At 44.1% G+C, this 144,179-nt stretch overlaps 3 protein-coding genes across 4 annotated transcripts in view; 1 reads left to right on the plus strand and 2 right to left on the minus strand.

The window, feature by feature from the left end:
* Positions 1-19,648: 19,648 nt before the first annotated feature.
* skia (v-ski avian sarcoma viral oncogene homolog a) lies at positions 19,649-102,240 on the minus strand. The gene is made up of 6 exons (XM_029622710.2): positions 100,800-102,240; positions 33,123-33,358; positions 31,805-32,091; positions 31,337-31,692; positions 24,225-24,455; positions 19,649-23,510 (listed from the first exon to the last, which is right to left on the minus strand). The coding sequence occupies exons 1-6, from the start codon at positions 101,703-101,705 to the stop codon at positions 23,331-23,333; spliced, it is 2,196 nt and encodes a 731-aa protein (XP_029478570.1). The 5' UTR covers positions 101,706-102,240; the 3' UTR covers positions 19,649-23,330.
* Positions 102,241-107,148: 4,908 nt separating this feature from the next.
* Positions 107,149-115,641, plus strand: si:ch73-70k4.1 (uncharacterized). The gene is made up of 4 exons (XM_029622709.2): positions 107,149-107,346; positions 107,629-107,776; positions 109,553-110,315; positions 113,068-115,641. The coding sequence occupies exons 1-3, from the start codon at positions 107,204-107,206 to the stop codon at positions 110,108-110,110; spliced, it is 849 nt and encodes a 282-aa protein (XP_029478569.2). The 5' UTR covers positions 107,149-107,203; the 3' UTR covers positions 110,111-110,315; positions 113,068-115,641.
* A 9,568-nt stretch (positions 115,642-125,209) lies between these two features.
* LOC115102597 (protein kinase C, zeta) overlaps positions 125,210-144,179 on the minus strand; it is a 168,953-nt gene continuing 149,983 nt past the window's right edge. For both annotated transcript variants that reach the window (XM_029622706.2, XM_029622707.2), the window contains 2 exons: positions 139,533-139,648; positions 125,210-130,596 (listed from right to left, as the gene is read on the minus strand). In XM_029622706.2, coding sequence (XP_029478566.2) covers positions 130,509-130,596; positions 139,533-139,648 — 204 coding nt within the window. In that variant the 3' untranslated portion in view covers positions 125,210-130,508. The remainder of the gene's footprint in view (positions 130,597-139,532; positions 139,649-144,179) is intronic.

Here is a 144,179-nt window from a genome sequence, read left to right on the forward strand (position 1 = left end):
GTAACACGCGTGCAAGCAGTTGCTCCCGACGCCACTTGGGTACACTGCAGCATCCACCGAGAGGCTCTTGCTGCCAAGGGAATGCCTGACAGCTTGAAATATGTTTTGGACACTTCAGTGAAAATGGTTAACTTTGTTAATGCAAGGCCACTGAACTCTCGTTTATTTGATGCACTGTACCCGACCATGTAACGATTTATCAATGGGCAAAGTATTGGTAAAAAAAAAAATTGAGAGATGAGCTTAAAGTTTTCTTTACTGACCATAATTTTCACTTGTCTGACCGCTTGCATGATGACAAGTTTCTCACATGACTGGCCTATCTGGGTGATGTTTTTTCTCACCTGAATGATCTGAATCTAGGATTACAGGGACACTCCGCAACTATATTCAATGTGCGGGACAAAATTGAGGCTATGATTAAGAAGTTGGAGCTCTACTGTGTCTGCATTAACAAAGACAACACACAGGTCTTTTCATAATTGTATGATTTTTTTTGTGTGCAAATGAACTCAAGCTTACGGACAATGTTAAATGTGATATAGTGAAGCACCTGAGTGAATTGGGTGCCCAATTACGCAGGTACTTTCCCGAAATGGATGACACAAACAACTGGATTCGTTATCTCTTTCATGCCCTGCCTCCAGTCCACTTACCGATATCTGAACAAGAGAGCCTCATTGAAATTGCAACAAGCGGTTCTGTGAAAACTGAATTTAATCAGAAGCCACTGCCCTCACTAGCATGAAAATGAAATACAGGCACAGACTGTGTGTGGAAAAAGACTGAGACTCTCCAATACAACCCAACATTACAGAGTTATGTGCATCCTTTCAAGGATACCCTTCTCATTAACCGGTGGTGAGTTATTCACAATTTTCGATGAACAAATAAGGTTTTATATGTAAGATGGCTAAGAGCAAAATGATTGATTATTATTATTTGTGCCCTGGTCCTATAAGAGCTCTGTCACTTCCCTCGAGCTGGGTTGTGACAAAAACTCACACTCATTCTTATGTTTAATAAATGTATCGTATAGTGTGCGGCAGCCTTACAATTATGATAAAAAAACAACATTTGACGGTGCACTGACCCTGGTGCTAGAGGGGGTTCGCAGCTGGAGGTTGAATGTTTGAAGGGGTATGGGACTATAAAAGGTTTGGGAACCACTGGCTTAATATAAAGAAAGTATTTATACTTTTACTTTTGATACTTAAGTATATTTTAGCAATTACATTTACTTTTGATACTTAAGTATATTTAAAACCAAATACTTTTAGACATTTATTCAAGTATGACAATTGGGCACTTTTTCCAGCACTGTGTATATGTCGGTGAAAGTCTGTGTATTTGTTCTGTGTATTTTCCAACATTCTAGCTCAACTGAAAATAATTGATGTTCTAGACACTCACACAAACACACACACGCACAGAAACACTTATATCAAACACACACACAAACACACAGAAACACACATATCAAACACACACACAGAGTTAATGGCCCTAAAAAGCAACATCTCGTTTTGAAAAGGGCCTATCTGGCATTGATATGAAGAGTAAATAGGATAATTTTTGTCAGTCTCATCCAAAACGGACATTTGCGAGATGATAGGGAAAAAATGGTATGTCACGGAATGAAGGGTACCAAAACTGTATTTTTTTATCCCGTGGGTTGGGTTTATTTTAATTCTGCCCGCATGCCCAAAGCTGGCAGCACCTAAGTTATCATCAATTCGGAGTGCAGCTGCACACGAGCATATATACTGTAGGACTTACCTAAGAATAGTGATTTGAAACAAAGCATAAGGAATTTGATGTAATAATAATTTATACACTGGCTAACACAGGAACACATAGGCTAGTTCTGTTGTAGTATTTTACTGAAATGTGTAAGTAAACCCTGAAAATCTATGTCTCCATTACCATAGACACCAGGTACAATGGTTATTTGCTGTCAATATGTGGCACTCATTTGCAGCAAAATCAATACATTGGATCACTAACATAGTCCGGTTTTGCACATGGGCGATTTTCCAACTTCTATCAAACATCCGACTTACCTGAACAGAGTAGAAAAATCAATCCGATCTTTTAAATTAGCTGCATCTTGTTTGCTTTCAATACCACATTACAGAGGAGTAAGAAAGTCCCAAGTATGGAGCTAATATGACCCAAACAATGCTGTCCTCCACATTTAATTTGTTTAATATAAGTTATCTCTGTGAATAAGCACGAAATAAGAGTATGACTCGTTTCAACTTTCATCCATATTCATCCATATTATCGTCAATAGAGCTTTGTTGGATTCTGTTGTTTCTACTTTTATACTATTAGTGTGAATTTATTCTGTATAAAGATGGTGTGACTGAATGTGTGTTTTTCTCAAAGACCAAATCAACCCATTTGTCAATGAAGCATTTAACTTGTTACCACAGCTTTGTAATGTAAACAGATTTATTTCTAGCGAACATGTGTGCGACCTAGTATAGCCAAATCACCCGTTCCATTCCTTCCTCTTGTCGGACACATTATAATTCATTCATATCACTTACCCGATGTCGATGGATAACGAGTACCAGACAGATGTAGCTTAAACCCGTTTCTATGGTGTCCGCAGCAGCTGCACACTAGCAGTCTGACCCTGGCGATTAACACTGGGAGAGTTGTATTGAGCAATATTCAGGCATTGTTTATTTAGAGAAACAAAGAGATGGAGTGTGGGGGGTGGGGAGGGTTGAAGAGGGAAAAAGGAAGAGGAAGGGAATAAAGCTTGAGAGGCTAGCTGTGGAGCTAATGGCTAACTAGGCTAACTAGCCGAAGAGATAATAGGCTACTAAAGCTAGCGACTGGGCTAATAATAAGCTAGGGCTAATGGCTAGCTGTGGCCTAGCTGGCCCAGTGGAGGTTGTGTCTGTCTGTCATAGGGGGGTTAGCTGGTTAGGCTATGGTGGTGCTCGGCTAATGACTGGGCCTGTCAGGAAGCCATCCATTTCCCCATCGTGCCCTGGAGGTTCAGGGCCTCCTGTCCTTCAAGCATCTGTTCCAGGACAGGGACAACGCTCTGTATATTTATTATTTCCGTCATTATCTCTTTCTTGCTCTCTCCCTGTCTCCCTCTCATTTTCTCTATTTCGCTCAACCTGTTTCTGCTCAGTTTTTTATTAGTCTATTTGAATGACATCGAAGACCATGGGAGGTCCTATTTAGGATTTGCATGAAACACTGACATTAGCAATGTCAGAGTAAAGCGACATTTGCAGTATGCAACTTTAATGCCTCTATTTAATTTAGACTGCCTATAACGTCTTTAAGTCATTCAATATTTCAATGACCACCCTTAGCAGAGGAAATGTTTTGCAGAGCCTATCATTTCTCTCATTGATCATTATCCTAAAACATAATTGGAATAGCACACCTCGATAAAGGTCTTGAATAGACCATTTAAAACCATTAGCTGTAGGATAGCCTCCACATCCCAGTTAAGATAGCTCCTAGCTAGTAATGTATTGGAATGTCAATGCCGATTGTTATTGAGGTACATTTATTGTAATATTCATATTGTAGAATGAAAAAGAAAATGTAACGATTGATTGACGGATCTTAGTGTCTCTCTGACATGTGAGGATAAATTAATCTTGTTTTTATTTATAATCTTATTTTATTTATAAAGTGCAAATGTGACTGATAGCTGACTAAATAATGCCAAACAACCACTCTCTTATATGACATATACAACCACTTCAACCTAGTAAACTGACATATAGACAAAGGGGAAAATAAAACATTCCTTCTTCGTTCCTGGGATAGATTTGAAAGCAAGCACAATGACATGCATGGCAGTAACTTCAAAGTCTGCCATTGGACTGAATAGGGCGAGGAGCTCTAGAGTAGGATTAAGACACTCTAGAGTGACACTAGCTCAGAGGGTAGTGGGTTATGGTGGTATACAATCTAACCATTAGTATAACAACATACACATTGTGACATGTTAGATAAAGGAGCCCTTTGTGAGTGCCGAGTTGAGATCTGACGTGTTTTAATGAATATTGAGACGATTCATGGTGAAGGTTTTGACTGTCGACAGATTTAACTGTTGATTTGGTGTGGCAGAGCACTTGGAAGGGTTTTTGAGAAGTGCATCTCTTGTCAAATTCATATTCATATTTCCAAACTCACAGTAAGATAACTGATCTATACATTGCCCACAGAAAATAAGATACAACCTAAGGACAAATGTTGATGTGCTTACATGTGTGTGTATGTAGGTCTGTGTGTGTGCACGTATGAGTGTGTGCCTATGTGTGTGTGCGTGCTTATGCACGTGTCCGTGTGTGCGTATGAGTGTGTGTGTGCTCCTGCGTGTGTGTGTGGGCAGGGGGCATGTGGTAGTGAGGGGAGCCTGTTGTTGCTGTTGTATGTTGGCAGGGCTCCAGGTTGGTAGGCCTTATCAAATATTGATCTGTAGAACCGTGTATCCTGCGGCAAGCTGATACATTTGGATAATATATGTAAAATTTGGTTTGAAAGTTCATTCTCTCATAGCAACTAATATGTATACTATGTATACTAATGCATACAACAGTAACATCGGACTGACAGAGGGGGCTTTGTTTGGTGTATATTCCTAGACACCACCTCATGACCAGTGCCCACTCCTGTCCATTGAGACAAGACCACATCATCCACTGTTATTTTGGCATCTTAATGTTTCAATTTGGGCCTGTCCATATAGGCCAGTTCCATTGAGTTTAAGAAGCTACCGTTGATGTCTTCACCATACTGCAAGCATCAACTGCAGCTTCTTTCAATTCTGTCATTAGCTACTGTCTTGTACAAAAGATAGTTTGCACTACTACACCACACTACTATGTTATTTCTCCTAGTACTTATTGAAAGTAGAGAAAGCTTCACTTTTAAATCCCAATGAGAACATGTATAATATATGACTTGAAGCCTCCTCCTTGTATTCCTTCTCCTAAATAAACAGAATAATTTCAACTCTGAGATTTTTTTTAAAGAGACCGAGAGGAATCGTCTGATGTTCTGTGAGATGTGGAGAGGGGGCTGCTACGCTGAACGAGGGTGCCACTGGCATGGGTTAATTAGACTGTGTGTAGTGCATCCATGTAATGTACGCGCATGCACATTTGTGTGTGTTTTATGTGTGTGTGTGTTACTGTAGGGACCATGTGACTGACATGCTCTTGTAGGGGCCTTAGAAGCCTTTCTACACCTCACTAGGAGCTCTGTGAGGCAGGGGTCTGTCTTTCAATGGCAAACCCAGGGTCTTTGATACATTTTTTAATAGGCCCCCACTGCTCAGGCAATGATACTCACTGTGTGTCGGTGTCCCAAAAGGCATCCTATTCCCTATATAGTGCAGCGCACTACTTTTGGCTAGAGAGACACAGGCTCTCATACGATGCCATTTGGTACACAACCACTGTTTCTCTCCTCACTTTGCTCTTTTTCTTCTCCCTCCCCATCGTAGATCTTTTCTCGGTCTGAGTGGATGTACGTGTAGCTAGCTAGCCATCCTACGTACACATGCTACCCTCCACTATGACACATTTATTTCAACATTAATCGTAGTGTACCGGATCTATTCTGTTTGTGCTTTAGCCTTTAGCTCTACAGGGGGTGCATAGCTAACAACAGACTACTAGAGTTTCCTCTGGAAGATTTCTTGACAACTAGAATATGAATTCTACGGCTACATCCAAGGATATATGCATGCGTAAAAGTAACTGGTTTACACTTTTCTTGCCGCTATCTCTCCTCAGAGAGGGAGAAAGAGAGAGAGGAGAGAGGAAGGCAGTCACGCCTGTGGTGTCCCACTTTTCCTACTTCTATCCCTCCACCCATCTCCCCCACCCTATCCTCCCTTTTCTCTTTTCCTCTGTCTAACGCCTACAGAAGCACACACACGTGGGGGAGTCTTGCTGTGTGTGTGAGTGTGCCTGCGGGCATGTCATGCCAGCTCGGTCTCATCAGAGTGGCACTGACATCCTGCCCTCCCCCTAAGACTATCTGTTATCCCCTGAACAGCTCACCTACCCGTGTGTGTGCCCACCTGGGGTATCCGAAGTCCTGGTCAGCCCCCCCCCACCCCCCACCCCCCCCACCCCCTGATGGTCCCTGTCTCGTCACATCGAGTAAGGCAGCCTTCAACAGAAATCCCACGGGAGACTCATATACTATGAGACGTTAACCTTTGTTCAGGAATTATGCGTGGAAACCGAGCTGAACAGGCTCTCTCCGTATCTTGCTTTCTCTCTTTCTTTCTTTAAAGCTTAATCCCTTTTTGTGTTTTTCTTCGTTCCGTGTTTCCCCACATCTCCCTCAGGTGATTCCTGGGTTTTGTTCCTTTAGAATCACTCCGTTTACAGGTTTACCAGATCACTGCTGCAACAGGGTCCCCAGGGAAATGTTACACACACACACACACACACACACACACACACACACACACACACACACACACACACACACACAGGTTGAACGGAAGAAGGGTCGTTCCATCTCAAATAGCATAAGAAAGAGGATTTCGACACCCACCATCTCAGATTTTTCTGAAATCGTTTCTGTTATTAGAAACAGATAAGGTGAGCGTTCTCTGAAAAATTAAGCTAATCGATTGCATCCAATGGCTCATTTTCAATTATAGGATTCATATAATTTTCAATAAATATGGTACCTAGAATCGGATTTGGACCAAACTTTTTTCTAACAATGAGTTAGACATGAGGGATCCAAAGCAATGATCAAAAGCCACTCAGACCCCCCTCAGCACACGCCAATGCCAACCCAACATCAAGTATATGGTATCAGTTATCTGTGTCTGACAAGTAGTATGAAGCTGCGGCTCTGAGCAATGTTTTTTCATCTTTTGAAATGTATTCCCAGTGAATTTGGTGATTATTCCCCCCTCCCCCCGTTCAGGCAAAACTGTCATTGAAGTTCTTGATATTACGAGGTTCTGAGCATTAGATGGTGCTCTTCCTGCTATTAGGTGAAAAGAATGTGAAGAATCGCACCCCGATGGTAGTTCATCTAAATGACAACATCACATTGGTTTCCAGTCAATTGACAAGGTAGGACAGCAACCCAAGCGTTGGTTTTGTTAATAACATTTTCACTCTTCATGTTCAAATAATCCTACTGTTTTCAAAAAAGGATTGTGCACCTCAATAATGTTACTTATAGAGGATATGGATATGAAGCCGAAAAGTGCTAATATTGGTTCCACAAACGCTAAAAGGTTTACATTTGAAACAGTGGCCAGGTAAACTAAACCAACGCATGGGTTGTTGTCATACCTTGTCCATAGACTGCTTACAGGGTAAGGAAACCAATATGTAATTTTGTAATTTGGGTGAACTATCCCTTTAACATTGAGGGGAACCTTTTTTTAAATGACCTAATAGCAGGAACATTAACATCTAGTGGTCAGAACCTGGTAATATTAGGATGTAGATGTTGATCAGACATAGAGAGCTGATACGGTATACTCGTTGTTGGGTTGGGATTGGCGTGGATTGTGAGTGGTCCGTGGGTGGCATTTGAGCCCTAAATAGAATGTGATGAGTGTTGAGATTTCTCAGTGGATTATGTGATTGTGACTGTGTTGTGTTGAGTATGAAAGAGGACCAAAGAGGTCATCTGATCGAAACAGAGAGAAGGCAGAGAAGACAAGGACTCGCACAGTAGCGCAGATACAGCCACCTCGAATGGCTCCTGATCTACATACTGTATTTCATTCTTTCTTTTAATTGTTATTGTCTTTTTTTATATGTTTATTATTTTCCAATGAAAAAAAGAAGACAAAGATACAAACATTGACATTTGTGCTGGAGAGGATGGCTGCCGTTGTATTGGCTCTTAATTAACCAACAGTGCTATTTTGTTAATTTTCGCATTCTTGGAACTTATTTTGTACATAATGTTGCTGCTACCGTCTCTTATGACCGAAAAGAGCTTCTTGACATCAGAACAGTGATTACTCACCTCAAATTGGACGAATAATCTTTTTTAAATGAGTCAGACGGGAAGGATTTAATCCAAACACCTGAACAGGCCCTCATCCCCGTCATTCGCTGGAGAAAGAAACTGAGATTTTGCGGAAAGAGATAGGGGTGCCTTGTGAGGATCAGGCGACGAGTGGCTAATCTACCTTTGACATCCGTACTGTTAGCCAACGTTCAATCGCTGGAAAATAAATGGGATGAACTGAAGCACGTATATCCTACCAACGGGACATAAAAAATTGTAGGATCTTGTGTTTCACCGAGTAGTGGCTGAACGACGACATTAATAATATACAGCTAGGGGGTTATACACAGGATAGAACAGGATAGAACAGCAAACCTCTGGTAAGACACAGGGCGGCGGCCTATGTATATTTGTTAACAACAGCTGGTGCACGATATCTAAGGAAGTCTCAAGGTTTTGCTCGCCTGAGGTAGAGTATCTCATGATAAGCTGTGGACCACTCTATCTACCTAGAGAGTTTTCATCTGTATTTTTCGAAGCTGTCTAAATACCACCACAGACCGATGCTGGCACTAAACCAGTACTCAATGCTCTGTATAAGGCCATAAGCAAACAGGAAAACGCTCTTCCAGAGGCGGTGCTCCTAGTGGCGGGGGACTTCAATGCAGGGAAGCTTAAATCAGTTTTACCTAATTTCTATTGGCATGTTAAATGTGCAACCAGAGGGGGAAAAAACTCTGGACCACCTTTACTCCACACACAGAGACACATACAAAGCTTTCCCTCACCCTCCATTTGGCAAATCTAACCTTAATTCTATCTTCCTGATTCCTGCTGACAAGCAAAAATTAAAGTAGGAAGCACCAGTGACTCGGTCAATAAAAAAATGGTCATGTGAAGCAGATACTAAAGTACAGGACTGTTTTGCTAGCACAGACTGGAATATGTTCCGGGATTCTTCTGACAGCATTAAGGAGTACACCACATCAATCACTGGCTTTATCAATAAGTGCATCGAAGACGTCTCCACACGTACATACCCCAAACAGAAGCCGTGAAATACAGGCAACATTCGCACTGAGCTAAAGGTTAGAGCTGCCGCTTTCAAGGGGCAGGACTCTAACTCGGAAGCTTATAAGAAATCCCACTATGCCCTCCGACGAACCATCAAACAGGCAAAGGGTCAATAGAGGGCTAAGATCGAATCATACTACACCGGCTCTGACACTTGTCGGATATCACAGGGCTTGCAAACTATTACAGACTATAAAGGGAAGCACCCCCGAGAGCTGCCCAGTGACACAAACCTACCAGACAAGCTAAATAACTTATATGCTCACTTCGAGGCAAGTAACACTGAAACATGCATGAGAGCATCAGCTGTTCTGGATGACTGTGTGATCACGCTCACTGCAGCCGATGTGAGTAAGACCTTTAAACAGGTCAACATTCACAAGGCCGCAGGACCAGACAGATTCCCAGGACGTGTACTCCGAGCATGCTCTGACCAATTGGCAAGGGTCTTTACTGACATTTTCAACCTCTCACTGTCTGAGTCCGTAATACCAACATGTTTCAAGCAGACCACCATAGTCCCTGTGCCCAAGAACACCAAGGTAACCAGCCTAAATGACTACTGACCATAGCACTCACGTCTGTAGCCATGAAATGCTATGAAAGGCTGGTAATGGCTCACAAAAACACCATTATCCCAGAAACCCTAGACCCACTCCAATTTGCATACCGCCCCAACAGATCCACAGATGATGCAATCTCTATTGTACTCCACACTGCCCTCTCCCACCTGAAAAAAAGGAACACCTATGTGAGAATTCTATTAATTGACTATAGCTCAGCGTTCAACACCAGAGTGCCCTCAAAGCTCATCACTAAGCTAAGGACCGTGGGACTAAACACCTCCCTTTGCAACTGAATCCTGGACTTCCTGACGGGCCGCCCCCAGTTGGTAAGGGTAGGTAACAACACATCCACCACGCTGATCCTCAACACAGGGGCCCCTCAGGGGTGCGTGCTCAGTCCCCTCCTGTACTCCCTGTTCACTCATGACTGCACGGCCAGACATGATTCCAACACCATCATTAAGTTTGCCGATGGCACAACAGTCACCTACAATGATGAGGAGGAGGTCAGAGTCCTGACCGTGTGATGCAAGGACAACAACCTCTCCCTCAACATGATCAAGACAAAGGAGATGATTGTGGACTACAGGAAAAGGAGGACCGAGCAAGCCCCCAATTCCCATCAACGGGGCTGTAGTGGAGCAGGGTGAGAGCTTCAAGTTCCTTGGCGTCCACATCACCAACAAACTATCATGGTCCAAGCACACCAAGACAGTCGTGAAGAGGGCACGACAAAACCCCTCAGGAGACTGAAAAGATTTGACATAGGTCCTCCGATCCTCAAAAGGGTTTACAGCTGCACCATCGAGATCATCCTGACGGGTTGCATCACTGCCTGGTATGGCAACTGCTCGGCCTCCGACCACAAGATACTACAGAGGGTAGTGCGTACAGCCCAGTACATCACCGGGGCCAAGCTTCCTGCCAGGGTCTCTATACCAGGCAGTGTCAAAGGAAGGCCCTAAAAATTGTCAAAGACTCCAGCCACCCTAGTGGTGCCGGAGCACCAAGTCTAGATCCAAGAGGCTTCTAAACAGCTTCTACCCCCAAACCATAAGACTTTTGAACATCTAATCAAATGGTTACCCAGACTATTTGCATTGACTCTGTGCCGGTACCCCCTGTAAATAGCCCCGCTATTGTTTTTACTGCTGCTCTTTAATTATTTGTTATTTTTATCTCTTACTTTTTTTTGGTATTTTCTTAAAATTGCATTGTTGGTTAAGAGCTTGTAAGCATTTCACTGTTAGGTCTACACCTATTGTATTCGGCGCATGGGACAAATTCAATTTGAGTTGGAAGTTGTGGGAACCTACGTTTTTTTGTTTCTAATTGGTTCTGGGAACGAAGCGATAGGTTTCCTGACTGGTAAAATTTAACACGTTTTTAAACATTCTGAGAGCAGAAGTGAACATTTTTTTGCGTATAGGAGGGTCAGAGAACGTTTTACTCTGGTTCCTTAGAAGTTTTTTTCCTGGGAGGTTTTATTAATGCTCTGAGAACAGAAATGATAAGTTATTTGGAGTTGTTTTTATAATTCCCTTAATAACTGTTTCGATAAGACTTTTAATAACACTGCTAGCATGGAAATTAATTTCCTTAGATATTATTCATGCAAACACACATTTTTTATTGTGACACAGCATCAGTGAGATTCAGACCTACAGTGCCTTCGGAAAGTATTCCGACCCCTTGACTTTTTCCACATTTTGTTAGATTACAGCCTTATTCTAAAATTGATTAAATTGCCCCCCCCCCCATCAATCTACACACAATACCCCATAATGACTAAGGAAAAATTGTTTTTTAGAAATGTTTGTTAAGTTATTCAAAATATAAAACTGAAATATCACATTTACATAAGTATTCAGACCCTTTACTCAGTACTTTGTTGAAACACCTTTGGCAGCGATTACAGCCTCAAGTCTTCTTGGGTATGATACTACAAGCTCGGCACACCTGTATTTGGGGAGTTTCTTCTCTGCAGATCCTCTCAAACTCTGTCAGGTTCAATGAGGAGCATTGCTGCACAGCTATTTTCAGGTCTCTCCAGAGATGTCCAATCGGGTTCAAGTCCCGATCTATTAGTTAAAAAAGAACCATGAGGAAAGCTGTAGGAAAAGTTATGCTGAAATTCCTCTTTCTTAACATCCTCTGAACTGTCTGAGAATATTCCCAATGTCAACCCAGTTGGAGAACATTCCTGAAACATTACCAAAATTTAAATGAAATGTAACCATTTTTGACCATTTAGGAAACAATCTGTTAAAGTAATGAAATACCAAGAAAATAATGTTTTTTGTCAAGTTCCTTAAATGTGCTAAACATCATAGTATGAGTACCATAGTATGAGTCATAATACCCATAAAACCTAGCGGTCAAACAGGAAAATGGTTCCAGTCATTTTTCCACCATTCATTTTTCCCATAGGGGATTTTAGAAATAATTCAAACAAGGGCTGTGTTTTGTGTGGGTTTACTTTGGCATGACCTTTTGATAACCATGTAAGTCTCTCTCGGACAAGGTGACTTTTATCAATATATTTGCCTGTATTTACCTCCCAAATATGAAATGCTAATTAGCTGCTAATGTGGCTATCATAAAGAACTATCAATGCCATGATGATCTGGATGAGACTGACAAATCGAGGCAAAGTATCTAATGACTATCTTATGTTAGATAAATGTAGTACATTTCTTTATATTGACAATTCTGAACAGTCTTGTGCAAGTTTTACATTGACACAGTAATGGTGTCTGCTAGAGATGACGTGCAGGAGCTTGCAGGAATTTGCATTATGTCTACTTTGATGCTAATGGAGCTGAAAATATTGATAAAAGTCACCTTGTCCTAGAGAGATTTACATGACTATCAAAATGTCACGCCAGGGTAAGCCTACACGAAACACAGCCCTAAAATCTCCTGTGAGAAAAATGAATGGTGGAAAAACGTTTTGAACCATTTCCCTGTTTGAACCATTTCCCTGGGCTCTCTGGGCTCTCTGTTCCAAAGCCAAGTAACTATCCTGCACCATTTCCAGAAAGTGGTGGGAAAGTTTTCTGCAAAAATAATCATAGGACAACCACGCTCTCACCAAGCTCAAAGACACATGTGGTTCTCAGAACGTTATGCGCTAACTTGGTAATAATACAATTAATTAAACATTACTAAATAACAAACTGTATGCAGGAGAGAGGGAGAGCAAGCGAGAGAAAGCTGCTGAGATACAAAGAGAAGCTCCAGAGTCTAATGAGCTGTCCGCGGGCCCCTCTTCTTTGTCGTCCATGTGATTGCACGGTAATTGGGTCAGTCAATAGCCCCATACGGGTGGGAGGGTGGCTGGCTGGGCTGTGCCGTGCTGTGCTGGGGAGAGCAGAGCAGAGGAGTTAAGTGCACTGTCTGATGAGAGTCCTCACCATGGTGGGAAATGTGGGCCAGAGGAGCAATGCAAAGCCCCATGGCTCACCCTACACTGGGAAAATACCAGTCACCTGATCAGTGGTGGGTGGGCGAGCCAGAGGGATACACAGAACTGGGCTAAGGGGAAAGTTGGAGTTCCAAAGTTGTGTGTTTTTTGGGGGGTTTCTTCTTTTTTTGTGGCTTTGTTCGACACACATCAGTTCTCATATGAACATATCGGAAGCAATTGTCTCATGTCATGTAACCTCATAGCGCATAATAAGCCTGATATGTCAATGATTCAAAGTTGGCCTTAGTGAGAGTGAATTCTATGAGAGTGACCTTACTGACTAAAGTATTTGTCATCATTTAATTTGAATGAATCACACAACTGCGAGGCGTAGCTCTGTGCTTGTGGTGTACTAGTGTACGGCGGAAGGTTAAGAGGAAAGTTCTTGTGGTAGATTGGCTGCTAGATTAAGGACTAGATTCAATCAGATCAAATGTTAACCGGCACAAGCCGACACCCGCATAGCTGATGTTTTGGCTGTGCCTAAGAAATCGGTGAGCAGCTGCTCTTGTGATCATTGTCACGAAGCCACACCCATCCCACTCGCGTTAGAAGGTAAGAATGAGAAAGTTTGTAGGTTGTATACAAATAATGACGCTCAAATTGAAAGTTATTTAACCTGTCTAGGACTGGGGAACCTCTCGCCAACAGCCAATGAAATTGCAGGGCGCCAAATACAAATCAACAGAAATCTCATAAATTATATTTCTCAAACATACAAGTATTAGGCACCATTTTAAAGATACAATTCTCGTTAATCCAGCCACAGTGTCTGATTTCCAAAATGATTTACAGCGAAAGCTCCACAAACGATTATGTTAGGTCACCACCAAGCCACAGAAAAACCCAGCCATTTTTACAGCCAAAGAGAGGAGTCACAAAAATCATACATAGAGATTAAATGAATCACTAACCTTTGATGATCTTCATCAGATGACACTCATAGGACGTCATGTTTCACAATACATGTATGTTTCATTCGATAAAGTGCATATTTATATCAGAAAATCTCATTTTACATTGGCGGGTTACATTCAGTAGTTCTAAAACATGCAGTGATTGTGCAGAGAGCCACATGAATTCACAGAAATACTCATTATAAATGTTGATGAAAATTCTAGTGTTATGCATGGAACTTTAGATACACTTTAGATACACTTCTCCTTAATGCAACCGCTGTGTCAGATTTCAAAAATACTTTATGGAAAAAGCATCATCTGAGAACGGCGTTCAAAGCCCAAACCAGCCAGAAAAATATCCGCCATGTTGGTTTGTCAACATTATTCATAAATAGCATTATAAATATTCACTTACCTTTGATGATCTTCATCAGAATGCACTCCCAGGAATCACAGTTCCACAATATATGCTTGTTTTGTTCGATAATGTCCATCATTTATGTCCATTTATGTCCAATAGCTTCTTTTGTTAGGGCGTTTGGTAAACAAATCCAAAAGCGCGATCTGGTCCAGTCGTACAAAACGTTCAAAAAGTTATATTACAGGTCGAAGAAACTTGTCAAACTAAGTATAGAATCAATCTTTAGGATGTTTTTATCATAAAAGTTCAATAATGTTCCAACCGGAGAATTTCATTGTCTGTAGAAAAGCCATGGAACGAGAGCTAACTCTATCGTGACCGCGTGTCATGACGCTCTGACACTCTGCCAGACCACTGACTCAAAGAGCTCTCATCCGGTCCCACCTCACAGTAGAAGCCTCATTCAAGTTTCTAAAGATGGTTGACATCTAGTGGAAGCCTTAGGAAGTGCATCTTGACCCATATCCCACTGTGTATTCGATAGGGCTGAGTTTAAAAACGACAAACCTCAGATTTCCCACTTCCTGTTTGGAATTTTTCTCAGGTTTTTGCCTGCCATATGAGTTCTGTTATACACACAGTTATATGTTTTCTATCCAATACCAATAATAATATGAATGTATTAGCATCTGGGACTGAGTAGGAGTCAGTTCACTCTGAGCACGCTATTCATCCAAAATTGAAAATGCTGCCCCCTATCCCAAAGAAGTTAACAAAATAAGGATTTTTATCAGCCTAATAGAGGTGTAGATTAAATCTCACATTCCAGGGTTCGAACTTGTAAACATGGCTGCATGGGATTTCTCTTAATTCAACTCTGTGCAGCCAATGGCAATGTCTGCCACTTGTGGATTTGACAACTCTAACACCGCCAAAATAAATGGTATGCGGGTGTCAGCTAGCGTGGATCTGATCAATCAAATAAAATGTTATTTGTCACATGCTTCGTAAATAACAGGTGTAGGTATTGCATTGTTTGCTGTTTGGGGTTTTAGGCTGGGTTTCTGTACAGCACTTTGAGATATCAGCTGATGTACGAAGGGCTATATAAATACATTTGATTTGATTTGATTTGATAGGTAGACTAACAGCGAAAAGCTTACTTACAGGCCCTTTTCAACAATGCAGAGAGAAAAATGTAAAAAATAAGTTTAAAAATAATAACACAATGAATAAATACACAATGAGTGAATACCTTGGCTGTATACACAGGTTACCCAGTACCAAGTCCATGTTAAGAGGTAGGAGGTAATTGAGGTAGATACAGTGGGGTGAACAAGTATTTGATACACTGCCGATTTGCAAATTAATTACTTACAAATCATACAATGTGATTTTCTGGATTTTTGTTTTAGATTCCATCACTCACAGTTAAAGTGTACCTATGATAAAAAATTACATACCTCTACATGCTTTGTAAGTAGGAAAACCTGCAAAATCGGCGGTGTATCAAATACTTGTTCTCCCCACTGTATGTACATATAGGTGGTGGTTAAGTGACTAGGCAAAAGGTTAGATAATAAACAGTAGCAGCACCGTATGTGAGGAGTCAAAAGGGTTCATGCAAAAAGGGTCTATGCAGATTGTCCAGGAAGCTATTTGGTTAACTATTAATTAAGCAGTCTTATGGCTTGGGGGTAGAAGTTGTTCAGGGTCCTGTTGGTTCCAGACTTGGTGCTTCGGTACCATTTAACATGCGGTAGCAGAGGAAACAGGCTTTGACTTTAGGGTCTTCCTCTGACACCACCTAGTATAGAGGTCCTGGATGGCAGGGAAATCAGACCCAGTGATTTACTGAAGCTTTCGACCCACTCCACTACAGCCCCGTCAATGTGGATGGGCGTGCTGGACCCTCTGTTTTCTGTAGTCCACAATCAGCTCCTTTGTCTTGCTGACATCGAGGAAGGTCACTGACCTCCTCCTTATAGGCTGTCTCATCGTCATCTGTGATCAGGCCTACCACCGTCGTGTCGTCAGCAAACTTAATGATGGTGCCTCACCACCTGGGGGTGTCCCATCAAGAAGTCCAGGATCCAGTTGCAGAGGGAGGTGTTCAGTCCCAGGGTCCTGAGCTTAGTGATGGGCTTGGAGGACACTATGGTGTTGAATGCTGAGAAATGGTCAATGAACAGCATTCTCACATAGTTGTTCCTCATGTCCAGGTGGGAGAGGGTAGTGTGGAGTGCAATAGAGATTGCGTTATCTGTGGATCTGTTGGGGAGGAATGCGAATTGGAGTGGGTCCAGGGTGTCTCGGATGATGGTGTTGATGTGAGCCATGACCAGCCTTTCAAAGCATTTCATGCCTACAGATGTGAGTGCTACAGTTGTGAGTGCTACAGCGCGATAGTAATTTAGACAGGATACCTTGGCGTTCTTGGGTACAGGGACTAGTGGACTGCTTGAAACATGTAGGTATTACAGACTGGGCCAGAGAGAGGTTGAAAATGTCAATAAAGACACTTGCCAGCTGGTCAGCACATGCTCTGAGTATGCGTCCTGGTAATCCGTCTGGCCCCGCGGCCTTATGAATGTTAACCTGTTTAAAGGTCTTAAATAGGCTACATAGAGCGAGATCACACAGTCGCCCAAAACAGCTGGTGCTCTCATGCATGGTTCAGTGTTGCTTGCCATGAAGTGAGCATAGAAGGTATTTAGCTCGTCTGGTAGGCTTGCGTTACTGGGTAGCTCACGCCTGTGTTTCCTTTTGTAATATGTGAAAGTTTACAAGCCCTGACACATCTGACGAGTGTCAAAGCCGGCGTAGTAGGATTCGATCTTAGTCCTGTATTGACGTTTTGCCTGTTTGATGGCTCGTCGGAGGTCGTGGCATGATTTCTTATAAGCGTCCAGATTAGTATCCCACTCCTTGAAAGTGGCAGCTCTAGCCTTTAGCTCAGTGCGGATGTTGCCTGTAATCCATGGCTTCTGGTTGGGATATGTACGTTTGCTCAGTGTGGGGACATCATTGTCGATGCACTTATTAATGAAGCTGGTGACTGATGTGGTAAACGTATCCATATTATTGGGTGAATCCTGGAACATATTCTAGTCTGTACTGGGGAACAAGTCCTGTAGTTTAGCATCTGCTTCATCTGTCCACTTCTGTATTGAGTGTGTCACTGGTACTTCCTGTTTGAGTTTTTGCTAGTAAGCAGGAATCAGGAGGGTAGTTACGGTCAGATTTGCCAAAGGGAGGGCGAGGGAGAGCCATGTATGTGTTTCTGTGTATGGAGTAGAGGGTATCTAGATTTTTCTCGCCTGTAGTTGCACAGGTGACATGCTGGTAAAAATGAGGTAAAACCGATTTCAGTTTCCCTGCACTAAAATCACCGGCGACGAGAAGCATCACCTCTGGATGTGCATTTTCTTGTTAGCTTATGTTCTTATACAGCTCGTTGAGTGGCGTCTTAGTGCCAGCATTGGTTTGTGGTGGTAAATAGACAGCTACGAAGAATATAGATGAAAACTCTCTCTCAGTAAATAGTTTGGTCTGCAGCTTATCATGAGGTGTTCTAACCCAGGCAAGCAACAACTTGAGACTTCCTTAACATTAGAGGTTGCGCACTAGCTGTTGTTAACAAAGAGACACACCCCTCCCCTCTTCGTCTTACCCCATGCTGCCGTCCAGTCTAGACGATGCATGGAAAAACCAGCTCGAACGGAGCTCGTCCAGTTTGTTCTCTAGTGACTGTACGTCAGGGTAGCGGCGGTTAGGACCTGGCCCAAAGGTCAGAATACAGTGTTTCTGTAGAAACACCTCTGCCACACCTTCCTTTCTTTGATCTCCACCCCAAACGAAGAGGGTGAATAGCATGCTAGGTCAGAATACGTGTAGAGAGAATAGTGCATTAATTAAAGGGAATTACGTTCTATTTACGCACACTTTAAAGTTGCACTTGGTAAACATTTCTTGACCAGGTTTAACTTTAACTGTAAAATGTTTCCTTACAAAACTAGAATCTTGGTTTGATGAGGTAACTGCCAAAATAATGGAAACACTTGAGTAAATGAGGGGTACAAAGTGTATTGAAAGCAGGTGCTTCCACACAGGTGTGGTTCTTGAGTAAATTAAGCAATTAACATCCCATCATGCTTAGGGTCATGTACAAAAATTCTGGGCAGTCCATTATTTTGTCTACCCCCCCCGTCTTTTCTAACAAAATTAACAAAACACCAAATTGGAATATCTTGTAGAAGAATGGTGTTGCATCCATCCAAAAGAGTACAAAGACACTTGTAGAATCTATGTCAAGTTGATTGGAGGTTGTTCTAGCTCGTTGTGGTACAATGCCCTATTAAGACACTTTATGTTGGTGTTTTCTGTATTTTGGCAGTTATAATACGACCGATAGTGATTTGACCAAATCAAATCGTATCGGTTGCGTACATAATTTAGTAGGTGTTGTGGCGGGTGCCACGAAATGCTAATGTTCCTAGTTCCTATCAATCCTTGCGGTAAATGTCAACCAGCACACAATAAGCCAAAATCAAAAAATTTGCCAAATGTATTACAGCAGTAGATATTGAAATAGTATGTAAACATTATAAAAGTGACCCGTGCTCAATGACTATGCACATAGTGCAGCAGTACCTAGAGCTTACTACAAGCAGTACCTAGAGCTTACTACAAGCTCTATGCAGACACAATATTTGACTATTCATTTATTCATTAAAGTAGCCTATTTCAAATTGATAAACAAATATAATATCGGCGACTGTTCAAACAATAAACCAAACAACAAAATCCACCCAAAAATGTATTTAAAAAAAATAATAATAATGTGCACGCCGAGGAACTTCAAGCTTTTGATCCCCTCCACTGCGGACCCATCGATGTGGATCGGGGGGGGGGGCTCTCTCTCTGCCACAACCATGTTTCATGAGTGTAACTGAATGGTTTTACCTCTCTGCCTGAAACATCGATTTAAAAGCAAATGTCTTCCAAAGTTTGAATTTGATGTATTCAAATCTTAAATTCATGACCTAAGATACAGTAATAATAGCTCAATGACTAAGCAACATTTACATGTCTTCGTACCTCTGCCACAATATCAAATGGGGTATGCATGCTCATAAGAGCGCTAACAATATATACTGTAAACAGCATAGCTATTGCAACATATTCTAAGTCATTGTCATGTATGAAAACTGTAGGGGGATGAATTCAAGTCAGTCAAACTGACTGAAACAACCAGTTATAAGAAAGAAAAGTGGGTCATATAATCTGGACAAACAACTTTATTTCTGGTAATGCATCTATACACTGTACATTCAGTCACTGTGGTATATAAGCATAGCTATTTTCAAACATAATCTCATAAAGTCCTTTACTTTACAATATAGTCCGTGTCATGAGAGAGGGAGAGGGTGTCGATGGGGGGAGGTGGAAAAGGCGCGCTAAAACAAGGGAAAGGAAGGAATAGATAAATAAGCCAAGCTTTTTTTTCATACTATATGCGTGATTAATAAACGAGAAAGCACACATTTACCTCTTACATAAAAATATTTCTAGAATTGTAAAGATGATATAGTATTAGCAGCAGCGTAGGGCTAAAAAGATACAAGGATGGGAAAAAAATCTACGAGGTGACGGTAGTTCCTGTGTGACTCATTTTTACCATGGGGACACTATTTGATATGGAATATATTGTTAAAAATATATATGAACTGGTGAAAAAAGTCATTCAATATAAAGACTCTACAGTAAAAAAAAAAATCCAAACAATGGGATAAAAACATATTTATGTTGGGTATATTCTCTAACGCACTGCAATAATGATTTTTTAAAAACATGTTCTCGGTTAAAACACAAACTCAAAAAAACAAGACAGCTATTGTGTCAGAAAAGATTTCTTTTTGAATAAGGATAAACATTGTACATATATAATACAATATTGTAAATGAAAAATTATTTACATTTGTAAATTCTTCTTTTTTAATCTTCACACTGGCTAGTTTTGTCTATGAATATGTACTGTTATTGCTGCTTTATTGTCGTCCATTTAGGAAAATGGTTCCTGTTTAGAAAATGATAAATAATTTAACCGTTTTTTTCTTTTACTTGGGAGCGAAGCGCCAATGTCGTCATTTTCTCCCCTTTTTGTAGAAAACCATGAAAAGGAAACTACAAATATCAATTTGTTTGAGTGTAAAAACAACTATAAAATGTGCCAATTTAAGGTCTGTCAAAGTCACAAACTCAGTGTTAGTCTCTCAATAACATTGCCCTTTCTAATGTTGGTTAAGGCTTCAACATAATGCCCTCTTCACTAGTCATAGATGTCCACCTTTGGATAGGCAGACCAGATCATGTAAAACTGGTATGACATCCTTATCTACAACCAAGATTAACCTTATAATACCGCATAGCTATGGTACATACGTTTTCTGTTGATACCTATAATTGTTTTTGACATGCATATCTCTGAAAGAGCATTTCTGAATGAATTACAGATATTATTGTTTTTTTTAGCAGTTAAAAGTAATTAAATTGTTTTTTGTTGATAATGTAGAGTAAATGTAATTACTACCGTAAACTGCAATAGCTTCATCTTGTGACTTGAGCAAGGTAGTCAAGTCAGGCCTGTCGAGAGGGATAGTGCTGAGAGGAGGGAGAATGTTCTAGATACTCCCCTCGAGAGTGCAAAAAGAAAGTATCCCCTCCATTGACAGTGTCTGCACTGTGTGACAGGCTTGACATCTGCACTGTGACGGGAATGACATCCCGTGGTGGAGTTGACTCTGAGCATGTCCCTATGGGCCAGCTACAATTACTTCATCGCCAGTGTTCCTGATCTGGAAACCATCTGCCCACTTTCAGGCACTTGAGGTTGTCCAGCATTGCGTTTGAACTTGTGTTGTGTTTTGGGGTGTACTTGTGAAGTAGTTCTTCTTCTGATCTATGTAATAAACAAAGTTTAGTTTCCTTTAAAATGAGGGTTTTTCTTTAAAAAATACATGTTTGCTGTATATTGCATAACACAATAAAACCCTTACATGTACAGTATCAATGCCCAATAATGACTATATGTATGGTAAACCTTCTCAAATGTCATGCATATGAAAGAAAATATGAGTTTTCGATTGGAAAAACAGACAAGCAATAAAAATATCCCACGTTAAAAACAACAACAAGAACATCAACAACCAAAGGAAAATGGCATAAACACAACGTACATTCGGATTGCATTGTACCCACTGTGTATTTGGAGCATGATTAAATGTATTCTTGAATTAATCATGAATTTCTCCCAGGTAAACATGTGAGCAATGTGTCTTCGGACTCTTAACAATCACTGCTTTTCCATGACTGGTCAAACAGCTCTGTTTAACACCTTGGAACTTCGATGAATCATTGGCGTATTAATAAATACCAAAAATGTAGGAGAGATGGGCACTCGAAGACATTCTGTGTTTTGCAATCTTACGTCCCACTATCTTTCTATTTTGAGGAGTGTCAATTGATTAAACAGCCAAAGGGGTATAATTAGTGCCAAAAAATGATTGAAATGACATTTTTCAACAGCCCAAACTGTATCAGCAAGCAAGCGTGTACACCCCTTTTCTCTCTCATTTTATTTACAATATTTTGTCTTAAACACATGAATACATTGCATTTAAATGAGTTGCATATAATTAACAAAATGCTCACTTGGATTTATATTGTTCTTGTCGTGGATATGTCCTCTCCAATGGAAGATTGAAGACAATAGTGGGAGTATAATGCATTATAACAGTATTTTGTTATGACAAAGTGCGATTTATAAATGTAACGTAAAAAAAAACATATCTATATTTACATAACATAATTTAATTAAAAATAACATTTTGTGGTTCTGGCTAAAGGTGCCACTTCCAGCCCTAAAATCATAATATTCAAATGTTTAATTTTTTAAATCTTAATTTGAGCAAGTCATGTCAACTCTCGGTAATCAAATGAAAAGGAGGAAACACAGGCAAGCTAGTTTTAACCAACAGTCCCGGAGAAACTGACAGAGGTCTGGGCTTCAGATTGCACCCAGATCCAAATGGATCACAAAGTTTATCTTTATAAGTTCTTTACAAGTTCCAAAAAAGAGATAAAATATCTAGTCCAATGCAATCCTCCTCACCTCTCCCATAGTAAACGTTATGTATTTCTGGAATAGTACAAAAAAAAAGATCAAACTTTTTCCTCGGTGGATCGCAATGGCCCGCTCTACACACCGACGAACCATGGTGGTACTGGTGGTAGTTTGTCTTGCTTGTTGTCTGTTAATATATTTTGTAAATCTTTTTTTAAGCTCCGATAGAACAAAGAATCAAAGATTTTTTTAAAATATTTTTTTTATATCACTATGAACTCTTAAATAGCTTATAAAGTCATAAAATTATTTAACTTCTTCACGGGAAATGGAGTAGAAGTCCTGCTGGGGCACGTGGGTAGAGTCCAGTCCTCCTGCTCGGCTCGTCTGCCATTTTGAAAGCCCTCCATTTTGTTTCTAAACAGGCCAGTCTAATATCTTGTATTATTATCATGTTTTTTTCATCATAGAAAAGTCTGTATCCAAAATGCTCACCAGTTTTTGTCTCAGAGAAAATACAGGCACAACCATATTTTGTGCTATATTTTTTTCTTCTTCAGATTCAATTTTCAGTTTTTGGAGGAGAGGTGCATTTCAGTGCTTGTCCTAGTAACACATACAGAGTTTGACTTGCTTTGTTTCTTGCTCCAAGGATGCACCCAAGCACTCATACATTTTTTGTGAGGATGGATACGTGCACATATAGAGGTTCGATATATCTGCTTTTCTCTATTTTGTCTCTGTTAACTCAGTCTCTCTGGTTGGGTTGGGTGGGGTGGGCATAGTTTTGTTTTGGGGTGCTGATGGTGGGGGATAGGAAGGGGGTTGATGGTGGAAGGGGCTAGTTGTTGGCGGGGGTATCCTTGGTTGTCTTGTCCTGCTCCTTGGGCCACAGCTGCTGCTGCAGCTCCTTAACCACTCTCTCCAGGTGCTCCCTGGCCTCCCGTTCCAGCATTAGGTCTGCCCGGAGCTGCTCGCGGTCTGCCTCGGCATGCTGGAGCTTCATTTGCAAGTCCTCGATCTGGAACAACAAAAAAACACCATGAAGTGTTGAGCTTAGGAACCAGACAATACACCTGCTTAGTGTGTCTACTTTCAGCATGTTATGTCTTTTTTTTGTTTACTACCTAATATCATCTCTTTAACTCTTAAAACTTAAATCACACACACACACAGCCAGTGTGACAGCAAGACGTCACAGCCACATCCTTCCCCCCGCCATTGCAAACCTCTAAGCCTCTCCACTTCCCGACCCAGACACACAACAGTGAACTTGCGACACAGACCCAACTTAGCTGTCTCTCCAAATACCACAAACACTATAAACATTAACTCAAGTACAGGCTTTTAAGACAGGGCTAGAAAGTAAATTGCTCTTTTTAGAGAAACCAGGACTCAAGGCCAGTGTACTTCTCTTTTGTTTTGTCTAATCTACATTTCCCATGATGCTTAAAAGGAACTACACGTCTCTTCCTGTTTCCTCTTTAGGCTAGCACTTATCTTGTGTCTGTGCTCTTTGGGTTACACCCATATGTTTTCGACCACGCAGAAGGAAAGTTTTTTTTTCTTACCTAGTTGACTTTGAGCGCTTAACCTTGGTGTCAGACAGAAATGCTGCAATTACTTTCAGGGATAGCCTCAGCTTCAGAGTGTTTATGTAATCGGACTACAGACACTTTGACTATGGCCTCTTCTCTGTCTGGGTTTGAGTAGCCTATGGTGTGTGTGTCCTCACCTGTGCCGAGTACTTGGCGCGCAGGCGGCCCGCCTCGCAACCCTTGTCACACACTCGGAGCTGCCGGGCCTGCTCCAGCTCCCTCTTCAGACGCATGCGTGACTCATTAGCCTCCTTCATCTTCTTCTCGCTCTCAGCACGCAAGCGCTCAATCTCCTTCCTCAGGTTCCGCTTGGCCTCCGTGGCCTCCCTGAGCTTCTCTTTCTTAGCCACCCGCAGGAACTCCAACTCCTATGGGACAAAGTTGACGTAAACATTAGGATGAGCTAACTAGCAGTAGCATTACTGAGTTACCATTAGCGTGTACAGGTTAGCAAAAGCAAATTAGCATTGGCCTACAGAGGAAGAGTTGGCATTAAATGTAGTCAGGGACGCTAAACCAGACAACAAGCTAACTGTTGACATTGCGCCTGAGGAAACCCTGTTGAACTTTGAATCCTCTGAATCTCATAGTGAACTCCTGGTAAACAGATAAAGAGATAGCGTTAAATTATTTTATAAAAGTTCATCCAAACTAACAATGCAAGTTTAATGTAACATTAAGTCTGTTGAAAACGTTCTACTGCACAATGTACTGTGTTATAATACATACAGTTGAAGTCGGAAGTTTACATACACTTAGGTTGGTGTCATTAAAACATGTTTTTTCAACCATTCCACAAATTCCTTGTTAACAAACTATAGTTTTGGCATGTCGGTTAGGATATCTACTTTGTGCATGACACAAGTCCATGTTTCCCACAATTGTTTACAGACAGATTATTTCACTTATAATTCACTGTATCACAATTCCAGAAGTTTACATACACTAAGTTGACTGTGCCTTTAAACTGCTTGGAAAATTCCAGAAAATGATGTCATGGCTTTAGAAGCTTCTGATAGGCTAATTGACGTCGTTTGAATCAATTGGAGGTTTACCTGTGGATGTATTTCAAGGACTACCTTCAAACTCTGGCCTCTTTGCTTGACAAAAAGTTCATCCTTGGGAGCAATTTCCAAATGCCTGAAGGTACCATGTTCATCTCTACAAACAAGAGCACGCAAGTATAAACACCATAGGACCACGCAGCCGTCATTACCGCTCAGGAAGGAGACACGTTCTGTCTCCTAGAGATGAACGTACTTTGGTGCGAAAAGTGCAAATCAATCCCAGAACAACAGCAAAGGACCTTGTGAAGATGCTGGAGGAAACAGGTACAAAAGTATCTATATCCACAGTAAAATGAGTCATATAATCGACGTAACCCGAAAGGCAGCTCAGCAAGGAAGAAGCCACTGCTCCAAAACCGCCATAAAAAAGCCAGACTACGGTTTGCAACTGCACATGGGGACAAAGATTGTATTTCTGGAGAAATATCCTTTGGTCTGATGAAACAAAAATAGAACTGTTTGGCCATAATGACCGCCGTTGTGTTTGGAGGAAAAAGGGGGGTGCTTGCAAGCCGAAGAAAACCGTCCCAACCGTGAAGCACGGGGGTGGCAGTATTATGTTGTGGGGGTGCTTTGCTGTAGGAGGGACGGGTGCACTTAACAAAATAGATGGCGTCATGAGGAAAGAAAATGATGTGCATATATTGAAGCAATATCTCAAGACATCAGTCAGGAAGTTAAAGCTTGGTCGCAAATGGGTCTTCCAAATGGACAATGACCCCAAGCATGCTTCCAAAGTTGTGGCAAAATGGCTTAAGGACAACAAAGTCAAGGTATTGGAGAGGCCATCACAAAGCCCTGACCTCAATCCTATAGAAAATAAATTCTTTATTTGTCACGTGTGCCGAATAATACAGTGAAATGCTTACTTACAGGCTCAAACTAATAGTGCAAAAAAGGTATTAGGTGAACAATAGGTAGGTAAAGAAATAAAACAACAGAAAAAAATACAGGCTATATACCTTAGCGAGGCTATGTCACGCCCTGGTCGAAGTAATGTATGTTTGTCTTCATTTATTTGGTCAGGCCAGGGTGTGACATGGGTTATTGTGGTGCGTTTTTGTCATGGGGTTTTGTGGGGTGTCATGCATAGTCTATGGCTGCCTGAGGCGGTTCTCAATCAGAGTCAGGTGATTATCGTTGTCTCTGATTGGGAACCATATTTATGCAGCCATATTCTTTGAGTATTTCGTGGGTGATTGTTCCTGTCTCTGTGTTAGTGTTCACCAGATAGGCTGTATAGGTTTTCACATTCCGTTTGTTGTTTTTGTATTGTTCGTGTTTTTTTTCTTCATTAAAGATGTATCGAACTAACCACGCTGCATTTTGGTCCGACTCTCCTTCGACGGAAGAAAACCGTAACAGGCTACATACAGACACCGGTTAGTCAGGCTGATTTAGGTAGTATGTACATGTAGATATGGGTAAAAACCTCTTTGGGCTGCAATCCCGTTACCGGGATCGATATGACAACAGCCAGTGAAAGTGCAGAGCGCCATATTAAAAAAAATCTTTACGAAAAAAGCAAATTATGCAATAATCTGAGTACAGCTTTCAGACAACAAAGCAGCCAAAAAGATATCCGCCGTATTGGGGAGTCATCAGAAATAGTATTATAAATATTCCCTTACCTTTGATGATCTTCATCAGAATGCACTCTGAGGAATCCCAGTTCCACATTAAATGTTTGATTTAGTTCGATAATGTCAATAATTTATGTCCAAAGAGCTACTTTTGTTAGCACGTTTGGTAAACAAATCCAAAGTCATGAAGCGCGTTCCCTAGTTTTAGACGAAATGTCAAAAGCTTCCGTTCCAGTCCGTATAAACATGTCAAACGATATATGGAATCAATCTTTAGAATGTTTTTAACATAAATCTTCAATAATGTTCCAACCGGAGAATTCCATTGTCTTCAGAAATGCGATGGAACAGAGCTCCCTCTCATGTGAACGCGCATGGTCAGAGCATGCTCAGCTCATGGCAGACCTGACTCATTCCTCTCTCATTCGGTCCCACTTCACAGTAGAATCATCAAACACGTTTCTAAAGACGGTTGACATCTAGTGGAAGCCTTAGGAAGTGCAACATAACCAATATCCCACAGTGCATTCAATAGGGGCTGGGTTGAAAATCAACCAACCTCAGATTTCCCACTTCCTGTTTGGATTTCTTCTCAGGTTTTTGCCTGCCATATGAGTTATGTTATACTCACAGACATCATTCAAACAGTTTTAGAAACGTCAGAGTGTTTTCTATCCAATACTAATAATAATATAAATATATTAGCAACTGGGACTGAGGAGCAGGCCGTTTACTCTGGGCACCTTTCATCCAAGCTACTCAATACTGCCCTTGCAGCCATAAGAAGTTAAAGTGACTATGCATATATGATGAACAGAGAGTACCAGTAGCGTAAAGAGGGGTTGGCGGGTGGAGGGTGGCGGGACACAAAGCAGATAGCCTGGTCAGCCAATGTGAGGGAGCAATGGTTGGTCCAATTGAGGTAGTATATACATGAATGTATAGTTATAGTGATTATGCATATATGATAAATAGAGAGTAGCAGTAGCGTAACAGAGGGGTTGGGGTGGGGGACGACGACAATGCAAATAGTCCGGGTAGCCATTTGATTAAATGTTCTGGAGTCTTATGGCTTGGGGCAAAAACTGTTGAGAAGCCTTTTTGTCCTAGACTTGGCACTCTGGTACCTCTTGCCATGCCGAGCAATTGCAGTACCAGGCAGTGATGCAACCATACTCTCGATGTTGCAGCTGTGGAACCTTTTGAGGATCTCAGGACCCATGCCAAATCTTTTTAGTTTCCTGAGGGGGAATAGGTGTTGTCGTGCCCTCTTCATGACTGTCTTGGTGTGTTTGGACCATTCTAGTTTGTTGGTGATGTGGACACCAAGGAACTTGAAGCTCTCAACCTGCTCCACTACAGCCCCGTCGATGAGAATGGGGACGTGCTCGGTCCTCTTTTTCCTGTAGTCCATAATCATCTCCTTTGTCTTGGTTACTTGAGGGATAGGTTGTTATTCTGGCACCACCCGGCCAGGTCTCTGACCTCCTCCCTATGGGCTGTCTCGTCATTGTCGGTGATCAGGCCTACCACTGTTGTGTCGTTTGCAAACTTAATGATGGTGTTGGAGTCGTGCCTGGCCATGCAGTCATGGGTGAACAGGGAGTACAGGAGGGGACTGGGGAGCTCCAATGTTGAGGATCAGCGTGGCAGATGTGTTACTACCTACCCTCACCACCTGGGGGCGACCCATCAGGAAGTCCAGGATCCAGTTGCAGAGCGAGGTGTTTAGTCCCAGGATCCTTAGCTTAGTGATGAGCTTTGAGGGTACTATGGTGTTGAACACTGAGCTGTAGTCAATGAATAGCATTCTCACATAAGTGTTCCTTTTGTCCAGGTGGGAAAGGGCAGTATCTGTTTGGGCGGTATGCAAATTGGAGTGGGTCTAGGGTTTCGGGGATAATGGTGTTGATATGAGCCATTACCAACCTTTCAAAGCACTTCATGGCTACGGACGTGAGTGCTACAGGTCTGTAGTCATTTAGGCAGGTTACCTTAGTGTTCTAGGGCACAGTGACTATGGTGGTCTGCTTGAAACATGTTGGTATTACAGACTCAATCAGGGACATGTTGAAAATGTCAGTGAAGACACCTGCCAGTTGGTCAGCACATGCCCGGAGCACACGTCCTGGTAATCCGTCTGGCCCCGCAGGCTTGTGTATGTTGACCTGTTTAAAGGTCTTACTCACATTGGCTACGGAGAGCGTGATCACACAGTCATCCTGAACAGCTGATGCTCTCATGCATGCCTCAGTGTTGCTTGCCTCGAAGCGAGCATAGCTCGTAGCTCGTCTGGTAGGCTCGTGTCACTGGGCAGCTCGCGGCTGGGCTTCCCTTTGTAGTCTGTAATAGTTTGCAAGCCCTGCCACATAAGACGAGCATCGGAGCCGGTGTAGTGTGATTCAATCTTAGCCCTGAATTTTTTCCCCCCAGGTTGCACATTTAACATGTTGATGGAAATTTGGTAGAACTGATTTAAGTTTCCCTGCATTAAAGTCTCTGGCCACTAGGAACGCCGCCTCTGGGTGAGTGGTTTCCTGTTTGCTTATTTCCTTATACAGCTGACTTAGTGCCAGCATCTGTCTGTGGTGGTAAATAAACATCCACGAAAAGTATAGCTGAAAACTGTGGCCTGCAATTTATCACAATATACTCTACTTCAGGCGAGCAAAATCTAGAGACTTCCTTAGATTTTGTGCGCCAGCTGTTGTTTACAAATGTGCACAGACCCCCCCCCCCCCCCCCCCCGTCTTACCGGAGTGTGCTGTTCGTTTGTGTGAAGAACTGAAAAACCGTGTGCGAGCAAGGAGGCCTACAAACCTGACTCAGTTACACCAGCTCTGTCAGGAGGAATGGGCCCAAATTCACCCAACTTATTGTGGGAAGCTTGTGGAAGGCTACGGTTGACCCAAGTTAAACAATTTAAAGGCAATGCTACCAAATACTAATTGAGTGAATGTAAAGTTCTGATGTAGGAAATAAAATCTAAAATAAATCATTCTCTCTACTATTATTCTGACATTTCACATTCTTAAAATAAAGTGGTGATCCTAACTGACCTAAGACAGGGAATTTTACGAGGTTTACGAGGATTAAACGTCCTGACGTCATTGTGAAAAACTGAGTTTAAATGTATTTGGCTACGGTGGATGTAAACTTCCGACTTCAACTGTAGTTGAACAAGTCAAGTGGTTTCAGTCAAGGGATGCAAAGTTAAGAACGTGTAGGCTAGCTACTGATACATTCATAGGCAGGTCACCAAATAGAGCTTTCCTCCTCCATATACTGTACATGTACCTAGAATTCCTATTTCAATACGCCACAGCCCACAGTGTTTACTATAGGGATGGGTGAGGTCCTCTGAGTGAAGGGTTAAGGAGATGAGGGGGCGAACAGATGTGAGGTTTCCTTCCTCTTTGAAACTGAGAGACTAAGAGATGTATCTCTCTCTGTGTGTATATGTGTGTGTGTATATAGAAACACCCTTCTCATGGGAACCTAACTGCCAGGACAAGCATGTCTGTCGTCAAGCTTTGTTAGCTATTTCGTAAAAGTATGATTAAAAGGACAGAAAAAAAATCCCCCGTTCTACTTGCTCAACTTACAAAATGTCCTATTTGGTCACTTAAGTGGAACTTTTGAATAATGTTCCATGTCGGAGGATGCACGTTGTGTACCTTCACACACACACACACACAGTTGTCGTTTGTTTAAAAAATAGTTTCTTTCCAATACCAAAATAAAAATGGAAGTCTGCTCCGACCTCTTTTGCAGCAACATCCGTTTAAAATGTTTTTGCCAAGTCATGGTGTAAGCCGCCAGTCATCTGAGCTCTTAACATTTTGCCCTCCGTCTGGCACTTAGAGTTTGAGGAAACTAAGACAAACTGGCACAAGAATAGGGCTAAAACCTAGACATTAGCCCTGGGAGTTGTCAGATCTTAGTCAAGGTTCCCCATCACGCAGGGATAGTTCATCAACCTGTCTCTGCAATTCTATATATTCTATATTTTATAAATATTTATGGATATTTGATTAAATATACACTGAGTGTACAAAACATCAGGAACACCTGCTCTTTCCATGACATAGACTGGCCAGGTGAATCCAGGTGAAAGCTATGATCTCACTTGTCAAATCCACTTCAAACAGTGTAGATGAAGGGGAGGAGACAGGTTAAAGGAGGAATTTCAGACATGGATTGTGTATGTGTGACATTCAGAGGGTGAATGGGCAAGGCAAAAGATTTAAGTGCCTTTGAACGGGGTATGGTAGTAGGTGACAGGTGCACAGGTTTGAGTGTGTCAAGAACTGCAATGCTGCTGGGTTTTCCACGCTCAACAGCTTCCCGTGTGTATCAACAATGGTCCACCAACCAAAGGACATCCAGCCAACAACTGTGGGAAGCATTGGAGTCAACACGGGCCAGCATCTCTGTGGAATGCTTTCCACACCTTGTAGTCCATGCCCCGACGAATTGAGGCTGCTCTGGGGGTCAAAAGGGGTGTGCAATTCAATATTAGGAAGGCTTTCCTAATGTTTAGTATACTCAGGGTACATGAATTGGGATATAGGATAGTTGATTGATGGGTCTCTGTACCTGTTGGAGGCTGCGTTTGGCCTGCAGAGCTGAGCCAAGCTTTTCCTCCTGCTTCACCCTCATCTTGACGATCTCATGCAGGAACTTCTCCTTAGACTCCTTGGAGTCCAGCCCGCTGTCCAGCGCCTGCCTCAGGGTCTCCAGCTCCGACTCAAGACCCCCGGCCCCGGGTACATCGGGGGCCAACACCACTGCCACTGCTGCTGCTGCTACCCCAGTGAAAGGGCCACCCTCTGGGGTCAATACAGCCGACGTCAATGTACACACTGGGCCCTGTGCGCCAGGCGAGCTCAGGTCCTTAGCCGAGCTGGAGGAGGTGAAGGATGGGGAGGAGAGGGAGGAAAGGGACGAAGTGACTGGGGAAGGAGAGGATAGAGAGAGAGTAATGTTACGTTTTGAGTCAGAGAAAGAGGTTTTCGGCTGTTGACAAACTTAATCTTAAACATGACATGTTTCTGGGATACTCACATTCCTCTCGGCTCTCCACCTCAATCTCAACCTCTGAGTCCTCCTGTGGGGGCTTGCTGGCTGCTGCTGATGGGGGGCAGAGGGGCTCAGGGCCTGGGTGCGGGATCTCCCCGGTGGCCATCCTCTTCCGGGGCCTGGAGATGGCCCCTTCTCCTGGGGCCTCCCTGGCGCTGGGGTGGAAGGTGCTGGGCACGGACGGGGACAGCGGCCCCGCCTTTGCCGGGGGGAGGGGTGTGAGGGCAACGTTTGGTGCCACGGCACTCTCCATCGTCTTGAAGTTGTAGAAGCTAAGAGGGAGAGAAAGAAAGAGAGAGGAAGATGTCAGAGGTGATTGGTTTTTAGGTGTTTTTGGTTGGACTACAGGGAAAGAATTTAGAATGTTGCGGATGCTTTGACAATGAGCTAACAATGAGCATACGTGATACTTTATGTCACAATCCAAAATGGGTTCAACAGCCACACGTAATAGTCTGTTAGATATTCACTCCTACTAAGTGAAAAATTGTGAATGTAATGTGTGTATTATGTGCTTATGTGTGTGTGTGGTGATTCACTCCGAGTGGGTGCACACGGTTGAGTGTGTGTGAGTGGTGCCGTGTGGGAGGCGGCGGTACAGTCAGCACTACCCCCTGACCTCAGCCCACCCAGACAAGCCGGTGGGCCCTCCTGATCGTGGGGCATTCTGGGAGGGAGCACCTCCGTGACATAGGAATGAGCACAAAATTCCCATCCAAAATGGCTGCCGTGGTTGTGCTCTCAAAGCAACCAAACTGTTGCTGCTTTTAAACAGTGGGGGTTTTTCATTGTTTTAGAGCAGGGGTGTTGAACACATTTTGTCCCGGGGGGAGCATTCGGTCTTCACCCAAGTCCGGAGGGACGCTCTGAAAATTGGTTATATTTCCTTGCCGTTGAAACTTGGAAAAAAATAGTCCCTCTATCCATGTGTTTTATTTTTATTTTTTGCTCCCCGACTGTCAATAAATAAACTGTATGAATGTAGGTTCATTGACTGTGCACAGTGATTATTAGCGAGCTGGACAGTCAAGAAACTATGTGAATATTGGTCCATAATCATTTCTACACAGTTTCGATTTGGTTGTAGTGATTTTAAAGTATATTGAGTCATTTTAAAGTATTTTAACTCTAACCACCCACGGGCTGGATTGAACACCCTCGCGATGTTTGATACCCCTCCCTGTTTTAGAGGCTTGGATGATTGACGTGTGTTTAAAGCATGGACTTGGTGTACTATGTCGACGTGTGTGTTTCTTCAGGGTAGTGTGCTGTTGTTTGTTGTTGTGCGTAATGTTGAGCTCACCTGTCTCTCAGTGCAGCCAGAGGGCGGTTGGGCGTCTCTTTGTCCCCAGCCGAGAGGTTAGGGGACCAGGGCCTGAAAGCCGAGGGTCTCTGTCTGGGCTGGATGCAGTTGAGCCCCGTATTGTCTGAAGCCGAGAGGGATCTTAACCAATCGGGTTGCTTCTCTTTCTCAGCGGACAGGGGCAGCGATGGGAAGTCTTCATGTTTAGACTTCTTGGCTGGGATGGGATCTGATGCCTGGGGAGAGAAAAGAAGGGAGAGAAGAGAAAATGGCATGTAAGACAAATTGTAGGGCAATTTTAGAAGTACAAGGTCAAATCTATGTTCTATTCAGAGACCGGACGTTTCCTTTGTCCAGCGGATGGCAATATGATCCACACTGACTGCTTGGCATCCTCAATGGCCTACGAGTCTCTAATGCCAGTGAACTGAAAATGCATCCAGAGGTGTAAGATGGCTCTCGCCTGTGTGTGTGTGTGTGTGTGTGTGTGTGTGTGTGTGTGTGTGTGTGTGTGTGTGTGTGTGCGTGCGTGCGTGCGTGAGCCCAAATCGACAATTAACTCCTCGAAACAGGTGTCACAGAAAAGGCGTCTGACAACTCGGATTATAAGTGTGTGCAAATTTAGGAGTGGTGTTGACTGGGTGTGTGCGTGTATTTGCTATAGTTGGGAGTGCTTGAGGGTTATTATAGTGTTAGACAACACAAGACGGAAGCCTCAACTCTCACACTGGAGCTTGCAAGTCCTTCTTAACCAGCTGGTATATTGACATACTGTATGACCCACTTATAAGTTATACAGAGACTGTTTGACTGAGGTTGAGCTTGTTTTGGTCAAACAACTATCAACAGTGACAGCTTTTGAGCAGTGTTGCAATAATGTTGACACTAAGATAGGCTACATTGCTTCAAACACTTACAGTACACACACACACGCTCACACTCACACACAGTCTGCACACGCCAGCACTCCAGACAATTGTACTACAGTGTATTTCAGCAGAGGTGAGACGTCTCTCTCTATCCCTTTCTCTCTCTCTCTTTCTCTTTCTGTCTCTGAGCTGAGGGAGTCTTTAAAAAGCAGACAAGGGCAGGTCTGTGTTCCGGACTGCCATGACCTCAGCCTCTCCAAGCTGTGGCTGTCACTAGTCTCCCCCGCCCACCCCCCTTCCCCCGCAGCCCTCCTCACTGCAAGTCTCTGTCTCTCCTCTTCTTCCTTTTCTCATTCTCTCGAGCCAACCAATAAACGTAATGCTGTGTATCCTTTACTACTATCTTGCTTGAAAAAGAGATACACATGTGTTTTGCAAATGCTAATAGTTGTACCGAGAGTGAATGACAACAGAGCATCTGGAAATGATATAGAAATGTATAATAGCTATATAATTCCACTACCTCATCATTAGCATCATAACACAAACCAAAACTTATGTCACAATTGCTGATTGTAATATATTGTTGTACACAAGAACAACATTAGAGAGCCCAAATCTAGCATTCGTTATATCACACATGTGATGTTTGGCCACAGACAGACAATAGCCTATCGTTACAAAATCGACTCAAATGATTGAGAACGTGGAAATAGGAACTAGGACATAGGATGAAAAGACTCTGGAATATTGGGACGTGGCCAATGTCTCTGAGAGGAGCAGATGTCTTGCTTCCGTCTACCTGACCACCTAACCAGGGCTCTGCGTGTGCGCGCGCGTGTGTGTGTACGTACTCTGGACGCGTGCCAAGGTCTTCCAGACCAAACAGGAAATGCTGGGGGCAGTGCTTTGTGGAAGGAAGTGAAATCTGAAGGACGGGCCGAGGTGAATCGTAACATTGCTGTCTCCCAACGTATTGTCTCACACACACCCCAACACTAACTGTGACACATCTACTTTTATTAGAAAGCCAACAGCCCTATGCTGATAAGCCACTGCGTTGCAACAGGATTGCAAATAACACCGATTATTAGAATAACTTCAGAGAGAGAAAATCTCCTGGCTTGGGCTGCAAATGTGGGGCAAGAGTACATGCTTGTATAGCAAGAGTGAGGTGGAAGAAAGGGAGGGGCAAGGCTTGTTTTTATGATCCTGTCTGGATTACACAGCATAGACAGGATGTCACGCTCGAATATAAGGCCTTTGATTAGCCAAGTTGTGTGAGAGACATGCCCAGACGAGTTTCGGCTCACTGAAAATACCCGCTTTTGAAATCTCACACCTCGGTGGAGTCATAGTATCTGCACCCCCACCGCCTAGGAATAGCCCGGGGTTGAGAGCGTGACAAAGCCTTTTCCCGTGAGGGCTGGCTGGGTGGATGGAGGTAAGGAGGGAGAAAATAGAGAGAGAGAGAAGATAGAGAGAGTAGCGGGTAATGCTCAGCTGCCAGGAAGCTCTCCGGATGAGTGTGTGGCATGCATGTCTGCCAGCGTGTGTGTCTGCTCATGTGGGTGGGGCACGTCATACTCTGTCAGTCACGCTCAGTTTAAGTCTATGTGCCCTGTATGAAACTCTTCAAGTTCTTCTGTCTGCTAGCTATCACAGTGTGGTACACCAATGTAGCATCCAGCTCAGCACAGTCAAACACTCATGCTATGGCTAGCTAGCGCTGAGGCTAACACTAGAGCAGACGAGGAAGCAAAGGTCACCTCTGGCCACACAGGCAGGGGGCTCTTACTCAGACAACTCCATGTCTGAGCCCTCAATGTTACACATCCAATGAGGGTTTTGGATGTTACAGAGCCAATCAAATTCCTAGTAAGTTAGAGAATTGCTTGATTCTGGGGGGGGAAATGTGACTTGGCAATTTTGGTGGGAGGATAATTGTCGGATCTAAAAAGGCTTGAAAAAAATCCTTCTCGCCGAAAAAGCCCAGGCTTTGTGGTAGTGGATAGACGGTCTGTTTTCTCAAGAGGTAGAACTGACACTCCTATGACACAATCTGTCATTTTCATTGCTCTCTCCCTCGGTCTCTGTCTCTCACTGTCCCTGCCTCCCTCTGTCTGTTTGTCTGTCTCAATTCAACACTGCATTTCTTGTGACACAGATTACAGGATGTCCTCTCCAAACAAGCAGAATTCCATTCAACAAAAGCAAGCAAATCCAAGCTAGAATGAAGAAAAAAAGTCCCGACAACACAGGGAGGTAAACAAACAAACTATCGGGGGTAAACAGTCAACCGTATCTCAACCCAATTTAAAATTTCCATCTCACGATCAAAATGAAACCAAATTCCTGCAACTCTCGGACAATGCGGTTCAATGTCATACTCTGGTCTTATTCTGGTCCGGTTTCAACTATACTACATCTTGGTTGTCTAGGCAAACCCTGACCGTGACATTGACCGCGTGAATGAGGTAACTTCCTGTTTGGCCTGCCGACCTCACTTCCACATTGAGTTTGCGGCCTGAGTGTGAAACCTTGTCAACAGTGTCAGTGACGTGGTTGTGTCAGAGAGAAGAATGGCCCGTGGCGCTAGATTATGTATATGTGGCACCAAACATGTTGTGTTAGCTAGTGCAAAGCTAACATCCTCTCAGACTAAGGGGAAATTAAAGTCTCTAACTATCGAGTCCCACCCTGCCTGTGACCTGTCTTTGACCTCCTTGCTGGAGGGGCCACACTGTGACTGCAGGAAGGGAGGGCCTTCCTGGAAATTAGCCTAGCACCTTGTCTAGCGTTCGCTGCTAGCTCGCAGAAGGACATGAAGCGAGAGATGTCTCACTGCGCCTTAACCGCAGAAACCTAATGTCTACATCTGCTGGCAAACAAACAGGCGTCAGACAATGCGTTTCCGTGAAAATGTGATTAAAACACACACACACCTGTGTCTCTGTACTCGGTGAGGTAAATAACTATAAACAGGTTTTTGAGTTACAGCAACACAAGCTCAACACTGCAGACTAGGCTCAATTTCATCTTAAGTGTCTACTCTATACTATAATTATTTAAATATCTAAATACGCTGCAACTGGATATGTGCATTTTGGAGATTCTACTTTTCTTCGCTTTGCTGACTAAACTTGAAAGTACCTCATTTAGTATTCACTTTGATATACCGAAGAACACTTTCTCTGTGCTCAGCAGTTAAGTGAGTATGTTTAGTCCTTCTAGTTGGGCTGCTGTATAGAGAGGGTGTATTCAGTTGTTGATTGAATATCCCTGTTCTATTGCAGTCATGTTCAAAATATACAGCCAGGGATTTACTGACACGTTTCTGTGCGCGCACGCGTGTGTGTGTACTAGTAGCAGCAAGGGGTGAGACGAGAGGCATATGTTCAGGTAGCTGACTTCTGTAGTGAGAGAGAGGGGTCAGCATCTGTACTACCTTTACATACACACAAACACCCTCATCTAGCAACCCCATCTCTTTTCATGTCTCCCTAATACGAGAACAAAAACAGCCCAATTCCACAACTTCACCTTAACCTGCAACTTCAACCTCCAACGGTCCTAGCCATCCCTTATCAAATCAAATCTGATTGGTCACATACACATATTTAGCCGATATTATTGCCGGTGTAGAGAAATGCTTGTGTTCCTAGCTCTAACAGTGCAGTAATTTCTGACAATACACAACAATACACACACATTTTAAAGTAAAATAATGGAATATATACATATCATGTAAGTCCAACGTTAAGACTTTGCTCCTGACAGCATTCTCTCAGTCTCCACGTCCTTATAGAAGGACAATGTTGATAACTTTCAGAAAATACAGACTACAGAACATAGTTGTCTTTTTTTTATATGGCTGATGCACTTTGGGCTTTCCCAGAACAGAATGCGGTCTGGTGTTGTTCCTCCTCAACTGAGGTTTCCACTTCCAGGAAGAGTCCATGGGGACAGACATAACAGACCCTTCTACGTGGTTGTGCTCGGCTACATTAAGGCTAGGCTAGAGGCCCAGGCTAGGGCCACCACAAAAAGGGGAGAACAGGCTAGCCAGCCGCAGCTAAATTAGGCTCAGGTCCCAAGGGGACAGGAGTCTCACACACCCTAGCCACATCAGAGAGAGAGAAGGGGAGGAGGAGAGAGAAGGTGTCTGGGCAGATGGAAAGAGAGGGAGGGAGCGAAAGGGGAGAAGGGAAAGACTGAAAAGAAAAAGAGGCAAGATAACCATTGCGTGGCGAGGGATCATATTTAAGCAGACTACAGAAACTCTCCCTTAAATACAAATGTATGAGAGAGAAGCAAGAGAGAGAGGGAGAATGCGAGATAGAGGGAGAGAGAGCAGTTAATGACTTTCCTTGTTCCACAGGCATCCCATCCTGCCTGAAAGTAACTTTCCAGTGAAAATCTCACTTTTAAAAGTTAACATGCTGTTAACTCATAACTAAATAATGCATATTTTTGTTGTGCTCCGATTACACGCAAGCGCCTAGTTCAGCAGTTTAAACATGATGACTACAGCCTTATGTGAAAAACCTTACTAGCTAGCTAACGAGCTTTCCTCTTTTGTTAGTTAGCGACCTAGCCAACGTTAGCTCTCAATTGACTGGTATAACGTTACGTTAGCTAGCTAACTACCTAGCTAATTAAAACAAAACCACATTCATTGGCTAGCTACCTTTATTTGCCTCTTCGTTAGCTAGCTAGCTTTCAGTTGACTGGTGTTAGCTAGATACAGCGGCTGGCTAACTGCTGGGCTTTGTACAAGCAAGCTAACGTTAGCTAACTAAAATATCTGTTTGCATTTATTAACCTCAGCTTGAATACCCCCATATAGCTAGCTATATAGAGTAGCCTACGTTTGTTAGCATATACTTCAAATGACTGGCAGCAACACTCTTGAGTTTTGGCTAAAAAATATGTTAGCATTGTCAGAATTTCTACCAAAAAAGTGTCACAATGTTTCTTAACGGATTATTAAATGATGAATTTAATAAAAACTGTTGCACCCTCCAAAGTTAATCAATTCGTTTTTAAGTCCAATGATAACTTTATGGATGCTATAGTCTCGTTTTAATTCAATGTCTAGAATTTGAGCTAGGTACTATAAGAAATACTCTTCAAACTCAACTGCTAACCACCCTATTATAAAACCTGGTACGTGGATTTTTGGTAATGGACAGACGGATCATGACGAGAGGCGGGGAGTGCGTTGTGTACCTCCAATCAAGTTGATTTGCGAATTTTCATCGAGATTGGTGTCATATTGGCTTATTTATAATGATAGGGAGAATTTAATTTAGCACTGAGCTTCAACCTGTAACCAGAACAGGGTTGACTCATCCTATACTCATATGTGGCCAAAGCATACATTAAGAAAGAAAAAAAAAGAAACACTTTATCTGAAAAACTTTTATCTGAAACAGGCTGTTTAAAAAATGCTTGCCATTTCCTCCTAGAGGATTGACGTCATCCACCTGAGGAGGACGAGCTGTCCACTCAGCAGTCTACTCACATTAATATTTTTAATAACCAGTAGACGCCCTCACCATTCTGTTGTTGGGGTACGCCCACACCATTCCAACACAGAAAAGCTGCTTTTTAACGCATATTGTAATTAATAGTACGTTATATTTCATAGAAATCTGGAAACACTGGAAAGTTACTTGAAGGCCTAGCAGAGAGCGGTGAACACACACCCACTCTGACACACACACAAAGACCTGGCGCAGCGCCAGTGCTTCAGAATAGTCTAAACCAGGTCGGAGAGTGAGCGAAAGAGGGAGAAAGGGAGAGTGAGAGAGGGAAATTGGGGGGGGGCTCCATTTCCTATGGCCAAATTTGCTTTGGCAACTGTTTCCGTGGGAATAGTGCGAGACTGGTTCCCCTAAGCCAGAGAGGGATCGGCTCCACTGGAGGAAGGGTTGAAGCATGGGGGGTGGCCATGGTAAGCAAATACAGCTGGACTTTCCCATCCTCCATCCATATCTATACCCCCCCCCCCCCCCGTGCCAAAGCAAAACATGAGCCGGTCTGTCTGCTAGATGAAGCTAGCTGATTGTGGAGGGATCAAATGCTAGCCAAATGCTAACACGACACGTTGGATGGCTGTGCATAGCTATACACAAGGACATGTCCACATTGTGACATGACATGTTATAACCCTGCACCAGCTGGCCATAAAATGGCTTATGAACATGCCATGCTATGAAGCATGGAATGATGTCTGACTTATGTGAAGGTTTCAAAGCCAGCTTTGTCACCTTATGTGTCTCAACACCAGTGGGTAGTGGGCAATTAAGAAGAATATTGGAAGACTCAAATATCACAACTAAATATTTGTTGCTTTTGACTTCTTTGGTCCCTGGCCAAGTAAGATGGGCCAAAGAGCAAAGTGTCCATTTTCACATAGGCACATAATGCTAGAAAATAATGCAATGTCTGCCTTACTATCCAAACAAGTAATGTTTTATAGCCATCTAAAAGCTAGATAATTCAATTGACTATATTTTAAAAGTTGTTCTAATCCCTGCCACACACTAATGGACAGTTTTATCGATCTGCCTGTGTGTGTGTGTGTGTGTGTGTGTGTGTGTGTGTGTGTGTCTGCACGCGCGCGTGTATGTGCATATCTCCTCCTTCCTGGCCATGAATGGAGAATAATTGTACTCCCCATCTTAATGATAACATGACTTTCCATCAAGTAACAGAACACAACTCATGGATAATCAAACATGGTCATGTGGCCATGCCTTCTCACCATATCACAGTGCCGTACTTCTCATAGCTATTGGGTGCTGTTGAGGCAATAGCTAGCCTAGAGAGAAGAAACAACATTTCTCAAAGGAATGCCGGCCAATTTAGGTGTGGCTTCATTGCCGTGGGTTATGACAGGGCTTTAAAGTCCACTCCAGATAGTTTATTTGGCGTCAGAAGGCCTCCCCTTCATATGGATTATTCTGAGTGGGAATGGCAGAAGAGAACAAGAATGCCAGTAAGTCGCTCTGGATAAGAGCGTCTGCTAAATGACTTAAATGTAAATGTTTACAGCCTCGTAAAGGCTTGCTCTGGTTAGGGAAAGGCTGAGAGGGACGGAGGAGAGGAATCCACTGAGGAAAACTAAGGACCGTTTTCACAGGAGCAGATGTGGACAACAAGGCGAGGGGAACGGTGTGTGTGTTGGGGGCGGGGTGGGTGTACAGTTGAGCCTAGTGTGTGTGTGAAAGCGCACCCCCGTTTTTTAAATATATATTTTTTGACCTTTATTTATCTAGGCAAGAACTAATTCTTATTTCACAATGACGACCTACCCCGGTCAAAACCTCCCCTAACACGGACGATGCTGGGCCAATTGTGCTCCGCCCTATGGGACTCCCGATCACGGCCGATTGTGATACAGCCCAGGGTGGAATCAGTGCCTGTAGTGACGCCTCTAGCACTGAGATGCAGTGCCCTCGGCCAGTTGAGGTTGAATGTGAAAGGGTTAAGCCGCATGGCTGAGTGAATACATCAATTGCAGTGAGGGGTGTGTGGGCATTGCATGCTCCAGCTGGCACGGAGGCACACACACACCGCCAGTTTGATTTCCAAGTATTACTTACGGGGCAGTGGAACACCAGCGGGTACAGTGTTTTTGGGTGCTCAGGCTATTGCTGCACATGCCTCGACATGTGACGCCCTAAACCTACCACACACAGACAATCCCCAGAAAGCAGTGTGCAAGCTCTCACTGCTACAGACACACACACAGGCATGTTTACCCACCTATGCCAAATTTCACACACACACACACACACACACACACACACACACACACACACACACACACACACCCCACAAGCTGTGCCACACAAAAAAAGCAAACATGCCCACGACCACACTTCAAAGAGCTGCAGTGTGGGGTTAAGTTGTGGAGACAAGCCTTACTCCATAACAATAAATCACAGATCTGAGGACCTAAAACGGACTCCCATCTGTTCCCAACTGCACTTCTATAGACACCCCAAACAAAACACACCATGGGGTGCCCTGCACTCACATAGATAACGTTAGGCCCCCTCTCAATACTTGAAAACAGGCATTTCTCAGTAATCCTCTTTTGGGGATTTTGCTGTTTGACAGAATACATCCGGACAGGTTTAAAGACAACTTCAAGGTAGAAAACCTATCACGTTAAATCAGTGATCGCAATGGGATAGGAGGAAGGAGGGATGCATGTCTCAAGTAGTTGAGACCAGCCACAGGACTTTCCCCATGCAGTGTGCCTATCTGTTGCTAACCTTGTTGTAACTGCTTTAAGTTATTGAACAGAGCTGCATTGACAACAGCTGAGCAGCAAGCTGCCTTTCTCTATGTGTGTATGTCTGTCTGTGTGTTTGTGTGGTGCACTAAGGCCCAGGCATGGGGTGGGGAATTTAGTCAGGCTAGTTGTGAGGCAGCACAGGCTAGACATCACAATCCCCCCTCCCCTGTCTATAAGGCTAAAGCCCTTCCCTGGAGCCTGCCAATACCAGGGATAAGGACAGGCGACCAATTACAATCTTAACCTCGATCGCCCGCACCCAAAGCCGCTTTGCTGCTTTCTCCTTTTTCCCTCTCTCTACCAATCTACCAAAGGGGTGAGCCGCCACACACAGAACCAGGAAGAGGAGACGTCGGCTCACTCTAGAGGGTGGTGGCCATTATAGAAATAGAAGCAAAAGAACAGAAGTAGTTCTGAAATGTAGGATCTGGATTGTTCTCTTGTTCTACAGCCACTATGGCTGCCTGTCCGTATAGCCCATCGCCTGCGCTACGTTTCAATATTCACACTGGCATACCACTTGGAATGTAATCCTTTGCTTCATTGCAAGTGGCATGCTGGTATGAGTTTGGGATTTTGTGCCCATAGGGGCTGACTAAACTTGGTAGCTTGATTGTTTCTATTAGCTCCTATATGGAATTCGGCATAAGGAAAGAGGACCTTGAAGCAATCACTTAAGAGGTGGAGTGGTTTGTTGATGAAAGAGGTGGATATTGTGCCACATGAATAGGAGTCAATGGAACTCGAGACACTGAGGATAATGAAAGGTATGAAAATGGTAAAAGGTGCGAGTAGAATGAAGGGTGAGTATTCTGGGGTTCTCGAGTAATCGTACTCACATCGAAGTAGCACTCGAGACCGATCCACGGCATGTATAAGGGGACTATTCATGTCAATATCAAGGTCCACAAGGAAGCTGGAGAAATTAGTGTATTTGTTTAAAATGTATGGGGTCTGTGTGTGTATAAGTAGTTTGTTTATTTGAACGTGAGTGTGTGTACGTAGGGTCCAATGTGCTAGAGTATACCATGTAAAGGGTAGTTGTTTACCAACGGTTAAACTGCTGTCACTGTGATGCCATTCCAGAGTGTGTGACACTAGACAGACTGGGAGGCTAGCCCGTATTGAGTAGAGTGCAGGTCAAAGAGCAGGAACCCTTTCTCCCCTCTGCCTGCGGCAGAGTCTGAGCTGGAGAAGTCTGATTATTGCCACCTGGCATTGTCTGCCGTGTGTGTGTGTGTGTGTGCGTGTGTGTGTACGCGCGTGCATGTGTGTGTTGGACTGACTCTATGTCAGCGCCGGCCCTCATTTTCATAAGAAAATCCTATAAATCCTCTCTCTACCTCCTTCTCTATAGCAACCCAGGGAGACACTCCGATTAAGCGGCTCCATCTCAGCCGGGCGCCCCCGTCCTTTTCATCTTTTAAAATTCTAATTGAGGACTCTTTTCAGAATGGAGCTTTTATGGCTTTTATGGGTCACCAAAGTCCCAGGCTCCCGTTTTTCCTACCGTTTTTCCGGTTCTTTCCGACGGATGTTGAGATAAAACCCGGGGGCTGGATGTGGGATGTGGCGGGATTAGGCTCTTCAGGGATTGACCCCAGCCGAGCTGTCTGCTCAATCCTCTTGATTAAAACCGGGGAAGGTGTGATACGACAAACGGATCTCGGTCGCGGTTTCCCGCCGGGCGCAACTAAGGTTAGGGCCTTAGACAGTCCTGAACACGGGTGTGTGGGTAGGGGTGGGGGGAAGCATTGCTTCCCAGTTTATTTGGAGAGAAGGGGGGGGTCACTCTCCTTCCCTTTCGTCTTCTTCCTTCCTACGGGCAAGGTAGGTTAGCTATTTTACAAACCGATTCAAGTCCGCCGTGGTGGTTTTGACGTATGGCGTATGACGTATGACTCCCAATGCCGATTTGGGACACCCAGACTTCCTGAGACACAGCCACTCCTGTGGAGCGTACAGAAGGCGGACTGTGTTCACTGACGGACGTGTTTGTTGTAGTTGGGCATTCGATGGGCCGCTCGGGGCTACGGTAATGAGCTTGCAGACATGCAGGTCAGTAGACGGACCACGCTGGGTACATCATCGTCGGAGCAGGAGAAACAAATTCTAATACATAGTAGGACTGACGTGGAGGACTCCATTATGTAGAGAGGGACAAAACAAGGAAGGCGGAGGGGAAGGCTGAGTCTGGATGAAATGAACGGAGCATGCTGTGTTGAATTCCATAGTGACTGCAATGTATGATAGTGCAGGAGAACAAGTGGGAGATGCAAAGAATAAGCTGTCAGAAAAGGTTTCAGAAAAATGACAGGGCCTTTGTGGGGGGAAACGTTGACAATGTGACGCATGTTTTCAGAGATAATTCGGATATCATGTCCATCCACTTCAATTACAATAAGAGATTTGGATTGTAGAAAATGGCACATTGTAATTCGGATATCATATCCTGTATGTAGAGTAGCCAATGTATTGCTGCCGTTCAGTTTAGCAGTTCACTGGTTATACACTCGCTTCCATAGAGCCAGCTTTTCCGCTTCCCTTCCCATTTAGACTGCAAGACAGTCAATAGTGGAACAGCTGCAGCCGCCCCTAGTCCTCTCCACTCCTACCCAGAACAAACCCGCCTAGGACAGGCAATCATATGTCAGTACTATAGCATTAGCACAAATTCCAACACTTTAAACGCAATGACAATGAGTGTGCTTGTCCACAACTGTCATGACAAAACACTCTATGTGATGGCCAGCCAGCTGTTTTCCATACCCTCTGACAGTCAAACACTATGGAAATGATGCGATGGACAACTTTTGCATATAGTGGCCAGCTCCTGTGGTGCGAGGTTGGGGGGGGGCGAGACATTTACGGTCGAGACACTGGCATTTTGACGGTGGCTGCCATCTCATTTGCAAACCACTAGAAAGCAGGAGTGGCTGAAGTCGCCCAAACAAACACTATTAAATGTTAGACTATCAGACAGGAAGCTGCCAATCACAATCGGGAAATAGGCCCAGCCGAGAGACGTCAGGTCACATCGTCGGGGGATACTGCATGGTGGCCTGAGGAGCATGCAATGCATGGCCAACAAAGTTTCTCCATTGACTCCAATGGCTCAGCTTAACAACTCCCCCAAGTTGTTAAGCCTAGCCTAGCGGTGTCTTCCAGCCTGCACTAACTGTGACAGCGATGAGGTTATTTTTGGAAAACCACAAAAATGTCCAAGCCAACCGTCACAACTGTCAAGTACTGCACAGCACCGAGTTGACGCCACACAAAGACACTGACATTCCAGCCTTGGCTGAGCGGGAAGAAAATGTCAGCTTCTGTGCTTTTGTCTGCCGCAAAGTCGCATTTCAGTGTCTGCAGCAGCTTGTCTTGCTAGTCAGTGGCTTGACTCAAAGTCAAGGCTGTTCGGTGAGTGAGGCATGGTGGTCCGGGGGTTGTTACAGCTCCAACGTTGGTGTGATGGAATGTTTCTGACAGCTTTCAGACACAAGCTCACTAATGACGCTCTGCATGCCCGATGGGCAATTTTGATTTTTCCCCCCCTTCTCTCGCCCCCTTCCACAATCAATGTACCATACAATTTAACCAGCCATGCAAACAAGCAGCAGAATGCCAGCCCATGAGCTCATCCAAGGTAAATACTATTGGGGAGATGTGTGTCCAAGTTAGAACTGTGTCTACGCTAATACTCTTTAAATAAGGCTTTGGTCGTAACCAAGTCTATTGGAAAATATTGACGCTTAATTCATGTCTATAAAAGTCTGCCTGGGATACTTCCTAGGTCTAAACTATAAAAGCAACCTTTTAACTATAGTATGTGTGTCAAATCTTTGTTACCAAACAGTGTTATCGGTTCGTTCTTTTCTCTGTCTAGCTAACAATGATAGATATTAGACATTTACATTTAGAAACTAAAATGACATCTGTACTAATCTACCAGTCTACTGTTTGTCAAATCCTTATTATGTCTACAATGTAGCCTATTGTAGGTCGAAGCCTAGTTCCACCAGCCAGTAGTGGGAGGGAGAGCAGTGGACGTGAGGGACAAACCAATGAGCAGCACCATCAGGGGGGTGGTAGGGTTATTGTTAATCAATGAGCAGCCAATTCATTTCCATTGATACCATCAGCCTAATGACACTGTGGAATAAAATTACAATCAGGACTTTAGCTTGCACAGATGCAACGTTTGGTAACAGAACGATGGCACAAACATCGCAAACCATCATTCTGTTACCAAACTTTGCATCTGCACTGTTCTTTAAGTATGTTTTTGTAAAATATTCAGTGGAAATTGTTCAAACTAGTCATTGTGCATAGAGTTGTATGGTCTGTTTACCTTTGCAATGATTGTTTTTTTGTTTGACGTACATTTTAAAGGGAAAAATCGGAGTCTCGGCGTTATTCTGCTACCGTGGAATTTTGCCATAAGGCTACAAAAAGTTGTTTGTTTTATTGGTTGAACAGTCGCTGAGATTATACTTGGTTATCTTTTTATTTAACCTTTGTTTAAATAGGCAAGTCAGTTAAGAATAAATTCTTATTTTACATTGACGGCCTACCCCGGTGAAACCCTCCCCTATAATGCTGGACCAATCACAGCCAGTTGTGATACAGCCCGGGATTGAACCAGGGTCTGTAGTGACGCCTCTTGCACTGAGATGCAGTGCCGTAGACCTCTGCGCCACTCAGGAGCCCTTATCAATGCAATAGACTGCTTATTTGATTGAAGCATGGTCTATAGATCAGATGAAGATCTTCACAACACTGCCCCCCACCCCAACGTACGGAAAAATACATTGCACCAAAAAATTGGAGCAGAGAAAATCTGCGTAGCGCCATAGCCAGGCCTACATGCTACAGAGAGCCGCCCATTTCGTGACAAAAAAACGACATGCACATACTGCGCTATGCTCAGAATCGCTACATTGCGTGAATTCTGCCGAGGCTCTAAGCCAACCCACATTCCCACTGTACTGGGGGAATGGGATCCATGTTCAGCCCTTTGAGAACCACAGACATCTGACACGACAACCAATCAACTGAGACAAACTATCAAAAACCAGAGGTGACGCACTTAGGTCAAACCACAAATAAACATAATTGGATAGCGGATCACGGCCGGGCTATGTGCGAGTGAGAAAAGACGAAGTCGTTTATCGGAAATATTGTTAGGGTTTTAGATTGTGGCGGGGCCAAACATTCCTGGACCCGAGGGTTCCCGTTTGGCTGTTGTTGACGTAGAGAATTAAATGTGGGTCAGCCCATTGTGAGGCCAGCTGTCGGGGCCTAGTTACACATGGTCCATTGGTCCGGCTCATTAAAATGACCCTGCACCCCTCCCTTCAGCCCAGCCAGAGAACACATCAACTGAACCCTGTCTGGGTCCAGGTGTCACACAGACAATTGCAGATGCCTAAAATGCCTCACGTGAACAGTTAAGCCCCCCCACCCCCTGTCACTCCCCTGAGCCTAGTATGAGCTTCCTCTCTGCTTGCCACGCACCCTTAGTCCATACGCCATCAGACAGACAGACAGGCAGAGGAGTAGAAATAAACACTGACTACTGCCAAGCTCTATGCCCTACTTCCCCCCCACACCCATGTGCCAGCCCCTCCAGTGCGGTGCCAAGCTCCCTCTATGTTGCCAGCCATTATAGAGGACAGGGCGATGCCACAGGAGCCGATGTCACTCATGTGAAATCTATATCTGTAAATCAATTCTGTCTGGCGGCGAGCGTGTGCACTGACGACAGATGAAGTCTTTGAAGATGGGTTTAGTCTCGGGCACTTGGGATACACGAGCCCGAGTACTATCAATCGAGGTGGCGTCGTAATAGGGTTCCACATAGTTCACATACCTAGTAGATCAACGCGCTCCAGCTCCCTTGTGATTTGCCACGTCTGTATGACAGAGGGAGAGAATATCTTCCAATATCTTTTCATAGATAAAAAAAAACAGGATCCACTCAGCTAAAGCAGGGATACTGTCAGTCTGTCAGAACTGAGGAAAAGGTGGCGGATTGATGAGAAGAAATTAAAAGAAGTAGTAAAATAAAGTGAATGTTGAAATGAAAGGGGTGGGGGCAATGTTAAGTGAGTGGGGGGGGGCATATACTGAGCCATCCCATCAAAGTCCTGCTACAGGGGCAGGAACAGGGGCAGGGGGTGAAGTTGGGGTCGCATTGTTTCGCCTGGCAGGAGGATAGTTGTGTCTGTTGCAGGAGTTCACCCAGAGGTGAGCGAGAAGACTGGTGCTGTAAACAAGTCTGAAGTTTATAGCCACTTTTGGGTTTGTTGTTCCTTCAGCCCATTCTACCCCCACTGCTCTCGGGTGGGCCACAAAGCAACGATGGCGTCAAGAAAAGCAAGGGCAGGCCGTAAAAGAAGAGTAAAAACAGCCATGTGGTAACTCAGGGGACCAACTGGCCCGTTAAGACTGGGGTCAACTAAAGAGCAGCTTCAGGTCAAGCCCCCATGTCTTTCATTCCCTTCCTCGGTCGGGTCAGCCCAGGAGCCATCTCGCGTTACCTTAGCCCTGTTTTGGATTCCCTTCTGCTCTACTAGGAAGTTCAGTCAATGTAATCTCAGGGAACTACAGTTTAGACACACGCAGGACAGAGAAGAGAGAGAGGGGGGGGCAAAGGGATGTTGTGGTTGAGGAAAGAACAGAGAGAGAGAGAAATCAAAGAGAGAAAAGGCCGGCACCCTCTTTTCCTCACCGGAATCCGCTTTAATTAAAAAGGATTGTTTTTTATGTGACTGCCCGAGGGGAGATGTGTTTACTGCAAACATGTTCAGAAACGAGGGAGAGACTGGAGGAGGGAGGGAGGCAAGAAAGGGGAGGAGGCTATGGGAGGGTGAAGTATATGGCTATTCTTTCCTAGTAGCTCACAGCTACGGGGCAAAGCCCTACTTTATTGCAGGCGATGAAAGCTAAATGAATAGGTGGTTTGGAGGTCGGGTGAGAAGCAGATTAATAGACCTGGCTGGGACTACTTTTCATCAGTTTTGTGCCACTGCAAATCACAGTGAAAAACCCCATGTGACTGTTTCGTTCAGGTCCTTGTCTCCAGACTGGAACAGTTGGATTCTCCAGACTGGAACAGTTGGATCCTTCCCTGTCTCGTCAATCGGGATTTGTTTGGTAGGATGTGTTAAACACCACCTCCTTCGACAGCAACACACATCTCCATGGGAACCTTATCCTCCATAAACACCAGTGCTGAAACAGTATTTCTACATTTACGTCATTTAGCAAGACGCTTTTCATACTTTTTTGTACTAGTCCCTAGTGGGAATAGAACCCACAACCCTGGCGTTGCATGCTCTAACAACTGAGCCACACGAAACTACAACTGACAGACTCTGGTGTTACTGGATATTTTATGGTGTCAACCTCAGGGACCACTGTCACACACAGAGATGGAGATTGATGTCACCAATAAGCTATTCTGTTCAATTAAATAGGTTAATTATGTCAATGTAAATGTATAACGTTTCTTCAACAGCGACGTAATGTATTATTTTTATGTATCTATTTATATTTAAAAATTGAATCACAAATCATCCTCCATCAATTCCAGTATTTGTTGAAGCCCAGATATGTCTAGGCGATGAGGTAGGTTGTTTGGACTGTGTGACGTAAGAATAGCAGACACATTCCTTGGTCATGGAAGATGTTGCGAGCCAAAGGGCCAACCGAACAGGACTCTGCACCATAGCAACGAGTAAACCCAACAGTTGTGGAGAAAGGCTAGACTAAACTGTTCACGCTCTCTGACTTAAACCAGAACAAGCCCTTTGATCCCTTGACCAGACATAACACATATACACAGGCATGCAGACACACACACACACACACACACACACACACACACACACACACACACACACACACAACACCACCCCCCACACACACATTAACACACACACATTAACACAAACACACACACACACACATTAACACCCACCCCCACATACACACACACACACACACACACACACACACACACACACACACACACACACACACACACACACACACACACACACAGCCTTTCTGCCCACCTGTACAGGGGGCCTGTGACCTGCCAAAAGCCAGGGTACATGATGTTGTTGGTCAAGGTGACATCTGTTGGGCAAGGAATTTGACCAAACAGTGTGTGTGTGTGTGTGTGTGTGTGTGTGTTAGCAGGGCAGAGGTGTGTGGGAGTGGGTGGCTGAGAGAAAGCCCACCCGGCGTGACTGGAAGGACACAGATAGTGAGTCACCTCGCCAGTCTACCATCACAATTGGCGAGGGGGCTTTGTGTGTGTGTGTGTGTTGGCACCGCGTGTGGGAGCAGTGGCTCAGTTCCCTTACTGCAGGTGAGCTGCATACCAGAGCCTAGGCACAGCTAGACAGATAACAGGCAAGCAGGTACGGGCACGATCCACACACACACACAAACACTTATTGAGGAAAAACGTAACGCAGCTGTGTATGTGAGAAAGAGATCTTACTAAAATACACAAATGAGAAAACAATAATTTATCCCCCAAATTCTTAAAACAAACACACACCAATCAATAAAATGGACGAGTGGTAGCAGCCGTGCACTCTACTCTGACCTTTCACTCATTTCAATTTGTTAAATACAACGCACCCCATCAATCTACTGTCTGACAACACTAATATACATCATCTCTCATTCATTCTCTCGCACGCACGCACGCACGCACACACACACACACACACACACCGACCCCACATACTAATGCATCTCATCTTTCATTCATGGAGGGGGAAAAGCATGAAAAAGCCACAACTCTGTTCATACTAAAATGTCTGATAAGCACTCCTATGCAACATCATAGGTTAGGGCCAAGACAGATTTAGAATGAAAAGGGCCATGAGAAAATGTAACGATAACGATCATATTCAAATGGTGGTGCATTCCAGCTTGGCTTTGCTTGAGTTGTTTTCTCCACACCAAATATTTGAGGGGATCTTTTCCAGCATAGACATGACTCCTCCTTACGCCTGCCAGATCTGGATAGGTATTTTACATATCAGCTAACCACTTCATATGTTACAGCAATCTGTCAGTCGCTGACACAATCAATGAAATGGCAAGCAACCATTGGTTGATGCATGCAACGTCTGAGTAGGGGAACACGACCGGAGTCTGCTGAGTGAGACAGCAGCCATTTTGTTTCCATCAGACTCCATTTTTCATCCACTGTCTGAGGGAGGCTGTTACTCCTCATTCACTCACTCCAGTCTCTCTCTCTCCACGCCCTGCAAATTCTTGGATCGAGTTTCCTCGCTTTTTTTCTTTCCAACATGTGTTTTTTTTTTATTCCTTGTACTCTTCGGAGTCTGGCATGGCCTGTGTTATTCACCATAGAAACCGACATAACAGGCCAATACGCAGCCAAGCTCAAGCTCTGCAAACAGAACCAAATAAAATCTATCATTCAGTTGCTCTGTGCGTATGGGAATACACCCCCCCCCCAACCCATGCCATAGTTTAGAGCTGGGAGGTTTGAATTAGGTTTACGTGGTGTTGGGTGCACCTTCCTGACTGCTAACACAATTAAGCTAGCCATTCAGGCAGAAAATAGCCCCCCCCATCTGATCCATTTATGATGTAATTCCCCTAAAACTTGGATATTTGTTTTAGTTACGTAAGGTCTCTTGCTACAGATGGAATGAGTGACAAATCTCAGATGTTTGGTGTTTCCTGTCCAAGAGGTGGTAGGGGTAATTTTCAACAATTTCCCAATGCATAATAACAAAAGCATTTGAAATCTGTGGAAGCACAAAGCTACGTGAAAATCCTTAAGCCTGACTGTCATACGAAGTCGTGTACAGTACATATAAGGAATTATACACAGTATATCCAGAATATACAGCAAAGGTGTTATATGTGTTTGCCAGTATAAGTAGGCTAGTGTGTGTGTGTGTGTGTGTGTGTGTGTGTGTGTGTGTGTGTGTGTGTGTGTGTAGCCTGTGACAGTCGCACACACACAGTGGACCACACCAGCTGACATTGGCCAGCGCAGGCCCCAGCCAACCAGACGTCTGTGCCTCCAACCAATCACCTCTCTGCCCTCAGCCAAACTCTCGCCCTCTGGGATATGTGTCCTTCAAGAGCGGGAGACCATGATTGGTGGGCTGGGGAAGTGGACATGACACACAGACAAGAGCCAGAGAAACAAGCTATAGGAAGACGTCATAGTGCCGCTATCACCGGCCTGCTCTGGACTTTGTCAGCTCTCCGTCTGTCTCTTCCAATATCTATCGTTCTCCCTCCCTTTTTCACCTCCTTTCCCTGATGATCTATTTTCCTCTTTCCTTCTTTCTCTCTCTGTCTCTGCGTTCCCCTGTTAGTATGTGGTCCTGGGTTTGCGTCACACCCAAAAAATCCCCCAAAACTCACTAAAACACCCCTCTCTGAGTTCCACTTGGGTCTCATCCATGACACTATTACATAATGGCATTTAGTAAACAACGAGGCCCCCCTCCCCTCCCCTCGGTTATGCCAGGGCCAGCATGTTGTGTCTGGGGCGCAGGAGATGGATTCCAGACAGACTTATCGCAATCTGTTTGTTACAATGCTAGGCACACAGAGTTACTTTTATCTGCCGTCTCGTTCTCTTTCTAAAGGCAAATTAACGAGAGATGACAGAGTTCCTGACCCAATATTCCTTTTCCCGCGATGCCGAGCATTGTATAAAGGGCTGATAGTAAACTCTAAGAAATAGTTTATCAGTTGTTATAGGTTAAGACAAAAAAATAGCTTGTAGGTTATTATAGGGTTACAATGGAAAAGTCTCTGAGCCCTTACACTAAATATTCAGCTTTCATTCTGACACAAGCCCATCAACACAACTGTAGGTCGTGTCAGGAACTCCAGTCCTGTGCCAGGAACTGATGTTTGGTCTAATTTGTCCCTGGTGACGCCTATATAAGCCGCGCACAGAGGGAAACGGACTAAGTGGGAGAGCAGAAAATGAAAACAGCTGTCTCTCTATGAGAAGGGAGGAAATACAAGTGTTCTCTCCAGAGCTAGGCCCCAAGATTTTTCCACTGACATGTTTCCCCAAGGTTTCTCTCTTCTTCCTTCTCTCTCTCTCTCTCTCTCTCTCTTTCTTTACCCAACTAACCCTGCTCATAGAGTGCACACACACACTGACCTAGCCAGAGAGATAGAGAGAGAACGTGGGGATGTGAGAGAGAGGGAGCGGGCATTTCCTTTACTTTTTCCATACTCTGTATCTTGGTTAGCCGAGGGGGAGGAGACAAGGTTCCATAGCCTACCGGCGAAGATGAAAATACAGGAGAGGGAAAGCAAAGAGAGAAAAAAAGGGAATATGAGGGGAAAAGAGAGAGAGAGAAAAAACACACTGAAGAAGAACAATAAAAAATGCATCGGACGGGAAGCAGGAAGCAGCCTGTGGGCTTAAGTGCTGTGGAAATTATCATCAAACCGTCCCTGATCTGCAGCTAGCCGCAAACAAGGCCCGCCCCTCCCCCCCGCGTCTATAGAATCATAAAATATACATTTAAAGAGTGGAAATTCACACATCCCCTCCTGCAGCTGAGGTTAGACAGAACACAGAATGGTCTAGGATGAGTTGTGCACCAAAAGATACTGTAGTGTACTACACGTAAAGACTTGAAGCTAGGAGGATGTGCGTGCAAGCCTGCGTAGATAGACACAGAGTACAGACTGAACCAGTCTTAGCTAAATAGCTACATGAGGGAAGCCTAGTGGAGAGTTCATCTCAACCACTGTGACACACAACGTCGTTTTGTCGCTTCACTCTCGAAGATGTTGTGGCCACGTACATCAACTTCCATTGTGTAGACGCCAAAGAGATGTGTTGTATCTAGCTGTGTTGGACTAAGACCGAGTGTGATTCAACACCAAGGGCTTAGGCAGGCAACCCAACACTAGCAGATCTCCACTGGTGTGTGTAGGCAGCTAGCTACACATATCGATTTCATTGAGCAGATTAGATTTGGGGGAGTACACAGGCTCACATCGATGCTACTTTGTGAGGGGGGACATGAGGCGCCTGCCTAGTCTTTTGGAGTCTGGCTGAGGCATGTAGACACACACACACACACACACACACACACAAGCCCAGGGAGTAGCTAGCAGTCAGGCAGCTGTTAGCGTTTCAGAAAAGATTAGCACCAGGTTTGACTGTCAACAATGAGCTCATTCTCCTGCGCGGCCCGAGTTGCAAAACTCTCTCCACATCTGCTTTGGAACAAGCTGCCTTATTCAAGCCCCGCAGCGAGTGAGCGAACAACCCACGTACACCCCCTTGTAAAATAAAGAAGAGGGAAAGCACATGTGGGGGGAAAGGGGCTACTTTTGAGTCATGCTGTGTAATGGCATGTCGTTAGCCATGTAGCTCGTAACCAACCATGTTCCCGATTCCTTCACCAACACTTGGCTCTGGCTAAATGCGTAATGCTACCGCTAGTCCGGGGGCCAAGCGGCCTCCCATAACGTGGCTTCCTGGTTACGTTCTGTGCTGGAGTGTTGTGTATCTGAAGTCCACAGCCACACACTCCTAGCGAGGCTTTATAACTGCTCAAGAGCAAGGTGTCCATTTTGAAGGAACACTCTGATTCCTACTCTGTCTTCAATAAGCTCTTGGGTGAAGCATGAGCTTGGCGTACGACCACCTATAGTATACACACTAGGGGGGTAGTGAAGTCAAAAGCACATCCCATGAGTCAGGCTTGGTGTGTGTATGTGTGTGCGTGCGTATGTGTTCGTATGCAGGCATGTCATGTAATCATGGAAGTGTGTGTGTGCCTGAGCGTGTGCTAAGCTGGAGGACGGGTCTGCTGGCCTGCGAACCACAGACGAGGGGAACAGGTGGCACCCAGGTGGGGGTTGGCGTGGAGGGGGTTAGGGCTCAGAGCGGACCGGGCGCCGTTGCCCTTTCACGCTCCACGTGCCATCTGCCTCTGTTGGCACGGCAACACTGCAGTGACTCACCTCCGAGCGTGCGCGCGGGAGAGAGAGAGAGAGAGAGAGAGAGAGAGAGAGAAACATCTCGTTGTGTGTGTTATTGACAACGGCTGATACCTACTATTATCACTAATAGTGGTATCATTATTAGTGGTTGTGGTAGCAGAGGTAGTCATAGTGGAAGTGGTGGTAGTTGTGGAAAAGCAGTAGTAAGAGGCGCATAATGGTAGTGATTAAGGCTGGAAATGACATGGGACCTCATAGTACGATACTTGAGTGCTGATATGATATGTATGCGATTCTCGCAATTCTATTTGTATTTCAATTTTATACAGCAATTTTATTGCAATTTGATTTCCCAAACATATTGCTCAATATACAGTATGTCTGCTGCAGAGAGACAAGAGACAGCATTAGAAAACGAATTTTGATCAGTCATGGAAATAAAAGTGCTGAAAACATGTTGGCTCACTATTTAAATAGAAGATGGAGAACAAAGCTATAGAATGTTTTGGGGCAGGTAAAGATATGTAACTGTATAGATTTTTTAACCCATCACCAGTAGTGATAGTAGTAGAAGTGGTAGCAGTCATAGTAACTGTAGTAGTGGTGGTAGCAGACATAGTAACTGTAGTAGTGGTGGTAGCAGTCATAGTAACTGTAGTAGAAGTGGTATCAGTCATAGTAACTGTAGTAGAAGTGGTAGCAGTCATAGTAACTGTAGTAGAAGTGGTAGCAGTCATAGTAACTGTAGTAGAAGTGGTAGCAGTCATAGTAAATGTAGTAGAAGTGGTACGTCATAGTAACTGTAGTAGAAGTGGTAGCAGTCATAGTAACTGTAGTAGAAGTGGTAGCAGTCATAGTAACTGTAGTAGAAGTGGTAGCAGTCATAGTAAATGTAGTAGAAGTGGTACGTCATAGTAACTGTAGTAGAAGTGGTAGCAGTCATAGTAAATGTAGTAGAAGTGGTACGTCATAGTAACTGTAGTAGAAGTGGTAGCAGTCATAGTAACTGTAGTAGAAGTGGTAGCAGTCATAGTAACTGTAGTAGAAGTGGTAGCAGTCATAGTAACTGTAGTAGAAGTGGTAGCAGTCATAGTAACTGTAGTAGAAGTGGTAGCAGTCATAGTAACTGTAGTGGAAGTGGTACCAGTCATAGTAACTGTAGTAGAAGTGGTAGCAGTCATAGTAACTGTAGTAGAAGTGGAAGCAGTCATAGTAACTGTAGTAGTGGTGGTAGCAGTCATAGTAACTGTAGTAGAAGTGGTACCAGTCATAGTAACTGTAGTAGTGGTGGTAGCAGTCATAGTAACTGTAGTAGTGGTGGTAGCAAGTCATGGTAACTGTAGTAGTGGTGGTAGCAGTCATAGTAACTGTAGTAGTGGTGGTAGCAGTCATAGTAACCGTAGTAGAGGTGGTACCAGTCATAGTAACTGAAGTAGAAGTGGCAGCAGTCATATTAACTGTAGTAGTGGTGGTAGCAGTCATAGTAACTGTAGTAGAGGTGGTACCAGTCATAGTAACTGTAGTAGAAGTGGTAGCAGTCATATTAACTGTAGTAGAAGTGGTAGCAGTCATAGTAACTGTAGTAGAAGTGGTAGCAGTCATAGTAACTGTAGTAGAAGTGGTAGGAGTCATAGTAACTAGTAGAAGTGGTAGCAGTCATAGTAACTGTAGCAGTCATAGTAACTGTAGTAGAGGTGGTAGCAGTCATAGTAACTGTAGTAGTGGTGGTAGCAGTCATAGTAACTGTAGTAGAAGTGGTAGCAGTCATAGTAACTGTAGTAGTGGTGGTAGCAGTCCTGGTAACTGTAGTAGAAGTGGTACCAGTCATAGTAACTGTAGTAGAAGTGGTAGCAGTCATAGTAAATGTAGTAGTGGTGGTAGCAGTCATAGTAACTGTTGTAACTACAGTTACTATGACTGCTACCACTTCTCTACTATGACTGCTACCACCACAGTTACTATGACTGCTACCACTCATGCTAAGTTACTGCTAGTTACTATGACTGCTACAGTTAACTGTAGTGGAAGTGGTACCAGTCATAGTAACTGTAGTAGAAGTGGTAGCAGTCATAGTAACTGTAGTAGAAGTGGTAGCAGTCGTAGTAACTGTAGTATGAGTGGTAGCAGTCATAGTAACTGTAGTAGTGGTGGTAGCAGTCATAGTAACTGTAGTAGAAGTGGTACCAGTCATAGTAACTGTAGTAGTGGTGGTAGCAGTCATAGTAACTGTAGTAGTGGTGGTGGCAAGTCATGGTAACTGTAGTAGTGGTGGTAGCAGTCATAGTAACTGTAGTAGTGGTGGTAGCAGTCATAGTAACTGTAGTAGTGGTGGTAGCAGTCATAGTAACTGTAGTAGAGGTGGTACCAGTCATAGTAACTGTAGTAGAAGTGGCAGCAGTCATATTAACTGTAGTAGAAGTGGTAGCAGTCATAGTAACTAGTAGAAGTGGTAGCAGTCATAGTAACTGTAGCAGTCATAGTAACTGTAGTAGTGGTGGTAGCAGTCATAGTAACTGTAGTAGAAGTGGTAGCAGTCATAGTAACTGTAGTAGAGGTGGTAGCAGTCATAGTAACTGTAGTAGAAGTGGTAGCAGTCATAGTAACTGTAGTAGAATTGGTAGCAGTCAATGTAACTGTAGTAGTGGTGGTAGCAGTCATAGTAACTGTAGTAGTGGTGGTAGCAGTCATGGTAACTGTAGTAGTGGTGGTAGCAGTCATAGTAACTGTGGTAGTGGTGGTAGCAGTCATAGTAACTGTAGTGGAAGTGGTACCAGTCATAGTAACTGTAGTAGAAGTGGTAGCAGTCATAGTAACTGTAGTAGTGGTGGTAGCAGTCATAGTAACTGTTGTAGTGGTGGTAGCAGTCATGGTAACTGTAGTAGTGGTGGGAGCAGTCATAGTAACTGTAGTAGTGGTGGTAGCAGTCATAGTAACTGTAGTAGAGGTGGTACCAGTCATAGTAACTGTAGTAGAAGTGGTAGCAGTCATATTAACTGTAGTAGAAGTGGTAGCAGTCATAGTAACTGTAGTAGAAGTGGTAGCAGTCATAGTAACTGTAGTGGAAGTGGTACCAGTCATAGTAACTGTAGTAGAAGTGGTAGCAGTCATAGTAACTAGTAGAAGTGGTAGCAGTCATAGTAACTGTAGCAGTCATAGTAACTGTAGTAGAGGTGGTAGCAGTCATAGCAACTGTAGTAGTGGTGGTAGCAGTCATAGTAACTGTAGTAGAAGTGGTAGCAGTCATAGTAACTGTAGTAGTGGTGGTAGCAGTCATAGTAACTGTAGTAGAAGTGGTACCAGTCATAGTAACTGTAGTAGTGGTGGTAGCAAGTCATGGTAACTGTAGTAGTGGTGGTAGCAGTCATAGTAACTGTAGTAGAAGTGGTAGCAGTCATAGTAACTGTAGTAGAAGTGGTAGCAGTCATAGTAACTATAGTAGAAGTGGTAGGAGTCATAGTAACTAGTAGAAGTGGTAGCAGTCATGTAACTGTAACATAGTAACTGTAGTGGTGGTAGCAGTCAGTAACTGTATAGTAAGTCTGTAACTAGTGAAGTGGTAGCAGTCATAGTAACTGTAGTAGTGGTGGTAGCAGTCATAGTAACTATAGTAGAGTTGGTACCAGTCATAGTAACTGAAGTAGAAGTGGCAGCAGTCATATTAACTGTAGTAGAAGTGGTAGCAGTCATAGAAACTGTAGTAGATGTGGTAGCAGTCATAGTGATGGTAGTAGTGTTGGTACCAGTCATAGTAACTGTAGTAGAAGTGGCAGCAGTCATAGTAACTGTAGTAGAAGTGGTAGCAGTCATAGTAACTAGTGGTAAGTCATAGTAACTGTAGCAGTCATAGTAAGTGGTAGCAGTCATAGTGGTGGTAGCAGTAACTGTAGTAGTGGTGGTAGCAGTCATGGTAACTGTAGTAGTGGTGGTAGGTCAGTAGTCATAGTAACTGTAGTAGTGGTGGTAGCAGTCATAGTAACTGTAGTAGAGGTGGTACCAGTCATAGTAACTGTAGTAGAAGTGGTAGCAGTCATATTAACTGTAGTAGGTGGTAGCAGTCATAGTAACTGTAGTAGAAGTGGTAGCAGTCATAGTAACTGTAGTAGTAGAAGTGGTACCAGTCATAGTAACTGTAGTAGAAGTGGTAACTGTAGCAGTCATAGTAACTGTAGTAGTGGTGGTAGTAACTGTAGTAACTGGTAGCAGTCATAGTAACTGTAGTAGTGGTGGTAGCAGTCATAGTAAATGTAGTAGTGGTAGTCATAGTAACTGTAGTAGAAGTGGTAGCAGTCATAGTAACTGTAGTAGTGGTGGTAGCAGTCATAGTAACTGTAGTAGAAGTGGTAGCAGTCATAGTAACTGTAGTAGAAGTGGAAGCAGTCATAGTAACTGTAGTAGAAGTAGTAACTGTGGTGGTAGCAGTCATAGTAACTGTAGAGTGGTAGCAGTCATAGTAACTGTAGTAGTGGTGGTAGCAGTCAGTCATAGTAACTCATAGTAACTGTAGTAGTGGTGGTAGCAGTCAGTCATAGTGGTGGTGGCAAGTCATGGTAACTGTAGTGGTGGTAGCAGTCATAGTAACTGTAGTAGTGGTGGTAGCAGTGGTAGTAGTGGTGGTAGCAGTCATAGTAACTGTAGTAGAAGTGGTAGTCATAGTAACTGTAGTAGTAAGTCATATAACTAGTAGTAGCAGTCAGTGGTAGCAGTCATAGTAACTAGTAGAAGTGGTAGCAGTCATAGTAACTGTAGCAGTCATAGTAACTGTAGTAGAGGTGGTAGCAGTCATAGTAACTGTAGTAGAAGTGGTAGCAGTCATAGTAACTAGTAGAAGTGGTAGCAGTCATAGTAACTAGTAGAATTGGTAGCAGTCATAGTAACTGTAGTAGTGGTGGTAGCAGTCATAGTAACTATAGTAGAGTTGGTACCAGTCATAGTAACTGAAGTAGAAGTGGCAGCAGTCATATTAACTGTAGTAGAAGTGGTAGCAGTCATAGAAACTGTAGTAGATGTGGTAGCAGTCATAGTGATGGTAGTAGTGTTGGTACCAGTCATAGTAACTGTAGTAGAAGTGGTAGCAGTCATAGTAACTGTAGTAGAAGTGGTAGCAGTCATAGTAACTAGTAGAAGTGGTAGCAGTCATAGTAACTGTAGCAGTCATAGTAACTGTAGTAGAGGTGGTAGCAGTCATGGTAACTGTAGTAGTGGTGGTAGCAGTCATAGTAACTGTAGTAGTGGTGGTAGCAGTCATGGTAACTGTAGTAGTGGTGGTAGCAGTCATAGTAACTGTAGTAGTGGTGGTAGTAGTCATAGTAACTGTAGTGGAAGTGGTACCAGTCATAGTAACTGTAGTAGAAGTGGTAGCAGTCATAGTAACTGTAGTAGTGGTGGTAGCAGTCATAGTAACTGTAGTAGTGGTGGTAGCAGTCATAGTAACTGTAGTAGAGGTGGTACCAGTCATAGTAACTGTAGTAGAAGTAGTAGCAGTCATATTAACTGTAGTAGAAGTGGTAGCAGTCATAGTAACTGTAGTAGAGGTGGTAGCAGTCATAGTAACTGTAGTAGAAGTCATAGTAACTAGTAGAAGTGGTAGCAGTCATAGTAACTGTAGCAGTCATAGTAACTGTAGTAGAGGTGGTAGCAGTCATAGTAACTGTAGTAGTGGTGGTAGCAGTCATAGTAACTGTAGTAGAAGTGGTAGCAGTCATAGTAACTGTAGTAGTGGTGGTACCAGTCATAGTAAATGTAGTAGTGGTACGTCATAGTAACTGTAGTAGAAGTGGTAGCAGTCATAGTAACTGTAGTAGTGGTGGTAGCAGTCCTGGTAACTGTAGTAGAAGTGGTAGCAGTCATAGTAACTGTAGTAGAAGTGGTAGCAGTCATAGTAACTGTAGTGGAAGTGGTAGTATTAACACCACGCCAATAACAGCACACTGTCTCTGTTTTTAGGAATACAGACCACAGTGCATCACATTTCACCAAGCAGAAGAACAAAAAACTGTGGTAAAACTTAGTTGACCGCGTCTCCAAAGACTTGACGATGGTCGCACTCTGCCAATTTCATTTGGCAACCCAATTCATGGAATTGTTCATTGCAACACTGCTCTATTTAATTGTCCAAATGAGTTAGAGGGGGTGTTCTGTACCGTGTCCTCGAAGAAGTCAGAAGTGTGCTTGTGTCTTCTTGGAACTGTGAGATAGAAAGCAAAATTGCTGTGGCATAATGCTCAATGGCTGTTTGAGTATTTGGCGTGAAGTAAAATGGCATTCACTTCTGGTAATTCTTTACAAAATACTTGAAATCTCTAAGTGTGTGTTAATAGACAATTGACAATGTGAACAGGCTTTTCAAAATTTGACAATGTATGTTGTTGTGTATACATGTGTATTTGTATATGTATATTTAAACATGTATGTTGTGGCCAGTGTCCATTCAGACCGAAATACGATTCAACATACTTCTCAGCTCAGATCTGTCAGGATTTTTTCTCTCCTTACTTCTCTCGTTTTTGCCCTTTTCGAAAGAGAGTAGAAGAACAAAATGATATGTTCTATTTGCAAGCAAGGCCAATAAGAATGGGCATGACGAGAAGCCAACATTCTCTTTCTCTCTACCTCCCTCCCTCCCACTCCCTCCCTCTACCTCCCCCTCACTCCTTCCCTCTCTCTCTGTCTGTTAGGCAGGCAGGCAGGGAGGGGAGCCACTGCTCAGGAACTCAATAATAACTTTCAGCAGTCTAGCCAGGAGGCTGGAGGCCCAGACTGCAGCTGTTCTGTCATCTTGAGCTCCCTCCCCCTTCCGCAGCCTGGCTCCCCTCTGTTCCCTCCCCCTGTCGGCCTGCTCCACGGCACTAATGCATTCTGCAGGCTAGTCTCTCTCTCTCTCTCTCTCGCTCTCTTTCTCTCTCTCTCAAAGGGCCAGGCGCCTAATTTTTCTCCAATAAAATCGCTTCAATTAGATACCGCCGCTAACTAACACAGGCAGCCATTATTTTCCCCTCTCTCTCTCTCTCTCTCTCTCTCTCTCTCTCTCTCTCTCATGGCCTTTTTCTTTTTTGTCGGCCCCCATCTCTTGAAAACTCAACAGACCCACCACAGAGGAGTGGGCGAGAGGAGAGCGGAGAAGGGGAGATTGGGTGTGAAATGTGTTAGCGACTTTGAAGGAAATGGAGCGCAGCAGCGGTACTGCCAGGGTAGGGCAAACGCACCTTGTCGAGGGCTTCCTTTTGATCTTTCATTTAGAGAGCGATGTGAAAAAAGGAGAGGAGTAGAAGTGTTGAGTGTGCTGAAACCCCTCTGTTTTCATCAAAGGACTTATGATTCTTTCATATATCTTTTTTTTTTCATTGCACTGACGAAGTACTACAAACAGAAGTAGCAGAGTGCGGGAGAAGAAGAAGGGAGTGTGAAAAGGAAGTTAGCAGGGTTGCGTTTGCTTGGGCAGTTTGGGTTGTGATCTTGTGCGGGTCTAGTTGTTTTTTTTTTTACTAAATTTGTCAATCACCCACCTTTGTGTGTTTGAGGAGTGCTAGCTGTAGTGAATGATAACAAGGCGCGACATGAATGAACCCTGAAGGTATAGAACACTATAGGTATACAGTATAGACTGACCCGTCATCGTCTTTCCTCCCCCCCCCCTCTATTCTCCCCCTTCCCATCCTTTAACTCTCCTCTACTCTCATCTGGTTTCCACTCCTCTTCTCCCCGTTCTACCAAACTCCTTTCCCATCCTCTCTTCTTTCTCATCCCCTCCCCTCTTCTCCTGCTCCCATCCCTCTCTTCTTTCTCATCCCCTCCCCTCTTCTCCTGCTCCCATCCCTCTCTTCTTTCTCATCCCCTCCCCTCTTCTCCTGCTCCCATCCCTCTCTTCTTCTGTTCTTCTCCTCTGCTGGGGAGTTTTCCCGTTTGTGGTCATTGGGCGAAAAAGTGGAGCTGTGTGCCAGGCAAAGGGAGGAAGCAATTAAAAATGAATGGAAGCTGAGTGATAAGAGAGACCTGCAAGGGCGTGCCGCCCGCCAAAACACACACACACACACACTCTGCTTCTCCCAGCCGTCAGCGCTTTCCCATCCATCCATCCATCCCTCCCTCTCTTTCTTTCTCTCTCTCTCTTTCACTCACTCGTATAGTCTCACCCTCCTTTCACTCACTCGCTCGTTCCCTCTCTCCATTGCTCATACAAGGGACGTCCAAAACGGGAGAAAGATTATGTCATTCGGTCTAACCAGTTTCTGCAGAGGAAATGGCACACAAAAATAGAATGCAATTGTAGCGTATACGTAAATCGTGATTAATTACCAACATACAATATATGGGAAAGGTAGTGTGTCCATCTCCACACTCTCGCTCTGTCTCTGTCTGTCTCTCGCTCCTGCTTCACTCTGTGCTGCTGTACTCTGTGGAGAGTTGAACCACACTCCCCCTACTTCCAACCTTACCTCCCCTCCCCCAGAGAACCCCTCCCCCGTTCTTACTCTCTCTCTCTCTCTTTCTCAGCTGGTCCTGACTCATCTCTCCGCGCCAGGAGACCCCCTCGCCAATATCCCCCACAAGTCCCCTGAGGCACGCCATATTAACAACCCCGGGGCTCATTTGCATGTTGGAGACCTTGCCGCCTGTCCCTCCGGAGAGGCCGACCCCCCTCCAGGGGCCACTTCTAACCCTTGACCTTTCTTTGTCCCTTCCTCTAGACACCCACAGATGTGGCTCTCTCCCCAGGCTGGTGCATTATTTTAGCCCTACAGAGATAGATGGTTGTTGCAGGCAGTAACCCCATTGTCCTGGGTGAGACATGTCAAAGTGGGCATGGAGGAGTGGGTTGAGGAGCAGGGTGGATGGAATTCACTCCATTTTTTGACCAATGTGTGTCTGGCTGAGTACAGTCTGGCTGGTTACAAGAATGGACATTTAGGGACAATACAGCTCTCGTCGTGTCAAGTCGAAATGAAGCAAAAATGAAGCACAATATCAATAGGTGCAACCATCTATAGTCAAGACAGCGTGTCACGGGACAGATGCTACGCAGACAGTCCAACACTGGCACTCTCCAAAATGCTGCCTCACATGAACTACTATCTACTGTGACAATAGAGACAATGGAGAGAGGGGTGGTGGAGGTTAAACGTACACAAAACAACAACTTCACTTAGACAGACTATCAAGCAAACGTGCGTCTGTCATTCAGTGTAGTAGCTTGTGTGATTTGGGTTTGTTGCATCAAAGCAGAAAATAACCCACGCGGTAAGCCCTACTGGTGTCCTCTATCAGAGAGACTGTTGTGGGCGGCCATTTTGGTTTTGGTAAGCCAAGGTCGGTCTGCACCGGGGTTTCAGTACTGTGGCGCGCAGGCGCTCTGAACCCCCCTCACCACAACAGCTCCCTCTACTTAGTTCCTCCCTTCGAACACAACAGCAGCACTGAGAGTTATCAGACGAATCTCTGCTTACACAGGAATCCATTTTAAGAAGAGGGGAATGCAATTCGTGTAATGTAGGCTGCATAGTGGTTCAGACTGTTTAGGTGGTGCACTGGGGTGTAGTTGGGTATTCAAAGTGATGTATTCACCACACTCTCCTGTCTAACAAGCTTTAGAAGGTATCTTAGAGGCAGGCCATTTTTTTGGGACATTATTTTGGCCCCCATGGCTATGGCCCATAGGATGAAAATCACCCATCCACGTGGCATGAGTGGTCACTGAATGGTTTGATGAGCATGAAAACACTGTAAACCGTACACCAAGGCCGTCTCAGTCACCAGATCTCAACCCAATTTGAATGTGTATGGGGGATTCTGGAGCGGCGGCTGAGATAGCGGTTTCCACCACCATCAACAAAACACAAGTGGAAGAATGGTGTCACATCCCTCCAATAGAGTTCCAGACACTTGTGGAATCTATGCCAAGGTGCATTGAAGCTGTTCTGCCTCGTGGTGCCCCAACGCCCGATTAAGCGTGTGTTGGGTGGTGTTTCCTTTATTTTGACAGTTACCTGTATGTGTTATGTGGTGTGTCATCTGCATGTAAGGCTATATGTGCTGTAGGTGTAGAGGGCAGGCAGCATGGTCTTGCTGGGAGGAAAGGGCCCACTAACTGTACAGCTGATTCGGTATAAAATATTCGAATTGGAATGAAAGACACTCACCTATTGATGACCAAGGACAGCATCAAGGAGACATGGAATAAAAAATAAAAAAAATAGGAAGATTAGTCACATGACAACGTATCACAATTATCAAAGATTATTTTGCTTTGTGGTTTGAAAAACAGCTGAAGTTCACGGAGAGGAATGCCTAAAGTCCCATAGGGGTAACCCCCCCACACACACACACACATCTCATGAAAGGTGGGCTATTTTTTTGCGTCTGCTACTCTATGGGCGGCAGCTTTTTTCAGCAGTTGTTTTATTTTTCCTCCGTCTGCTTAACTGACACGGCAAAGAGGGCCTGTGAAACTCCCGACAGGCTCATTAAAGGCAGTAATTGCTTTGAGAACAGTGGCTTGTAAAGGACTCCGCTGCCTCCATCTCTTTCTAGAAAGTAGGGGCGAGGGAGGGGCCCCAACTGTGGTGGTGGGGGGGACGAGGGAGGGGCCCCAACTGTGGTGGTGGTGGGGCTGAGGGAGGGGCCCCAACTGTGGTGGTGGTGGGGGGGGGGGCTCAACAGCCCTCTGCTCCCCCCTAAATTACCTTTCCTCGTGAACGTGAGACTGAGTCCCAGCACACACATCACACTGTCAAGCACACAACTAACATGCGCAAATACACATTGACAACGGCAACAAAAAAAAACGAGACAGAAACAGATATCTTACTATCTGACTCCATTTACTTATTTTATCTTTGGAGGGTAAGCTAGGAAAGAGGTTATGACCGCAGTACCCTTTATAGCTTCTTAACCACCCCTCCACCACCCTCTTCCACCCCTTTATCCACATAGCCAGAGGGCCATAGGCACTGAGTGAGTTCCCCTGCACAAGGCTGGTTAATGAGGGTAAAACCTCCACACTCGGCTCTGCTAATTACTTCCTCGCTATACTATAACCCCACAGTTTGCATAATCATACAAGTTGATGCTTCGGTCCTCCTTGCTAACGATGGTTAAAACGGATGGGCTGTAAAGCATGAGTTAAACCTCTAATACATATATAGCCTGTGTAGTTTGCTTAGCCAGATGTGGGGTAGCTCGGCTCGGGTATACAAAGGGTTGAGACCGAAAAGTGGCTTTCTTGCACAGGCAAGTATAACGTTCGTGTTTTATGGAATTTCAATGTTCTCTGATGGAATCTGTGTGGGTATCCGGTGAAGTACAGTATTTTTCAAAGTGTCTCAATCCCACCCTGTTTTAATAGTTAAGCATATAACATCCGTTGTAGAAACCCAATGTCCTTTGGTGGGAAAACCGTAGAAAATATCCCAAAAACCTCACCCAACCACGCTACTGTTAGGTCTGTGCTATTTAGGCCCGGGGGAAAAACACATCAGAGATAAATAAGTTAACATTTCAAGGTGGATCATTCTTGATTGTCGATTAACCGCTTAAGAAGATTGCCCCCTCCTTCTCTTCTTTTACATTGATGCCGCTAACAGGATTGGTCTGGCTAATGTTCCCTGCTTAACATGTTTTCAGGCTGGCTGAAAAGTGTTTTCGTGTGAAAGGGTGGATCATTTCGAAAGACAAAAGAGAGATGATAGTCCTTGACTTTCTCTTTTTGGGGGCTCTTTTCTCTCTCCTTCACTGGGTCTCAACAGGCTTGGCTTACCCTCCACGTAGGCTCACCACATCCTCCCAGCTAGCAGGGGGGCTAAACTTTCTCTGCGCTAAAGGGATTAGCTGTAATTGGGACAAAAGGCTTGTCCCCTAGGTTTCCTAGCCCTGGGACTCCCATTACAGACTGTTAGTTGTTGTATATCCTCTCAATTCAACCCCCAAGTTAGCCTCTTTGCTGATGCCTCGCTCTGATGTAGCATTTCCTTTCAGGCTGATATATTTCAGCTTCTGTACTGCTAAAGCTAGATTCTCTTGTAGAGCTCCTAATTCTTGGCCTCCCAATTCAGCTACAAACACTAACTGACCCATTCATTAAGTCTCGCTGGTGAGGTGACGCATGCATTTGGTGGCTGTACGTCTCAGTACATTTTCCTTTATCTCTGTGTGACCTTTGAACTGGGACTGCTGTTATATCTGCCCAGTCTATCTCTGGTGGCGCTGAGAATGTTTGCATGTTTCCTTTCTCGCTCTCTTATCTGTCTGTCTACATGGTCTAGTCAAGTCAAGTACGAAAGTGGTGGTATTAAGGCAGAGAGAGAGAGAGAGAAAAAAAAGTGTTAGCGAGAAGAAAGAAAAAAAGTGTAAGAGAAAGAGGAAGAAAGAGAGGAGAAAAGCCTGTTCCTGTGACTTATCTATCGAAAGTGTCAGCAAACAGAGTTCTCTCTGTTTCTCTTTCAGACGTACAAGTCTGAGCGGAAAGGAGACGGCTGTGTAAAATGTTACCGCTGCACCCTCCTCGCAACCTTCAGCACACGTTCCACGGCCAAACAATCTATAAATAATGACGAGAGCTCAACATCTGGGGCTCGCTACTGAATTTGTCAGTCGCGTGTTTCTCTCTTTAACGTGACAACCTGGTGACACCCCCCCCCTCTTAACCCCGGCGAACAACCCCACCCGGACAGAAACACTTACTTTCCGACCGAAATCAAAAAGACAACAGGTTTGAACTTTTGACCCCCTTAGCTCCCCGGATTTGGCGGAGTGAAGCTGTGTGGAACTCTGACGGAAGGTGAGAAGCCAGGGGCAACCCAGGAGTCCACTACTTCTCCCCTTCCTTTCCCTCTCTCTCACCCCCTAAGAGCCCCATTAAAGAGCACAAAAGTCGGACTTACTGGGCTGACTTTATGGCTACCAGATGGCATGAGCTGGGCCTGGGCTGCATGTGAACTAGCCTCCACCCCTGTAAAAGACTGACCAGTTGACCCTGAGTGCATATAAACCTTCCGTCTAAGACAACAAGGCTCCAACCGCCGAGACACGTCACGCCAGACAGTCAGCCAGTCAGTCACACAAGGAGACCCACCGGCTCTGTCTTTAAACAGTTCTTCCTGCCGCCATTTTAACTCATGGTTTGGTGCGCACTACAGAGCTGTTCTCTGAAGCTAAAATGGCTGTACAGTGGAGCCTTGGAGTGGAGTGTTTTCTCCATGCACAATGGGGGGGGGATATAGAGACTCAGTTGAAGGCCAGGTGAACGTTGGAATCATAATATTTCCTGAGATGAGCAATTTGACCCAAGGACAACTGGACTATGGGATTTTTTTAACAGCACATATACCGTACAGTTGAAGTGGCATATCCAGTTTGTGATCAACAGTTACACACTTAATAGCCATGTATAGGTTAATGTCGATAGCACTGAAATATGTTGTCGGGCTGCTGCTTAAGCCGGCATCTTATTAGTGACCCTCATGATGGTGCTTGATAAGAGAAGCGTGTTCAACACCCGACTTGCAATACATGAACCCCGGGTGTCTTGGAGGGTTCACGATCCTCGCTGACCTCGCTCTGGAACGGCCAACCCCCCCCGGACTAGGTTTACGGTCTGAACCACTGTAAAAAATAAATCAATAAAAACATTTAAAAAGGTGGGGAGGGAAAAGGAGGGGGAGTCTGGCTGTTCCTTTAGAAATGCAGCTATCATGAGAAGTAATGAAGGGAGGGACACTTAAAGCTTCATTCCACCAAATGTCTTTTAATGACTCCTGTCACAGCCTCCTTAATTAATGGCCAGGCTGGGGAGCCAGGAGCCTGGCCTGCGGGATTCAGGAGGGGGTCAGGTTGAATAACAGGGACGTAAACCCTGGGTCGCCTCCAGAGGATCGGCCCACATGGTGGGGATAGAGGGGAGAAACTGGAACTGGGAGCTTCGCAGAGGCGTCAGGAAAGGCATTTGTTCAGGAAGGGGGGCAAGCCAACTTTTAGACGCCAAGAATAAAATACCATCTACGGTTGGAGGGGGGGTAAACTAAGGGGTAATGATGTCATATCTGTGTGGCTGTCGTATTTGTGTGACGCCACGCAACATTATTTTGAGCAACTGAGTGGAGTGTCACTGGAGCCAAAAGCAATCAATAAAAAATAGTCATATTTAGAGAATGGGAGAGAAATCTTTGCTAATTTCCATTTTTTTGTTCCTTCTTGTCCTCCTTTCCCTTCTTTTTTGCACACATCTGGAAAGCAAGACTGTGCCAGCCCCACGCCTCGCTCCAACACACACACACACACACACACACACACACACACACACACACACCTCTCGCTCCCAGGCACTGACATCATGTGTATCTTACTGCCTGATAGGAAACACATTAGGGGGGGTCATCAGAAAACTACCAGAACTTTCTACTCTACTCTAGCCTTTCCCCCCCTTATCACACAGCTCTGGTGCTAGAAGATTCCCTTCCCCATTGACCGCAGCATATTCTCATCCACGCGGCCTTCCAAACTTCTTCATAAACTTTTCAAACAGCCGACTGTGCTTAAAACGAATGGCCGATAACTGTGATGAGACAGCATTCAGGATTTATATATATATATTTTTTTTAAAGAGCAACTCGCTGGTTTTGAATATGAAACTTATGTCCACAGTCATTTGTCCTCCTCCCTTTAGCAAAATAAGCCGAGCGTGGAAGGGGTAACAAACCATCTGGGCTGGGGGGAGAGTTTCTTGCCTTGGGTGGCTAACGCTTCCCATGGCTTTACTGAGCACACCCCCACGGCGCCTCTACCCTGTCCTGTGTCTCAGCTTCTACTTTCTTCTGCCTGTTGGTGAGCCACTGGAACTCACAAGGGGACAACATGGTAGAAGAGGTGAAGGAGAGGAGGGCTTGATCGATACTTGTGCCCTAACCTTTTGAAATTATACATAACATTGTGCTGTAATCATAATCATCACAAACACTGTCCTAATACTGCACAGAGACACACACACACACACACACACTCCCACACACAGGCTACTCTGCATTCATGAAGCTAATCCTGTAGGTGCAAGTAAACAACTGGCTAATGCAATTAATTGGAGCTGCTGTTGGAAGAGGACTCAATGGAAGCTTCATTTCACACAGTTCAGATAAGCTTGTGTAATGAAACAAACCCCATTTCCCCTGTTTCATGTGACAGAGTGAGAAAGCCCCACTGCCACATTTCCTGTCCCTGCCTCCCTCTCCCTCTCTCAACAACGTCTCAGTGCAAGTCACGCCTGCCAACATGGGTTAGGTGCGAGCTCCAGCCGATACACACGCACACACACAAACATCTACAAGCACTGATGCACTCTCACAAACAAACGGAGACTAGTCCAAATAAAGAAACACAATAATGAACACAGACACACCCACACACACTGCAGCAGCGAGTGCAACACATACAACTAAACAAAAGACGATTAGAGTCTCAAGTGGAGGAGGCGGTGGTGTAAATGAATTGTGCGCACTCTGCAGTTGATAAGCCTTCGTGCCGAGGGGCTGGCCGATTACCGAGTTTGCACGATGCTAATCTGAAAAGCTGCTTGGGAGTTGTTTTAAGATATACGACAGTGTGGTTGAAGTCTGTCCTCTCTCGCCTGTCTCTCTCCTCTCCCTCCCTCGGCCTTGCCAGGGCTAGATTCCGAGGGATGCTAATAGCGCTAATTCAAGAACAATGAGGCATGCCCGCTGCAGTGAAGAGCGGAGGAGCTGGCTCTATTTTAAGGCTAGTTAGCCCTCATCTACCCATCCCTGAGAGAGTGTAGGCACGGCTGGAAATAAGGCCAGACACCACCCGAGAGAGAGAGAGAGAGAGAGAGAGAGAGAGAGAGAGAGAGAGAGGGAGAATTGATAAGGGACCAAAGGTTTCCCTCAGGAAGGGGAGCTAAGTGTGAGTGTGTTGGTGTCCTCCACTCTGATGTCAAAGGCAACTCGCTTTGTCTAAACTGGACAACAACACCAGTAGACCTTCTCTCCTGTAGTCCACCTCCACCTCTCCCCAGTCCCTCCTCTTTGTCTAAACTGGACAACAACACCAGTAGACCTTCTCTCCTGTAGTCCACCTCCACCTCTCCCCAGTCCCTCCTCTTTGTCTAAACTGGACAACAACACCAGTAGACCTTCTCTCCTGTAGTCCACCTCCACCTCCCCAGTCCCTCCTCTTTGTCTAAACTGGACAACAACACCAGTCCTTCTCTCCTGTACCACCTCCACCTCTCCCCAGTCCCTCCTCTTTGTCTAAACTGGACAACAACACCAGTAGACCTTCTCTCCTGTAGTCCACCTCCACCTCTCCCCAGTCCCTCCTCTTTGTCTAAACTGGACAACAACACCAGTAGACCTTCTCTCCTGTAGTCCACCTCCACCTCTCCCCAGTCCCTCCTCTTCCACACACACTCAGTTTTTCTCTCTTCCGCTCAAGTGTCTAAGACCAGATCATAGCCTCATGACATCCGGTTATTAAAGTGTGTGTGTGCATGTCTGTCTGTCCTTGTAGGTGTGTGGCGATAAGAAAATGATCACGGTACAAATAAATACTTTGCCTGAAGCATCTTCCGCAGCTACTGTAATTGCTTACAGAAACCAGTGAGCTTTAAGATTAGAAGCTGTACCCAGTACAGTGCATAACATGTGGGCTGGAGTTGGCCAGTGAGCTTTAAGATTAGAAGCTGTACCCAGTACAGTGCATAACATGTGGGCTGGAGTTGGCCAGTGAGCTTTAAGATTAGAAGCTGTACCCAGTACAGTGCATAACATGTGGGCTGGAGTTGGCCAGTGAGCTTTAAGATTAGAAGCTGTACCCAGTACAGTGCATAACATGTGGGCTGGAGTTGGCCAGTGAGCTTTAAGATTAGAAGCTGTACCCAGTACAGTGCATAACATGTGGGCTGGAGTTGGCCAGTTAGGTCCTTACATAAACGCCTCGACAGTGGCTTCTCTGGCCACCCCCATGATGTCACAGCGAGAGGGACAGAGTGCGAGATGGAGAAAGAGAGGAAGGAGAGGAAGAAAGGATTAGAGGGATAGAGGCCGAGTCCCATGTCTGGGTAATTGGGGGTGACAGGCCTGGGATGCTGCATCAGCCTCCCAAACAACAGGCCATCTGAGAGAGAGGGAGAAAAGGGATGGATGGAGGGGAGAGAGTGAGAAAGAGAGAGATAGGGGACCCTCCCCCCAAAAAACTTCTGAGTCAGCCATAAAAAAAAATAGGGAGAGAGAGGGACGAGTGCTAATGAGCGGGGGGTATGGGATAGGAGAGGGGGAGAACTAAGGGGAGACATCAGCCCCGACACGGCGTCAGGTTACATGGCTAGCGAGGTGGTAATCTAGAACGTGTCTAAGAGCACGCTGGCTTCGTTTACGTCTCAGGGTTTCTGTCGACATGCCGGGGCCCCGTGTGTGTGTGTGTGCGCGTGTGTGTGTGTGTATGTGCAGTGCAACGCATATGTGCCAAAGTAGATATTCCCTAACCCTGCAGAATGCGTCACACACCGACCGAGCTTTCCACCCTGCCTCGCAGAATGCTGCAACGTAAAGCGCCACTGTTTACACGTGTATATGTTACACTGACCTAGTACACCAACGCCATGAAGTAGTCTATCTAATACGTAGCTGCTTTGTAAGAAAACAATTATGGCATTGTCATTTTGGATCACTTTATATTGCTAGAAAACAGACTTTATCCGTATTGTCATGTTATAGGGTAGATATACTCCGTAGGCTATGCCGCCACCAACACCCAGTTTGTCTGTACTGTAAGTAACTGAGGTGCGTGAACATGCCAGGCCGGGCTGTGGGAGAGGGGGGAGTGTGTGTGTGTGTGTGTGTGTGGTGTTTGTGTGTGTAACTCTGACTGTGTGAGACCGAGCTGTGCTGCAGAGTCGCTGAGGCGCACAGTAATGTGGCTCCGGAGTGGGGGAGAGAGAAAGAGGAGAGACGTGAGCACACGATGCCGACTAGAATCAGGTCAGAGCAGGCACAGGAGGCCCCCTCGCAAATAGAACTGGGCTACAGCAAAGCTCTGTACTCAGTGGCCTGCCGTTCACACGTTCCCACCAGCTCTTTCTCAGGCCCTTTTGTTTGTAAACAATTTAGTGGTCAAAACAGCACTTAATAAAAATTGTAATGATGTCGATAGTAGTTTTCTATTTGTTCTATAGCGTGTCATAGCTGTCCCACAGCGCAAATGTTATTTGTGTGCTGTTTATTTGAGCTTATGTGTAACTAGCAGTGGAAATACATTTAGAACTGTCGGATGAATACGGTGACTGAGTTCATCAGGAAGTGGATAGGAGATGTTGTACCCACTGTGACTATTAAAACCTACCCAAACCAGAAACGGTGGATAGATGGCCACATTCGTGCAAAACTGAAAGCGCGAACCACCTCATTTAACCATGGCGAGGTGTCTGGGAATATGGCTGAATATAAACGGTGTCGTTATGCCCCCCCGTAAGACAATCCAACAGGCAAAACGTCAGTACAGAGACAAAGTGAAGTCGCAATTCAACGGCTCAGACACGAGACGTATGTGGAAGGGTCTACAGACAACCACGGACTACAAAGGGAAAACCAGCCACGTCGCAGACACCGACGTCTTCCTTCCGGACAAGCTAAAACTTCTTCGCCCACTTTGAGGATAACACAGTGCCACTGACGCGGCCCAATACCAAGGACTGTGGGCACTCCTTCTCCATGGACGATGTGAGTAAGATATTTAAGCATGCTAACCCTCGCAAGGCTGCCGGCCCAGACGGCATCCCTAGCGGCTTCCTCAGAGCATGCGAACAGCGAACAGCTACCTTTGCCTTCTTGCGAACAGCTGGCTGGAGTTTTCAATCTCTCCCTATCCCAGTCTGCTGTCCCCACTTGCTTCAAGATGGCCACCACTGTTCCTGTTCCCAAGAAGGCAAAGGTAACTGAACTAAATGACTATCGCCCCGTAGCACTCACATTTGTCATCATGAAGTGCTTTGAGAGACTAGTCAAGGATCATATCACCTGTACCTTACCTGACACCCTAGACCCACTCCAATTTGCTTACCGCCCCAATAGATCCACAAACGATGCAATCGCACACTGCCCTATCCCATCTGGACAAGAGGAATATGTAAGAATACTGTTCATTGACTACAGCTCAGCCTTCAACACCATAGTACCCTCCAAGCTCATCATCAAGCTGGAGGCCCTGGGTCTTAACCCCGCCCTGTGCAACTGAGTCCCTCCTGGACTTCCTGTTCACCAATGACTGCGTGGCCACGAACGCCTCTAACTCAATCATCAAGTTTGCAGACGACACAACGGTAGTAAGCCTAATTACCAACAATTACGAGACTACAGGGAGGACGTGAGGGCCCTGGTGGAGTGGTGCCAGGAAAATAACCTCTCACTCAACGTCAACAAAACAAAGGAGATGATCGGGGACTTCAGGAAAAAGCAGAGGGAGCACGCCCCCATCCACATTGATGGGACCGCAGTGGAGAAGGTGGAAAGCTTCAAGTTCCTCAGCGTACATGTCACTGACGATCTGAAATGATCCACCCACACAGGCAATGTGGTGAAGAAGGCGCTTCAGCGTCTCTTCAATCTCAGGAGGCTGAAGAAATTTGTCTTGTCACCTAAAACCCTCACTAACTTTTACAGATGCACAATTGAGAGCATCCTGTCGGGCTGTATCACGTCCTGGTACGGAAACTGCACCGCCCGCAACCGCAGGGCTCTCCAGAGGGTGGTGCAGTCTGCCCAACACATTACCGGCGGAAAACTACCTGCCCTCCATGACACCTACAGCACTCAATGTCACAGGAAGGCCAAAAAGATCAAAGGACATCAACCACCCGAGCCAAGGCCTGTTCACCCCGCTATCATCCAGAAGGCGAGGTCAGTACAGGTGCATCAAAGCTGGGACCGAGAGACTGAAAAACAGCTTCTATCTCAAGGCCATCAGACTGTTAAATAGCCATCACTAGCCATCATACACCCGGTTACTCAGAGGCTGCTGCCCTATATACATAGACTTGGAATTACTGGCCACTTTAATGATGGAACAAGATTCACTTTAATAATGTTTACATGCCTCCCGGGTGGAGCAGTGGTTAAGGGCGCTGTACTGCAGCAGCAGCTGTTCCACCAGAGACTCTGGGTTTGCGCCCAGGCTCTGTCGTAACCGGCCGAGACCGGGAGGTCTGTGGGGTGACGCACAATTGGCCGGGTTGGGGAGGGTTTGGCCGGTAGGGAAATCCTTGTCTCATCACGCACCAGAGACTCCTGTGGTGGGCCGGGCCCGTGGCACCCTAACCAAGGTTGCCAGGTGCACGGTGTTTCCTCCGACACATTGGTGCGAATGGCTTCCGGGTTGGATGGCGCTGTGAAAGGGTTAAAATTCAAACAATTTTTTTTTAAATAATAATGTTTACATACTGATTTACTCATATATACTGTATTCTACTGTATTTTAATCAATGCCACTCTGACATTGCTCGATCTAATATTTATATATTTCTTAATTCCATTCTTTTACTTTTAGATTTGTGTGTATTGTTGTGAATTGTTAGATACTACTGCACTGTTGGAGTTAGGAACACAAGTATTTCGCTGTACCCGCAATAACATCTGCTAAATATGTGTATGTGACCAATTAAATTTGATTTGATTCAGCATTACATGGAGGTCTGAGCATTGCACTATGGGAAAAGGGAAGCTCTGGGATAGGCTACATATCAACTATGAGACTTCTGAGTAGAAGCTTACTGTACACAGAAAATGAATGTGTTCCAAGTAGAAGTCGACTGCACATATAATGTGTTAAGTTAAGTAGCCTCCAATGCTGAGAAGGTCAAAGTAAACGACACACACACACACACACACACACACACACACACACACACACACACACACACACACCTCAAACAAATTTGTTTGAAAGTGGATCCCGTTCTCTATCTCTCACGTCATACAGTCACATCTTGGCATCTGGCTACGCTAATTGCTGCGCCACCTGTCTCGGTGTCCTGTCAGAATTCTAGCCAGGCGCTAAACGCAAGGCTGCTCTCTCCATCCAGCAGTTTATTTAAATTGCCTTGAAGAATTGACCCTTTCCCCCTTCACCTTCCCCTGTCTCTCTTCCAGACGGACAGTTGACCCACACCTGCAGGCTCGGATTACAGAAAACCTAGTCGACAACTAACGGGAGAGCACTATAGCTACGCTAGGCTATGCTAAGCTAAAGTTAACGCTCCTGGGCTATTCTAAGGTAAAGCTTCTTCTCCAGTAGAGGAGGACGTTTCACCGGCTGGGCCACCCAGAAATAGACTCAGTTGTGGCCCAAAGCCATAATACGGTTACACCTAGGCTAGCTTAGCAATGAGTTGTGTTAGCAAGATAGGCCAATGATCTCTTCACAGCAGGCACTTCCCTCGCCCATTCAGGATGGGCAAAACGGATTAGCGCATCAGCCTATGATATGATTATTATATAATGATTACTGGAGTGATTTCATTGAGAAACTCCACGTTTCCTGTTGTGCTCCCTGGAGGGCCTGGCTGCTTCAGCACAGACAGACTGACGGACAGACTGCTTCCTGGGACAGCCAGACATGCAGACAGAGCCAAGGCCCACGTGCAGCTGTGTGTGTGTGAGTGTGTGTGTGTGTGTGTATGTTTGCGAGCGTGTGTGCAAGCATGTGCCTTCATGTGTTAGCACACTGGCACGCTCCCCTCCAGTCCAACCCACCAGCCAGGAAGCAGCCGACCCATTATTTTTTTAGCACAGGAAGGGCAGATTTGCTTAGCAACCACATTAGTGCTCCAATCAGAGTGGCATTTGGGATAATGTGGGGCCAAGCGTGCGCGGGGGGCGGTGCGTTAGACACATAAACACAGAGAGACTACTGCTTCTCCCTTAATGCTCCAGCTCTCTCCAGGCACGAGAGAGAGCGTGGTAGAGTACAGTTTGTCACACTAGCCTTTCCCTTAATGCTTGAGATGTCTCTACGCACAGTCTCTCTCTCAGAGAGAGAGAGAGAGAGAGAGAGAGAGAGAGAGAGAGAGAGAGAGAGAGGGGACTCCCCCCGCTGTCTGGCACCTTGACACACACACTTAAGTAAATACATTATCACTCCCCCCTCCCTCCGTTATCCCTCCCCCGTCAGAGGTGTCTGACTGTCTGCATCACCACATCAAACTAATAGACTGAAAAAGAAAATCCTCTGCCATCCTGGCTGGTGTGAGCCGCTGCCTTGGAGCCCTGTACTGAAAGCCTTTCATAGCAGAGGACACTGTCTGATCCCAAATGTCACCTCATTCCCTATAGTGCACTATATTTCACCATAAACCTGCGGGCCCTGGCCAAAGGTAGTGCACTACATAGGGAATATGTACGCACACACTGCACTGCAGCACGCACTATAGTTCTATAGTGAACTCTGGGTCATTGAACTTGAGGTCAAAGCTAAACACACCCTTCCAATGGGAGTTCCTTCAGTAGTATCTCCTACCATATATAGCCTAGCTTTCACCAATACCATTGTATTTATACAGACAGGTGTTGGAGTTATATTTAAGCCTAAACATTTTTATTTGTGTGATATGTTACATTTTTGTGAAAGTGTTACATGTAGGATATTTGAGACATAGACATGCACCAGAGGCTCCTGCACCAGAGGCTGTGTGGTTATCGACGGCTAAATAAACATTTATCTACCCCCGGGGTTATGTTTACTACGGTAGACATGGCCAAGGCCCTGAGCCAGGGTTCAAAGTTCACCAGGCACACCTATAGTTGAAGTCGGAAGTTTACATACAGTTAGGTTGGAGTCATTAAAACTCCACAAATGTTTTATTAACAAACTATAGTTTTGGCAAGTCGGTTAGGACACCTACTTTGTGCATGACACAAGTAATTTTTCCAACAATTGTTTACAGACAGATTGTTTCACTTAATAGTCACAATTCTAGTGGGTCAGAAGTTTACATACACAAAGTTGACTGTACCTTTAAACAGCTTGGAAAATTCTAGAAAATTGTGTAATGGCTTTAGAAGCTTCTGATAGGCTAATTGATATCATTTGAGTCAATTGGAGATGTACCTGTGGATGTATTTCAAGGACTACCTTCAAACTCAGTGCCTCTTTGCTTGACACCATGTGAAAATCAAAAGAAATCAGTCAAGACCTCAGAGAAAGATTTATAGACCTCCACAAGTCTGGTTCATCCTTGGGAGCAATTTCCAAATGCCCGAAGGTACCACGTTCATCTGTACAAACAATAGTACGCAAGTATAAACACCATGGGACCACTCAGCCATCATACCGCTCAGGAAGGAGACGCGTTCTGTCTCCTAGAGATCCCAGAACAGCAGCAAAGGACCTTGTGAAGATGCTGGAGGAAACAGGTACAAAAGTATCTATATCCACAGTAAAACGAGTCCTATGTCGACATAACCTGAAAGGCCGCTCAGCAAGGAAGAAGCCACTACTCCAAAACCGCCATAAAAATGCCAGACTTTGGTTTGCAACTGCACCTGGGGACAAAGATCGTACTTTTTTGAGAAATGTCCTCTGGTCTGATGAAACAAAAATAGAACTGTTTGGCCATAATGACCATTTTCATGTTTGGAGGAAAAAGAGGGAGGCTTGCAAGCCGAAGAACACCATCCCAACCGTGAAGCACAGGGGTGGCAGCATCATGTTGTGGGGGTGCTTTGCTGCAGGAGGGACTGGTGCACTTCACAAAATAGATGGCAGCATGAGGATGGAAAATTATGTGGATATATTGAAGCAACATCTCAAGACATTAGTCAGGAAGTTAAAGCTTGGTCGCAAACGGGTCTTCCAAATGGACAATGACCAGAAGCATACTTCAGAAGTTGTGGCAAAATGGCTTAAGGACAACAAAGTCACGGTATTGGAGTCGCCATCACTTAAGCTAGGATTAAATGTCAGTAATTGTGAAAAACTGAGTTTAAATATACTTGGCTAAGGTGTATGTAAACTTCCGACTTCAACTGTACATATACACACTGAGTAAAAAAGACCTTGTTAAAAAATAGACATAGTAAAGGGTGTGTTCGGCTTGAACAGTGTACTTTGCCCTTCCTAGAGGAAACCTCCTTTGCCCTTCCTAGGGGAAACGTCCTTTGCCCTTCCTAGGGGAAACCTCCTTTGCCCTTCCTAGGGGAAACGTCCTTTGCCCTTCCTAGGGGAAACGTCCTTTGCCCTTCCAAGGGGAAACCTCCTTTGCCCTTCCTAGGGGAAACGTCCTTTGCCCTTCCTAGGGGAAACCTCCTTTGCCCTTCCTAGGGGAAACCTCCTTTGCCCTTCCTAGGGGAAACGTCCTTTGCCCTTCCTAGGGGAAACGTCCTTTGCCCTTCCTAGGGGAAACCTCCTTTGCCCTTCCTAGGGGAAACGTCCTTTGCCCTTCCTAGGGGAAACCTCCTTTGCCCTTCCTAGGGGAAACCTCCTTTGCCCTTCCTAGGGGAACGTCCTTTGCCCTTCCTAGGGGAAACGTCCTTTGCCCTTCCTAGGGGAAACCTCCTTTGCCCTTCCTAGGGGAAACCTCCTTTGCCCTTCCTAGGGGAAACCTCCTTTGCCCTTCCTAGGGGAAACCTCCTTTGCCCTTCCTAGGGAAACCTCATTTGCCCTTCCTAGGGGAAATCTCCTTTGCCCTTCCTAGGGGAAATCTCCTTTGCCCTTCCTAGGGGAAATCTCCTTTGCCCTTCCTAGGGGAAATCTCCTTTGCCCTTCCTAGGGGAAACGTCCTTTGCCCTTCCTAGGGGAAATCTCCTTTGCCCTTCCTAGGGGAAACGTCCTTTGCCCTTCCTAGGTGAAATCTCCTTTGCCCTTCCTAGGGGAAACGTCCTTTGCCCTTCCTAGGGGAAATCTCCTTTGCCCTTCCTAGGGGAAACGTCCTTTGCCCTTCCTAGGGGAAACGTCCTTTGCCCTTCCTAGGGGAAACGTCCTTTGCCCTTCCTAGAGGAAACGTCCTTTGCCCTTCCTAGGGGAAACGTCCTTTGCCCTTCCTAGGGGAAACATCCTTTGCCCTTCCTAGGGGAAATCTCCTTTGCCCTTCCTAGGGGAAATCTCCTTTGCCCTTCCTAGGGGAAACGTCCTTTGCCCTTCCTAGGGGAAACGTCCTTTGCCCTGTTGCGTGGTCATTGTGACTTAAGATATGAGGGGGAAACTGAAAAAAGTCCTTTCTACAGCAGCTTCTTCCTCTTACTATTCACGGTTTTATTGGTTAGCTCCATAACGTTGATAGTGCTACTGTACAAACAGGCTGGTATGTGTATTTATTAAAATATATATATTTTTAGGGGGCGAGGCACAAAGGCGGTTTAGTTCAGGGAGCCTCAAACAAGCCAGGGTGGCCAGCACATGCTGGAGCTTTCCACCCCAGCCCCGGACATTTTGTTCCAAAAGAGTGAACTCTGGGAGATAGAAAGAGGAAGAGAGAGAGAGGGACAGAGACTTCGCTCAGAGGCCAGATCACAAGAGCTCAGAGTGGCCAAGTCTCAACAGAGAGGAGGGAATGGGGTAGAGAGAGAGAAAAATAGAGGGGAGGGGGAGAGGTGGGAGACTGGTGGGAAAGAATGGGAGAAATAAGAGGAGCACTAACATTCGGGTAACATTCAATGAACGATTGAGCCCTCTCGTACTATTTCCTGTACACTAGAGATGTGCCATAGGCCTATGCTATGCTCACAATCCAGCTTGCCTGGTAATACACCAAGCTTGGAGTAGCTAATAATAGGCCGAAGATAATTGATAAAGTGCAGGAGAGGTGAAACTCCCAGAGTGACAGTCAAATGCAGAGTCACAACAACCTAACCCTGGTTGGGTGTGTCACAGTCGCATAGGAAATCACTGTGGTGTTACATCTAAACCATAGTCTCCGTTCCACCGCAGCCAGGGAGGGGGGAAGAGTCATAGCGAGACACTGCAGATTAGTAGCAGCGCCCACTTATTGAGGCATCTGCATGCTTAGAATTGTGTGATGTTTTGTTCGTTTTGGACTTCGGTCAGGGTTTTTTCAGCTGTCCGAGCACATTAAATTTTTTCTGAAGGCAAGCCGAAGTCTACGCCCCTTCGTCGGTTATTGGTCAATAGTGGGGATTCTTAGTGCGACTAAGATTTCTTCGATAAAAACGTCAAAATTAATGACAGATTTCGTTTTTCAAGCGAAGGTCTTTTAAGGGAGTATGCGAGCTCACTCTTTTGGTTCGGTTAGCCAGTTCGGCCGAACTGAAGCATGCTAACGCCTTTAGTCATTCAGGAGGAGGAAGTGGAGGTCTCTGGATTGTGTGTAGGGGGGACTCTGTGGAGGGGGGATGTGTGTGTGTGTGTGTGTGTGTTAGGACCGTCCGTTCCTGCGTGACCCCTGCTGCTGTTTGTCCACTGGGCGATCACCCCACTCAGGACACGTGACACGCCCACATAGGCGGCCCACTGTTTGGGGACAGGGGTGGGACAGGGGGCAAAGGGGGTGGGGGCTAGCTGGGACTCTCCAGAGAAAACTCTGGCATCAGCAACCTCGATGACCTTTGAACTGTGGCCGGCCTGGCGCACGCAGAAGGAAACAACAATGGCCTTTGACATCCCCGCTGGTGGAAAATACCAAAATACACACAGCCAGCTAGCATAGCATGGAAGCTCGGATCTGTGCGAAGCTAACTCCATTCAATAACATGCCAAAAAGCATAGCATTGAAGCTACCAAGCTAACTCCATTCACCCAGAGCTTGATACAAAAAACCTGTCTCCACTAAACAATATCACAAGAGTGGAGTATTCGATTTAGCAGTTTGTCGGCAGCCATTTTGTCAAATTGGGCTATGAATGAGCTCAGTACGTTGAAGAAGGAGATGTGTTCTGTTCTTTCCTTTCCTCCTCGTCAGTCTTTTCTCTTTAGTTTTGTTAGTTTCTCCGGCGGAGGACGACGCTAATGGACATATTAGCTGCTGGGTTTTCCCAACATGACGATTAGGTGCCTGTGAGGTCATCCTTTCACTTCTGGCCTGCTCACATCGGGGTTCTATCATTTAATTACCGCTGCACTGAGGGAGGGATCCTCCTTCCATCCCATCCAAATGCCGAGTGTAGTGGGTTTAGCTTGTAGCCTAGCACTGGTAGCATTTAGCATAGGATAAGCAGTAAAATGAAGCCTGAAAGGTTTTGCTAGTGCTGTTTGCAGTGGCTCTGGGTGAATTGCTGAAAGCTTGCAGACAAGGCATAGCAGTATCCCTCCACACCACATCCGTTTTCAGCCAGGGAGGGTGGGGTGCTCTGATTCCCTGCCATTTCCAGCAGTTAGTCTGAATACCACAGACATTTTGAGGCCGCCACTACATAAATGGTGCAATAAACCTTTTTATTTTTGGCCAAGTCTAATTCCAACACAAGGGCAATTAGATTATCCTCTTTTCTGATGTGTGTCCCGAGGATGTGTGTGTGTGTGTGTGTGTGTGTGTGTGTGTGTGTGTGTGTGTGTGTGTGTGTGTGTGTGTGTGTGAAAGCATGCCATTGCAGATTTGCGTGTGTGCACGCATTCCCAGCCGTATGCCAATGTGTGGGTCTGCACAGGACCTGAGATGTATTGATTTCTGCAGGAAGTGGATTCTGATGTTTCATGGCACGTCCTGAGTCGGATGGCTTCTACACGAGAGCCAGGGAAGAAAGGAACCCCAGCCAAGGAGAGAGGGAGGGAGGGATGGGGAGGGGGAGGCAGAGAGACAGAGGAAGAGAGAGCTAGGGAGAGAGGGAGAGAGAGAATACCAGTCAGAGAGAAAAAGATAGAGTAAAAGAAAACGAAAAAGAGAACATTAGAGAGAGAGAAGAAGAAATTGATCATGAGAAAGAGAGACATAACATCTCTCCCTCTGTCCATTCGCAAAGATTAAACACTTGCCCTGCATCTAATTTCCTCTTACAATAATACCGACCGGCTAGGCAGGAGCGTGGAAAATCAAACATGTACAAAACCCAAGCTCTCGCTCACTCCTATGAAACAAACCTTGCTAAGGTATCATTCCTACCACAAAATACAGACGGATGGGATTTCAAAATCTAAAATAAATACACAGTCTCGGACGCGAAGCGGGGCCAAGAATTCTCTCCTTCTTTTCTGACCGTCCAACAAACTCCGGCGGCAGCATGTAGGCCTATCTGTTGGACTGTTGGGCATTGCGACACAGACTGTCGGTGGCTAGTGTTTGTGAAAAGGTGCATGCTGTACAGACCACAGACACACACACACACACACACACACACACACACACACACACACACACACACACACACACACACACACAAAGGAGTCCGTTTAATCCAGAGCCTTGCAGACCACCAGTTGTCAGGCCTGGAGATGGGGAGTGGAAGGAGGGAGGAAGGTTTTCCATCATTCTCTGCCTTCTCCAGCCTCTGGATGAGTCTGTGTGGCCCAGAGGGCAAGGTTCACCGGGAGCCTTGACCTGTGTGTGTATGTGTGTGTGTGTGTGTGTGTTTGCAAAGATAATTAAACAGGGCAAACAGATGAGCTGAGTGAAGGGGGTAGAGGTCACAGGAGATGGAATAAGGATAAGATGACCGCCCGCCTGCCACCGCCCCACACCCATACACACAGACACACACCCCCACAACACACGTGTGTGGAGGGAGATTAACAGGGACGGATATAAATGGTGGTACGCTTTATATAAACAGATGTCCTACTGCTGAAGATAGCTTTGACAGTCTCCCCCTTGAAGAACAGCTAGGGATAGGGTCTTATGCAGGGAAATAATGCCTTTGTCCTGGGGGGGCTTTACACTGAGGAGGCTGTTAAACACTCCACACATTTGCCTGTCTGCACATCTACAATTACGTGAATTATAAGCCAGAGGCTTCAAGAGATCCATTGTCTGCCCTGGCGGAGTGTTGGTGGTGCACATGTGTGTAAATAGCATGTGCGGATGTTTGACTGTGTGAATATTTATGCATTTGGCTTGGACTATGGCAGTGCTTGTTTCATTGGTGGTGAGTGTGTTTGACTGGAGTGTGTGTGCATGCCGTCATTTATTTGTGTGTGTGTGTGCGTGTGCGTGGCACAAGGGACATTAAATCAATAGGTTGCACTCAAGCGTAGAGAGGTGGGGGGAGAGAGAACCATGGGATATGTAAAGGACAAATTAAAGAAAGAAAGAACAAAAAAATGAAGAGTTGTGTGCCGTGGTCGGTGGCAGCTTCCTTAATTTGAGACCCAGGCGCCCTATAGCCAGGACTCCAGGAGGAGGGATCCCCTTTCAACACCTTGTTTTATTTAGTATCTATGCTGCCAGTTCATTTGCCAGAGTGGGCTAGAATGGGATTAATTGGGGAGATCAGTGACTTGGAGGTGGAGGTGGGGGAGGCTGGAGGGAGAGACTGCAGGAAAGATGTTAATGACATTATAAGACATTGTTTCAGAAACTTCCTTCCTGGGGCATAAACTGAGCCAGGGAGCATGGCCAGGAGAGGAGGGGGGTACACACACATTCACATCCCACCTCTGCTTCCTGAAAAGCTGCCACGGTGTGACCGGCAGCCGAGTTTGTTTCCTTTGCTGCCCCGCTGGCTGGCGACAGGTCTTAATGAAAAGCTCTAAACTGATCCAACATTGCTCTCTAAACAGTGAGCTCCCTTGCACCAGTCTAAATTCCATCTCTTCGCTCACTAGTTCCAGTCTAAACTTCATCCTCAAAGCCCTCCTTTACTGACTGACTAACAGACAGGCGTAGAAGGTGGATCATTTGGGACAGACATTCTTGGGGAACCAGTCCGGTGACTTCCGGCAGCCTGAGGGGAAGAGTGGCATGTGACTAGAAGTTGATCTCTGATCCCCTGGGTGAGCCACCAACAGCAGAATACCTTATCTCTCTCTCCTCGAACCCCCTTCTCTCTGTAACTTCTCCACTTCTTGACTGTTCTCCAGCCTACATCTAATATTTGTATTGGAAAAATAATTACTTGAATCTAGAATCGGTCAAATTACCAAAAACGAACCAAGTAACTGTTGTTGGATCAATGTATAGCAGTTTACATAATATGGATAGCTAGTCCAACTGAGTACTGACATCTATAGTGGATAGTTAAGATTGGAGTACAGACAGAGAAATGTGTTCTATTTGTTACTAAATGTAGCCTAGCTGTGGTGATCAACAGTTGCAGTTTCTAGTCACCGGTCAAAGTTCGGAACAAGTGCTTTGTTTGATCGATAGGGCAATTACTTCCGTCTCTCCCGTCGGATTCATCTTGTGTAAGATTAACCCAGGCAGAGAGCAGGCAGACATCGCAATGAGTCGGTCGACTAAACAAAGCAAAGATCACGGACGTTTACAGATTCATATCGCTGCTCTTACCCTCTATCTCCACACAAGAGAGATGCCACACATGTCACACAATTCCTGCCCTGCCCAAAAGTAAACAGCCGCACGTACATTCAGTCGTTTCCGAGGAAATGTTTATTTAGTTTTTACCTCAGAAAGAAGAGGCTAAGCTACATTGTGGCTAGCTACATCATGACTCTATAAAATGTTCTATAATCTTCTCTAGTATACTATAGGATATAAGATAACATAAATGTTTATGATGCTACGGTGTCAATGTCCTGGGTTCAAATACTTTGAAATATCTCAATTACTTAAAATCGAAGTAGGTATTCAGATATACAGTACCAGTCAAACGTTTGGAAACACCTACTCATTCCAGAGTTTTCTTCATTTGACTATTTTCTACATTGTAGAATAATAGTGAAGACATCAAAACTATGAAATAACACATATGGAATAATGTAGTAACCAAAAAAGTGTTAAACAAATAATATTTTATATTTGTGAATCTTCAAAGTGCCACCCTTTGCCTTAATAACAGTTTTGCACACTCTTGGCATTCTCTCAACCAGCTTCATGAGGTAGTCACCTGGAATGCATTTCAATCAACGGGTATGCCTTGTTAAAAGTACATTTGTGGAATTTCTTTCCTTCTTAATGCGTTTGAGCCAATCAGTTGTGTTGTGACAAGGTAGGGGTGGTATATAGAAGATAGCTTTATTTGGTAAAAGACCAAGTCCATATTATGGCAAGAACAGCTCAAACAAGCAAAGAGAAACGACAGTCCATCATTACGTTAAGACATAAAGGTCACTCAATCTGGAAAATTTCAAGAACTTGAAAGTTGAAAGTTTCTTCAAGTGCAGTTGCAAAAACCATCTAGCGCTATGATGAAACTGGCTCTCATAAGGACCACCACAGGAAAGGAAGACCCAGAGTTTATTTATTTATTCTTCATTTAACTAGGCAAGTCAGTTAAGAACAAATTCTTATTTTCAATGACGGCCTAGGAACAGTGGGTTAACTGCCTTGTTCAGGGGCAGAACAACAGATTTGTACCTTGTCAGCTCAGGGATTCAATCTAGCAACCTTTCGGTTACTGGCCCAACGCCCTAACCACTAGGCTACCTACTGGCCCAATGTAGAAGTTACCTCTGCTGCAAAGGATAACTTCATTAGAGTTAACTGCCCCTCAGATTGCAGCCCAAATAAATGCTTCACAGGGTTCAAGTAACAGACACATCTCAACATCAACTGTTCAGAGACCGCATGAATCAGGCCTTCATGGTCGAATTGCTGCAAAGAAACCGCTACTAAAGGACACCAATAAGAAGGAGAGACTTGCTTGGGCCAAGAAACACAAGTGTATGACGAGTCCAAATTGTAGATTTTGGTTCCAACCGCCGTGTCTTTGTGAGACGCAGAGTAGGTGACCGGATGATCTCCACATGTGTGGTTCCCACCGTGAAGCATGGAGGAGGTGTGATGGTTTGGGGGTGCTTTGCTGGTGACACTGTCAGTTATTTATTTAGAATTCAAGGCACACTTAACCAGCATGGCTACCACAGCATTATGCAGCGATACGCCATCCCGTCTGGTTTGGGCTTAGTGGGACTATCATTTGTTTTTCAACAGGACAATGACCCAACACACCTCCAGGCTGTGTATGGGCTATTTGACCGAGAAGTCGAGTGATGGAGTGCTGCATCAGATGAATTGGCCTCCACAATCACCCAACTTATTGAGAATTTTCCAGAACATGTGTGGCCATTATACATTTCAGGATAGTCCGCAAGACTAGGTCATTAGACACCATTAGACATGCACCTGTCTGGGGAGTGGACATGACTGGTTATTTCTGTAAAATGTATCTATGGACTGTTGCTATGGTCCTACATGCATGAACCTGTCTTAGTCGAGAACATGTCTGTATTTTTGAACTATTGGTGTGGCTCTACAGGTTCAATGCCCTAATGTTAAACCAAACTAAAATGAGTGCAGGGCAATACGATAACTGTGGCTAAATGCCAGAGGGGATGAGTCATTAAGAGGAGTTGCTGTGTGTGACGTCAGGAGGAAAAATGTATAAGAAGTATGTGCCAAGACTGGAAAGATAGTTGATTTCATGAACCAGCTCGGCTTGTATTATATTGTAATAAAAGTCTATTTGAACTCACAGGCTCCGCCGGTATTTGAGAAATATGATTGACTGAATATTTACACGACAACCTCAACTCAATTGAGATGGTTTGGGATGAGTTGGACCGCAGATTGAAGGAAAAGCAGCCAACAGGTGCTCAGCATATGTGGGAACTCCTTCAAGACTGTTGGAAAAGCATTCCTCATGAAGCTGGTTGAGAGAATGCCAAGAGTGTGTAAAGCTGTCTTCAAGGCAAAGAGTGGCTACTTTGAAGAAAGCAAAATATAAAATATATTAAATATATATGTTTCACACTTTTTTGGTTACTATAGAGGTCGACCGATTAATCGGAATGGCCGATTAATTAGAGCCGATTTCAAGTTTTCATAACAATCAGAAATCTGTATTTTTGGGCACCGATTTGCATGCTAATAGCGTTTCAAACGTCACTCGCTCTGAGACTTGGAATAGTTATTCCCCTTGCCCTGCAAGGGCCGCGGCTTTTGTGAAGCGATGGGTAACGCTGCTTCGAGTGTGGCTGTTGTCGATGTGTTCCTGGTTCGAGCCCAGGTAGGGGCGAGGAGAGGGGCGGAAGCTATACTGTTACACTGGCAATACTATAGTGCCTATAAGAACATCCAATAGTCAAAGGTATATGAAATACAAATAGTATAGAGCGAAATAGTCCTATAAATACTATATTAACTACAACCTAAAACCTCTTACCCTGGAATATTGAAGACTCATGTTAAAGGGAACCACCAACTTTCATATGTTCTCATGTTCTGAGCAAGGAACTCAAACGTTAGCTTTCTTACATGGCACATATTGCACTTTTACCAACACTTTGTTTTTGCATTATTTAAACCAAATTGAACATGTTTCATTATTTATTTGAGGCTACATTTATTTTTATTGATGTATTATATTAAATTAAAATAAGTGTTCATTCAGTATTGTTGTAATTGCCATTATTACAAATAAATAAATAACAAATTTGTTCGATTAATCAGTATCGGCTTTTTTTGGTCCTCCGGTATCAGTATTGGCGTTGAAAAATCATAGTTTTAGTTACTATTCCATGTGTGCTATTTCATAGTTTTGATGTCTTCACTATTATTCTACAATGTAGAAAATAGCAAAAATAAAGAAAAACACTTGAATGAGTAGGTTTGTCCAAACTTTTGACTGGCACTGTATTTTACTTGAAAAGACATGTAGTTTAATATTTGAATGTATTTGTAAATACACTTGGAAAGTATTGGAAAACTAAAATACACAGAGTTAAATGCACTCCCATTTAACACAGCTATCGAAAATAGTATTCAAAATAAGTATTTGAACATACTGTCAAATACAATTTGCAGACTATTTGGTTTATACAAATAACCATTCAAATACTCAAATAAAGGTATTTGTTTGGGCTGTATATTTGAAAATACTAAAATACACAGAAAAACTATATATTTTTAAACCAGATACTCAAACACACATGTATATAAACCCAGGTCTGCTATTTATATGTAGGCCTATCCCTTCTTGGCACCTTAGCTAGCATTCATACATTTATAAGTAAAACTCTAGGGAGGGAAGAACAAACAGAGGAGAGTAAAGGTAGAGGAGGGGGAAGGTAGGGGTCCGATGATGAGCAGTTGTCTGTGACTCAGTAGCTTGGGACAAGTAATGGGGCGATAAAGGGGGATGGGGAGAGCGCAATGTCCCAGCTGATGCCCTCCATAGAAAGAGACGACAAAGGCCAGCCACAAAACCCTGTAGAGGAGAGGGTCACAATACCCCCCAGAGCCCATGGGACCTGCCCTTCGACATGGCTGCGGCTAAGCATGCACAACCACTCTTTAATAACTAACCCATCCCCCAAAAGAGGGGGTTGCAGCCTCCCTCCACAACAGAATAGCCCCAAGCCTATTCATAATTCAATAGCCACACAGGGCCTGGCATCCGATGTTTGCAGTGATAGATCATGACGCCGCTATTTAAATTTTTGGGGGAGTGGGGGGGGGCTGTGGGAATTGTGACATTTGAGTCCCCCCATCCTCTGAATGAGAGATGCAGTGTAGGGGACAGCAGGCTCTCTCTGTTTGCTATAAGCTTTGTTTTTCCAACCAGTCCACCCCCCGATCCCCACCATCACCCACATACATTACTGAACATATGCAGCCTACATACAGTACATCCACTGTGCAAAGCAAAGCGATTTCCCCTATTCACGGGTTGCACGTTTTATCACAATATTGTTCGGAACGTTTGTTTTGGACTGATGCCCGCCCGACTGAGCATTTTACTCAATGCATCGTCAATGAGCGCTAATGAAGATCTCATCAAAAGTGCATTACAGTGGCATGGAAATACAACAACATTCAAAGGGAGGCAAATAACTAGTAGGAAAGCCCTTTGTCATCATTTTGATGTCGCCAGATTGGCTTTAGATGCTGTATAAAATTGACCGGATTTTAGCTAGCTAACGTTAGCATTGCTAGCTATTTTTGACAAACTTTGCTAGCTAATGACAACATTGCCATCAGTCTCAAGTAAATTTGACGTCATGACAAGGCTGACAAAGTATTCATATTTGACTACTTTAGCAATGTCATTGTATTTCCAGGCACTATAGTGTAATTTAGACGAAACCGTGGTTCACCTCCGTCCAGAATGACTGGGTTTCTCACCACTTTTAGGGCACCACTATGGCGCCGCTGTTAGAGGACGACTTGAGAGCGGTCATAACAATGGCATGATGCGACCGAGTAACGGAGGTGCCACCTATGAGAAGTACACTTAGCAGCTGCCCTCCAGTCTAATCGTGCTGTTTCAATCTGAAACAAGATTAGCCAGGCATTGGAATTGGCTTTTCCCATTAAACAGTGGGAGTAGGATCCTGCCAACCTCATGACTCTCTCCTGTGAGCCGCCTAACAGCCTCATAACAGTGCCTGCCTACACACCTGACACCGGGAGGTGTGTGTGTGTGAGTGTGTGTATGTGTGGAGAGGGGGCAGGGAGAGGCAAGCCTCCATCACCGTGGGAGACAGACAGATGGAGATGGAAATGAGTAGGCAGTGAGAGGCAAACCTCCTACAGCTGATCCAGGCAGAAAACAAAGCAGACACACACACACGCTTGCCCAGGCACAATCACAAACCCAAAGAGGCAGAATAGGCCATTCCTATTCAAATGTTCCCTTGTCGCTCACATGGGTATTTGGCTAGTTAAGCATTAGATGATTAGATGAGTGTAAATATTTTTAAAAACACCTCACTGCGAAGCATTATATCTACAAAACACTTTCACCAAAGCAGAATGTAGTGTTATTTCCTTTTAAATGACTGTACTGTTGACAAGAATTTGTGATAGTGCTATATAATACTTTTTATGTGATTGCGAGTATGTATGCTGCAGTGTGTGTGTTTTTCTGTGTGTCTGGCTTCCTTCGTCAGACAGCCATCTGCCCCCGTGGGAGCTGTTCTGAGGCACACTATTGGCTTATGCGAGCTGAAAGAGCTGAGAGGGATCATCATTTTGGGGGGAGGTCATGTGACAGACCGCTCTTTCAAAAGGCCGACACCACTGTCACACAAAGAGAGTCCAGGCTGACGCAGCACAAATCGCCCCCAACCAGCCATGCCAATGAAGCCCCCCCCCTCCTAATCTCCCCTCTCTCTCTCTCTCTCTCTTTCTTTCTCTCAGCAATCGGCTACCTTCTACACACAGCCGCTTTCCCATTACAAACCCACACAGGATTGGACCAATAGGACTTTAATGAGCGTCATCCATTCATAATGTTTACTGACACTCCCTAATAAAAATGTTTGTGCAATTTCATTAAAGTTATAATAAACTGAAAAATAAATCAGCTGAATTTCAATGGGTGGAGGAGAGCATGTAGTCTCCCGGTTGTTCATGACAAGTTGTATTATTAAAGTATATGGAGGTAGTTTCTCTTTGTCTCTCTCTCTCTCTCTCTCACCCCCCAGAATGATTGAGTTTATAGCAGGCTGACGAGTCTGAGTGCCCGTGTGTGCCAACGACAGAGTCCTTGTAACTGGGCCACTCCTTCAAAAAAAAAAAAAAGAAAGAGAGACAAAGAGAGAGAGAGAGAGAGAGAGATACCGGACATACTACTACTGTACCATAACGGCTCGCCAAACACTGCATCTATCTTTATCCACACACAGATGCATGAGAAAAAAGGCGGCGTCTCATTTTTAGCCTCTTGATATAGTGCGATATGTGGCCGTGTGTCAAAACAAAAAAGTATCCACTCCGAGGGGGGTGATGATTGTCAGCCGTGCGAACACGGAAATAGACTGGGATGTTTATCGTGCGCACACAAATACTTGTAGGGAATTCCCTGTCTGGCGGTGGGCTAATATCTTCACAGTGTGAGATTTATTTTAAGAACCAAGTACTGTTGGTTACCAAAGTGTATGGTTTTTCATGTCGGGCATATATGCTTCATTGAAAACTTTTCCAGTCTTGAAACCCAATAAATGCCCTACGTCGTAATTGAATTCATTGGCTGACGGCTGTAGTAGCTCTGAGGCAATTGGACGAGGCGGCGGTCGTGGTTGATTGGATGGAGGTTGAATGTGTAGCCAAGGTAAGCCCGGGTAACCTGCTGGCACTACTTTTTCACTTTGGGGAGTGGAAGGATACCCGTAGTAATTGACATGTACGGGGACCTTTCCCTGTATCCCTCTCCTCCTCTCTCACCGTCCCTCTTTCCTTCAGAGCGTCATAGCACACCAGGCCCTGTTCACTACTCCCCAGTCACTCAGGCAGTCAGGTATATTAATGCACTCTCCAGCCCTCTTGACCTTTGCCGCTCATAAAGCACGTCCCCCAGATCGCCATTTGTCATATGCAGACACTCCTGACTGACCGGGAGGCAGGCAGACCAGCAGGGGGGAGACAGGAGGCAGGGGAGGGGACACACTGGAAGAGGAGAGGGAGGAGGCAGGGCAGACAATGGCTTGTGATGAGGGGTTGAACTTCTCTCTCTTTTTGTCTTTTTGCTCCCTTTTCCAGCACATAGGATTTGTGCTATTCCCCAAGGACGACAGTAGTGGCAAAGTTGGTGGAAGGGGAGGGGGTCCCAAGGGACGTGTGTGTGTGTGTGTGTGTGTGTGTGTGTGTGTGTGTGTGTGTGTGTGTGTGTGCAGACGCAAGTGTGTGTGGAGGAGGATGGCAGGCAGTGAGCTTCTAGAAAAGATCGCTAAGGAGAAAGGGAGAATACTCAAAGGACTCATGGAATCTATCGTTGTACAGAGCAGCCACAGGAATAACACCAAATTACATTTACATTTAAGTCATTTAGCAGACGCTCTTATCCAGAGCGACTTACAAATTGGTGCGTTCACCTTAAGACATCCAGTGGAACAGCCACTTTACAATAGTGCATCTAAATCTTTTAAGGGGGGGTGAGAAGGATTACTTTATCCTATCCTAGGTATTCCTGAAAGAGGTGGGGTTTCAGGTGTCTCCGGAAGGTGGTGATTGACTCCGCTGTCCTGGCGTCGTGAGGGAGTTCAAATCCCTGGGAGCTTAACATGATAGTATACAAATTACTGTACGGTAAATTCCACTGAAAATGCTGCATGTGTCAGAACTAAACCTGTGTGTACTAGCCATATGAATTCATCATTGAGAAATTAAACAGAAAATGCCCTTGGAAAGAATTAACAAACGGAACATAGATAACTATTATATCTGTTGTTTTATCAAGTATTTCCAGTGAACATTCAGCCTTTCGTAGAGAGAAGCCCCGTTTGTTAGACTAACTTTAAAAGGCTGTGAATTAAAAATAGCTGCCGGCAGGGTGGAAATGAAAGGAATCGGCGCATTTCATTTATTCTCCCTCGCTGTTATTGTGCTCTTTTGAAGAATTTCCCAGACGCCACAGTCAAGCATGTCACCTGTGATTCCCTGTTTGCTTCTCGTAATAATGCGTGTTGTGATGCCGTGTTACCGAGGGGAGATTTTTTCTCTCTCCCAGCGAGACAATATTAAACAGTGCAAGTGAGCGGGAACATGTTGCAAATAATTAACGTGAGCCTCTTTGCACATGAAGTTAACTGCTAATTCAAATAAGAAATGCAATTGACTTACATTTGAATACCATTCAAGCTACAGAGCAACAATCATCCAAATTGTTAACGGGAGGTTTCCTCCGCCACCTTATCTACACTGTGGAATCAGCATCTGTTTGCCAGTATGAAATCCACCCCTTAGGTCTCATTGAGAAAGAAAGCCCTCTTAGCTTAGACAAGTACTAGTAAAGCGCTAGATGTCAGAGTCATGTATAACAACGTATAGAATTAGAACCATATATAGTATCTCTCGACATACAACTCTGCTAAACTCAATAATCAAACCAACTGCGACGAGGTGTTCATTGCACAACTGCCCCGTGTGGTCGATAGAACTGATATGAGGTCAGACGAGAAAACGGACATCACCGTGTCCCTTCTGGTTATGCAGTGGAGGTGAAGGAGAGATGGACTCTTCGGCCGCCCTTGACAGGGGAAGACCCCTGTCTGTCGATATCCTATTGATCCCGCTGACCCATCACGCTGGTCCAACAAGGCAGGGCTCACTGTACCCAGACAACTCAGAGTAGTCACAGTCTGCCTGGTCAGAGATAGAGATTGGAGGAGGACTCATTTAGCTAGGCACTATGCAGGCTTCTGGAGAGTTTGTCATTTCTCGGCCATGCACACACACACACACACACACACACACACACACACACACACGAGTCATTGGATGGGTCTTCTGCGATCACAACAGCCCTCACGACAACACCATGCAAAAAAAGTCCTTCTTCAATCAATTCAACCACTACCCCAAAACAACTGGCCCATCGCGGCCGTATATGTACTTTAATGCAGCGGCAGTTGCTGCATTTCCCCCACTGAAAACCCTCCCAAAACGAAGTGAAGAGGGATATTCTCTCTGTGGCCATTGATATGCATGGCTACCAGCTGTTGTGCTGTCCACAGTGTGGATATGGTTCTCCATCAAAAGGCTTAGCCGTGCCTGTGCCTTGCATATGAAACAGGACATGGTCTTCTGTTCCCTCAGGGAGTTCACTTCCTACCCCTTCCTTTCCCTCCCTCACTCCTTCCCTCCCTTTCCCCCCTCCAACAAGCAGTCCCTTCAGCTGGAGGCCAGATATCCCAAGGTGCACTGGGGACATTTTTGGGCAGTGGGAAGGGAAGTTTCAGCCTCTGTGAAACAGGGTCTGGAGCCCAGCCACACTTTTGGAGCAGTGCTTTTGAAAACAACGAGGCCCCCAGATCTCCTTGCTAGAGAGGGCTGACTCTGCAGAAAGAGAGAGAGAGGGGCCTGCCTGCTACCTGGCTCGCACTCTACAAAATGGGATCTCTTTGCACTTTTGCCACCCTTTTGAGAGTCCACAAAAGAGCTTGTAGTCCCAAACTCAGTTTTAGGCTTCTTCCATTTTCAACCTTAATTGCAACTGCAGACCAAAAGCATCATGATGCAAGTCCTGTCCGAATGCATCTGCCTTCACAGCCTCTCTCTAACAGCTGCTCTTTGCCTACAAACGCCTTCCTAGCCACCCCGGCGCGAGAATGAAACATGGGAGGGAAAGGGTTGGATGGGAGGGTTGGATATAACAGTGCAGGTGTGGGGACATGTTTCATTCATGCCTACTCAAGAGGGTTTGCTGGGGCGGCAGGTAGCCTAGTGGTTAGAGCGTTGGACTAGTTACTGAAAGGTTGCAAGATCGAATCCCTAAGCTGAAAAGGTCCCAAAAAAATCTGTCGTTCTGCCCCTGAACAAGGTAGATAACACACTGTTCCCAGGCCTTCATTGAAAATAAGAATTTGTTCTTTAACCGACTTGCCTAGTAAAATAAAAAATGTTTTAAAAGGGTTTGCAGTTGATGCTTGCGTAATGGGCTTGTCTCCTCTCTCTCTTGCAAGGAGTGGCGGGTCTGGAATGTAACGTCTGTCGCAACTCTCCTGTTTCCCAGACTAACTACTAGTTTTCCCCTGGCTAACTACTAGTCTTGTCTGCTGGCTTCCACACGGCGACATCTGCCAAAACACACAACAAAACAACGTCTGATAGCCCTGCCGCACTAGAGAGCAACAAACCAGCTACAGTCCAGGGCCAGGCTGGGAGAACCATTGAGCCATTGAGATTTTTACGCTCAAGAGTCTGAATGCTTTTGTATTCTGTTTTTCGCCTTATGCAACCAAAAGACTGTGCTGCTGCTAAATGTCTCAGCAAAACTTGGCCGTTGGTGGAAACGTAAACTGCCTGTGCATAACCTAAGCTCGCTCCCATTCTTTTTCTCTCTCTCGTTCATATCTCCTCCCAACAGATGGGGTGCATATAAATCACATCGTCTTGATGTGAACTGAAAACCAAGGGAGGTCCTAAATCTGCGGTCACCATCCTTATCTAAACATCCTGATGCGGAAAGCCACTGATGATGCTTGCCACCCACATATGTGTTCGAGCCAGAAACCGTAATAAAGGCATGGGGAACTTAGAGACCAAGTCTACTGCTCCACACCCGACTTGTAAACTTTGAACCCATTCAACAGTTCACTGAGCTAACTCACTTGCTCATTCACAGCTGTTTGCACTCCCACAGTCAACACCGGCGTGCTCACATCTAAAATGAAAACGGAGAATGCACTTTTATTGCAAATTCCAACACAGCCTTTTATAAGGGAAGTAGGCTGCAATAAGAAAGGTGTACTGCAAAGTCGGTGTGGTGTCATTTTCCTGTCTTTGGGTGGGGTGTGTGTGTGTTGGGTAATGCCCAGACTAGAGGTCAACCGATTATGATTTTTCAACGCCGATACCAATACCGATTATTGGGGGACCAAAAAAAAAACGATTCCAATTAATAGGCCGATTGTTTTATTTATTTATTTGTAATAATGACAATTACAACAATACTGTATGAACACTTATTTTAACTTAATATAATACATCAATAAATTTCAATTTAGCCTCAGGTAAATAATGAAACATGTTCAATTTGGTTTAAATAATGCAAAAACAAAGTGTTATGTGTGTGCTATGTAAGAAAGCCAACGTTTCAGTTCCTTGCTCAGAACATGAGAACATATGAAAACAGGTGGTTCCTTTTAACATGAGTCTTCAATATTCCCAGGTAAGAAGTTTTCGGTTGTAGTTATTATAGGAATTATAGGACTATTTCCCTCTATACTATTTGTATTTCATTAACCTTTGACTATTGGATGTTCTTATAGGCACTTTAGTATTGTCAGTGTAACAGTATAGCTTCCGTCCCTCTCCTCGCTCCTCCCTGGGCTCGAACCAGCAACACAACGACAACAGCCACCATAGAAGCAGCGTTACCCAAGCAGATCAAGGGGAACAACTACTAGAAGGCTCAGAGCGAGTGATGTTTGAAACGCTATTAGCGCGCGCTAACTAGCTAGCCATTTCACTTCGGTTACACCAGCCTCATCTCGGGAGTTGATAGGCTTGAGGTCATAAACAGTGCAATGCTTGACGCACAACGAAGAGCTGCGCGAAAGTGCTGTTTGAATTAATGTTTACACGCCTGCTTCGGCCTACCACCGCTCAGTCAGATACTTAGATACTTGTATGCTCAGTCAGATTATATGCAACACAGGACACACTAGATAATATCTAGTAATATCATCAACCATGTGTAGTTAACTAGTGATTATGATTGATTGTTTTTTATAAGATAAGTTTAATGCTAGCTAGCAACTTACCTTGGCTTACTGCATTCACGTAACAGGCAGTCTCCTTGTGGAGTGCAACGACAGAGAGGCAGGTCGTTATTGCGTTGGACTAGTTAACTGTAAGGTTGAAAGATTGGATCCCCCGAGCTGACAAGGTGAAAATCTGTCGTTCTGCCCCTGAACAAGGCAGTTACCCCACCGTTCCTAGGCCGTCATTGAAAATAAGAATGTGTTCTTAACTGACTTGCCTTTATTAATAATAATAAAAAATAAAAATAGAAAAAAAAATCTGCAAATCGCCGCCCAAAAATACAGATTTCCGATTGTTACGAAAACTTGAAATCTGCCCTAATTAATCGGACATTCCGATTAATCGGTCGACCTCTAGCTCAGACGGCCGCTACCAAGCAGCAGTCTGCTCCTCAGAGGAGCAAAGCGTCTCCGAGGCCAGGAAGTCCTTCGAGCTCACTTCCTGTGTCTGACTGTGAGATGGCTGCCAGCTAAATTCACAAACTTTCACAAAAACCACCCTTTCCTCTTGCCAACAACTCAAGAAAAAAAGGTATTGAAAGCACAATAAATTCAATCCGGTCTATCACTTACTTACTTCTCGGAAACGCATTTCAAAGTAACACCCCCAGTGAAATGTGCTGACAAATGGAAACTTGTACAGTAGCGAGAGAAGTTTAGCAATATTACCATAATTCAAGATTCTGCTAACTTTCTCTCATAAGCATTGCTTTTGCAAAGCCACTTGATAAAAAAAGAGTGAATTCAAAGGACGGTCATATTAACAATTTCTAACACAAAAGCCCTCTAAAAATAGAAGAGAGTTTTAAAGAGGGGTCCTTTCGGTTCCCCCACTCAAACCTAAACACAGATGAGTGCCAAGAGAAAGTATTGACTGTGGCATGGCAAGGCTCTGGCCCTCCTAAAATACGGGCAAATGGAAGGGTAAAGACTGTGGTGGTGAATTGTTAGACCTCTGTTGGTAAACACTTCCACTTTGTTTGTATGGCCCACCGAAAACTGCCTTACCATAATCACCCACTCTCCTTTCACCCTCCTTTCATGCTGAGGGGCAAAGGAGTACGTAACAAGGGGGAAGGGAAAAGAGTGTGTGTGGTGGGGGAGGTGAATGTACCCCTTTGTTGGGATCATATTATGTTTCCACCACAATACTCCTATCCCTGCTTCATCAACTCTATTCATGTTAACAGTTCATGCAAATGACCATGCTTGCCTTTCATTTGTGGAGGGGGCTCTTTTATCAGTCTTAGCTGGGGGAAGAGGGGAGGGATGACCCCCCCCCCCCTGCCTCCCCACCCCAAAGCGCAGGCTTAATCCCCCCATATGACTTAAGGCCTGCTCACATCGAACTGAATGTGGATCTAGCGTTCGTCTGCCAATCGTTCAGCGAGCTGTGTTTTAGAGACAACCCGCTGTAGACGTCTGACTGATGACATTTTTCAAGTGATTCTACGTGTAAAATCGGGCGCACTCGGTTAGCAAATTACATTTAGCGGTGCCAAGTACTCTCCGCCAGCAAACGCTATTGGTGTGAGCCCTTAGAATCAAGGGTCTGCCTGTTGTAGTAGCAGTTCTAGGCTAAAGCCTATATATCCTCCAATGTAAAAGTCAGGGTTAGGCAAACTGAGGCCCCCATACTCTTCACAGCGCTCAATTACCCCGAAACGGGTGAGCCTGGGTGGCATGCGAGACTCTGGGCCCCTCTTACCCGTGTGATAGGCTCCACTCTCCTTCATTTAGGGCTCATCAGATAGCCGGCAATGAAAGAGATGCGGGAATCCACCTGATAAATCATGGCTTGACGTGAACGAGCCGCTCTTTTTGAACAGATATTGTTGGTGAACATCGGGAGCCGAATCGCATCTGTGAAAGAGACGTTCATTTCGCTCCCTGATTTGCATACTGCTACTACTGATTTCTTTGCTCAAAACAACGTTTTTCTGCAGAAAGTTACAAAATAATTATATTAAGATGGTGAACCCTCACGGTAGAAACAATAAATAGTGGGGAGCACGTAAATCTGGTCCCCGCTGATTTTTTCGCGCCATCTAATAATTTGGCCAAGTACAAATGTATTTGAACGCGCATTTCACGATCTGACATAATGGTAGTCTACCTCTTGGCATTTACATTGGAGATGTTTAATTGTTTCATGGTTATAGGTAGATTTTTAAGCATTTCGAATGAAGAACCGGTTGGGAGCCAAATGAGCCAGCTCTTTTAGGTGAATGGATCTAAATGGGCCAGTTCCCCGAAAAGACTCAGAATGCCCATCACTAATGGCTTGCAGAAACAGTGCTGGTCTCCCCTCCCTCTCGTCATTAGAATATAAGTGCTCTGAAATAATATAATATTTTTTAGAATCACTGCATTTGGAGGGGGAAAAAGTGCTTAGTAATATTTAACATATTTTGTTGTGGCATAGGATTTGATCTTATAGTAACCCATTGGCACAAACACAGACAGATTGAAGCGATAGTAGCCTAGTTATTCAGCTGACAAAGTCCGAGTCTTCTACTGTAATGGGCTCTCTAGACAGACACAACAATGAACCTATCTCGCGCGTCCTAATAAAAAGCCAGCCCCCCATTACGCACGGAAGAGCCCCTCGTTAACGAAACATCCATCTTCAAGTACCTGAGATAACTTGGCCCGACCAAGTGCCTCTTTCTCAAACACATCCAGTCTTCCACAATACACTGAAAAGTGCGAACTGGGGGGTTGCTGTAGGAGGTGTTCTCCGGACTTAAGAAAAGACGACTTTATTTCCTTGTCCTGTCCTTACATCACATGAGTTCTCGACAGTTGTTGTAACACTATTATAGGGTCATTTGTTGGTAAATGGGATTGTTTTTAAAGTAAGGTCAATAAAATTGAGCCATTGACACCCGCAGAGGTTTTTCACAGGCAAATAATGATTTTATTGCCACCAGAGGCGTTTAGCTGGTATTGGTGGACAATTAGTAACAATATGTTAAGTGTAACCAAATCCTGGAAAGACTCGTCTCCAGTCTAAACAAACCCATGGCAGGGACAAATCATTGCAGATTGCACCAATAGTATACTGTACTCTAGATAGGAGTCGTTGACGTTCTAGATAGCATTATATTTACAAGAAGACAACACAACAACACACCAGAAAGAGAAATGGAAACAAACGTTCCAACAGTGTAACAACATTCGTATAATGCAACAACACTTGCAACACAGTGCAACTACATTGTAACATAGACTTAAACTCACCCTTGATGCTTTCCTCTTATATTTGTTGGCGAAGTCAAATTTCTCTTTAATCTCGTCCAAATGCTGCTCCAGGCGCGCCTTCTCATCTTTCCCCGTGTAATCCTGGCCCAAGAGGACGTATGCCCTCCAGTTGGCGGAGTCAAAGCCCCAGTGGCAAGTCCTGTTTTCCAACGATTTGTGACTGTGCACCACGAATTTATGGGTCGGGTACATGAGTCTGCAGTCCATGCACTGGATGCAGGCTGCGTTGGGGCTGGTGTACAGCTCCGGGACGAAGAGACCCTTGCACTTTCCGAAACACTCGTGGTATATTTTGAAGCTTCTCTCCGTGATCTCCAGCTCCAGGGAGCCAGAAAACTCTTTCTTGCAGTGCGGAGGGTAGGTGCCCCCGTAAATCAGGGCATTGCACAGGCGCTCCGCGTCAGTTTTGGTTATGAGTCCGCAGGAAGGCGCGGAGAATGGAAGAATCCCCATGACTTTGAGGATTTCCAGCTGTTCCGCGGTGCACCTGGAGCAGTAGATGTGGAGGTCGTCGCACACCGAGTTGATCTGCTGGAGGGAGAAATCCCGAAGGACGGTGTTAAGGATCTGCGGCAAGCACAGGCGTTTCTCGCCGCCGACCACGAAACAGGAGACAGTCTCCGTCTCCAAGACCGTCTCGCACCTCTCAGTGGAGCGGTCGGACGGGATGAAGAGAGGCCCCGGCATCACTGTCGGTGGCTGCATGGGCAGATGCAGCACGGGCTCGGGCTCTTTCCCATCCTTCTTGAACAGGAGGTCATGTGGCCATCGAGCAGAAAAAGCCGCCGGTCCGCCGAGGGAGCTCATAGAACTCAGATGAAACTGCTTGAGAGTTTGTTGCAGTCCTGGGTGAGGTTGGAAGCTTTGTCGAGTTACAGTCTCCATGTTTTCACTACGACTTTGAAAGCGAGAGTTCCTTTCAACTGGGGAAAACTAAAACAATCGAAAGACACGATAGGTCCCGGTTCCTTGTAAATCCAAGGTATCCCAGAATTAGCCAAGTGCGGAAAGCGCTTCATCAAACATCCACAAAAAAGTCCCAGGTAGTGAGTTTCCAATTCCGTTGACTAGGAACCTACTAGGCAAATGGTGACACCGGCGAGTCTTCCCATGCAGTAGACTCCCGACTGTCCATATCTAAAACGCGTCCCTCTGAAACTCCTCCAAAAAGGAATGGTACGCTTTTGAAGTTCCAGAAAAAGTATCGACCGATAAAGCAAAGCCTTCTCTCTATGTAACAGGTGTAAAACAGATACAAAAATCAGTTTGAAATACTGCAGTAGAGCCCGATGCAAACACTCCGTTTACCCACGCAGTTCGCTACGCCTGTGTGGAGATGGCTAGTCTGTGAGCTGGGTTGCGCTCACTCGCTCGCTCGCTCACTCACTTGCCCCCTCTCCCTCTCTCTCTCTCTCGCTCTCTCTCTCTCTCTCTCTCTCTCTCTCTCTCTCTCTCTCTCCCGCTCTCTCTCTCTCTCTCTCTCTCCCCCTCCCTCTCTCTCGCATCCCTCTCTCAGTGTTTGTGAGTGTCTGGCTCAATCATTGAATCCCAGCCAAGAATGTGACTGACTCCGCAGGCTGGCTCTTCCAGGAACAAGTCGGCACTCCCCTACTTCTCCTAGAAGCCTTGTGCGGAATATGCAAAGGCGAAAAAATGCACAGGGCTCATTGAATCCCTTGATTCACAGCTAGGAACGGCTGTAACCGAAAGAGAATGGGTGGAGTTTGCTACAGACAGTCAAATTTAGACTTTAAGGGGAAATGCAAATTACACGACTGACTGCGGTTTGTTTATTTAGGTTTATCTTTCCAGGCTGGCTTATACTGTGAATTGCGGAAACTAGGGAATAATACATATTAGGGCCACACATTTTCAGATACAGCAACATATGAATAACTATTATTATTGTTATTTGGACGCAACATTCCAATTTTATTAATTTTACGCATAGGCTGTTTTTACGCATAGACTTGTTTTACTCTATAGATGTGCCAGTTAATGGCGCAAGCTCGGCTATACTGTTCGAGCTCCCCTATAGTAGCAGCACAGTCTATGCAATTATGTTTGAGTCACTTTCCCCCAGGGTTTTTTAGTTTTAATTGTAATGTGCAACAACGAGGGCATGAATACGCACACTTTAAACGTATGAACAATTGAACAGTGCAGTTACTGTTACTTGGGTGTAATTAACTGGAGCAATTTGTATATTTTTTTCAATGAATGTGATTGAATAAATAATATAGCCTACGCCTAATACACTTGTGGAGTGTATATTAGCTTTTTTACTACTACACGGTTTTAATACTAATCGGCCTTCAAAAGATTCATGAAATGAACTGTATGCCCTTCTACACCTGCATTGTAATGTTGTTCATTTGGTCGGCTCTGTTGTCGTTTGCTGTCATCTCCAATAAAGATTTACTGTGATGACGTGAGCTAAAAAAATGAAAGGTGAGGCAATTGTTTGCCGTTCCTGTGGCTCCTCCTAGCCATGAGGCAATGTAACTGCAACCGCATGGCAATTGGAGATATGCTCAGTCACATAGGTCATTAGAATATAAATTAGGCCATAAATTAGTACTCTGGATATTAATATCATCAATATATTTACATGGCATATAACAAACATAACCATGAGTAGGCTACAATTTTCATGTGAGCAATATTCTGACCCGTAGACCAAAGGCCAATATGTTATAGTGAGTTTATATGCCAATAATAAAAATGGTATTTTTAACCTTTATTTAACTAGGCAAGTCAGTTATGAACAAATTCTTATTTTCAATGACGGCGTAGGAACAGTGGGTTAACTGTCTGTTCAGGGGCAGAACGACAGATTAACCTTGTCAGCTCGGGGGTTTGAACTTGCAACCTTCCGGTTACTAGTCCAACTCTCTAACCACTAGGCTACCCTGACCTACCCTCCAGAGGTAATCCACTTGCTAAAGCCTACACCAACAGTCTCAACCATTTTCCACAATGGATCAGTCCAATTATTTTTGAAATAAATGACAATTACGACAATGTTTGAGTGCAAGTGGACAAACTGGTACCCAGGCTATGATTTTTCCATTTTCCTCAGAAACCCACCCACAGTAATTGACATGGTGGGTTGCCAGATCTGGAGCTATAGTGATGAGCTATATCCCGAATGTCTTGCAGATAAGTTACCTTTTTGGAGGGACCTGGGGCTTTGTCTATTTGCTAAGGGATATAAGTGATGCAGTGTATGCGGCGGCAGGTAGCCTAGTGGTTAAAACGCTGACTAGCAACCGAAAAGTTGCTGGTTTGAATACCTGAGCCGACCAGGAGAAAAATGTGTCAATGTGCCCTTTAAGTAAGACTCTTAACCCTAATTTGCTCCAGTGATGCAATACTACTATGGCTAACCCTGTAAAAAAAAAAAACATTTCACTGTACCTATCCGGTGTAGCTTAATATATATATATATATATATATATATATACACATACAGTACCAGTCAAAAGTTTAGACACACCTACTCATTCAAGGGGTTTTCTTTATTTTTTTTTTACAATTTTCTACATTGTAGAATAATAGTGAAGACATCAAAACTTTGAAATAATCATGTAATAACCCAAAAAAGTCTTAAACAAATCTAAATATATTTAGATTTTAGATTCTTCAAAGTAGCCACCCTTTGCCTTAATGACAGCTTTGCACACTCATGGCATTCTCTCAATCAGCTTCACCTGGAATGCTTTTCCAACCGTCTTGAAGGAGTTCCCACATATGCTGAGCACTTGTTGGCTGCTTTTCCTTCACTCTGCGGTCCAACTAATCCCAAACCATCTCAGTTGGTTTGAGGTCAGGTGATTGTGGAGGCCAGCTCATCTGATGCAGCACTCCATCACTCTCCTTCTTGGTTAAATAGCTCTTACACAGCTTGGAGGGTCATTATCCTGTTGAAAAACAAATTATCGTCCCACTAGCGCAAACCAGATGGGATGGCGTATCGCTGCAGAATGCTGTGGTAGCCATGGTGGTTAAGTGCGTGTTGAATTCTAAATAAATCATTGACAGTGTCACCAGCAAAGCAGCCCCACACTATCACACCTCCATGTTTCACTATGGGAACCACATATGCAGAGATCATCCGTTCACCTACTCTGCATCTCACAAAGACACATCGTTGGAACCAAAAATCTCAAATTTGGACTCATCAGACCAAAGGACAGATTTCCACTGGTCTAATGTACATTGCTTGTGTTTCTTGGCCTAAGCAAGTCTATTCTTCACATTGGTGTCCTTTAATAGTGGTTTCTTTGCAGCAATTCGACCATGAAGGCCTGATTCACGCAGTCTCTGAGTGTGCATAACAGTTGATGTTGAGATGTGTATGTTACAGAGAAGCATTTCTTTGGGCTGCAATTTCTGAGGTTGGTAACTAATGAACTTGTTCTCTGCAGCAGAGGTAACTCTGGGTCTTCAATTTCCTGTGGCGGTCCTCAAGAGAGCGAGTTTCATCATAGCGCTTGATGGTTTTTGCGACTGCACTTGAAGAAACTTTAAAAGTTCTTGACATTTTCCCGGATTGACTGACCATCATGTCTTAAAGTCATGATGGACTGTCGTTTCTCTTTGCTTATTTGAGCTGTTCTTGCCATAATATACACTTGATCTTTCACCAAATAGGGCTACCTTCTGTATACCCCCCTACATTATCACAACACAACTGATTGGCTCAAATGCATTAAGAAGGAAAGAAATTCCACAAATTAACTTTTAACAAGGCACACCTGTTAATTGAAATGCATTCCAGGTAACTACCTCATGAAGCTGGTTGAGAGAATGCCAAAAGTGTGCAAAACTGTCAAGGCAAAGGGTGGTTACTTTGAAAAATCTCAAATATAAAATATATTTTGATCAGTTTAACACTTTTTTGGTTACTACATGATTCCATATATGTTATTTAATAGTTTTGATGTCTTCACTATTATTCTACAATGTAGAAAATAGTCAAATAAAGAAAAACCCTGGAATGAGTAAGTGTGTCCACATTTTTTACTGATACTGTATATATATTTTTTACAGCTGCTGAGCCACTCGAGGCCAAGCCTGAGAGACAGTTGAGAGAGAGTGAGCGGCGAACATCTTTCCTCTTTTCAATGATTCATAATACATCAAGTCCTTCTCCTCTCTTTTGAGCCCCCCCTCTCTCCCTCTCACTTCGGCTCCTCTCTGTTCTTTTGGATGAGCCTGCTTTTGTGAGCCTGGATGGTCAGTTGGTTCTGCTATTTTTATTTCCCCCGTCTTCCTTCCTGTATCCATGGCGATGGCACACAACAGGATCACAACTCCTAAATGACATAACCTTTCTTTCCAGGCGCCTGGTCGCTTTTCCCAGTGTAACACTGCAGGCAGGCATCCACAGCCTGCCTTGCCCGGGTCTGCGTTTGTGCTTTTCCCTCTGTGGTAAAGGACTACCCATGTCAGCAATCTAGCCCTCTGGAATTCTCATCTTCTGGGGCACTGTTTCAAAATTGTCCTCACCTATTTTCAAAGTGGCAGGTTTTCCCATAGTGTTATTTTTCCCTGTTCCCTCCTCTCGCTTTTCTTTCCCTTCCATCCTTTAAGCTTTTTTCCTTGTCTTTTCCATTACATAACCCCCATAGCTGTTCTTTCTGTTCGTCCTCGCTTTTGTCTCAAAGCTTAGCTTAGAAAGTCCCACTATTATATGACTTCAACTTTCCATCACCTAGTTCTGTGTTCTAGGATGACAGTATAATAACAGGCTACAGTGGCCATTGCATAACTCAACCTTTGCATTGACCCTTAGTGACCTACACCGCTGACTACAGTGTGGTACAATAATAAAGCTAGGAAGAATTAAAAGCATATAGCTTTTTCCTGTATATCATTGTAAAGTAAAAATGATCCTTTCTTACTTACTGTTAGTTATTGTACAAATAACAACAACATATTTTATAAACCTAGGAATGACATCAAGAGAGAAGCATATGAACTATACAATTGCAGAAAGTTCATAAACTGTAACTAATTGGAGTTGATATAAAAATTATAAATGTACATTTCCCAGTGGCCGATATTGTGAATGCAATATGTTGGTTAGTATTCTGGAAAGCAAATTGGCTCACTTTATTTGTGTTGAGGAGCAAGCTTTGCTGGTAAATAGCTTAGTGCAATTTCTCAATAAATGAACATTTGAACCATCGAGTTTGCCGGATGGATACGATGTTCCAAATAACTTTCAATCTGCGACTTTTTATCCGGTGTCGGAGAACTACTTGCATGTTTCACCGGACGAGTGTGCCTGCGCACTGACGTCATCACACAAACACGGAAGTCTGTGCTGTTCGGTCAATGCCGCGAAAAGTATAACTGTGGCAGACTAGAGAGATATGGCTGAGAAATGCCCAAAGTCAAAACTAAAAAGAAAGAAATTGTCTATCGAGGAGCCCCTAACTGATATATTTTCCAGGAACACGCTGATAAAGAACAACGAAAGTTCCAGTGCATCGATTAAAAGCTTGCGTTCAACGAGGTATGCGAGCAGTCACGTTAGCCATCTGTCTAGCTCCCCCCTAATCACGATTTACTCTTGTTTATATTGCAATACAGAATATATATAACTGATACAGAGATTGAACATTAGCTTCAAAATTAGTCTGTGCTGTGGTGACAAGAAGATCGTGTCTTCCTTGATTGCAATGCATTGTCTTAATTTCAAATAGATAGTGGTTGGTTCTCATAGACAAGTCCATATTAAATTAAGAAACATAATTGCTCGTGTTTTCTTTACTAGTCATATTTCTGTGTTCTGTAGACCTGTGGTCCCTTCAGAGACGTGGTGGTCCAGCGGTGACCTGGCTGCAGTTGAGAGTCTCTGGGCCCTGACTCTGAGCTCTGCTCTTCCCTGTCTTGACGCTCACCCCTGGGACCCAGTTCCAGACCTTCCAACAGCCTCCACACTGGTGAGTTAGCCATCCCAAGAGTGTGGATGCATCTCAATAGTTGTGTTGGCGCAGGACTTTGTTTCTACCAATCAGTAATAGATTGTACTAATCAACTGGTCATCGCCTTAAATCTAGACCTTTATTAATGTAGCGTGTTGTATGGCTTGAACAAAAGCTTTTATTTACAAAGTTAGCAATCCCACTATAAGTAGCTAATTCTCCATCCAATTGGAGACAGATTTTCATGCAAAAATAAACATCTACATAAAGAAATGTGCATTTTCCCACCTGTGGTGTTTCCATCAAACTGACTTGTGGATAAACAAAGCAATACTTGACGAAGTGCACGTCAAATGTACTTTTTTAGCTTAGAATAAAAATATAAATTTCAATGTGTTTCCATTGCATTTTCAAATGTGCCTGTAGTTTTGTCACAAAAACGGTTGTGTTAAATAGCATATGTGCCTACTCTGGACTTGGCACCTGTGCTCTAACTAACAGCTCGCAGATACAATGCTGGTAGAGTGTTCGGATTGTCTAGTCTACATTGAGATTATTATGTATAAGAGCGAGACTATTTTTGATCTGTCAAATGGCAGCCAAACGTCATCATCATGTCACCAGAATAAGACCCTCAATATTTATTGGAAAGGAGCATCAAGCTCATCACTGCAGTTTCACGTTCATCATAACTTATTTCATCTGTAGCCTAATTTATGCTGGCTTCACACGCTCATGGGAAGTCGAAAGTCCAACCATGATTGTGTTCAAGTGCTTTTGAAGTCAGAACAATTCTTCAACCAATAAGATTGTAGTTAGCCAGATGAGCTTGCTAACATTGCTAATTGAAGTGATCAGCTTGCCAGCAGAGTGAATGGAGATGATGTAGCCTCAGTAAGGACATTACTCCCTTGCCCTCCTCTCCCATTTGGACAGTTTACTAATAGGTTTCTATCAGGCCTGTCATGACATTTTTTTATCCGGCTTATACTTTACTCAAATAAAAAGGTTGGATGAAAACCTGGTTAGCGATGATTTCTCAACTCTCAACCACCACGGTTGTGCCGATTCCACCTTGTACCATGCAGGACTAAACAGGGAATATCTCAGAAAATTGACATTTCTCTCACATACAATAGCTGTTTTTGAACAGCACTCTGCACTAGACCAGTAGAGGAGAAAAACAATGTGTCGTTGAGCACTGCTGAGCTGACTAAAATGGTGGTCACTGTTGACCTCCCAGACGGCTATAGCCTGCTGGCTGGCGCTGGCTCTCTGAGCTCCGGTCAGACAGTGGCAGTTCTGGGCCACGCACGCCACATGAACCAATCACTTTGACAGGTAGCTGATGCAACCTTGCATTTGCTGAATAATTGACTCCAGTGGGCTTCTCTTAGAAAAGCCCTGCTAGCTACCAACTAAAGGAGCAAAAGCCCTTATGTGACAGACATATGGCCCAGACGAAAGACTGGATGAAATTATGTGTGATGTGCCGCTGGGCTAGCAACTCCAAGGCTAGCGTCAATTTTTCTTTTAACACTCCCAGTCCTTCCTTATTACGTATTTGGACACATTAGACTTAGTCACATTTGAGAGGATCTCAAGGGCCCTGCTTGATGGGGACAAAGTTACTCATGCCCCCCACTCTCTGGCTCTCTCCTTCCCATTCTCCCTCCTTTCTATTGCTCTCGTCTCCCTATCATTTCACTCACCCTCTCTTTCTGCCTCTCTCCTTTCTTTCTGTCAAACCCACCCCCCCACACATTTCCCCCTTTCTTTCTCTCTGTCTTTCAGAGCTCTAATGTAGACCAGCAGATTGAATGGAGATGGTGTAGCGTCAGTGAGGACATGACTCCCTTGCCCTCCTCTCCTCTGAGTACTCCCACGGCCCCACACTGTTCCACCCCAGACTCTCCTCTCAATCCTTCTCCTGGGCTGGAAAAGACTCTCCTCCCAGTCCCAGTACAGACTAGTCAGACAACATCCACCATCAATGGCCCTCCTTCGAAGTCTGCTCCCTGTCTCGAGGGGCCCGGAGAGGGACCAGTAGTAGTGGTACTGGCCGCCCCAGACCACCAAGTCTGGGAGCCCAAGTGCCTTCTAGCTACGGAAGGGGAGGCCCATGGAGTGGAGGGGGAGTGTCATCCAGAAAGGACACAAAACGAGGGGAAGGAGGGCAAAACACGGCAGCGGCCAGACCACACCCTACAGCCAGGCGACCAGGAGGAGAGAAGGAGAGTCACCCCTCTATTCCTCAGCTATTCATCAGAGCAGGGAACGGAGGATCATCATTACCAGCAGAAGCAAGAAAGGGTGGAGGAGGAGGAGAAGAGGGCGAGAAGAGGGGGATGAAGAGGCTGCAGCTACCTGCAAACCAGGTGGATGCCACATCTTCTACCTCTGACAGCTTCACTGCTGCTCCCATGGAGGAGGCGGAGGGGGAGAAAAGGGAGGAAGGGTTGTCTGGGATGGGCAGAGCTGATTGGATTGCTGGCAAAGGAGGAGGAGGAAGGGCAATGCAGAGCTGCCCCATGTGCCTGGTGCCGTTTCCAGCTGGGTAAGTTAGGGCTGCCTGGCTCTTCAACCTCTCTGTATTAGAGGTCGACCGATTAATCGGAATGGCCGATTAATTAGTGCCGATTTCAAGTTTTCATAACAATCGGAAATCTGTATTTTTGGACACCGATTTTGCCGATTTTTTGTGTTTTTTTTTTTTACACCTTTATATCTTTATTTAACTAGGCAAGTCAGTTAAGAATACATTCTTATTTTCAATGACAGCCTAGGAACGGTGGGTTAACTGCCTCGTTCAGGGGCAGAACGACAGATTTTCACCTTGTCAGCTCGGGGGGATCCAATCTTTCAACCTTTCAACCTCACAATAACGACCTGCCTCTTGTTGCACTCCACAAGGAGACTGCCTGTTACGCAAATGCAGTAAGCCAAGGTAAGTTACTAGCTAGCATTAAACTTATCTTATAAAAAACAATCAATCAATCATAATCACTAGTTAACTACACATGGTTGATGATATTACTAGATATTATCTAGCGTGACTGAGCATACAAGTATCTAAGTATCTAACTGAGCGGTGGTAGGCAGAAGCAGGCGTGTAAACATTCATTCAAACAGCACTTTCGTGCGTTTTGCCAGCAGCTCTTCGTTGTGCGTCAAGCATTACGCTGTTTATGACTTCAAGCCTATCAACTCCCAAGATGAGGCTGGTGTAAGCTAAGTGAAATGGCTGGCTAGTTAGCGCGCGCTAATAGTGTTTCAAACGTCACTCACTCGCTCTTAGCCTTGGAGTGGTTGTTTCCCTTGCTCTGCATGGGTAACGCTGCTTCGAGGGTGGCTGTTGTCGTTGTGTTCCTGGTTTGAGCCCAGGGAGGAGCGAGGAGAGGGACGGAAGCTATACTGTTACACTGGCAATACTAAAGTGCCTATAAGAACATCTAATAGTCAAAGGTTAATGAAATACAAATGGTATATAGAGAAATAGTCCTATAATTCCTATAACTACAACCTAAAACTTCTTACCTGGGAATATTGAAGACTCATGTTAAAAGGAACCACCAGCTTTCATATGTTCTCATGTTATGGAGTAAGGAACTTAAACGTTAGCTTTCTTACATGGCACATATTGCACTTTTACTTTCTTCTCCAACACTTTGTTTTTACATTATTTAAACCAAATTGAACATGTTTCATTATTTATTTGAGGCTAAATATTTTTTTTAATGTATTATATTAAGTTAAAATAAGTGTTAATTCAGTATTGTTGTAATTGCCATTATTACAAAAAAAAACGTCCGATTAATCGGTATCGGCCTTTTTGGTCCTCCAATAATGGGTATTGAAAAATCATAATCGGTCGACCTCTACTCTGTATTCAGCACACTCATCTGCTCTCTCTCTTCCCATATGCCTGCTGCCTTAAACTACTTTCCTTCCTACATACTCTGCTCTTCTGCAGAGGTAAAACCTTGGTGTCTGACAAATCCAAGGTATAACCATTGACTGTATGGATTCCATTCTTTCACATATGCAGGGCATTTAAAAATGTAGCTCTAGGATATACATCCTAGACAGAATTTTAAAATGTTACATCCTTGATTGCATAGCGGACCATGCTGGGTTTGCATGTAAACAGTGGAAAGGAAGTGGGTTGAAGAAAAGTACACAGTAAATCATTAATTGAAATGGGTCAAAAAAGCCAGGCTGTTTTAAGTGAGGTAGAGGAGGAGTGAATGAATGACGGGGCTAAAAAGCAGGGCTCAGGGCCAGTGGTACGAGAGCTGGATCCCTCTCCCCTCTCGCTCTCGTTTTACTCTCTTTCTGAACAGGCCGGCCTTTGTGTTGGCCAGGGCCTGGCCTGGGTCTGGCCCCGCATCATGGTCTGCTCCCCTAGCCAGCTCTGTGTACCTTGGCTCGGCCACACAACCCCGCTGTACTCCCCTCCCAACTATCTCCCTCTCTCTTGGCTGGACTAGCAGGAACAATGGCTTCCTCTGTATGGAGAGATAGAAGGAAGAGGAGAGTGACCTAGAAGGGGGAAGAGAGAGGGGTCTCTATCTCTCGTTTAGAAATATGAAGAGCTTTTTCTCTATAACGGCATTTATCCGTCATGTGTGTGTGTTTAGTGTGCATGAGTGCAGGAGGGTACGGGTGGCAAGGGTTCTTAGAAAGTACATGATTTGGAGCAAAATAACTCTGCTCCAGTTTCTTCTTTCTCAGTCTCTCTCTCCTGGAGAGGACTCTGCCCGCGCATTACCCTCCAGCAGAATGACAGAGAGAGAGAGATGCAGAAAGAGTGATCGAGAGGGAGAATGAGAGGGAGCGAGAGATACTGAGAGTAAATCTCAGTAGGCCTTTAAAACAGGGCAAGTAAAAAGTACATGAGACACACACTGTGCGAGCGGGCCCAGCAGGAGAGCAGCAGTAGCAATCTGAAGTTAATAAGCTGAAAGCACTGAAGCTCAAGAAGAGACACTGAAAAGATGTCTGTTCCATCCACACACCCATCCATCCATCCATCCAGATTCAGCGCAGTCGACAGTTGTGTCGAGCTTGAGCATCATATCGATACAATACATGCGATGAATGTTGTGATCATTGAAGGTACTACATTGGCGGTTATGATTATAGACAGCCGTTTTAAAGTAGGCCTCGAATTGTTACTTTTTTTTTTCTTCTGTAAGAAATATTTGATTGCTGCCTTCTTAGGACAGATTTCTCCTGTGGAAAGAGATTTGAACCACCTGGGTTGATAAAAGACAAATGACTGAAATGCTGTCCATCCATCTCTCCAGGTTCACTCAGATGGACTGTGACAGCCACCTGGCCAAGTGTCTGTCGGAGATGACCCTCGACATGACCTGGTGATAGTCCACAGAGTCTTCTTCTGACACCAAGGATGGATGGAGGTCTGGAAGGACAGCCAGCTGGCTGTTGTACCACATTTGGGTCGTGTTCACTAGGCACAAAACAGAAGAAAATGGACTGAATTGGGGAGGTGCTATCGGAAATGCTTGTTTTTGCCATCCGTCACAAAATGTTTTGCTACAGTGTGCTCTAATGAGGAGTTAGTTTCACTCTGCTCACCCTGTTGTTTGGCTAGTTGGTCGTGGTGTCCAGTGGTGTCTATATCCCCCTGTGATGGACGGTGGGTGCAGACAACGGTAAAATACAGTATGTGATTCTACTGATCATCTAGTCTTCAGTCATGGGTTTAATTTGTAGAATCTTTTGTTACTGTTGGCTGGAGCAAAAACCCGACTTTACCCTTTGTAAGATTTACTGACTTACTGTCCCACCTCCGCCCCTTCCCACCAACCTATCATCATGCACTACAAGGTTGGAATCATAGAGATGGATAGAGGGCACACCTGCCACTAAGCATTTATGAGGTGTACCACTTCCCATCGCTATGGTTGGAAACAATCTCTGATGGGTCCCATATTGCTTCATTCAGATACACATTTTGTTTTCTCCTCCGCTCCTAACTGCATATGCTGCCATAGAAATAGAATGAATAGAATGGGCGTCCCCATTCAAGTCAACAAACGTATAATGGGGTGGACTGGTGGCCAAAGCGAGGAGCAAAGCAGGAAGTGTACCCTGTAGTAGTAAGTAGAAGAAATTGTTGTTTTCACATGTTGAGATTACATTTCACGTGAGGAGAATAACATGTTTTTACCTCAAATGCGAATTGCAGTTTCACATATTACATTTGTTGTTTCACATTAAAATCTCACTTTCACATGTAAAACAACTCCCCGTGAAAATCTCACTTTCACATGTGGATTTGCAAGTTCACATGTTAAAATCTAACTTTCACATGTGATTGTTTTTCACATGTGAATTTGCAAATCCACATGTGAAAGTGAGATTTTCACATAAAAGTGTTTCATATATTCAACTGCAAATTAGATTTTTACAATGTGATTGTTTTTCACATGTGAAAGTGAGAACGATCTAATTTGCAGTTTCACATGTAAGAAAACTCCACATTTACTCCAATGTTTGTTTGCAAAGTAAACGTCAACAACAAAATCATTTTTCTATCATGGATGGTCAGCGTCTATGGATTTGAGAGTGGTTCCATTTCTCCAGCCCCATCCATCAGCGTTTTACTGAAACTGTCAGAAAGAACACTTTGTTAATGTTTCAGTTAAGGATTTCCAATTTAAACACTTTATAATGGAGTAATGGTCTTACTTCTGTGCCATTAATATCAAACAAAACGTCTGAAGTCGAGAACAAAATTCTTACTATTGCAAACAAAAAGAATGAGCTCAATATTAGGATGGTGTTCCTAATGTTTAGTATACTCAGTGTATATGTGTGTTTCTGTAATACTGTAGGCTATGCAGTGTATATGTGTGTTTCTGTAATACTGTAGGCTATGCAGTGTATATGTGTGTTTCTGTAATACTGTAGGCTATGCAGTGTATTTGTGTTTCTCTAATACTGTGTAGGCTATGCAGTGTGTATGTGTGTATATGTGTGTTTCTGTAATACTGTGTAGGCTATGCAGGGTATATGTGTGTTTCTGTAACACTGTGTAGGCTATGCAGTGTGTATATGTGTGTTTCTGTAATACTGTGTAGGCTATGCAGGGTATATGTGTGTTTCTGGAATACCGTGTAGGCTATGCAGTGTATTTGTGTGTTTCTGTAATACTGTGGAGGCTATGCAGTGTATATGTGTGTTTCATTAATACAAGTGTAGGCTATGCAGTGTATATGTGTGTTTCTGTAATACTGTGCAGGCTATGCAGTGTATTTGTGTGTTTCTGTAACACCGTGTAGGCTATGCAGTGTATATGTGTGTTTCTGTAACACCGTGTAGGCTATGCAGTGTATATGTGTGTTTCTGTAACACCGTATAGGCTATGCAGTGTATATTGTAAGTCGCTCTGGATAAGAGCGTCTGCTAAATGACTTAAATGTAAATGTAAGTAGTTGCCATGGTAGCCTAAGCAGAGAGCTCCTGTAAATACTGCCTTCAGAAAGTCTTCACACCCCTTTACCTTTTCCACATTTTTTGTTACAGCCTGAATTTAAAATGGATTCAATTGAGATTTGTTGTCACTGGCCTACACTCAACACCCCATAATGTCACAATACCCCATAACTGGAATTCTGTTTGTTTATTTTATTTGACAAATTAATGAAAATCTGAAATGTCTTCAGTCAATAATTATTCAACCCCTTTGTTATGGCAAGCCTAAATAAGTTCAAGAGTAAAAATGTGCTTAACAAGTAACTTAACTTGCATGGACTCACTTTGTGTGCAAAAATTGTTTAATTAGATTTTTAAATGACGACCCCATCTCTGTACCCCACACACACAAATCAAATTAAACACTTATCTGTCAGGTCCCTCAGTCGAGCAGTGAATTTCAAACACAGATTCAACCACAAGGACCAGGGAGGATTTCCAATACCTCGCAAAGAAGGACACCTATTGGTGGATGGATAAATGCAGACATTGAATATCCCTTTGAGCATGGTGAAGTTATTACACTGAACAAAAATATAAAGGCAACATTTTCAAAGATTTTACTGAGTTCCAGTTCATATAAGGAAATCAATCAATTCAAATAAATAAATTAGGCCCTAATCTATTGAATTCACATTACTGGGAATATAGATGTGCATTTGGAAAGTATTCAGTCCCCTTGACTTTTTCCACATTAAGTTATAGCCATATTCTAAAATGGTTTAAATGTTTTCTTTTTCCATCAGTCTTCACACAATACCCCATAATGACAAAGCAAAAACAGGTCTAGAAATTTTTGCAAATATGACATAAAAAACGGATCATATTTACATAACTATTCAGACCCTTTACTCAGCACTTTGTTGAAGCACCTTTGGCAGCAATTACAGCCTCGAGTCTTAGGTGTGATGCTACAAGCTTGGCACACCTGTATTTGGGGAGTTTCTCCCATTCTTCTCTGCAGATACTCTCAAGCTCTGTCAGGTTGGATCGGGAGCATCGCTGCACAGCTAATTTTAGGTCTCTCGAGAGATGTTCGATCGGGTTCAAGTCCGGGCTCTGGCTGGGCCATTCGAGGACATTGAGATTGTGCCGAAGCCACTCCTGAGTTGTCTTGGCTATGTGCTTACAGTCGTTGTCCTTTTGGAAGCTGAACCTTCGCCCCAGTCCTGAGCGCTCCGGAACAGGTTTTCATCAATGTAGTTTGCTCCGTTCATCTTTCCCTCGATCCTGAAACAGGATGCACCTGAGCTCAATTTCGAGTCTCATAGCAAAGGGCCTGAATACCTATGTTAATAAGGTATGTTTCTTATTTTCTACAAAAAATTATAAAAACATTTTTGCTTTGTCATTATGGGGTATTGTGTGTAGATTGATGAGAAAAACATGGTTATCTAATCCATGTTAGAATAATTCTGTAACATAACAAAAATGTGGAAAAAGTCAAGGGGTTTGAATAATTTCCCTAATATACTGCGTGTTGGCCACAAATACCTTGTAAAAAAAAAGGCAGGGGCGTGGATCAGAAAACCAGTCAGTATCTGGTGTGACCATCATTTGCTTCTTGCAGTGCGACATCTTCACATTAGAGTTGATCAGGCTGTTGATTGTAGCCTGTGGAATGTTGTCTCACTCCTCTTCAATGGCTGTGCGAAGTTGCTGGATATTGGCGGGAACTGGAACATGCTGTCGTACATGTTGATCCAGAGCATCCCAAACATTCTCAATGGGTAACATGTTTGGTTAGTATGCAGAACATGGAAGAACTGTTCACAACATTGATATCAGCAAACCGTTCGCCCGCACGATGCTATACATGCTGTCTGCCATCTGTCCGGTACAGTTGAAACCAGGATTCATCAATGACGAGCACACTTCTCCAGCGTGCCAATGGCCATCGAAAGTGAGCATTTGCCCACTGAAGTCCGTTATGCTGAACTACAGTCAGATCAAAACCCTGGTGAGGACTGGGAGCACACAGATGAGCTTCCCTGAGACTATCTCTGACTGTTTGTGCAGAAACTATTTGGTTGTGCAAACCCAGTTTCATCAGCTGTCCGGGTGGCTGGTCTCAGATAATCCTGCAGATGAAGCCAGAGGTGGAGGTCCTGGGCTAGCGTGGTTGCACGTGGTCTGCGGTTGTCAGGGTGGTTGGATGTACTGCCAAATTCTCTGAAACGACACTGTGGTAGAGAAATTAACATTAAATTCTCTGGCAACAGTTCTGGTGGACATTCCAGCAGTCAGCATGCCAATTGTACGCTCCCTCAACTTCAGACATCTGTGGCATTATGTTGTGGACTGGGATATGTTTCGTATTGCGTCAGACAACAACATTGAAGAATACACTGATTCGGTGAGCGAGTTCATTAGAACGTGCGTTGAAGATGTTGTTCCCATAGCAACGATTAAAACATTCCCAAACCAGAAACTGTGGATTGATGGCAGCATTCGCATGAAACTGAAAGCCCGAACAACTGCTTTTAATCAGGGCAAGGTGACCGGAAACATGACCGAATACAAACAGTGTAACTATTCCCTCCGCAAGGCAATCAAACAAGCTAAGCGTCAGTATAGACACAAAGTAGAATCTCAATTCAACGGCTCAGACACAAGAGGTATGTGGCAGGGTCTACAGTCAATCACGGATTACAAAAAGAAAACCAGCCCAGTCACGGACCAGGATGTCTTGCTCCCAGGTAGACTAAATAACTTTTTTTGCCCGCTTTGAGGACAATACAGTGCCACTGACACGGCCCGTTGTTCCCACATGCTTCAAGAGGGCCACCATTGTTCCTGTTCCCAAGAAAGCTAAGGTAACTGAGCTAAACGACTACCGCCCCGTAGCACTCACTTCCCTCATCATGAAGTGCTTTGAGAGACTAGTCAAGGACCATATCACCTCCACCCTACCTGACACCCTAGACCCACTCCAATTTGCTTACCGCCCAAATAGGTCCACAGACGATGCAATCTCAACCACACTGCCCTAACCCATCTGGACAAGAGGAATACCTATGTGAGAATGCTGTTCATCGACTACAGCTCGGCATTTAACACCATAGTGCCCTCCAAGCTCGTCATCAAGCTCGAGACCCTGGGTCTCGACCCCGCCCTGTGCAACTGGGTACTGGACTTCCTGACGGGCCGCCCCCAGGTGGTGAGGGTAGGCAACAACATTTCCAACCCGCTGATCCTCAACACTGGGGCCCCACAAGGGTGCGTTCTGAGCCCTCTCCTGTACTCTCTGTTCACCCACGACTGCGTGGCCACGCACGCCTCCAACTCAATCATCAAGTTTGCGGACGACACAACAGTGGTAGGCTTGATTACCAACAACGACGAGACGGCCTACAGGGAGGAGGTGAGGGCCCTCGGAGTGTGGTGTCAGGAAAATAACCTCACACTCAACGTCAACAAACCTAAGGAGATGATTGTGGACTTCAGGAAACAGCAGAGGGAACACCCCCCTATCCACATTGATGGGACAGTAGTGGAGAGGGTAGTAAGTTAAGTTCCTCGGCGTACACATCACAGACAAACTAAATTGGTCCACCCACACAGACAGCATCGTGAAGAAGGCGCAGCAGCGCCTCTTCAACCTCAGGAGGCTGAAGAAATTCGGCTTGTCACCAAAAGCACTCACAAACTTCTACAGATGCACAATCGAGAGCATCCTGTCGGGCTGTATCACCGCCTGGTAAGGCTCTCCAGAGGGTAGTGAGGTCTGCACAACGCATCACCGGGGGCAAACTACCTGCCCTCCAGGACACCTACACCACCCGATGTCACAGGAAGGCCATAAAGATCATCAAGGACAACAACCACCCGAGCCACTGCCTGTTCACCCCGCTATCATCCAGAAGGCGAGATCAGTACAGGTGCATCAAAGCTGGGACAGAGAGACTGAAAAACCGCTTCTATCTCAAGGCCATCAGACTGTTAAACAGCCACCACTAACATTGAGTGGCTGCTGCCAACACACTGACTCAACTCCAGCCACTTTAATAATGGGAATTGATGGGAAATGAATATATCACTAGCCACTTTAAACAATGCTACCTAATATAATGTTTACATACCCTACATTATTAATCTCATATGTATATACTGTACTCTATATCATCTACTGCATCTTTATGTAATACATGTATCACTAGCCACTTTAACTATGCCGCTCTGTACCATCACTCACTCATATCTTTATGTACATAGTCTTATCCCCTTACACTTGTCTATAAGGTAGTAGTTTTGGAATTGTTAGCTAGATTACTTGTTGGTTATTACTGCATTGTCGGAACTAGAAGCACAAGCATTTCGCTACACTCACATTAACATCTGCTAACCATGTGTATGTGACAAATACATTTTTATTTGATTTGTGATACACAACTGCACATGTTAGAGTAGCATTTTATTGTCCCCAGCACAAGGTGCACCTGTGTAATGATCATGCTGTTTAATCAGCTTCTTGATATGCCACACCTGTCAGGTGGATTGATTATCTTGGCAAAGGAGAAATGCTCACTAACAGGGATAGAAAGACATTTTTGACAAACGTTTAAGCATTTTGTGTGCATGGAAAATATCTGGGATTTTTTATTTCAGTTCATGATACATGGGACCAATATATTGCATGTTGTGTTTATTTTTGTTCGATATAATTACACTTTGGGTGGTGTTTCAATGCACCCAGTCACTACAAAGATACAGGTGTCCTTCCTATCTCAGTTGCCGGCGAGGAAGAAAACCGCTCCGGGATTTCACCATGAAGCCAACGGTGACTTTACAACAGTTTCAGAGTTTAATAGCTGTGATAGTTTTCTCCTGAGGTTGGATCAACAACATTGTAGTTACTCCGCAATACCAACCTAATTGACAGAGTGAGAAGATGGAAGACCGTTACAGCAGTTAAAAAAATCCAAAACATGCATCCTGTTTGCAAAAAGGCACTAAAGTAATGCTGCAAAAAAATGTGACATCAATTCACAATTCACTTTTTGTCCTGAAAACAAAGTGCAAATCCAATGCAAGACATTACTGAATACCACTCTCAATATTTTCAAGCATAGAGTTTTTCAGGATAAAAATATACGGAATGGAGCTTAGCACATGTAAAATCGTAGAGGAAAACCTGGTTGTCTTCTTTCCAACACACTGGGAGATGAATTCACCTTTCAGCAATACAATAACCTAAAACACAAGGCCAACTCTTCACGGGAGTTGCTTACCAAGAAGACAGTGAATGTTCCTGAGTGGCCTAGTTATAGTTTTTGTTTTTGCCAGGCATAAATGGGACCCGTCCAAAAAGTTGACTCAAGTTTGCCAGAAAGCACCTGGATGATCATCACGACTCTTGGAAGAATGTTCTATGGACAGATGATTCAAAAGTATCACTTTTTGGATGAGATGGGTCCCATTATGCCTGGCTAAAACCAAACACAGCATTCCACAGTAAGAACCTCATACCAACGGTCAAGCAAAGGGGTGGTAGTGTGATGGTTTGGGGATGCTTCGCTTCCTCAGGACCTGAACGACCTGCCATGAATTCTGCTTTGTATCAGAGAATGTCAGGGCATCTGTCTGTGAGCTGAAGTTGAAGTGCAGCTGTGTCATGCAGCAAGACAATGATCAAAAACAAACAATCAAGTCTATATGAAAATAGCTAAAAAGCAACAAATGAAGTTTTGGAATGGCTTAGTCAAAGTCCAGACCTAATCACAATTGAGATGTGGCAGGACTTGAACCGAGCATACTTGAAAACCCACAAATGTAGCTGAGTTAAAGCAGTTCTGCATGGAAGAGTGGGCCAAAATTCCTCCACAGCGACGTGAGAGACTGATCAACAACTACAGGAGTGTTTGGTTGGAGTCTTTGCAGCTAAAGGTGGCACAAACAGTTAGTGTATGGGGCAATTACTTTTTCACACAGGGGCATTGGGTGTTGCATAACTGTTTATGAAATAAGTATGTAACTGTTCACTCAGGTTCCCTTGAGCTAATAATAGGTTTTGGTTGAAGATCTGACAATTCAGTGTAAAAAAATATGCACAAGTAGAGAAAAGGGGGCAAATAGTTTTTCACAGCACTATAAAAATGAGATATTTCTGCATTTCATTTTCAAACATTCCTAAATCAACCATTTATCGGATCATCACGAACTTCAAGTAGAGAGGTTCAATTGTTGTGAAGAAGGCTTCAGGGCGCCCAAGAAAGTCCAGCAAGCGCCAGGACCGTCTCCTAAAGGTGATTCAGCTGCGGGATCGGGGCACCACCAGTACAGAGCTTGCTCAGGAATGACAGGCAGGTGTGAGTGCATCTGCACACACAGTGAGGTGAAGACTTTTGGAGGGTGGCCTGGTGTCAAGTAGGGCAGCAAAGAAGCCATTTCTCTCCAGGAAATACATCAAGGACAGACTGATATTCTGCAAAAGGTACAGGGATTGGACTGCTGAGGACTGGGGTAAAGTCATTTTCTATGATGAATCCCCTTTCTGATTGTTTGGGGCATCCGGAAAAAAGCTTGTCCGGAGAAGACAAGGTGAGCGCTACCATCAGTCCTGTGTCATGCCAACAGTAAAGCATCCTGAGACCATTCATGTGTGGGGTTGCTTCTCAGCCAAGGGAGTGGGCTCACAATTTTGCCTAAGAACACAGCCATGAATAAAGAATGGTACCAACACATCCTCTGAGAGCAACTTCTCCCAACCATCCAGGAACAGTTTGGTGACAAACAATGCCTTTTCCAGCATGATGGAGCACCTTGCCATAAGGCAAAAGTGATAACGAAGTGGCTCGGGGAACAAAACATCAATATTTTGGGTCCATGGCCAGGAAACTCCCCAGACCTTAATCCAATTAAGAACTTGTGGACAATCCTCAAGAGGCGGGTGGACAAACAAAAACCCACAAATTCTGACAAACTCCAAGCATTGATTGTGCAGGAATGGGCTGCCATCAGTCAGGATGTGGCCCAGAAGTTAATTGACAGCATGCCAGGGCGGATTGCAGAGGTCTTGAAAAAGAAGGGTCAACACTGCAAATATTGACTCTTTGCATCAACTTCATGTAATTGTCAATAAAAGCCTTTGACACTTATGAAATGCTTGTAATTATACTTCAGTATTCCATAGTAACATCTGACAAAAATATCTAAAGACAGTGAAGCAGCAAACTTTGTGGAAATTAATATTTGTGTCATTCTCAAAACCTTTGGCCACGACTGTAGATGGGTTATTTTTGTTTTAATACATTTTTGAATTCAGCCTGTAACAACAAAATGTTGAATAAGTCAAGAGGTATGAATACTTTCTCAAGGCACTGTACATATTTCATTATTTGTACGTTTTTGTGTGGTTTCTAATCAGCTGTTTTGATAACATTGAGTTTAATTGCATATTTCTGCTGGTTAGGTCAACTATTTTTGGCAGGGCTAGCTAACCAGCGAGCTAGCTAATTGTTTTTGTTTGAATGATGCATCAGGACACCGTACCAGCATTTTTGTTTAAACTGGCTGCTAGTTCCTGGTCTTTTGAAAACATCAATTGAGGAGTCACCTGAAGCTTGAGAGGAATGGGAGAAGCAGTAAAGTGTGTGGTTGCCCAGATTTGCTGAGGTATCACCAAAGTGGGTGCTACAAGTCCAGTAGTTACACGACTGGTTCCCAGAGGAGCCCTCATCACTAGACTCTTCATCAACCATCTCCCTGACCACCTTCCTCTGATCAAGCTCTGAACTGTCCCTCTCCATCTTTGTAGGATGCACCCAAAGACTTGGCCTCTGTTGGTTGACCTAACTATAGTTAGGCTACTCATAACGTGTTGCTTGTTTGTTTTTTCTTTTGAAGCGCTTTGAGATTCTTATGAAAACGCTATAGAAATAATGATTATGTATTTAGTGAGTTGTTTGCTGTTTCTGCATTATGATGCATTTACATGACACTTTACCATTCTATGGCAGCCATGTAACTGCCCCATTAACATTACATGGGGAATATTAACTAAAACTGAATCTCTAGAATGAATTATGATGCTTTTACATGACACTACAACATTCTATGGCAGCCATGTTACCTCCCCATTAACATTACATGAGTAATTTTTAAACAATGCTTTGTAACTGAACGTTTAAAATTAGAACAAAATTTAACATTCTAACTCTAAAGCTGCATTACCTCCAGTGTGTCAGAGTTCACTCTGGGTCGTTCGTAAATTGAGTGTTGTCAGATTGTCTGTTCATAAGTACGGAGCATTCAGAATGGACACTGGCGGAGGAGTAGGGTTGATCAGAGCCTTCTGACCTCAACAGCAGTCAAGCACCCACGCTAACTGGCTAAAGGTGGCTAGCTTCCTAGCTACTTGCGGACACATGAGCGAACACCTCATTCTGACCATTTTACTTGACCTAGCAGAGCTGGTTAGGCTGTTTTCACATTATCTAGAGTTTAAGGACTAACTGTGCTGCTGGCAACAACCCCCCCCCGTTTACTGACACCGGTTATATTCAATGGTTGTTTGCGCGTTCGTAAATTCATCAGTTATTCTCCACTCTGGCACACTCAGACAAGAGTGCTCTGAAATCGGCGTAGATAGCCAGAGTGAATTTACAAACACACCCAAAATATATGGCTCTGGTTAACATCATTTGAATGAACAGTCATCATTACCAGGGAAATTATTGCATCACAATACCAGGCAGTCATTGCGAGTGTATCCATGAGTTTATCAGACCAAATTGCCAGGGTTAGAGTTTCCAAGCCCGTTCTAATCATTATATATATGTTTTTGTATTTTTCACCCCAATTTCGTGGTATCCAATAGTTACAGTCTTATCTCATCGCTGCAACCCCGTACGGACTCGGGAGAGGTGAAGGTCGAGAGCCATGTGTCCACAACCCAACCAAGCCGCACTTCTTGACACAATGCCCATCCAGCCCGGAAGCCAGCCACACCAATGTGTCGGAGGAAACACCGTACACCTGGCAACCGTGTCAGCGTGCACTGCGCCCGGCCTGCGATGCGACAAGGATATCCCTGCCAGCCAAACCCTCCCAAACCCAGACGACGCTGGGCCAATTGTGCGCTGCGAAAGAGCCTGGACTCGAACCCAGAATCTCTGGTGGCACAGCTAGCACTGCGATGCAGGGCCTTGCGTCACTCGGGAGGCCTATTCGTTATATTTCTATGTGTGCTGCTGCTGCAGGGAGGGGGGTGTTGCTTAGGCAACCGAATACTTTTTTGCTACATCTTGCTTGTTTCAGCAAGGAGCAACAAAGTTTCATTACTTTGTAAATAGTCCATGTTACCGCAGAAACGGACTCAACCACATGAATGACCGGCCGTCCCGTCTTCAGTCTTCGTTCCACACACGGTAATTGTGCCAGCCCTAATGATAAACATAGTTTTAACCATGATTTGAGTCTATAAAGTGTTTGTTTACAAACATTGGAGTAAAACAAGCTTATATTTAAGGTGCTGAAGGGGTATGACAGTTGAACTAAGCCCATGAGGCATTTACAAGTTATATTATTTAAGAATCAATGGGTATACAGTGCATTCATTAAGTATTCAGACCCCTTGACTTTTTCCACATTACAGCCTTATTCTAAAATGGATTAAATATTTGTTTTTCTTCTAATCAATACCCCATAATGACGAAGCAAAACAGATGTTTGTCCAAAAATGAATGTAAGTACTAAGGATTCTAGCTTTAACCATTTTTTTCTATGGGATAGAACATTAACACACAAGGAAACCGCATGGCAATAATTATGAATGAGTAATAAATGTGCTTTTCAAAAATGTAGATTCTTTAAAACTAGCGACCAGAGATCTAACAAGTAGGGTTTTCCGATTTTTGCAGGGTTTCTTCCAAAGAAACTCCAGAGACAAATATTGAGCGTGGAAAGATTTCCTCATGTTGCTGCAAAAAAAACAACCAAAAAACATGATCAGTTCACGGGAAACCATTTTTGTTTTTAATAATTACAGATATTTACAGAGATGAGTTAAAGCAGAATTAAGCACATCCAACCAGCAAACATGTTAGAACACAAATCATGGACTAAGTTTTTTTAATTGTTTTTTTACAGATACTCTGAGTGAATCTCAATTGTATTGGGAGGAACTCCCGATCTTCTGCTCCAATGCATTTTTAGAAGGAGAGGAGGCGAGGAATCAAGGAAATACAATTGAAATGAACCCTTTTTCTGGTTTTAATGGCCGTTGCTGTAGCGTTAGGAACATTTTCAAGAAGTACCGGTTCAGTTCATCCGTTGGTCCCCCAAGAGACAATGTCAAGTGAATGTATTCCTGTGAGTTCAACATAAAACACAGTTCATAAATAAAACAAAAAATGGTGACACTGATGTGCTATCGAAAGTGAGATGGCTTTGAAAAAGTTTAACCTCCCCTTACATGGATGAAGAGAATCTTGGTCCTTGAAAAGTGTGTGTGTGCTTTCGAGTTTGCGACTAATCGGTGAATATGCCACAGCTTCATTATCTCTCTCCGTCTCCCTCAGTTTCCCTCCATCCTTCTTTTCACGCACATATTGGCCTGCCAGCTAATTGAAGCCCTTTAACTTGGGATTATCTAATTCATCTTATTACTCCGTTATCAAATTAATGCGGGTCAGATTTCATCAAATAATTCCCATCCAAAAAGGCCTTTTTCATTTCTCTAGGAAACACAAACGTTCTAATCTCAAAGCTCATTTTCGCTGGGGACTTAAGAGGCAAATTGTTATTTCGGTTATCTTTGCACTGAATGTGTTGAATTATTAATTGATGGCAATGCATTGTGGACTTCATTAGATCTCTCAACTTAAGATAGTACTGGTTCCTTATTTGATATGGGAAGTAAGTTATCTCTTCTTTATGCACTTCAAGGGTCTAGTATGGATGATATTAGACTTTCCTGATACATTTCTTCCCTTAAGGATGTACATATGTACACACAACATGATCTGTATCTCTCAGTGTGTGTGTGTGTGTGTAAGAAACATTCCTAAAACCCTCAGTAGAGACAGTAGAGCTCTGCCTATTCACTAACCCCAGGTCAGTTGTAGCGCAGGTCAGCATGTACACTTTGACAATGTCTTCCTCCACCACCACCACCATGTCCAGTCCCGAACTGAACTATTAGAATCAGTGTAGCCTTCTGCTGGTGCAAAGTCCAAATCACCAGCCTGCCAGTTACAGGCATCCAACACGGTTTGTCACATTGTGCACTAGTATATGCAGACAATAACTTTAAAAATCCGATCATTCAGGCGTGATGTAGCTCTATACTGCATTTCCAACCTGGTCTGAGCATTTCGTATTATTCTGTATGTAAATCCAAGACACTCCATTTAGTATGATATGTTACATTTGGTTATATAAGACAGATGGTTACTTAAGGCTATACCAAAATGTGGTTGGTCGGAGTGGAAGTGTAACGCGAACGACTAGCAACCCAAAGGTTGCGAGTTTGAATCTCATAACGGGCTACTTTGCAACAATTTAGCATGTTAGCGAACCCTTTCCCTAACACTTTAACCTTAACCCCTAGCCTAGCTAACTAACTAATGCCACATACCTAGAAATCGTAACATATTGTACATTTTGCAAATTGGTAACGAATAGAAATGGGTGATGGACAGCCACAAATTAATACATACAGTTGAAGTCAGAAGTTTACATACACCTTAGCCAAATACATTTAAACTCCTGACATTTAATCCTAGTAGAGAATTACCTGTATTAATAAGTCAGTTAGGGTCACCACTTTATTTTAAGAATGTGAAATGTCAGAATAATAGTAGAGAGAATGATTTATTTCAGCTTTTATTTCATTCATCACATTCCCAGTGGGTCAGAAGTTTACATACACTCAATTAGTATTTGGTAGCATTGCCTTTACATTATTTAACTTGGGTCAAACGTTTTGGGTAGCCTTCCACAAGCTTCCCACAATAAATTGGGTGGATTTTGGCCCATTCCTCCTGACAGAGCTGGTTTAACTCAGGTTTGTAGGCCTCCTTGCTCACACACGCTTTTTCAGTTCTACCCACACATTTTCTATAGGATTGAGGTCAGGGCTTTGTAATGGTCACTCCAATACCTTGACTTTGTTGTCCTTAAGCCATTTTGCCCCAACTTTGGAAGTATGTTTGGGGTCATTGTCCATTTGGAAGACCCATTTGCGACCAAGCTTGAACTTCCTGATGTCTGATGTTGCTTCAATATATCCATACATATCATTTTCTTTTCTCATGATGCCATCTATTTTGTGAAGTGCACCAGTCCCTCCTGCAGCAAAGCACCCCCACAACATGATGCTGTCACCCCCGTGCTTCACGGTTGGGATGGTGTTCTTCGGCTTGCAAGCCTCCCTCTTTTTCCTCCAAACATGACAATGGTCATTATGGCCAAACGGTTCTATTTTTGTTTCATCAGACCAGAGGACATTTCTCCAAAAAGTACAATCTTTGTCCCCATGTGCAATTGCAAACCATAGTCTGGCTTTTTTATGTAGGTTTTGGAGCAGTGGCTTCTTCCTTGCTGAGCGGCCTTTCAGGTTATGTTGATATAGGACTAGTTTTACTGTGGATATATATACTTTTGTACCTGTTTCCTCCAGCATCTTCACAAGGTCCTTTGCTGTTGTTTTGGGATTGATTTGCACTTTTCGCACCAAAGTACGTTCATCTCTAGGAGACAGAACGTGTCTCATTCAATGTTTTTTTTCTGAGGTCTTGGCTGATTTCTTTTGATTGTCCCATGATGTCAAGCAAAGAGACACTGAGTTTGAAGGTAGGCCTTGAAATATATCCACAGGTACATCTCCAATTGAATCAAATTATGTCAATTAGCCTATCAGAAGCTTCTAAAGCCATGACATACTTTTCTGGAATTTTCCAAGCTGTTTGTTTAAAGGCACAGTCAACTTAGTGTATGTAAACTTCTGACCCATGGGAATTGTGATATAGTGAAATAATCTGTCTGTAAACAATTGTTGGAAAAATTACTTGTGTCATGCACAAAGTAGATGTCCTAACCGACTTGCCAAAACTATAGTTTGTTAACAAGAAATAATTTTGTGGAGTGGTTGAAAAACGTGTTTTAATGACTCTAATCTTAGTGTATGTAAACTTCCGGCTTCAACTGTACCATACAAAATGGATTCTCAGATTTACATACAAAATGCTCTGAGACCAGGTTGGTATTTCAACAGAATGGTAAGAGACCATGTTTTCATCAGAACCATGGCTGGCTGCTGTGCTCCATAACGTTCATTCCTTTTTAAAGATTTAACCATTTGGATTACCTAAGACATTGGGCCTCATTTATAAAATCAGTTGCTATACTAAATTTAAGCATTCAATCAATTCTCAAAGTGTTAGTATGCACAATTTAAAGAGCGACTGCCTTTAAAAAGCAACGAATCCCTTTGAAAACGGCCTGTGTGGCACCGATATGAGTCAGAAACAGTTATTCTAGTGTCAAAATTGACTCATATAAATAGGATAATTTTGGTCATAAAGTCAGTCTTGTCTAAAACGGAGTTTGGATCATCCGTGCGTCACAACGTGTAAATGAAGGTTGGGTTTTGATTTGACAATGTCGATTTGCACACTAACATGGGGTGAACAGCTTGCGGTGATTTATCTCTATCCAATAGCATAAACAATGTGACAGATCTGCCCAGCAGCCCGACTTTGTTAATTTAAGACAACATGTCGCACATTTGTTTTACTTCAGAAATACTGCCCCAAATGTCAAATGGATGTAAAGTTGCACTTAAACATCCTCTTCCCAAACATCAACATTAATTACAGATTTCTTTAATTATCTTAGATTCATTCTGGAGATTTTGAGGAAGGGAACTAGGCTACAGTGTCTCATGGGGGTAAACATTCCCCAAGCGCAGAATCGGTCAGGAAACACACCGCCAAGACTGAATTCTCGTTTTTCTAATGAGCAACAGAAAAACACACGTGCCAAACAGCGTGTTCAGTGGTTCTTTAAAAATATTTCCCCATTAAACAGCTTTCACTCAGCATCTATGGTGATCAACTACATTTTTTATATGCTGTGAATGGTAAAGGACTATGGCAACAGACTTCTCAAGTTTGATGTATAGAGACTTACAGTTGCCCATACTTCAGTGCTGAGGACCATGCACTATCCTTCAAAATTCTGTTGACCAACAGATGATAGTTTGCCTCTTTGTGCTATCAGGGTATTGGATGATCTACAAAAATGCTTCCTACTGCATATTTTCTTGTCAAGCCCAGGGTGGTTAAAGATTTAACTCTTAAAACATTGGCATAATTTACATTTACGTGTATGCTCAATTTACAATAAAATCTGTGCACAAAAACCCTTTAGAAATGAGGCCCTTGGTCTGTATGCGCGATGTGTTCCACTGGCTTTCTTGACCAACCCACCAGGCAGCTGAAAGGAATTGGAACAATCGATAAGTGCAATCAGAAACATGGTGTAGATTGGATCTTTGAGGCACTTCTTAAATAAAAATAAACTTTTGTCTCATTTTTTTTTCTGTTAATGAAAATCAATGCTGAGGAAAACTAACAAAAAGAAAGTTCATGGTCATGAATAAAACGTGCCACTTTGCATCAATAGAAAGGCATCATCAATTTGGAGTTGCTACCTACATTATAATACACAATAACTTGTATCATCATTTTTTCCTTCGTCATTGTACATTCTTATTTTGCTCGAGGCAGCGGAGCCTCCTACAAGTAAAAAAAAAAAAAAAAAAAAATGAATTAACAAAACAAAGTGCACATAACTTCAAGTTCTAGTCGTAGAACTGTCATATTCCATCCAGGGATGCGAGGGGCGGGACTGTCAAATCTGTTTTACGATGGGCAGGCACAGAATGAAGTCGCTTTCTGTTTTTGAAATGACATAGCCAGCCGTGCTGCTGACACAGAGATGGAGTTGTTGGGGAAACAAACAAAAAGCGTGAAGACAATCAACAACCAGGTTTTGGGAATGTTCCTGTGTCCTTTTTTTATGTTGACCACCTCCAAAGAGTTTTCCCCAGGTGACAAAATAATGCAATGCATTATGGGGGATCCACAAAGAAAAAAAAAGTATCATTTTCGCACTCATGTCCTCGAACCTCGTGCAAAGCCGGGAGTTTCTTGTCCTCCCTCCATCCCAGAGGGAGTTGTTCATAGATTTGGCTGAGAGGGGGGCTGGACAGACACAGGTGGGAGAAGAGGTCTCTTCTCCCTCATACAGACTCTTCTGCGGATAGCAGCAGAGGGTTGATGTATTCAAATCCCTCAAACTCGGACTGGTCTATTCTCTTGATGACGTCCCTGGGAGAGGAGAGGGAGAAAAGAGGAGAGAGAATGGGGAAAAAGGTCATTTAACCCAGAACAAATAAAATTGCTACAATGTGCTACTTTAGCCTGATTGGCAGCTTTAGACTTATTTTCTAGACATTTGTACAAGATAGTTATATGTAGGGAGGCGACGTGGCATATGTTCACGAGAGGGTAGCAGCTTACGGCTCCAAACATTGCCGGTTCGCTTCCCATGTCAGACACTCATCTTCAAATATAGCAGTGTGACTCTTTGGCTACTTTGTCTACTCACAAATTGCGTATCTGTTGGTTTCCTGTGTTTCATGGTTTTCGTGGCTATATGTGTTGCTTTTACCCTATCAGTCCCGAGACCCCAGCAAAAATCAGCTTTTCATTTATCTGACTTTTATTTATCTGCATGCCCAGCCCTTATATTTAGCCTCACTATGATGTGTTTTACCATCTTCTTTTCAGGACAACCCGGGTTACAAGTAGAAATCAAAACTATTTGATATAAACAGTTGCATTCATGAGTTTTATTGATAAATGTCAATGAAAAAAAGATCTGCCATAGCAAAAACCTGATAAAAATGTATTTATATGAATGCTGTAAGTACAGAAACGACTTGTTCAGTGGGAAATGAATATCCAACTAGTCAGAGGCAACTATGTGGAGTTTGTGACAGTAACTATATGTGAACTTATTACAATATTATAGACACTATATTCTGGGATTTCCTATGATCTATGTAGAAGAACCCCATACCTTCTAATGAGCCTTGTGTAACATATGTGACAGCCATATGTTACATTTGCGTTTTGTGAGAGTCTCAGATTTGCATATATAGCTTTTAGTAGTTTCTAGCTCAAACCATTCACTCTTCAGACATTTTTGTAAAAAGTCCTAGCTCCGGGCCCCTTCAGGATCCGCCCTTTTCTCACATACACCGCTCTAGGTCAGCCCTCCTTAATCACACATACTAATGGTTGATATCTACAGATGCAGAATAAATACAAATGGTACAATTCTCCTGTATTTTTGTATACTTTTTAGCCAGTAGTTCTGAAAGTAGCGCTCACGAGCCAAAAGTGGTCCCTGAAAATTGCTTTGCACACTCTTGGCATTCTCTCAACTAGCGTCACCTGGAATGCTTTTCTGTGGCTAGGTCTTAACTTCTTTGGGACTGGGGGGGGGCAGTATTGAGGAGCTTGGATAATAAGGTGCCCAGAGTAAACTGCCTGCTACTCAGGACCAAAAGCGAGAATTTGGATAGAAAACACTCTGAAGTTTCTAAAACTGTTTGAATGATGTATGTGAGTATAACACAACTCATATGGCAGGAGAAAAAGTCCAACCAGGAAGTGGGAAATCTGAGGTTTGTAGGTCATATTGCACTTCCTAAGGCTTCCACTAGATGTCAACAGTCGTTAGAACCTTGTGTCAGGCTTCTACTGTGATGTAGAGAGGTAGCTGCGTTCCTTTTCATTTCTAAAGACAAAGGAATTGTCCGGTTTAAATATTATTGAAGATTTATGATAAAAACATCCTAAAGATTGATTCTAGACATCATTTGACATGTTTCTACGAATTGTAATATAAATAACTTTTTGTCAGAACTAAGCGATCGCGCATTGAGCATTTGGATTACTGGGCTAATCGTGCGAACAAATAGGAGGTATTTGGACATAAATGATGGACTTTATCGAACAAAACAAACATTTATTGTGGAACTGGGATTCCTGGGAGTGCATTCCGATCATCAAAGGTAAGTGAATATTTATAACGCTATTTCTGACTTTTCTGACACCTCTCCTTTGGAAAATGGCTGTATGTTTTTCCGTGGCTAGGTGCTGACCTAACATAATCGCAAGGTGAGCTTTCGCCGTAAAGGTTTTTTGAAATCTAACACAGCGGTTGCATTAAGGAGAAGTTTATCTATAATTCCATGCATAACACTTGTATCTTTTATCAATGTTTATTCCTGTCATTTGGTGTGGCTCTCTGCACTTTCACCAGATGTTTGTTTGAGACAATGCATTTCTAAACATAATACACCAATTTCAAATGAGGTTTTTGGACATAAAGATTAACTTTATCGAACAACACACACATTTATTGCATAACATGAAGTCCTGTGAGTGCCATCTGATGAAGATCAAAGGTTAGTGATGAATTTAATCACTATTTCTGACTTTTGTGAGCCCTCTCCTTGGCTGGAAAATGGCTGTATGGTTTTCTGTGACTAGGTGCATTTACAAGAAGTTTATCTTTAAAATGGTGTAAAATACTTGTATGTTTGAGGAATTTTAATTATGTGTTTTCTGTTGTTTTGAATTTGGCGCCCTGCAGTTTCACTGGCTGTTGGCGAGATGGGACGCTACCGTCCCACATATCCCAGAGAAGTTAAAGGAGTTCCCACATGTGCTGAGCACTTTTCTGCTTTTCCTTCACTCTGCGGTCCAACTCATCCAAAACCATCTCACTTTGGTTGAGGTCGGGTGATTGTGGAGGCCAGGTCATCTGATGCAGCACTCCATCTAACTCCTTCTTGGTCAAATAGCCCTTACACAGCCTGGAGGTGTGTTGGGGCAGTGTGTTATTTCATCACTTTGATGTCTTCACTATTATTCTACAATGTAGAAAATAGTAAAAATAAAGAAAAACCCTGGAATGAGTAGGTGTGTCCAAACTTTTGACTGGTACTGTATGTTGCATTCTCTCTTGCTCTGTTGTGGGTGCATGATGTGCCTCTTGTTAGCTGTCACTCAAATGGTGAAGTGCTGAAGCCATTGGTTAAACTTGAATTGCTAGGGGGCTGGCCCACGAGGGGGAAATGTAGCGCAGCACAGCTTCCAGAAAAACAGTTGCTTTCAGACTAGGGATTTCGTGGCTAATTGAGGTAAGACCGTAATTCTTCTCATAGATTATGCATGTGTGAACTACACATTGACACATCCAGCCCAAAGCGGGATGTTTAAAAAATACGTAGTAGTCGCCAGAGTTCTGGAGAGCATGTCTTTAAAGGGTATAGACATGCTAGTGCAGTACTTCAGGAGCTACCTTTACAGCTCTCCTATTCATAGGGAATCTTTGGCAGTCGGGTGAGAATAGTCCTATTTCAAGTCAAACATGGACATCATTACTAGGGCGCCAATGAGGAAGGCTATGATCCACCTAGTAGCTTACATTTATTTCAAGCCAGCAATGTTCAAACAACCTCGCCACTGTTCTAACACACAATCTACCGTTAAACCCCAGCAAAAAAACGTCCCTTTGCACAATGTGAGAACGTAGAAGAAAGATCAGGATGTTGTTCATCAGTGAACTCTCCCTGTGCCTATTACTCTCTCCCCAGCTGAGCCCCCGGTTGGTTCCATTAACAAAGCGGTAATCATCTATAAATGAAGTGAACCGTGTGACTGGTTTGGAGTGGCTGTGTAAAAATAAATGTACTACTCTGAGAGCGTAGCTTCTGCTGCAGCTGCTTCTCCAACAACAGCAACATGTTGTTCCTCTGCATCTCAAATGGCACCCTATTCCTGTTATAATGCACTACTTTTGACCAGAGCCCTGTCAAAAGTAGTGCACTATATAGGGAATAGGGTGCCATTTGAGACGCAACCCTCATCTGCCGTAGTAAAGAAGGCTGACCGCACTCCCAGGAGGGTAGGGTGGAGCCGCAGGAAGGAGGCCTCTTGGAAAGAGAGAGGAATAGAGAGGCTTCCGTACTGGAGATGGTCGTCTTTAAACGCTGGTCCTGTTTGGTTGTGGTTATTTTGCCTGTAATGGCTGAGGTGAGGTTTAATGTTGGTAGAGATGATCCTAGACCAGTTATAAGGAGAAGCTCATTGTAATCTAGATCCAGACACAAACACACCACCATGCCTCTAGAATCCCATTCAACACCCAGAAAATGCAATCTGTAAGATTCAACTAAAATTATACAAACAGTCTAAAATGATCAATGGATATTCTATCTGTGAGCACACTTGGGTGCTGCTAGCTAGATAACATTGAGTGAAGTCAGCGAGTAGCAGCAAACTTGAGGCAGTGAGAAAAGGAGGGGAAAGGCACAAGACCACAAAAGAGAAACAGAGCGAGGAGGGAACATTTGGGACACAACCAAAACAAACAAGAGTGCTCACTAGCACAAATGTTGCCTTTTTTCCAGAGACAGCTTAAAAGTGCTACCAGATGTGGAGAGAGGGAGAGAGCGAGCAACACAGAGAACGAGAGCGCGGGGGAGAAAGAGACTGAGAGAAAGAGAGAACCAAGTGAGAGGAGGAAAGGGAGAAAGAAAATTATAAGAGGGGGAAAAAGGTTGTCAGAGCTGGGAGCTGAGAGAGAGGGGGCTCAAGGGAAGAAAGACAGACAGCCTTGTATTTCATGGTGGTGCCCACACACACACAGCATTCATAAAACAAAGTGGGACGGAACCAATCCAATCAACCTCCTCACTCTACCTACAATACAGATCCAGGGATTTAAAAACATTTCGTCCCTGTCTATAGACCAAAAAATAAAGCCTTTGAATCTCTGTGGCTAGCCATAGAACATAGAAAAGACTGAATCCTTATTGCTTTGGGTCTCGCCGTACTCGCCATTTCCAAGACTGGTGAAGTCACGGCGCTGGCAAAAGCAAATGAAATCCTCTCTCTCACCCTCTCTCCTAGCTCCTTGGCAAGGGCTCTCAGGATGCTAGGGTCTTTTAATGCAGCAAAGTAAATCCAAACAAGGAGGGTTTACCCATTTTCTCCCTCCCACTCACTCTCTCTCTCACTTTTCTTTTTTCGTCTGCCAAACCCATCACAGAAGAGGAGGGGGCGTGATTTACATCACTCCCTCTCCCGTTCGGCAGGAGTGGGCGACATCACCCCTCTCTCCTGAGCGACACAGAGAAAAAGGGAGAGAGAGAGAGAGAGAGGCATCGCGTCTCTCCTTTTGAAGTGCTGTGGGGCTGCCATGCCATGGCGTTTGAAGCCTGCTTGAGATCTCTTCTCCCATTGAACTGGCAGAGCTGCCAACTCACAACCCCCCTTCACCTCTTTCTCCTCCCCAACGCTAAACCCCGCAGACTGTCACAGCAAACCTCAAATCCCACCGCAAATTACTCCAGACAAGTGGGTGAGCCCCCAGTTGGCCCTAATGAGATGAGAGGTGCAGCTCTGGTTGATCTGACACACCTCAGTATAGACACCTCGGCTGTCAGAACCCAAGAGATAATGTGGGCTTATACTGAGGGTAGATGGATAGATGATGGGACTATGTTAGAGGTCGAAACAGACAAAGGCAGGCAGGATACAGAATTTGAAGTTAAAATTGACTTAAAAATAAAAAAACGTATATAGACTTATGGACCACAGTTTCCAAGTATTCTGAAAACTGTATGTTCCTCAAAGTGCCTAGAATTTGTATTGTTCTCAGCCTTTTTCTTCTGATTTGTATGGCATCTGATTGCCAATATATTTATATAGAAAGCTGAATGGATAGAAAACAAACAAACATCGAGCCTTAACATGAAATTAGTCCACAATGTATCATTTAATTTTGCTATCACAGACTGCAATATGTTCCGGGATTCTTCCGATGGCATTGAGGAGTACACTACATCACTCACTGGCTTTATCAATAAGTGTACCCACAGTGACTGTACGTACATACACCAACCAGAAGCCATGGATTACAGGCAACATTCGGAATGAGCTAAAGGGTAGAGCTGCCGCTTTCAAGGAGCGGGACTCTAACCCGGAAACTTATAAGAAATCCCGCTATGCCCGCCAACGAACCATAAAACAGGCAAACAATACAGGACTAAGATCGACTCGTACTGCACCGGCTCCGACGCTCGCGGATGTGGCAGGGCTTGCAAACTATTACAGACTACAAAGGGAAGCACAGCCGAGAGAGCTGCCCAGTGACACGAGTCTACCAGACGAGCTAAATAACTTCTATGCTCGCTTCGAGGCATGTAACACTGAGTCTGTAATACCCACATGTTTCATCCCAGAAACCCTAGACCCACTCCAATTTGCATACTGCAGATCCACAGATGATGCGATCTCTGTTACACTGCCCTTTCACACCTGGACAAAAGGATCACCTATGTGAGAATGCTATTAATTGACTACAGCTTAGCGTTCAACACCATAGTGCCCTCAAAGTTCATCACTAAGCTAAGGACCCTGGGACTAAACACCTCCCTGCAACTGGATCCTGGACTTCCTGATGGGCCGCCCCCAGGTGGTAAGGGTAGGTAACAACACATCCACCATGCTGATCCTTAACACGGGGGTACCTCAGGGGTGCCTGCTCAGTCACCTCCTGTACTCCCTGTTCACTCATGACTGCACGGCCAGACACGACTCCAACACCATCATTAAGTTTGCTGTTGACACAACAGCAACAGCACTGATCACAGACAACGATGAGACAGCCTATAAGGAGGTGGTCGGAGACCTGACCGTGTGGTGCAAGGACAACAACCTCTCCCTCAACGTGATCAAGACAAAGGAGATGATTGTGGACAAAAGGAAAAGGAGGACCGAGCACGCCCCCATTATCGTCGAACGGGCTGTAGTGGAGCAGGTTGAGAGCTTCAAGTTCCTTGGTGTCCACTTCACCTACAAGCTATCATGGTCCAAACACACCAAGACAGTCGTGAAGAGGGCACGACAAAACCTATTCCCTCTCAGGAGACTGAAAAGATTTGTCATGGGTCCTCAGATCCGGGGGGGCAGAGGAAAGAGCTAAAAATGGCCAAAGACTCCAGTCACCCTAGTCATAGACTGTTCTCTCTGCTACCACACGGCAAGCGGTACTGGAGCACCAAGTCTAGGTTCAAGAGGCTTCTAAACAGCTTCTACCCCCAAGCCATAAGACTCCTGAACAGCTAATAAAATGGCTACCCAGACAATTTGCATTGCTCCCCCCCTTCTACACTGCTGCTACTCTCTGTTAGTATCTATGCACAGTCACTTTAATAACTCTACCTACATGTACATATTACCTCAATTACCTCAACACTGGTACCCGTACCCCCTGTATATAGCCCCGCTATTGTTATTTACTGCTGCTCTTAATTATTTGTTATTCTTATCTCTTACTTTTTTGGGGGTATTTTCTTAAAACAGCATTGTTGGTTCAGGGCTTGTAAGTAAGCATTTCACTGTAAGGCCTACCTACACCTGTTGTATTTGGCGCATGTGACAAATAAAATTGGATTTGATTTGAATGAAAATGTTGACAAACTTCAGCCCAGTAATATCTATTGGCACCGCCTGCAAAGCCACATTGGAATAGTTTCCTGCAGCCGTGGAGAAAAGCCTGGCTTGTTTGTCATACTCTGGCTACAGAGCCCCTCGGTAGGACAGCAGCCACCTCTGTTGCTATGCCAAATCTTTTCAGCCCATTCTTTTGAAGTTAATCTAAAACAAGGATTCTGTCAAAGCCCCCGTGGACAACATGTCCACATTGATCAAAACATGGCGTATACACTGGAGAAAGAAGTCATTGTTGGAACCAAGGGCATTTTCTTTTTCTCATTGAAGACAATTTTTTTCAAAAACATTGAGTCGGGGACGTTGCATAGTACCACTCGTAAACAGACTGAAGAAATGTGGATAGCTGTTACAATATAAGATGTTGACACTTATGTTGCAGATTCTCAGGTGGTGAATGCTCTCTGGTTGTTCAATTTTAAGATATTGAAGATCTTCACCACTACTATCATAGACTATTGATGACTTTGAATGACCGTTATGCGCTGAGTATACAAAACATTAAGAACACCTGCTCTTTCCATGACATAGCTTTCACCTGGTCAGTCTATGATCCCTGTTAAATGTCACCTGTTAAATCCACTTCAATCAGTGTAGATGAAGGGGAGGAGACAGGTTAAATAAGGTTTTTTAAGCCTTGAGACAATTGAGACATGGATTGTGTATGCGTGCCATTCAGAGGGTTAATGGACAAGACTGTAAGTGCCTTTGAATGGGGTATGGTAGTAGTTGACAGGTACACCAGTTTGTGTCAAGAACTGCAACACTGCTGGGTTTTTCATGCTCAACAGCTTCCTGTGTGTATCAAGAATGGACCACCACCCAAAGGTCATCTAGCCAAATTGACACAACTGTGGTAAGCATTGGAGTCAACATGGGCCAGCATCCCTGTGGAAAACTTTCGACACCTTGTCTTGTAGAGTCCATTCTCCCTACTAATTGAGGCTGTTCGAGGGCAAAAGGGGGGAGGACAACACAATATTAGGAAGGTGTTCCTAATGCTTGGTATAATCAGTGTAGATATCCATGGAGCGACAAAGGGGCAGTAAAATGAGTCACACGTTGAAAAACCCTGTATAGACTCGGTCCAGAAACAACCCCTAGTGCCTAGCCAACCCTAGACACTTGAGGAGATATGAGATGTTTTGATATGTGTAAGGAATATATAGACAGCTCAACCTTGCTCTGATAGGCTATAGGTTGAATTTTCACCATATTGTTTAAACGTATGAAATCAAGTGTCTCATAGTGGGTAGGGGCTAGGGGTTGTTCCTGGATAGGTCCCTAGTCTCAGACTCCAGTGTCCAATCCCTTATGGTACAGCGGTGACAGACTGGATTGGACTGGTCCTGAGAGAGGAGTGCCCCCTACTGGCCAACAACCATCACCATTCCCAGAGTTTAACTGGCCTTGCCCTGTCTAGCTCCCCTATCCACTAACCGTCCATATGTTATAAAGTTATTATAACACTAGTTATAGAACACTGAAACACTACCAGCTATTTGCAGTACTCTATAACATTAGTGTTTAAAATATGTGGTCATACACGCTTCATAACTAGTTTGATGACTCGTTAAATCTAAACTATATAATCATTAAATATCTAGTCTTGATTAAATACGTAGTCTTCTGTTAGGCTAGTCATGTCGGTTTAGAGGGTGTTCACTTACTCATCGTCTGGTGTTAGCTGCACTGGTTCGTTAGTGAACTGGGTGTCAAAGTTCTCCAGGCCATAGTCGTCTGCGATCTGTGGCTTGAAGGGCGGGGCCATCTGTTTCTTCTCCAGCTGCATGGGGAGACGAGCACAACAACTTTAATGGAAAATTGGAGGATAACAGCAGACAATATTGCCACTCCTATTTGCCACATCTTCAATTTAAGCCTACTAGAAAGTGTGTGCCCTCAGGCCTGGAGGGAAGCAAAAGTCATTCCGCTACTGAAGAACAGTAAAGCCCCCCTTTATTGGCTCAAACAGCCGACCAATCAGCCTGTTACCAACCCTTAGTAAACTTTTGGAAAAAAATGGTGTTTGACCAGATACAATGCTATTTTACAGTAAACAAATTGACAACAGACTTTCAGCATGCTTATAGGGAAGGACATTCAACAAGCCCAGCACACAAATGACTGATGATTGGCTGAGAGAAACTGATGATTACAATATTGGGAGCTGTTTTGTTAACCTTCAGTGCGCTTTTGACATTATCGATCATAGTCTGCTGCTGGAAAATCTTATGTGTTATGGATTTACACCCCCTGCTATATTGTGGATAAAGAGTTACCTGTCTAACAGAAGACAGAGGGTGTTCTTTAATGGAAGCCTGTCTAACATAATCCAGGTAGAATCAGGAATTCCCCAGGGCAGCTGTCTAGGCCCCTTACTTTTAAAAATCTTTACTAACAACATGAGTAAAGCCAGTGTGTCTATGTATGCAGATGACTCAACACTATACATATCAGCTACTACAGTGACTGAATTGACTGCAACACTTAACAAAGAGCTGCAGTTATTTTCAGAATGAGTGGCAAGGAACAAGTTAGTCCTAAATATTTCAAAAACTAAAAGCATTGTATTTGGGACAAACCCTAAACCTCAACTAAATCTTGAAATGAATAATGTGGAAATTGAGCAAGTTGAGGTGACTAAATTGCTTGGAGTAACCCTGGATTGTCAAACTTTCATAGAGGGAAGAGGAAAATTACAATTGGCTCAGAACAGGGCAGCACGGCTGGCCCTTAAATGTACATAGAGAGCAAACATTAATTATATGCATGTCAATCTCTCATGGCTCAAAGTGGAGGAGAGATTGACTTCATCACTACTTGTTTTCGTAAGAAGTATTGACAAGCTGAGTGCACCACGCTGTCTGTTTAAATTACTGGCACACAGCTCGGACACCCATGCATACCCCACAAGACATGCCACCAGATGTCTCTTCACAATCCCCAAGTCCAGAACAGACTATGGGAGGCGCACATTACTACATAAAGTCATAACTACATGGAACTCCATTCCACACAGGTAACTGAAGCAAGCAGTAGAATCAGATTTTAAAAACAGATAAAATTTCACCTTATGGAACAGCAGGGACTGTGAAGAGACACACACTGTTTTATCTTTTGTTTTATGTGTAATGTGTCTTAATGTGTTTGGACCCCAGGAAGAGTAACTGCTGCCCTAATAAAATACAAACAACACTGTCATTAGTGCACACCGTAGAAAAACATTTTGCAACGGACGACTAAAACGAGCATTTCTAGAAAGTACAAGGTTCAGGTAGTCCCTCCATGTTTCAGTCCGTTTTCTGTTTTCGGAGTCTGGTAAATATTACCTGGTCCATGCTAGCCTGGTCCAGATTGTCACAGAATAGCAATTACGTATTTGAAAGGAAACAAATACTTATGTGACCCAGGTGTGACATGCGCCACGTTATCTTTGTAAATGTTGCACTGTACGTCTGTTTATTGGCTTTGTTGAATATACAGTATCAGTCAAAGCTTTGGACAGCTAACCATTCCAGGGTGTTTCCTTTATTTGTACGTTGTAGAATAATAGTGAAGACATCACAACTGTGAAATAACACACATGTAATCATGTAGTAGCCAAAACAGTGTTAAACAAATCAAAATATATGTTATATTTGAGATTCTTCAAAGTAGCCACTCTTTGCCTTGAAGACAGCTTTACACACTCTTGGCATTCTCTCAACCAGCTTCATGAGGTAGTCACCTGGAATGCATTTCAATTAACAGGTGTGCCTTGTTAAAAGTACATTTGTGTAATTTATTTCCTTCTTAAGGTGTTTGAGCCAATCAGTTGTGTTGTGACAAGGTAGGGGTGGTATGCAGAATATATCCTTATTTGGTAAAATACCAAGTCCATATTATGGCAATAACAGCTCAAATAAGCAAAGAGAGACAGTCCATCATTACTTTAAAACATGAAGGTCAGTCAATGCGGAAGATTAAGAACTTAGAAAGTTTCTTCAAGTGCAGTCGCAAAAACCATCAAGCTCTCTGATGAAACTGGCTCTCATGAGGACCGCAACAGGAAAGGAAGACCCAGAGTTACCTCTGCTGCAGAGGATAAGTTAGTTACCAGCCTCAGAATCAACCTCAGATTGAAGCCCAAATAAATGCTTCCCAGAGTTCAAGTAACAGACACACCTCAACATCGGTGCGGCAGGGTAGCCTAGTGGTTAGAGCGTTGGACTACTAACCGAAAGGTTTCAAGTTCAAATCCCGAGCTGACAAGGAACAAATCTGTTGTTCTGCCCCTGAACAGGCAGTTAACCCACTGTTCCTAGGCCGTCATTGAAAATAAGAATTTGTTCTTAACTGACTTGCCTAGTTAAATAAAGGTAAAAAAAAATAAAAATCAACTGTTCAGAGGAGACTGCATGAATCAGGCCTTCATGGTGGAATTGCTGCAAAGACACCACTACTAAAGGACACCAATAAGAAGAATACTTGCTTGGGCCAAGAAACACGAGCAATGGACATTAGACCGGTGGAAATCTGTCCTTGGGTCTGATGAGTACAAATTTTGGATTTTTGGGTCCAACCGCTGTGTCTTTGTGAGACGCAGAGTAGGTGAACGGATGATCTCCGCATGTGTGGTTCCCACCGTGAAGCATGGAGTAGAAGGTGTGATGGTGCTTTGCTGGTGACACTGTCTGTGATTTATTTAGAATTCAAGGCACACTTAACCAGCATAGTTGGACTATCATTTGTTTTTCAACAGGATAAAACACACCTCCAGGCTGTGTAAGGGCTATATGACCAAGGAGAGTGATGGAGTGCTGCATCAGATGACCTGGCCTCCACAATCACCCAACCTCAACCCAATTGAGATGGTTTGGGATGAGTTGGACTGCTGAGTGAAAGAAAAGCAGCCAACAAATGCTCAGCATTTATGTGGGAACTCCAAGACTGTTGGAAAAGCATTCGCTGCTTGAGAGAATGCCAAGAGTGTGCAAAGCTGTCATCAAGGCAAAGGGTGGCTACTTTGAAGTATATAAAATATATTTTGATTTGTTTTAACACTTTTTTGGTTATTTCATGATTCCATATGTGTTATTTCATAGTTTTGACGTCTTCACTATTATTCTACAATGTAGAAAATTGTTTTAAAAAAATAAAGAAAAACCCTTGAATGAGTAGGTGTGTCAACTTTTGACTGATACTGTATATCATATGAATAAAATAAAGAAAAAGAGAGAAAAGCAGGAGAGGAAAAAATATGACGGCGGAAGGAAGGGTGAGCCTATCAATATTGTTAGTGGGTGATTCACTGGGCCCTGCAGAGTGAGTAAGGGTTCACATGTGGTTCGTTTCCATGGTTTTCCAGTCCATCTCAGTCATGCAATAGTCAACTGAGGACCTTACATTGTTCCAAAAAACATCGTCTTTGTGTTTTATATACACTCCCCTCCATATGTATTTGGACAGTGAAGCTTGACATTTTTATTTGGCTCTATACTCCATCCAGCATTTTGGATTTGAGATCAAATGTTTCATTTCAGGCGACAGTAGGCTACAGAATGTCTGCTTTTATTTGAGGGTATTTTCATACATATCTGTTTTAAGGTTTAGAAATTAAAGCACTTTATGTACAGTTGAAGTCGGAGGTTTACATACACCTTAGCCAAATACATTTAATCCTAGTAAAAATTCCCTGTCTTAGGTTAGTTAGGGTCACCACTTTATTTTAAAAAATGTGAAATGTCAGAATAATAGTAGAGTGATTTATCACATTCCCAGTGAGTCAGAAGTTTACATACACTCAATTAGTATTTGGTAGCATTGCCTTTAAATTGTTTAACTTGGGCCAAACATTTTGGGTAGCCTTCCACAAGCTTCCCACAATAAGTTGGGTGAATTTTAGGCCATTCCTCCTGACAGAGCTGGTGTAACTCGCACACTCTTTTTCAGTTCTACCCACACATTTTCTATAGGATTGAGTTCAGGGCTTTGTGATGGCCACTCCAATACCTTGACTTTCTTGTCCTTAAGCCATTTTGCCACAACTTTGGAAGTATGCTTGGGGTCATTGTCCATTTGGAAGACCCACTTGTGACCAAGCTTTAACTTCCTGACTGATGTCTTGAGATGTTGTTTCAATATATGCACATAATTTTCCAAACTCATGAAGCCATCTATTTTGTGAAGTGCACCAGTCCCTCCTGCATCAAAGCACCCCCACAACATGATGCTGCCACCGTCGTGCTTCACGGTTGGGATGGTGTTCATCTGCTTGCAAGCCTCCCCCTTTTTCCTCCAAACATAACGATGGTCATTATGGCCAAACAGTTCTT

The sequence above is a fragment of the Oncorhynchus nerka genome, linkage group LG20 (genome assembly GCF_034236695.1).
Source record: "Oncorhynchus nerka isolate Pitt River linkage group LG20, Oner_Uvic_2.0, whole genome shotgun sequence".
NCBI classification, from domain to species: Eukaryota; Metazoa; Chordata; class Actinopteri; order Salmoniformes; family Salmonidae; genus Oncorhynchus; species Oncorhynchus nerka.

Bases quoted from the DNA above. Each gene is read 5' to 3' on its own strand.
- skia (XM_029622710.2), bottom strand. From the start codon at position 101,705: ATGGAGACTGTAACTCGACAAAGCTTCCAACCTCACCCAGGACTGCAA. The intron at 32,092-33,122 runs GTGAGCTCAACA...TCTCCCTCTTAG, and splicing joins CTGGCTGCACTGAGAGACAG to CTTCTACAACTTCAAGACGA. The intron at 31,693-31,804 runs GTGAGTATCCCA...CTCCTTCCCCAG, and splicing joins GGTGGAGAGCCGAGAGGAAT to TCACTTCGTCCCTTTCCTCC.
- si:ch73-70k4.1 (XM_029622709.2), top strand. From the start codon at position 107,204: ATGGCTGAGAAATGCCCAAAGTCAAAACTAAAAAGAAAGAAATTGTCT. The intron at 107,347-107,628 runs GTATGCGAGCAG...TGTGTTCTGTAG, and splicing joins AAAAGCTTGCGTTCAACGAG to ACCTGTGGTCCCTTCAGAGA. The intron at 107,777-109,552 runs GTGAGTTAGCCA...TCTGTCTTTCAG, and splicing joins TTCCAACAGCCTCCACACTG to AGCTCTAATGTAGACCAGCA.